This window comes from Tachypleus tridentatus, chromosome 8 (assembly GCF_004210375.1).
Source record: "Tachypleus tridentatus isolate NWPU-2018 chromosome 8, ASM421037v1, whole genome shotgun sequence".
NCBI lineage: Eukaryota > Metazoa > Arthropoda > Merostomata > Xiphosura > Limulidae > Tachypleus > Tachypleus tridentatus.
The window spans coordinates 16,799,114-16,943,292 of NC_134832.1; the positions used below are offsets into that span (position 1 = coordinate 16,799,114).

Below are 144,179 nucleotides of genomic sequence, written 5' to 3' on the forward strand. Positions count from 1 at the left end.
CGTGCTTGTAGATCTAGGAAAGGTGAATAGTATTTCCTTTGAAACGCTATATCATATTTAGTAACTTCACTATGAAACTGAGTTAAAGAACAACATAATAAGCAGTACATTAGAAGAAAATATCGACCAAGCTACTTTTTTTTTTCGAGTAGATTACCTTTCTGTATTAAGAGGTTATTTGACAGTAATTTGATATCCAAACCTGATCGAATAAACGTTTTTGAAGATCTCGTTATTGCTAATGCAATGAATATGACTTATGAGGTACACTTCTACAGGCAAGCCGTTTTTTTAATCCCTTAACATTAATGAAAAGCACTAAGCTGGTCCTAAAGAGGTTCCAATTAACATGTTAGAGCTGAAACACTAGATTGACTTCTGTTTTATAACAAAGATGCATGACGTAAGTTGAAATCTTCACGCAACGTGCACAGATCAGTTATGTCACCAGCTGATTTCTTTACAGTAAAAATGATTCGTGTTATTAAAAGGAAAGTTTTTAATAATAAAAAACAATATCATATTTACATAAATAGGGTCTCTAATACTGAACTAGTCAACATTTATTGAAATTGTGGTACATAATTAATTCGAATGGTTCCATAACTCACGAATGTTTGACCTTTTCCTGTAAAATCATTTTTTTCGATATGTCTAAAAAACTTCTATCAACCTCCGAATGGTTCCATAACTCACGAATGTTTGACTTTTTCCTGTAAAATCATTTTTTCGATAGGTCTAAAGGACTTCTATCAACCGTTTTAATAGTTTTTTATTATTTAAGTTTTCGTTCTCAATGAAAAGTCACTCACACTTTACAAGAAATATAATAATTTGAAAATATTTTCAGTAAAATATAGTATATCCAGGTTATAGACATAGATATGTTCGATTTTATCTTTTGTTTCAAGGAAGTCAAGAGCATTTTATGGGACAGCTACAAATAAATATATATATACTCCAATAATACAAGTAAACCACTTTTATGATGTAACGTGTAAATAACTTCGCAGTTTAAATACATGTTTTCCTTAGTAAAGACCACAGAAAACAAAAATATTCCGGGATTAACCAAACTTCTAAGATATCGAATAATTCTGCGATGGAAAAACAGTCAAATTCAGCAAAAAACTTAACCTATTATGCCCAAATCCAACAGAAAACACTATTTGTGTTATGAAAAAAAGTGTGAAAAATTGACCAAGTCAAAAAGACGATAGTGTTCCAGGTTAGGCAATAGCCAGGTCTTATGTATTATATTAATAAGATGAGTACAATAGCAAAGTAACTAGATTGCAGCTAATAGTCAATCCAAGGAACAGCGTACATCAGCTGCAGTGTACATCACTATATTATTCTACCGACCTTGCTTTTTTGAAACTTTAACAACAATGTACAGCACGAAGTGCTGCTGCACCCTTATAGTCTTTTCTTTTGAAACATCAACAACAACGGACAGTACCATATGTTACTATACCCCCATAGCTTATTTTCTGAAACATCAACAACAACGGACAGTACCATATGTTACTATACCCCCATAGCTTATTTTCTGAAACATCAACAACAACGGACAGTACCATATGTTACTATACCCCCATAGCTTATTTTCTGAAACATCAACAACAACGGACAGTACCATATGTTACTATACCCCCATAGCTTATTTTCTGAAACATCAACAACAACGGACAGTACCATATGTTACTATACCCCCATAGCTTATTTTCTGAAACATCAACAGCAATGTACAGCACGAAATGTTGCTGTACCCCTCTAGCTTTTTCTTTTGAACATCAACAGCAAAGAAGATCACGGTATGTTGTTATGTTTCCCTTGCTATTTTGAAACAACAACAACAATGGACATCAATAAGTGTTTTTTACACCCTTTTAACTTATTCAAAAAGTGAAGAGCAATGGAAATCACAGTATATTATCATACCCTCCTTGTCACACTTAGAACACTAATACTTTTGAACCATCTGGAAGCTAACCAAGATCAAGTACAGCTGTATTTCTCTTATGACTTTTGTTTGTTTGTTTTGGAATTTCGCACAAAGCTACTCGAGGGCTATCTGTGCTAGCCGTCCCTAATTTAGCAGTGTAAGGCTAGAGGGAAGGCATCTAGTCATCACCACCCACCGCCAACTCTTAAGCTACTCTTTTACCAACGAATAGTGGGATTGACCGTCACATTATAACGCCCCCACGGCTGGGAGGGCGACCATGTTTAGCGCGACGTGGGCGCGAACCCGCGACCCTCGGATTACGAGTCGCACGCCTTACGCGCTAGGCCATGCCAGGCCCACTCTTATGACATCAATGCAATTCGGGTAACTTGATGATCACAGATGGTGGTACACAAGGAATAATTTCTTCTGCTTGATGTATCACAGTTATTAAGTTAGGCTTCTACCTGTCGATACAAACTTATTTTATCAGTCAAGGCAGTGACGCAGTATTTTCATGCAAATTGCGAGTTCATATTCGTTCACCCTGAGTCATAATATGGATTGAAAGTTAGGGCCTCACCACTTTCCTGTGGCCAAGCCAAAGTCTGATTAGGAACCTTATCGAGTATCATATTGTGTTATGATGAGTTCTATACGCATCAATATTGAGAATTATGACTTATTATCCCATGTTCGAAAGATGTAGCGAATTATTCCGATAACTAAATTAAAGAAAAAGAGTCCAACCATATTCTAGGAAGATTTTATTCTCATCCATATTCTTCATTAGGAATGGAATGCAAGCCTGCAGGCTCAGATTTAAGGTTTTGTAACATATATTGTGTAACCATATTTGTGCCTTACATATTGCACAGGACAGATCCACCTTACACTAATGGTAATCTTTTACCTTTTATTTCATTGTCCTTTATTTAATTACACCGAATACTTTTTAGAATGGATATATTTTTCTTTATCGGTATTTATTCCCTGTTTTCAAGACGTAAACTGCACCTTTGAGAAATAATATTTAAAAGATGTACAACTGAAAACTCACTTTATTTTCAATTCTCTTTCATTTCAGCTATAATTTTTGCCTCATGTGCACGAGTGTTCTCTAAAATATGTTTTATTCATCTCTGAAAAAAATCTATATCCAGTTCATTTGGATTTCTTAATTTGTATATATATATATATATATAAATCTTGTACATTGGGTTGTTTTATAACAATTTTCACGATGTATTCGTGTGTGCTATAATTTTGAAAATGAAAATTATCATTTATATTCGTAATTTGCTTGCTTGAAGTATAAATGTGTGTGTAATGCATCCTCAAAGGGTTATATTCTTTATGTATAACACGATAAATTCCTCTAATCCTCTCAGTCTGTTGTTTTCGCCCCCTTCTAGTACAGCGGTAAGTCTATGGATTTACGACGTTAAAATAAGGGATTCGATTTCCCTCGGTGAGTTGGCATTGCTATAACAAAACACACACACACGCACACACTATTTTAGGCCCAGCATGGCCAGATGGTTAAGGCGCTCGATTCGTAATCCAAGGGTCGCGGGTTCGAATCTCCACCATACTAAAGATTCTTCCACTTTCATCCGTAGGGGGCCTTATAATGTGATGGTCAAGCCCACTATTCGTTGGCAAAAGAGTAGCCCAACAGTTAGCGATGGGTGGTGACGACCAGCTGTCTTTCCTCGAGTCCTACACTACTAAATTAGGGACGGCTAGCGCAGATAGTCCTCGAGTAGCTTTGCACGAAATTCAAAGCAAACCACATCTGTTGTTTTCAGGTCAGTTTTCTTTCACATTCCGTTAAATTTTTTATCTCCGAAAAAAATCAAAAAAGTATTTTAAGTTGTTATAATAGGATAATTCTTTGACAACTTATATAAAATAATCCATAATTTTAACCAATCTTCTTAAAGGCACCAGCTTTATTCACCGTTTTATAAAAGGTCAACCAGGAGTTTGATAATATGAAATTTGCAAAGAAATTAGCCTTGATCCAGATCGTCATTTAATCTATAAGTAAGTAAAAGGCCATATAAAGAATATTTTAGTGAGTTCAGTGCATACTTATCGTAAAAAAGATTCGATTTGAATGCTAAGATTAATTCGCTACATTCTTAGAAAACGAGATAATCAGTTTTGCTTCTAAAGATTGATTTATGTATAACACAGGAAAATCGTTACACTTTTATAAAATAAACCTACCAAGAGTTTCTTTGAAAACCTATCGTTTTGTTCTGCACTTGATCGATACTGAACAAGTACTATAGAACCGTACCATCTTCACCTGAAGTCGAGAGTATAGTTACGTTTTGGGTATTTAAGTAAATAATGTCTTATCTTCTTGTAACAGTTCATCATAATAACACGGTGTTTATATCATTCCACTAGTGGTTTCAGTAATATTGCTATTAAAATTATGAGCCTCAAAATTATGGATGTCTGTACATGAATCCTAGAGTCTCTGACCTTGCCGTTTGACCCAAGTGTAGTATAAAATGCCAGTCAGTAGTATCTACCACAACAAGGGCTTTAAACCGAGCAATGGGAGTAGCTGTTACTCTTATAACGTACCCACAACTCAGAGTACAGAGCATATTCAACTATGTCTGCTCAAGCTTTGGACTCATTAGTGCGGCAGACCAAACGCAAAATCATTTCCAACCTGTTGTTTAAGTAGGATCTGAAAAAAGCACGGTTTAACGTTGTCATTTTGTTCGTGAGGCATTTTTAAAAATACAACTATGTGTGTTTTTCTTATGGTAAAGCCACATCAAGTTATCTGATGTGTCCACCAAGGGGAATCTAATCTGTGATTTTAATGTTGTAAATTCGTAGACTTACCGCTGTCCCATCGGAGGATTTTAAATACGATAAATTAATGTTTATATTTAGGTATAAAGCGACCGTAATCATTTTATAGGATAAGAAGCTACTTTAGTCAATTAACAATATAAGTTAGAAATAACGTTGAAAATCGAATACAAATATTGTTTCACTTGAGATAAAAAAGGGACACAGGTATGGTTAATACAATAATACTGTCTTGACCAAATTGTCTGCATATTGTTCTATACATGCATGGAGTGTTTACTGAATAAATGTTCGAGTAGTAATATAGAAGGTAGCGTGTGATTGGATAAACATGTGAGTTGTTATTCTGGTGTGTAAAAGTTGTCAATGTACAACTGTTTTGGACAAAAGGACGTAGTTTTGATTTAATCCTTTTCGAAACAAATTAACACTTTGTTCAAACAGTTTTTTTATGTACTTGATGTAGACTCATTGTTCATCACACTCCAGGAGTTACAAAACCATCAAATATTTCGACTCTCCAAAACAGTAGGATACTCCAGTGTCCATCATCGGGCTTACAATAAACGTTATTTAAAGAAAATCTGCTTGTAGACTCCAAAACAATGCTGCTCCAGATGATCGTATCTTGATCAGGTTAACATGACAAGGTAGAAGAAAGTCTTGCAACACCTTATAAAGGGAAACGGTGTGTATGGATATCCATAAGAAAAGTGAATAGGAAACTAGCCAAACAAAGTTATTTTACAAAAAAAACCCCAAAACTATCTAAAAACTGATATTAATAACAATTTACCGTCGTCACCATGTTACATGGGTAAGACAACATGCTAAGTTACAATTAGGACACTGGCTACATGCCATACTTTCAGATGACTGCCAAGTTACAGCTAGGACACTGGCTACATGCCATACTTTCAGATGACTCCTGTTTCAGACTAGTTAAAACTAATGGTAGCAGTCGTGTTCCTTATTTCTTTGGAAACGTAGGTAAAATGATGGAGTATGTGTTTAGACAGTTATTCATCGCAGTGGAAAAACCGCTGTTTATATCTTCCAAGAAAACATCAGTGACGTCTCCTACAGGCATCACATAGAGACGACATTTCTGACATACGCTAGGTTAAAAATTACAAATAACTTGGTTTTCCAGGATGACAATGCTACTGTACTGGATTATGTCACCAGAAGGACATTACAAAATTGTCATAGCCAGCAGCGACACTGGATAGAAATCCTATTGAGGACTGTTGGGAAGATCTGAGGTGGAAAGACTGCAGTTTCAACCCTAAACCATCTACTGTAGCTGAGTTATAGCACCTTCTAGTGATAATTTGGAATGAAATCACGATGGATTGCACAGAAACCTCATCGACAGCATGCCACGCCGGCTGGCGGATGTTTTAGAATACAAGGATAACAACAAAAAATTAAATATTTAATATGATCAGATATAAGATTACAGGCAATATTTATAATAATTTGATGTTATAGTTTGTTTTTAAGTATGTTTTTGTGATAAGTGAAATGCTGAATTACACACCATTATGGGGGTGTCTGATGAAACATTTTTGCTGTTGTCCGTAAAAATCTGTCTCACTATACAAATTACATATCTAGATGTTTACTATAACATTAATTTCATAGTTTGACAAAGTGTATTTGTATTCCATTTTAATAATAATGATCTTATTTGTCATATAATACGCAAACAATTTAGCCAAGACAGTAATAATGAATCAGCTTTAGTGACAAATGTCCAGTACGTAAAAAAATATTTCCCGAAAAATAAAATACGATGTTTATAGTAAAATTCATTTGTCTCTAAATCCTCATTGTTAAATTAATGTATTACCTTTCGTTTTCTTAGCTACTTTATTATACTCTCAATCTCAGTTCAGGTTAAAACCCAGTTGGCTCCAAACCGTCTTTGTCAGTAAGCAACAACATTATGAAGAATTTGTTCATTTATTTATTGTGTACTCTAAACAATGATATATTATATAAGATACACAATTCATATTCATATACCATTCCCCTACTAGTTTTAGCCTAACGAATAATTCATATATTACAACAATTCACAAAATTATTAATATTATTTGTAATTTGAAACATTTATGTTAGTGCAAATATATATTTTTTCCAAAAACAAATAGACATCATATTTTCAATTGAATTTAGTACTTTTTTGTTAGTGCGTTAATAATAACAACCTTCGCAAAGTGTGCTAATTAGGGTGCTGTTATTTTCAAAAACATTCTCAGATGGTGATGGTATAGTTTATTTTCCTTTAGTGAACTTGTATAATATTATGTCATTTAATATATATATGTATGTGTGTGTTCCTTTCACAAAACTTAACGATACATTATGGGTGACTCTTAATGTATTATCTCAAGAAAACAATGCCCTCACGTGTCATATATTGACTTCGCGTTTCTGATTCAGGATTATTTAGGTAATTATTATTTAACCAAAATAAATACAAAACACTCAGTTAGTTAAAAAATATTAATTAATTATTTTTGTTATTTTCTTACAATTTTAATTATACCAAAAAATATAAACTACGTTTATTAGGTTTTCAAAAGAGACACAAAACTCGATCGCTTTCGAATAATTCACTATTTTTCTTCAAGTGAATGAAAGGTCACTGTTAATGAATGTGATGAAATATATAGGCACGGATAATAACGTCACTGAAACTGGATGTTCAAAATGAGTTGGCCTTGAGAACTAGTCAATAAATAGCTAGAGTTGTTGATATCAGGTTCAGTTTGTGACAAAGACGTGTGCCCCATACCAAAAAGACTTAAGTGTGATTAGTTTTAAGAAATATTAACTAAGTTTATTAGGTTTATGTGAAATTATTTCAAATATTAGATATAAAATGAATTACTTCAGAAGGTTATACATGAAGACAAGTGTAATAATATAACTTAGTTATAAGGAATGACGTACATTACAACCGTTACATACCTTCTTGAAGTAATGTTAAACAAATTATAACGTGAGGTTTCCTCAGAACCAATTCAAAGTTAATTTCTTTCATGCGGGTTCTTCAATAACATAATAAACAAAACTAATCGATTTGATAAGACTTCTTTTCATTCTTCTCATCAGGAATATTTTGGCTATATCTGTGTCGTGCTGTATAATATACAATGATTTCATTCGTTTCCTTTTAATATATACTAGTTCCAATATATTTATTTTAAGTGTTGTTGTTTTGAATTAAGCACAAAGCTACTCAATGAGCTATCTGTGCTTTACCCACTACGGGTATCGAAACCCAGATTTTAGCGTTGTATGTCCGCAGACATACCACTGAGCCACTGGGGGGCTATTTTAAGTGAATTCGTCTATACTATCTTAATAAAAATAACCTTATTTTAAGACATTTCTATTTACCTTAATTTTTGTTAGTGTACTCTCTGTAGTATTACATAACATAATACATATTTTAAATAGGGTATCTTTACTTCTTGTTAAGCTAAATAATTTAAATTTATATGCTATATTTACATATATCGTATATATATATATATACACACATATATATATACACGATATAAGTATTGTGACTTAAAGTCGTGTAGAACACATAATTATTTTGTGTTTTCTTATATTCGTTTTCTATTAGTTTAAATTATTGCAATTATTGTAAAACTGGCTAAGTTAATACTAAAAGTATTCACTTCTCTACTAATAATGTCACATTTTGATAAATACAAATATTGTAAACACATTTTATAATGATCTTGTATTTATTCAAAACTATAATGATCAGTTTAACACTATTTTGTGTGAATTAGGTTGAATGTCAAAAAACATGCAAAGAAATAATATATTGAAATTTGCTGATTGCATAAGCATCAGTACCTGGTGGAATCATCTTTGACAACAATTAGTGCTGTGGGTCATTTTGAAATAGGATTCGCCAACTTTGTATAATGGAATGATGTGATTTTGTCCATTCTCCTCATGAAAATGGCTCCAGTTTATACAAATTCGAGGCGATCGCTGATGGACTCCAATCTTTAAGTCTCGCCATACATTGCCCAGTAGATTCAAGTCAGTACTTTGACTGGCCCTTTCCAGATTATTCACTTTCATCCTTTTAAGACAATTCAATGTGGCTTTGGCTTCGTGATTTGGATCATTGTCCTGCTGAAATGCGAATTTTCGATCCAGTTTTAGATTCTTGGCTGACTCAAGTATACTTACCTCTGGGATTCACGTGTACTTTGTACCATCCATCTTACCCTCAATCCTAGCAAGCTTCTCAGTCCCTGCTGATGAGAAGTGTCTTTCATAACATGACCACCATGCTTGATAGTTAGGATGGTATTACCTGATGTGCTGTGTTGTTCTTGCACCAGACGTAACGCTTTGAATTTAAACCAAAAAACTCGATTTTGGTTTCGTCCAATCACAGGACCTTCTGTCACATGTCTCCAGTATAATTTACATGATTTGTCGTAAATTTTATACGAATTTCAAGATGGTTCACTAATTATTTCTTCTTTGTCACTCGCTCATACAGTACAACTGTTTGTACGGACTGGGATGCATGAACACTGTCTCCCATCTCAGACATGGAACTTTAAAAACCTTTCAAAGTCACTGCTAACTTTAGTAGCAAAGATGTTGAATAATATATAGCAATTGGAAATATCCTAATTTCCTTTGGAAATCTAGTTGACTTACGTAATATCAGAATTTTTTTTCAGCTTTCTTATTCGGAGTAGATTGTGTAGAGTTCGTCATGTACAGGTGGTTAAGGCACATGGCTCGTAATCTGAAGGTCGCGGATTTGAATCCCCGCCGTACCAAACATGCTCGTCTTTTCAGCCGTGGGGGCGTTATAATGTGACGGTCAATCCAACTATTCGTTAGTAAAAGAGTAGCCCAAGAGTTCGCGGTGGGTGGTGATGGCTAGCAGCTTTCCCTCTAGTCTTATACTGCTAAATTAGGGACGACTAGCGCAGATACCCCTCATGTAGCTTTGTGCGAAATAAAAAAACAAAATAGGTCTGTTTCGAATTTATTTTGAATTTCATGTAGAGCATAAAACTGGTTATTGTGGTTGTTCCTGTGTTTGTTAAATACACATGTATATTTACATTGATCGCAGTAGGATAAAACGGATTTATGTAAATTTCAAACACATGAAACTGAATAAAGTTAATTAATACAATTAACACATTTTTTTTATTTAACCCTGCGTTGCGGCAAATACAGTTGCAGGCTATATTAAAAACGAAACACAACATCGTAACAGTCGTGTTCTATCTGACGACAGAATATCTTGACAAAAGCCCTGCAACGTAGTTTCCATAGTAGGAAGGCGCTTCCGCTAGGCTTTTATGTATAACGTAATCTACTTTTCCCTTTAGACTTTCTATACTGGACCGACATGGTCAGGTTAGTTAAGGCGTGCGACTCGTAATCCGAGGGTCGCGGGTTCGCATTTATGTCGCACCATACATGCTCGCTCTTTCAGCCGTGGGGGCGTTATAATGTGACGGTCAATCCTACTATTCGTTGATAAAAGAGTAGTCCAAGAGTAAGCGATGGGTGGTGATGACTAGTTGCCTTCGCTCTAGTCTTACACCTTTAGTCTAAAATTAGGGACGGCTAGCGCAGATAGCCCTCGAGTAACTTTGCGCGAAATTCAAAAAACAAGCCAATAAACTTTCTATAATTCAGTCATTACCTGTTTCCAGAGTCTAATTGTACAGAAATCCACAAGCACTGCATCTTCGTATGGAATAGCATGAATATCCCTTGTTTCTCGAGCTGCTTGAGGTATGCGACGGTTGAACAAGAGATATGACAAAAGGACTTATTATAATAAACCAACGCCATTTTGTCTTCGTTTAGATAGGAAGATCCTTTTTTATTAAGTTTTGTGTCGTTTTCTGTGTTGTAGGGAATGATTTTGACAAATACCTTTGTGGTCATAGATTTTGAACCATTTTCGAATAAACTGGGTGCCTCAGGTTGATTCATATTCGTTATTACGTATAAAGAATACTTCCGTCTTGTAGTATATAAATCCTTGTTATGAAGACATCTTTATGATACGAGTCGAAAAGATCTATTACATTGTTAAATATTCTTGCCAAAAGCAATAAATCTTAGGTTGTATCAAATTATTTGACAAACTCCAAGTAGTATCTAAATATAGTTTTGAAGTTTTGATACATTCTTTTCTACGGCTATTTGTCACGTGACGTTGATCTGACATTTAAAATCCTTGTAATATAACATATTGTAGAATTGTTTTATGAGGTATGTGGACTGGCACTTTAGAACTGGCTTCATTTATCTTTTAATTTTGTTATGGTTTAAAACAAAAAATGTTTATTTTGTTTATGGCAAAAACGCTAATGTTATTTGCAACTGTACTTAATTTTCAAGTGCAAACCACAAAGAAGAACATCGTGCGGTTAGGTTTGGTCTTTGGTTTGTTTTGAATTTCGCGCAAATCTATTGGAGGGCTTTCCGCGCTAGCCGTCCCTAATTTGGCAGTGTAAGACTATAGGGAAGGCAGCTAATCGTCACAACCCACTGCTAACTCTTGGGCTGCTCTTTTACCAACGAATAGTGGGATTGATCGTAACATTATAACACCCTCACGGGCGAAAGGGCGAGCATGTTTCGTGTGATTAGGATTCGAATCCGCAACCCTCGGATTACGAGTCGAGTGCCTTAACCACCTGGCCATGCCGGACCCATGCGGTTAGACCCAGCTCCAACTATTTGGAATAGTGAGATTTACGGCTACATTATAACACACAATTGTGAAAAGTACAAGAATGTTCAACGTTGGCGATTCCGTGACCCTCAGATTACGAGTTGAGATCTCAAGCTACCAGGCGTAATGTAAAATAATAAATGTAGAACTATTTAGATGAATCATATTGTTTGAATTTTTTTTAAGATGTGAACAAAATAAAGCCCTTCTTTCATACTTTATAAATGTATATGTTTATAGATATGTTGTTTTCACTCTATTAACTTTAAAAATAATAAGAAATTTTACAAAAGCGTTTGTGACTTGTTTATTTGTTTTGAATTTCGCACAAAGCTACTCGAGAGCTATCTGTGCTAGCCGTCCCTAATTTAGCAGTGTAAGGCTAGAAGGAAGGCAACTAGTCATCACCACCCACCACCAACTCTTGGGCTACTCTTTTACCAACGAATAGTGGGATTGACCGTCACTTATAATACCCCCACGGCTGAAAAAGCGAACATGTTTGGCGCGACGGGGATGCGAACCCGCGACCCTCAGATTACGAGTGGCATGCCTTAACACGCTTGGCCATGCCGGGCCAAACGCAAACGCAACCTAACGTGGCATAGGTTTAGTTTAGAGAGAGAGAAATCAGAAGAATTATCTCTCCAACTGGGGTGTTCAGGAACGTTGTGGTTTCTCTTCGTCCCCTTTCGTGGCAGATTATTGAATTTAGCTGGGTTTTTTTTTAAGAACTCTTTTTTTGGGTGAAGGAGTGAAGTTGGTCATAATTAATATTATTCATGAACGAGGCAAAGGTAGCACTGGAGAAAACAGCCAGAACCCGTCCCGAAAGGCAGCTGTCATAGTAAATGTGAACATAAACGACCCGATTCAGGACATGGCAATAAAGCTGCCTAGGCTGGGATCTAAAGATCTAATGCCTAAGGTTTTGCTGTGGGGGGAAACGGGAGCGCCCCGAGAAAAACCCACTTTCACAGAGCAGGCGCCGAAAGTTTTACCTGTCCTGTGCCCGAGACCTGAAAAAGAAAATACATAATATTTTCGTGAGTTTTGCCCTTTAAGTACTTTGTTGTGTTGTTTGTGATTCCTGAAATATGTTGTAAGGTGAAATAAATTTGGTTGGTGCACTAGTTAATTTGTATAGTGATGCCGTTAGTTTGTTTCTGTGTTCTGCTTTTAAATAATATTTGTGTGATATTTCCGTTAGTCTATCTCTTAGTGTTGGTAAATTGCTAATTTGATGTATATAATTTACTGGAGTGAATGATGGTAGACTGAATACAGATCTTAGTATTCTGTTCTGTTGAACTTGGATTTTCTGGAGTGTGTTATTTGACATATTATATGTGACTTAACATCCATACTCTATTAGTGGACGGATGTAAGCCTTGTATATTTGGAAATGGTGAGCATTTTAGGTGTTTGCTGGTTAGAGTCATTAAGTGTGAAATGCGTTTTCTAATTGATGAGTGTATGTTGTTAACATGTTTTTTCCATGTTAGTTTTGTGTCGAAAGTGATGCCAAGGAATGTGATGTGTTTGCTCATGTTAATGGGCGTGTTTATGAGTGATAACTTTACTTTTTTTTAGATTTTTTCTTTGTTTTTTAGTTTTCTGTAGAAGGTGATTGCTTGTGTTTTGATTGGATTTAAAACTCCTCTCCACTTGTTACTCCAGGTTGAGACGTTGTTAAGTGATTCTTGCACGCGAGACATGGCTATTACTGGGTTTCTGGAGGTGCTCCAGATAGCGATGTCGTCTGCGTATTGTTAATTATGCGTGTATGTTAAATTGGGGAAAGGTATGTTGCTGACGAAAATAATGTATAGTAGTGGAGAAAGGACTGATCCTTGGGGCACTCCTGCAGTTATATTGAATGATTTAGATATAGTTTTATTGACTTTTACTTGTGCTGTTCTATCTGTCAGGAAGTTTGATATCCATTTAACTATAGTAGGGTTTATTTTTAGATGAGTTACTTTGTATTTGATGGCATTGTGCCATACGCTGTCAAACGCGTTTTTAACGTCTAGGAATACACCAACGGTTACTTGGTTGTTGTTAAAAGCTTTGTAGACTGATTCGGTGAGTCGTGTAAGGTGATCTATTGTTTGCCTGTTTTTTCTGGAGGCATTTTGGGATTCTGGAAGGGTATTATTTATTTCACAAAAGTGAAGAAGACGGTTGGAGATAACCCTCTCCATCAGTTTGCCAAGGCAGCTTAACAGACTGATGGGACGGAAATTATCTGGATTGGTCCTGTTAGTTTGTTTCTTTAAAATCGTGGTTATGATGGCTTTTTTCCAAGTGTTGGGGTAATATTCAGTTGTTAGTGAAATGTTCATGATGTTTGTGAGGTGTTGTAATAGGAGAGTAGAGCTTTTTTTCAGAATAATGTTTGGTATTTGGTCATGTCCGGGGGAAGTATTTTTCAATTTTTTAATGTTAATTTTTAGTTCAGTGATGGTAATTTTCCTGTTGGTTGAACTTGAATATGTTTCCAGTGTCTCGCCAGGGAATTGTGGTGAGAATGAAGCCTGGTTTGTATTTATGAAGTTGTTGACATGATGTTGGTGTTGTGTATCAAAGTCGACTGAATTTAGGTTGCTGAAGGAGGATTCGTAGTAGTCGGCTAATAGATCGGCTTTTCTACGTCCGTCCTTGCGATTATATTGTTGTGTGTGATATGTTGTAGCATGTGATTTGTGTTTTTGTCTGAAGAAATACTCTTGATTTTTTTCCAAAATTCTTTTGGATTGTTTTTGATTTTTTCCAAGTTTTTACAAAAGTTTTGCCAATTAGTTTCTTTTGCTATTTTAATTTCTTGTTTAATTTTTGCATTTGTTCTGTTAATCTGTGTTTTGATAGATGGATCACGTGTTATAAAGTGTGTTCGTCTTAATTGCCTGCCGGGCCAAGCGATTGTGAAGACCTTTTATTGTCAGAAGCAAGAGACAAGTCGTGAATATGTTATAAAATGCTAAAAAGTTAAATCTGCTCAAAATATCGTAGAATATCACTCAGAAACGTAATTGAAATTATCAATTTTTTCGAAAACCTCTAGGTAATTGTGAAACCAAAATATGTTTTTAAAACTTTGATTTCTTTTATCTAATTAACTTTGATTTTAATAAATCGCTTGTTTCACAGTTGTTTCAGTTAATTTTCAATTGATAAACTAGAAATAAGACAACTGAGCAACAGTATTCATCGATATCTCTTAGTGTACTCTTGAATAGTTGCCTGAATAGTGGAATGTAACTGTTACTCTTATAACACTTATTTGGAATTTTGGATTTACGCTCTGAACATTAACTATCAGGCTACTTTTAGCTCACTGAATAGACAAAGATAAAAAACCATTATCTTTTACGTAGACTTCTAAGCAACAATGATCAAATTTCCTTTTTTGAGATGTTAATCGTTGCTCGTAACTCCTGCGCTATCAGTCTTGCGATACTTATTTTAAAAAAGTATTTTAGGAAGAAAATATTAATTTTGGGCTTGCTAGTGGCACAATGTTCTGCATACCGATGACATGTTTCAGAGAAATAGAGAAATGTGAGTACACAGATATGAGTTTAGGAGAAGGAACAGGAGGGTCGAGTTTCATAGGTCATTCATTTTCTGTGAAATTTGTTTCGTTAATGATATCACTGGGGAACACTTTTTCAGTAACTTTGAGTTGCATTGGATATTTTAACTAATTCTGAAGGAGTTTTAGGCGCTGATTTCAAATCTGAATTTAGTTTTTCTCTACAAGCTCTAGTTTGTATGCAATTTGAGGTTAATGAAATTGTACAAATGTGAACTTGCGTAAACCATGTATAAGCATTTTCACGTCCATATATATAGATAGCTTCTAATATTTTGATCATTCTTCTTTTGTTTCAGATCAAACATGGCTTCCACAAATAGATATCATTGCAGAAACAAGCCTGATGCCTTCTGCTACATATGTGGATGCTACACAGTCAATCGTCAGAGACGTAACATATCCTCGTTCGTCAAGCGTACCTACAAGGCATATTTTGAAGTTCATCTTGGTGATCAAGACAAGCAAAGGGCTCCTCATGTTGTGTGCCACAATTGTGAGGAAATGCTTCGAGACTGGACCAAAGGAAAACGCAATGGTCTGCCTTTTGGTGTTCCAATGATTTGGCGCGAACCCACCAACCATGTAACTGACTGTTATTTCTGCATGGTAAACACAACGGGTGTTGAGAAGAAAAACCGACATAAGATTACGTATCCGAACATTCCCTCAGCTATTCGGCCTGCTCCGCACTCTGAAGAAGTTCCTGTTCCAGTTTTCAAAGGCTTGCCTTCATTGGACGATAAAGACATTGGACATGATATAAGCGAACAAGACAGTTGTGACAGTGAATTGTCAGAAAAGTGTACACAATCGGAGAACTGTTCTTCAGACACTGAACCTTTCCCCGTCCCCAAGCCTCTTCCCCAGGCTGAACTGAATGATTTAGTGCGGGATTTAGGTCTTTCAAATAAAAATGTCAAATTGCATAAAATCTGTAGCTTGCAGACAAAAACCGACTTCAGATTTGAAATCAACACACTCAAATTGACTATAGAAAGGTCTTTTTTTAAATGCAACAAAATGAGTGTTCACCAGTGTATTAGTTATTTGTTCGGTATGGCCAAGTGGGTTAAGGCGTTCGACTCGTAATCTGAGGGTCGTGGGTTTGATTCCCCGTCGCAGAAACATGCTCGCTCTTTCAGTCGTGGGGGCGTTGTAATGTGCGATTAATCCCATTATTCGTTGGTAAAACAGTAGCCCAAGAGTTGGATGTGGGTGGTGATGACTAGCTGCCTAGCGCAGATAGCCCTTATGTAGCTTTGCACGAAATTCAAAACAAACAAGCTTCTAGTTATATTCTATAAAAAAACTTATAACATTCTTATTAATTTTTACCTGTTGGATATGGTTTTGCACTGTTCACTTAATATACGAATTTGGACGTGATTTGTCTTGAATTTTGCACGAATCTACGCGAGGGCTATCTGCGCTAGCCGTCTCTAATTTAGCAACGAAAGGCTAGAGGGAAGGCAGCTAGTCATCACCACCCACTTCCAACTTTTAGACTACTCTTTTACCAAGCAATAGTGGGATTGTCTCTCACAATATACCGTCACCAAGACTAAAAGGATGAGCATGTTTGCTGGGATGGGAATTTGAGCCCGCGACACTTAGATTGCGAGTCGAGTGCACTAACCATCAGGTTATTATATAGTAGTAGATTAGGGTATTCAATGTTAAGTTTACTATTAAATCAAGTCTACTATTAAATGAAAAATAAAATATAAAAGAAAATTTAATCAAATATTTATGTATGGTTCTATATTGTTACATTTATCGATTACAATTTAATGAAAAAGCCTGCTATAAAAACTTTACTATTGTACAAATGAAACAGCAAGGTCAATAACAGCAAACAATAACTGAATATACATAAATGATTGAAGGTTGAAAGTCGAATTATGCAATCAACGTTTTTCCGGAAGAGCTAAAAAAATTGAGTAATTTTTACAGATCAAGAATTATACATGTAACACTTCAGAGTACAGTGCAAGTTATAAAATACGTTTTTGAAATGAGTTTTTCGTAACTGAAAAGATAGACTGTATAAGGGAACGTGTGGTATGATTACTGGATCGATGTTTGCGAAATCTTGGTTCAAAATCGATGGACTATTTATCCCACGTGCCTCTCATATAAGCTTGAGTTTTGGTGTAATTTTCACTTTAACAATGAAACAAGTGCGCGTGTAATAAATAACAAGAAAGAAAAATTACGTCAGGGGTTCATATTAATTTAATGTTGAATAAACACATTTTCTAGATTTACAGCAATGTAAAGAATTAATTATTTTACATATATACGTGAGTAGCAAGAATCATGTCACACCATTCATTCATCATTCAACAGTTGCTAAAATTAGGTCGAACTTCATTTAAGTTTCAGCTTTAAAGTTTAAAGTCTGAACCATAGATTAGCTACCTAAAAGCCATCAACAGCTGAAACAACGTCTTGTTTTCAACATTTACGTTCTGATCAAGGCGATGGTTTCGATTTTCAGAAAAACACCTGGTACGAACAGTTATACATGATGACATGAGCCACACACAATGAGAGAGAAAAAATCAACTGAGACTTCAATTTACGTATATTTCTGACAAATAGTAGATTTTTTCTGGTAATCAAAGTACTCGTACAATACGTCCGCAGGTGCACACCTTCATATGTTTCCTAGGAATCACTATAACTCCTGTGACGTCACTGTGACGGTAGAGAGAGAACGCACATCATCTTCCTTAATTGTAAAATCTGCCACAAGAGGGATACGAACAACAGAAGAGGATTGACGTCATAACTACTTCGCGCTCGGGAAGTAACTAGAAAAAATATTTCAAAATGTACTGACTATATATGTATATCGTTTGTTATTGATTTGTAAACATTCAATCTTTATAGTAACAGTAAAACTAGGCAGTAATGTATAAACTTAGCAGATATCCTATTCTATCACGCAAGTAATCACTTACGTAAGCCTCACAGTAGTTGTAACAAATAAAACGAGTTATAAACGTGATTTACTTAAAATAGCATATTATATTGTCAATAACTATTTGCATTCTATAATCTTAAGAACCAGATAAACTATCTTGAAAGTTCTGAGCGATGAAAGACGAAGAGAGGTTAATTCTAAGATAACCGTTATTAGGGGTGTTTTGGGGAAAAACGTGTTGGCCATGCTTATTATATAATATACATAAATAAGTAAATTTCAATTATGCTCAAGTTGACATTTAACTCCCTGTGTGGGAAGAGATGTTGTGTCACAGTTAACACGAAGGAAGGTAATTTTAAGTGTGATTTGCACAATGTATCTAACTTTAAATTAAGAAATGTTTTTTCTTCAGGTTTTTTTCACTTTCTTTGTCAGTGTTTTTTTTTTTTTTCGTGGGGGTGGACTTTGTCTTTACCACTTTTTCTAAGTTTGAATTATTATATATTTTTTATAAACGTTGTCATACGTTAATTTTAACGTATTATAGACTCTTGTTGTTACGAGATAACTCAGTGTTGCTTCTATGTATTGTAATCTTTTTTTTTTTTACAATACGTTATGCAGTCTTTGCATTTATATATCATTAGTCCTTAGGATTGCAGCATGAGTGGACAGTAGTATTGCAAATAGAATTTCTGTTAACTTTCTGTCTGCTCTGTTTACTAGGATACGTACGATTACTGACTGAATCCAAGATTATCAAGACATATTGAACGAACAATCCACAAGGGTTTTCTCGACTATAGCTACATAGAGTTTTTGGGCAATAACTACCCCTAGATAGTTCAAATGCAATACAAATTACTATGACTAAAACTAATAAAAATCAAATCTTCTCTGCTTGGTTGACTTTGTTTTTTATTGCAAACACTGAAACATACCGCCATATCCGTATTAAATCAGTTATTTGAACACTTAATTTAGAAAGTATTTGCATATTTAGTAACATACTAAAGTAAAGTAGTTTATTTTACAAGTTTCATCATAGCCAAATATAATCAATAAGCTCTTGCTTGTCGAGTTCATCATGCGTTTTGAAATGAAACAATCCTATTAACATACCATTCAGTGTCAACATTCTCACTAAGAAAACTTCCTGAAATAGTCATTCAGAAACTAATAGTATTACACTAGAAACAGAAATAACACCTGTAAACGTACTCTTCTCATTGATGACTTGATGGATCTAAATGAAAGACATGACAATAACATTCTCTCACTTTTATCTTCATGTTTCTTTTTTAGAATAGCTTCAAAAAATAAAAGTACAATTGATATAAATTGGTATAAATATATTGTTCCTCTTAGCTGAATGAGCTTTTGTTTAATTATAGATCCAATGATTTGTATTGACATTCAAGATACGAAATTAAAAATCACTGGGTATCCATGGAAACTAGCATAATCTTATTTCTAATGAACTACTGACATTCTGCAATTCCATGTCCTTTCCAAAGATTAAGTTTCCTGCAGATAAAAGAAAACAACTACAAAGTAATGGTCATAAGAACTTGGATCGCACAATAAGAAAAATAAAAACACTAAACAATAGCTGGAAATAATTGATAATTACTTTATCATTTTAATTCATAATTAAGCTTTCTATTGTTAGATAACGACATCTTCAAATATTGAAATTTCATAAAATGTAAGGATATAAAACTATAAATTTCATTATTGCTTGGAGAATTCATTGGACTTAGTCTAAAATGGTAACTTGATTCATTCTTGAACTGAGTTTTAAGGAGTACGACAGTACAGACTACATTGCGCAAATATCAAACTTGCAAAATACTTGTTTTACATTTCTAAATGGCGTTACAGTTTTTTTGTAATTTAAACTATTCTAACATATTTCTTACGTAATACCTTAATAACAAGGTGATTTTAGTACTTTTCTTGAGCCTTGTTTCTTACAAACTTCAAATCAGAATAGTGAGGATCATTTCAGATAAACTTTTGGCAAGTAAAGAGCGAAGATCCAGTCTTTTAGACGGAGAATCTTTCGAGTAAAATATTCTACTGGCAAAAGAAGAGAAATCTAAAGTCTTATTCATCTCCGCCTTTCTCTGAATAATGTGATAAAAACAGTTAATGAAGAGCTACTTTTATTCAAAATCTTAAGTATTATGAACTTTGGCACTACTAACTAAATTTGTATTTAAACTCATTATAAATGTTTCAATATTTATAAGACCAATTCTCTTATAGCTTCAAATGCAATAATACAGCATACCTTAAGAATGGAGATACCTGTTGTTGCTATATTAATCACAGTAGAGACTCAGTTACTAATCCTTGCTATTGATCGTTGGTACATGCCTAATGGAATAGATGGCCTCTCTCTTTTTTCCTGAGCAGCTCCAAGTGCAGCCATATTTCACGTAAAAGTATCTCTGTCTCTCAGGGCGAAGTTCCAAAACGACACAACGCATTTCATTTTGATTCAGACAGGGGGATCTGGCTGGTCAAAGTAGAATCTGAAATATAACTTGGTTGCTGAAGAAAACGCGTAGTGCGGCACTATGTTGTCATCAATGTAAGCAATGTAACATCATCCATAATGTCATGTTGCAACAACTAATTTATGACATTTTTCTTCATGAACCAAGTCCAAACCAGGATAATAAAAGCCCATACTACCCCACTGTCTTTACAATGGCTGATATCACACAATCATATCCAACATCGTCTTCACTTCTCTTCTAACCTACATCCGTTTATTTGAAGTTTACAGTAAATAGCAAGATTCGTTGCTCCACACAACGGATTTTTTTTCTCTCCACTTCAACGTTGACGCTCATGAAAAATGGGATTTTGCCTTCGTAGTTATGGTTAGCGGCTTAAGGGCTATAATCAGTCCACGATATCTAGTAGCTATCTGTGCACAGGTGATATGCTGATTAGAGCGGTCGACTAAATGCTAACGAGATACGTGGTTTCATTCCGCAATGCGTTTCAATTGCAATTACATTAATATTATTGTAATTTTTCAAATTTATAACCATTTATCTATAATGTATTTAAGTATGCACATTGGCAATGAAGTTGGTCAAACATTTGTGCCATTATTGCGTCGTTGAATATACATTTCTCATTTAATAAAAGTCTATGATATCTTTTCTTGTGGCATCTTAAGTCGAACTTAGTGTCTTATACAGCTGGCGATCTGATACAGTTGGTGACCTTCCATTGCTTATACTGCAATGAAATGTAAATGCAATATTGAGCACATTATTAGCTGAAACGTATCATTTTAACCCTTTTGGGAACGCATTATAAAGTTACTGGATAATTATTCATCTATTTTAGAACATAACTTAGTAAGCGCTTGTACATTTTCATAAATTATGAGTGTTTTATATTGCATACGTTAACCTGTTTATAGTCAACACTTGCTAATGATAGGGTCACACTGCCTCGTTTAATGTAATAGCAATAAATACCAATAACTGCAATACATTCGTAACAATAGGTGACTCGTACCGTTAAGTCTGACAAATGTTTTTCAGCAAGCATCGGAACGAAAACAAATCGTTTCGGGTTGATATCCTAAAATCATCAGAGAAAGGACATTCCAGAGCGAAATGTTGTGCGCATTAAAAGATCAATTTGTTATCCTTGTTTTGTGGTATAAATCTGTCCTCCTCTTTTGTTTTAGATTTCATCATACCACTGAGTTTTAGCTGATTTAATGCATCAGATAGAACTCTCATTACCTTTCAGAGCTGAAATCTAGAGATATTTGAAGCTATTAAATAACAAAAGTGAACATTTTACTAGTAAAGTTCTTATTTCTTTCCATATCATTAATAAACAAAATACTCATTTAATTACGTATAGAATATATCTGTGAATTAACCATCCACGCATTGTTTTCACACTCGCTTAATCACTTCACAGTGTTTTTGGATAAAGTATGTACAATGATTGTTTATCAACGAATAAGTTACTGTGCTAACTTTTGTCATGCGACGTTTGCGCCTAGGTAAAAAAAACTCAAAGAACAAACGATTTCGTCACGATTAAAGAGTTGGTATAATGGAAAATATTTATAAATAAAATTTAATACTTCAATGTTTTTTATTTACAAAAAATACTGTTACTAGTTTTATTCAGTGTAACCACTATTGTGGTAAACAGGTCTCTTCGTTCTTTTATTTTTCCTGTATTGGAAAGTCAAATTAAATGCAAAAAAAAAAAAAAGCGTAACGCAGATTGGTTACTTTGTAGGTTTCTGACTGAATTAAATCCATAGGTTTTCAAGTCACGAGCACTAAACTAATCAGTAACGTTTCAGTGCTCGCTGAAATTTAGTCGGTCAATAATATTTAGAAACGTTAATTACCATTTCTTGTTAATACAATGGGTTTAGGTAAAGCAATGTGATAAAATTTTATAATTTATAAAACTATATCAAACTTGGCTTACAAGTTTGTCAAAAATCTATATATATGTTCTGGTAAATTATGATTAATTCTTGGAATTATTAACGTTGATAAAATATACAAATGAAAATTGGGAGTTCAGATAAAACACCAGTTGAACATCGTGAGAAACCTCCTGAATAAGTGATATTCTAATACGTAGTCTAGCCTGTAACTGTATATCTTTATTTACAAAGTGAATATAAAGAAAACCACATATTTAAATTCATTATATCTTAAAATTAAATTGTACATTGGGAACAAAATATCATCAGAAGCACACTGAGAAACAAAAGTTTTATTTGAGAAAGTTTGTACATATATACCATAAGATATTTCAACCCATACAGTACTGGGTAGCTAAACTACTGTTCCCTATCTTTTAACAAAACATCAGCTATGTAAACTTACATGAATATATTACCAACAATTGTAATTTAAACCCGGATGTGAATTTTGTTTTTCAGTTCAAGGCCAAATCGTTGCCATAGCAGCAGAAAATAATGGTTATCCACTGTTACTGCTGTTTACAATATAATAGTGATTTTATTCTCTACAAAATGGACTTAGAATCGCATGGGGTAAAAATAAAAGAATATAATTAAAATATGTCTTGGGTAAATGTAACGAATGTAAAGGGCCTGTGTGATACAAACCAGAAAGTAGTTCCCTATAAAAAAGCTCATTTATTTGTTGCTTCTAGTGCGGGGTTACACTAAGGATGTATTCGATAGCAGTCCCTTATTTTGGAGTGATAGACAAGAGAAAAGACATCTAGTCCACACCATCCATCGTCAACGTTTTGGCTACTCTTGCCATACTGAACAATAGGGTATGGCTGTTACTCTTATTACACACCTGCGACCCCAAATTACGAAGCACTATTTCTTAAACTATCTTTTAGCCTTAAGTGAGAACTTTAAGCCACCTATGAAAGAAAGTCTGCTGATAAAGAGAATGACGTCACAGCCTAACACCAGTCAAGCTCACCTGGAAAAATTGCAATAGTAAAATGCCAATTTAAAAAAAATTCCTTTCTGTCCTACGATACCACGTTATTAGTGAAAATTACTACTTAAAGATTAAGGGTGAGTGTGGGTACTTTGTGGAGATAAATTAGGTAATAAGTTTGAGTAGCTGTAAATGAGATGTTCACCTCGTTAGTGGACACGTTTTAACATTCAGCGGATGTACGGTGCTTCCAACTTTACGAACAATAAACTTGGTGATGTACGACGACAGCATTGCCAGTAAGGAGTCCAAGTGATTATAATTATTGTAACATAATTACTGTGTTACGTATAAAATTCAATATGTGGTTGTGGCGGTAATTACATTTTGCTATGAATTTCATTACTTTCTGAAAAATGTCTTAATTTTAATTTAACTAAATACTTCTAGAGTATTTAAGCTGGAATAAGTTTTATGTCGACATTTATGTGGATACTTTCCAGTTAAATATTTCACAGAAAGATCTTATTCAATATCAAATGAATGAGCTCAATATTGATGTTACAGTTTATTTCGATTTTCACAGACTGTATTAAATTAAAACTTCTATGTATAAATAACCAACATTTATTAGAAACATTAAAATCTTACAGACACTAAAATCACCCATGTTTTGTGAATTGTTATAAATCATTAAACTAGCGCGAATCGTAGTTCATTGACAGAAAGTGCACTAGATATTCGAACTATCGGAACATATATCTAAGCTATTGGTGCAGGCTCTGTCTCAAAAGTGTTAAATATTCACAAGCGTTAGGAACACATTAGTAAAGCAAACCGAAACTAATAATTAAATAGATTGCTTACTTTAATTTTATCAGCATTCATTAATAGTACTGAAAACAAAAGTGAAAACTGCGAATAACCTGATTTCAAACTCTTCTTTATACTGAATGGATTACAACTGAAGAATATCTTGTATGGGTTGTCAAGAAAGAGTATTCGCGCTTTATAATTCTTCTATCGCTATAAATACATTTAGTATATTAAGAGTCATAATTCGGTACAGTGGAACATGCTTGTAACTTGCAAACAAGTAATGATTAGCTAACTTCATGACTTTGTACATTAGAACATGCTTGTAGCTTGCAATAAGTAATGATTAACTAACTTCATGACTCTGTACAATAGAACATGCTTGTAACTTGCAATAAGTAATGATTAACTAACTTCATGACTCTGTACAGTAGAACATGCTTGTAACTTGCAATAAGTAATGATTAACTAACTTCATGACTCTGTACAGTGAAACATGCTTGTAACTTGCAATAAGTAATGATTAATTAACTTCATGATTCGGTACAGTGAAACATGCTTGTAACTTGCAATAAGTAATGATTAGCTAACTTCATGACTTTGTACAGTAGAACATGCTTGTAACTTGCAATAAGTAACGATTAACTAACTTCATTACTCTGTACAGTAGAACATGCTTGTAACTTGCAATAAGTAATGAATAAATAACTTCATGATTCGGTACAGTGGAATATGCTTGTAACTTTCTATAATGGGCTCACAATTAGGTTAGTAACTCATTGAATATTTACAACTTTAATTACAATCATTCTTTACTCGGTACATTACTAAGATATGAGTATTTTACTCTAACATATTATTATTTTATTTTGTAGTACGACTTATACGTAATTTAGATTATTTTATCAGTTGTTTTACTCTGTGGCTCTATACACTCTAAATGTTTAAATATATTCATATAATATTTACAGCAACCTGTCGGAAAGCTATTTGTTTTGTGGAACGTGAGTTTTTATCACAACAACCTATTCTGAACTAATCCGAAACTAGTACAGTGTAAAAATATCAATAATTTGGTATAAGAAATTGATACAGTGTCTATTCTAATAAGTTATTCTCACATTTTATTATCATTATGTTTTATACCAACAATAATCATTTGATTTTACCATTTTTACTTCCTATGCTCTATGCTTTGCCCTAACGACAATGTCTTCCCTTTTGTTACTGTTAAGAAATTGTAGCTGTTGTTTTATTTTTAGAACTAAAAATATATTATTATGACCACTTGCAATCCTCAGCTGCTACTCCTATCATATTTGTGACAAACCACAATCTCAAACATACCTTTTACGATCATGGTTTTTTGTGCTGAGACTGTCTGAAATGATGGAGCATCTGCTGACACTTCACAACGGAACAGGCCCTCGGTTGACGGCTTCACTCCGCGCATAAATACCACGCGTTCATCGGAAAGGCTCACCTACAGAATGAAGGAAATAGGAACCACAATTAAAGAAGAACGAATTTATTTTTAACGTTAATACTACTTTTCACTTCTTTCATTGGAGTTTATGATGTCGAAAGAATTGATATATATTTTATGTCGGTTGGTTGTTGGTAATTGAGCACAAAGCTACTCAATGAGATATCTGTGTTCAGGTATCGAGCTTTTGTTTGATTGTTTGGAGCTTCGCGCAAAGAATCACGAGAGCTCTCTGCGCTAGCCACCCCTAATTTAGCAGTTTAAGACTAGAGGGAAGGCAGCTAGTCATCACCACCCACCGCCAACTCTTGGTCTACTCTTTTATCAACGAATAGTGTAATGTGATTGACCGTCACATTATAACGCCCCTACAGCTGAACGGGCAAGCATGTTTGATGTTACAGGGATTCGACCCTCAGATTACGAATCGAGAGGCTTAACCACCAGGTATCGAGCTTCTATGTGGGTTTACATCAATTATGAAAAACCCCAACCATCATAACAGAAGTTTATTAATAATTATTTGAAGAAATAAATGTATTTTACTATAAATTTTAAAATGTATTAGCATACTATATCCGCAGTGTTAAAAGTAACACGATGTTAAAGAGCAATACCTGTATATCTTTTTAAAGCTTTTGTAACATAGACACTCTTTCTTAGTACCAATATGAAGTACATTTTGAAGTAAACGTTTTCTTAAAAGAAATGCTGTACATTCGCCATTTAGTTTCGGTTTCAGTAAGTAATTGCTGATTATTAGCAAACGTAATGATCCGTCCAAACTTGAAATATTTAAACAGTAACACACCAAAGCTTCAGATCTAGTGTTATTTAATTGACTGTAGCAAACACTTCTTCAGTATAAGCTAAATATATTAGACATCCTGCTTTTTATAGAATTGTATAAAAATTATAATAATCTAACTCTATAGCGGTTTGAACATTTAATATTAGCATTCATTCAATACCATTGTAATTCTCATTACTCAAAAGTAAACAATATATACAACATATGGATTTTCGAAATGGAGAAAACTTTTGAAAAATATTAAACAGTGCAGACAAAAGTTACAGAATACACCAGGTGGCTCATAGTAAGATGATCTCATCAGGGGTAGAGAACCCCCGTAATTTTCATAGATGTTTATTTTTCTTCCCAGCTACAGATAGGGTGGGCTATCTGATTCTTCCTGTACACCACTTTTCTACAGTAGAAAGACTTATCTATTTATTTTGTGTCTAGATTGTAATTACATAATTATATAAAGTACACTCCAAAAATGTATATAATTATTAAATTTTCCAAGCGTAAACATATGATTAAAGTGAACGAAGATGTTGACTTGTTTTATTTTGCTAGAATGATTACTTTAGACATTACCTGTCTATATTTTAATACTGACTACAAAGTTAAACACTTAAGAACTGTAAAAGGTTCTAAGCAAGCTTTTAGTCTGTATCTTGTGCTCCCCGCTAAATAAGCGGTAAGTCTACGGATTTACAAGGAATCAGGGTTTCGATTCCTTTCGGTGGACTCAACAGAAAGCCCGATGTGGCTTTTCTATAAGAAACAACACACTGTATCTCGTACAATCATATTATCAAAGTGGTATACCTTTAAATTATTTTAATTTGTATGGAATATCTTGCATGTATAATAAAGTTTTAGCAAATATATAATTGGGCCTGGCATGGTCTAGCGCGTAAGGCGTGCGACTCGTAATCCGAGGGTCGCGGGTTTGCGCCCGCGTCGCGCCAAACATGCTCGCCCTCCCAGCCGTGGGGGCGTTATAATGTAACGGTCAATCCCACTATTCGTTGTTAAAAGAGTAGCCCAAGAGTTGGCGGTGGGTGGTGATGACTAGCTGCCTTCCCTCTAGTCTTACACTACTAAATTAGGGACGACTCGGTGCAATGGGCTATTAACCTACTCACTTAAATACTTGTTGAAGAATCAGCAATCGATTGCGGTTCTATGTTTCTGGATGGAATCTAATGGTGATAACTAACTAACTAAATATATAATTATTTTGGAAAATAGTTTTATACTAACTATAAGGAGTTTAAGGAAAAAAAATGTTTCTATTGGGTTGTTCAGAAATAAATGTCGGAATTCTCAAGATGACATATAGAAGTTGAATACTGAGTAACTTAACGTTGGTTGGTTTAATACACCGTTTGTCACTTTCAAGGTATCTGAAATAGTTTCAACGCCACTCAGACTAAGTTTTGCAATCCCCAAGGCAGCATGGACAAGAAGGACTTTTGTCTAATTTTCCTCTATGACTTCAAACTTGGACGAAAATATACCGAACCTACACGGAACATCAAACAGGCCATGGATTTGCGACTGAATGCACAGTTCAGCGTTGGTTTCAAAAGTTTTGACATGAAGAAGAAAGTCTTGAAAACCACGAAGGTTGTGAAAGGAAGCCATTTTTAGATGAAAACACGTTAAGGGAAGCAGTTGTGATAGACTCTTGCACAACATTACGTGAACTTGCAGAAAAGCTAGGCACAAGCAAATCAAGCATTGCCAACCATCTGAGTGCGATTGGGAGGACGAAAAAGTTGGATAAATGGATTCCACATGATCTGATTGAAGATTAACAAAATCTGCGTTACGAGACCTGTCAAGGATGACATTTCAAAAATTGAACGAATTGGGAATCGAGGCTCTGCCTCATCCACCTTGTTCCCCTGACCTTTCTCCTATAGATTTTCATTTTTTTCAAGCATTTTAACAACTCTTTGAACAATAAACCTTTTCAAAATCATGCAGCTGCTGAAGAAGCTTTCAGGAAGAGTTCACTGACAATAGAAACTTTGATTTCTACAAGAGCATAAGCAGAATCTTTACACGTTGGCAAAAGTGTGTTGAAGCAAATAGCACTTACTATGATTAGAGCATGCCTTACAACACTGGTTTATACTTTTTCAATCTTTGCACTTCAAAAATGACATTTGTTTCCGGATAACCTAATACTTTTTTTATGCATTGTTTAAGACTTTATACTTTATTTGAAACGACTTCTATTGGAGAAAATGTATTTAATGTAATAAGATGTTACTAGATTCAAACAAAGCTTAGTTATCACCATTAGATTCCATCAAGGAACATAGGGCCGCAATCGCTTGCGGATTCTTCAACAGGTATTTAAGTGAGTAGGTTGTTAGCCCACTGCACCGAGCCGTCCCTAATTTAGTAGTGTAAGACTACAGGGAAGGCAGCTAATCATCACCACTCACCGCCAACTCTTGGGTTTCTCTTTTACTAACGAATAGTGGGATTGACCGTCACATTATACGCCCCCACGACTGGGAGGGCGAGCATGTTTGGCGCGACGCGGCGCGAACCCGCGACCATCGGATTACGAGTCGCACGCCTTACGCGCTAGGCCATGCCAGGCCCAAATTCAAATAAAAATAATGAATATTTGTTCAGCTATAGAAATCTAGGTCCAGTGTGTGTTCTACAGTTAAGAAAACATCAGCTTACAATAGTCATACAAAATAACAGTCATACAAAAAATGAAGCGCATACGAGGAACAAGGAAAATAGGCAAAATCAAAGTTTATTTTATTAATTACTTTAATGTTTGTATTTTATAGTATTGAAATTTAGAAACTGCTAAACAGTTCATGAAGGTAGGCTAGAAAACAATATTCGAGTTTGAAAAGTAAAACTAAATATCAGCTTTTAATTAAAATTAAAAGTAATTTATTAAATAGAATGCATAGAATCATCAACAGAAGCTATTTATATATTACCAGTTAACTTTGTTCAGTTTAGTTTGATATTAATGAGAGTCGATGTTGTAAAGATAGAAACATTTATCTGCTGGAACTAAAAAACAACAACAACAGAGTTGATAATTCCAGCCCCCATTTTCTAGTAAAACTCTGTATCAACAGAAGCATAGTACAGCTGGAAGATAAAAAAGAAAACAGTTTTTACTTTGTAAAAAATAAGGTAAAAGTGTTATGTCTATAAACAGTGTATATACGTGTTGATTGAACACCACATTACTAACGTTTGTACAAACATGTTCAATATGAAAAGTAATCGCTCACCTTGAATTACCATGTTTTCGGTCATATGTGTTTTAAATTTACTGTCATTTATCAAGAAGAATTTTCTACATTATGTCACCGCTTTTGTTACATTCGTTGATTCAAAGGTTTATTCTCCCATTATTCAATATATAGTTTCCAATAAAGAATAAAATCTCAGATTAAAGGACATAATGGAATCGTACGATCAACGTATATTTCTTTAATAAAGATTATGCCTAGTGCATTTTGATGTTGAGCATACCCAGTCTGTGAATAATGATACCTATCTTAAAATAACATTTTACAATGACATATGCGTATGAGCTTAAAAATCACAAAACCCTGTTCAAAGAAAGTTAAAAATATCAGTGGTTACGGTAAAAATGAAAAAAAGCTTTTCTTGATGAATGCAAAGCTGTCTCAGCCCCTTGCAAATGGTAGCGACACATGATATTATCAGGAATTATATCTTTATTGTCTCACACTGTTGATACGCCTTAAGTTGTCTTCTATGACTTTCATAACTAGTGACATCTTTAATTTAATGTAATGGAGTCTTAGATAATAACACTCTGGTATCTTGAATATCGGACCACTGATATGTTTCCATGGTGTTTTATAGTATCTATTCTAAGCTTGGTGTACGTTGTGAGAATATTTGTACCATTACCTTAGTTTGTATATACGTGAGAGTTAAACAGCTAACATTTTGATATCATGAGCTTCAAACCACTGATTTCCACTTTCCATGGTGTTTTATAGCGTATGGCGGTCAAACAATTAATATTTTGACATCTTTGAATCCAGATTACTGATATGCTTTCCATGATGCTTTGTAACGTTTTAAATTTAGCGTAAGTACAGGGGTCACTTATTTCAATACCTTAGTATATATGTGAATTCAAATAGCTAATACTCTGATATATTTATAGGATTGTTTTGATTTTGAATTTCATGCAAATCTACACGAGAGCTATCTACGCTAGCCATCCCTATTTTAGCAGCGTAAGACTAGAGGGAAGCCATCTAGTTATCATCACCCATCGCCAACTCTTGCGCTACTCTTTTACAAACGAATAGTGGGATTGACTGTCACTTTATAACGCCCCAACGGCTAAAAAGGCGAGCATGTCTGTTGCTAAAGGGAAGGCAGTTAGTCATCACTACTCACGACCGACTCTTTTACCAACGAATAGTGGAATTGACCATGACGTTATGACGCTCTTATGGTTGAAAAGACGAGCATATTCGTAAGTACCGAGACAATCTATTTTATTACCTCAATATATTGCATATAGACATAAACAAATAATACCCTGATATTTTGAACAGCAGACCACTGATACTTAAACTCACGTTTTGTAAAGTCTGAACTTATAGATTATCATAGAAATGTGTGAATAATTACTGATGCACTTTAACTATTGTATTGAAAATGTCTGAAATTATTTATATCATTATATTAGGTTTGTGGGTTAATATAAAACTGATATACCGATATCAATAAAGCACTTATATTTATAAAAGTAAAACAACTTTTTTGTTTGCTCTCGAACAACTCCGTTGTCTTTGGACCAGTTTCAACCAAACTTGGGTCAGGCATGGCCATGTAGTTAAGGCTCTCGACTCGTAATCTGAGCGTCGTGGGTTCGAATCCCTGTCATACTAAACATGCTCGCCATTTCAGCCGTGGTGGCGTTATAATGTGACGATCAATCCCACTATTCGTTGGTAAAAGAGTAGCCCAAGAGTTGGTGGTGGGTGGTGATGACTAGCTGACTTCCGTCTAGTACTGCACTGCTAAATTAGGGACGGCTGGCGCACATAGTCTTCGATTAGCTTTGCGCGAAATTTAATAAAAACCAAACCAAAATCAACCAAACGTAGTAGAGTTATACATTGGACCAAGGGACAGATCGTGGATGGTAATGGTTATTCCTCAACCTACTATCTAATTATCCAGAGTTATCTACTCTGGACCACACTAACAGCAAAAATACGCTTATTTAGCTGATGAATCCATAGTCTTGTATTAATTTATAATCCTAGAAGTGTTTGTTTCGAGTTTTTCTGGGTAGTTTTTCAGTTTTTTGTTCAATTAAAAATATGACATTCACATTTTCGCAACCGAAGCACAAGGTCGGACCCTTAAAGTTGCAAAGTTACTTTTCACATGGTCAGTGAAAAGTTGGGTGTTCAAATGTATGATCACCAAGATTTTGGTCCAAGAAGAACTAAGAACGTTTAAGGTGGTAAAACAGGAAATTCTCAGAGTAATAACAAACACTAGGGGGATTAGTAAAGGCAATAAAGTAAAGGAATTATTACATCATTTCTGTAGTGTGGAACAAAGTAGGTGTGAAATAAATTATGCATGTAATAAAGTTCATGACTTGATTTATTAGTTCAAGTTTTTATTTCAGTCCTTATGTACCCGAATTTAGGACGGGTGCCTCAGCATTATTTTAGGGAACGGATAAACTTCATATCTTCCGTTCTGTAGGATATGAAACCACTCGTTTTCTCAAACTATTCTTATGTCTAACATATTTAAAGAGTAACATTTCAGCCTACTGACGGTAGAGACGTAGCGTCTCAAACCTTCTTATATTTAATTTGTTTTATTTGTAATGTCTAAACTTCATAATATTAAAACAGTACACTGGTGGGTTGCCAGATTCCTTCTATACATAACTTTAGAGCGTTCAAATATACCATGATAAGGCATCAAAGGGTTGAGATATTACAATTACAACAGATAAGGTATATGAGGGTCTGACATTTTACTAACACTTTATGTTACAGGCATCAGCACAACAACGTATCAAGATTAAGTCTCTACGTCACTGAATGATTCTTTGTTTTCCACATTGAACGTACACATTTTAACAAATACTGTAAACACTCACAATAAAAGTTGTATTGTCAGTTTCTAAACATGTTTTTGGATCTACATTTTAGTAAATTTTCTAGATTCAGTAACGACGTGAAGAACAACAATAACTGAGAAAAAATCAGGATGGTTTTAAGATAAGTCGTTCAACAGTGTGTTTAGTGTTATTGTTTAAAAACAATAAGTATACTTCGCCTGTCTAACTTTTACACTCAACCTTTATCAAAATGTATTGTGAAAGAACATGAATAGTACACAACCGGTTCGGTTTGAAATCTTTAACAATTGAAAGCTAGTTCGCTTGAATGATTCTGAACTCAGTGTTTAAAAACCTTTGTTGAAAACAATGCGTTTCATTTGACATACACCTTTATGTAAGATATTGACAGTTTCCTCTGCTCATCTGTTCGTGGACAAAGATGTTTACAGATGATTGAAGAAAATCTAACAAACTCAAGGGAGAGAACTAAAACATATGGAGTTTCCTAGCCTATAAAAAAAGTAGTCAAACACGTGAAGTAATTCAAACATCTAATTCAAAGAGGTTTAATACCTTTTAACACCATCGTCTACTATATTAACTGACGTGCGTTATGTTTTTCTTGCGTTTTAAATTTGTCCACTAATTACACCCCCAGTCCGTAGGGTTGCATGGTTTTCTAAATTAGTTTGTTGGATTTCGTGTTTCTGAAAATTGATGATGTCTTTTCTAAAACTAAGCGTCTATAAGAATATTTCAAACTTAGAACACACAATTTCCCTTTTTGGCTCATAGCGTATTGAATTATTTTAGCTTTTTGACTCTTTTCTTGGATTTTAAAATATGTTGTGTAGTTACAGTTTCTAGAATGTAACATTTGGTCCATGATGCATTAACAACTTTCTAGAATTAAACATCTCATTTGTAGTAAGATTAAAACTTTACAGAAAAGTGCATCTAATTTAAAGTAATTAAATTCCTCCCTGGATTGAATATCTCACCTGAGGTACAGCTACAAGCTTTCAGAATCGAGAACGTCGTCTTCGCTAAACTGACAACTGCTGGCTTATGGTATACTCAAAACTTTCCAGAATTCAGAACACAATTTTTGCTACATTCACAACGTTCCAGAATTTAACTTCTTGTTTATGGTACATTTAAAACATTCCAGGGTTGAACACCGGGTCTGTATCTCATCAACTTTCCAGAATTCAACTTCTGGTTTATCATAATACTTACGACTTTCTAGGGTTGGGCACCTAGTTTATGCTACATTTAGAACCTTAAAGGATTTAATACCTCACTTCATAGGCGGCGCGTGATTTTTTTGATTGAGTAGGCTATCTTGTAGCATATATATTGTATAACATTTTTTTTTAATTTGTTGAAAATAATGGTCTGTAAGAGATATTTTATATAAGGATGATGTTTGTTTGTTCACGACAAGTGTTCGAGGGGTTGCCTCCCGGGCGACCAGATACGAATTAAACTATCTCTCTTCATCTGCGTCACCTATGGTTTACTTGTAATACACTTGTCACTTTTCAGCATTGAAAACTTCACCTGTGATACACCTATAACCTGTCACTTTAGGCCACTTGATATATGGTATATACATAATATACACGCTTGAAACCTTTCAGTATTAAATACTCAGCCCCTGGCCCCTCGCTAGTACAACGGTATAAGTACGGATTTAAATGGCTAAAATCAGGGGTTCGATTCTCCTCGGTTGGCTCAGCGGATAGCCCATGTGGCTTTGCTATAAGAAAAACAAACACACACTCAGCCTGTGTTACTCTTAGAATTTTACAGAATAATATATGTTTTATTTAGGATCCAATTCATAAATTTTCTGCACTTAGCACATTCTATGATTGGACACTTACAACCTTATGGTTTTCTTTCATGGCATAGAATATGTGCTGTGCTACTATTTATATTCTTGCTACATCATAAGGTGCACTTACAGAACTTATATCGAAAAATAGAATTATCTGATGAGTAAACATCCTGCGCTAGTACTACTTCAAAGTTAGATCGAGAGAGTACACTTAGTTGTGAAAAATAAGAAAAATTTTGCAGTATAAAAGATCAGATATTTCATAAAGCTTTAAAAGCATGTTTGCGTATCATGGATGAAATAAAACACATAGGCCGCTATACAAACTTAAAATTTTATTTTTTTTTTTGCGAAACGAGGGAAAAAAGTGTAGATTTTGAATGTAATATATTTACAATGCTTAAAAGAAATGCGCACGGCCTAGTCATCTTGTGTCCCGGTGAAACAGCGGTAAGTTTACGGAATTACAACGCTAAAATTTGGAGTTTGGTTGCTCAATGTGACTTTGATTTAAAACAAACAAACTTAGTCATTTTTCTAGTGTACAATAGCATACAGGTATCTAGAAAGAGAACTTTTTACAAAATAACAAAACTCAAACTACTAAAAACGGAAGTTTTTTTGCGTTTTTCTAAATAGTTTGGTTTGTTTTGAATTTCGCGAAAAGCTACACGAGGGCTATCTAATCTAGCCATCCCTAATTTAGCAGCGTAAGACTAGAGAAAAGGCAACTAGTCATCACCACCCACCGCTAACTCTTGAGCTATTCGTTTACCAACGAATAGTGGGATTAACCGTCACTTTATAACATACCCACGGCTGAAAGGGTGAGCATATTTGGTGTGACGGGGATTCGAACCCGCGGATTACGAGTCGAGTGCCTAATCACCTAACCATGCCGGGTCATTTCTAAATGGTGGCAGAATATAAAACAAGATAACACGTTGCTTATTATTGTTTGTTAGTATAGAACTACATAATGGGCTATCTGTGCTCTGTCCACCACGTGTATCGAAACCCGGTTTCTAGCGATGTGAGTCCTCAGACTTGCCGTTGTGTCATTTGGAGGCGTTGCTTATTAACTGCTAATTATCACAAAAATATTTTTCCTTCTTCGTATATATGGGGAGTTTATTTGTTTGTTGTTGAGCACAAAGATACACAATGGGTTATTTGTATTATGTCGTCTATGGATATTGAAACCCAGCTTTTATCGTTATAAGCCTTCAGATATACCGCTGTAGCACTGAGGGCGATACATACAGTATCTTTGATTTACTTGAAGTTAATATTAGTTTTACTGAAAACAACTTTATATGACGCTATAAACTGTATAGTTTAAGTGAAGTACACGGTAAAAAGCATGTTGTCACATTCTGTCGTCTCAAATGCTTCTCTGATGAAACCCGTTGCATAGTGTTGCAACAGGTTATGAATAGCTAGTTGCCATGGTAAATACTGCTGTTGTTTTGTTAATTTGTTAGGAATCGCTCAGCCGTACAGAAAATACTGTTTTTTTTTCCAATTACTGATGTTCCTTTAAAACTATGTAACGAGATTTCATACTTCCAGTTAAAATATTCGTTCTTTTAACACTTAAGCTAATGAAATACACCTAAAATACTACAACGCGTGGTTAAATGTGACACGCACTTCTGTTTTGGCATGTTAGATTTTGATATATAGATGCACCAACTATTATGGGTAATGTTTCTTAATACAGTTTTGTGGTTTTATACTGTGAAAGATATATGTGTTGCCGAACTGATTTGTGAAGATAAAAGCTCGTAATATATGACGTAATACAAACTGACTTGAAGATCTATGGTTTTTTAGCTATTTTACACCTACCACTCTTTTCTTTGAAGATAATCATAGGTAGAAATGTAAGATATATATAAGTTTGGGATATCACCATTCGACATGATAATCCTAAGACCAACTTGAGAGACAACACTAAGTAGCACTATTTCTACGCCTACTTTATTTGCTTAACACTAAGCACTCGCAGTAATCTTGTATACAGTATTTACCTTCCAAAAACTGTTTCTAGGTTTTGTTTTAAACGTGAAGATTAGTACAAGATCAAACTTCGTTAAAATATAATTGTTTCTGTGCGGATGCACCGTTATTGATCGTTTTTACCTTGGTTTATACATGGTTCTGTCTGACCTCACAAGAATACGTATATAGATATGTATGCCTACACCGAGTTCTTGTTTTAACCATGTTTAAATAAGTAAAAAAATAGTGATTTAGCGAATAACTGTTTTACTTCAGTAATATATTAATATATATGACCGTTAATGTACTTTATTGCTAATATATTTAAACAATCACTTTGATTTCACTGTATTTGTATTTTACGAGAAAAATATGTCCTTACATTAAGAGTTCTGCTTACTTGTAGTTCTAGAATGAGGACTTAAAATTGTTTAGAAATTTAATAGAAAAACAAGAACAAAAAATCTCAGCTTGATACTAAAGTCTTTTTTTTTCTCTTGTTCGTTAACATTCGCACTACACTTGCTACCTTGACAGACTCGATATTCAAGACTTCTCATCGTCAAATATTGAGTCACGTTAATCGAATGGTTGGCTCTGGACGTCATGCCTACAACGTATCCATTGGCCCAAAGTGCAGGATGCGTTTTGTTTTAGCGATAACGGGAACGGAACTACATAACCTTGGAATCGCAAAACAGTACGCTTAGCGATGAACAGCGTTATTAAACTGAGAGTGTGGCCTAAAAAGAAATAGCCTGCATGATACTTCTAAATATATCAACACAGGATATAAGTGATTTATCTACTTATAATGCTTATGCAAAAATTATATATATATTGTCTTCTTAACGTGTAATCAAGTTTTTAGACGGTTATAGCAAACCATAAATAAATAATTTGCCTAAAACTACTTAACAGACCATCAACTAAAGAAATCACTCAAGTTTTCTATCTACAATCTTAGTTTGATGGACAAAACACGTGGATTATTTTTCATCTCCCATGATTTATATGGCAGCTTTTATTTGTATAGTTTTACGAGTATAGCTAATTTTCACTTGTTACGAATAGCACGCGATTTAAATGTAAGGAAAAAAGTCAAAACAAAAAATAGTTCACTGTAGTTTCTAATTGAAATATAAATTACTACTTTTGGAAATACCTATGAATGATAGTATTTTACAAAAGAAAGAAAAGGTTTGTTTTTTAAGGATACAATCAACCTCTATGATGGAGAGCAAAAAGTAGAGAATCTGGAAAATCTCTTTAATAGAACCTGAGTAAAAAATAATATAAAACTTAATAATATTTATTTCTAGAAAATACACGTTTTTTAAGGAATGAACGTAGACATTAGATTCTAATATGTAACCTTAAAATCAAAAGTAAAGATACCAAACAAAACCCAGCAAAATGTCAACACGAGGATAAGAACCAATGCTATATATGATACATAGAACCATCAAGAAAATAAACCTATCCTGTTTTGTCATCAAAACGTTTATACAGTCCTCCATATTTTCGGGTTTGATATTAACCCACCGAACATGTTATAATCATGCAATCTCAGTACGGCTGGTATGGATATTAAAACTTTAATTAAAATACAGTACAGAACAACGTTTCGCAATTTTTAGGTCATCTTCAGGTTAACAGGTTAAGAAGAAGGAAACGTTGTTCTGTGCTTTATTTTATTTAAAGTTTTAATTACCATATCAGCAGTACTGAGAATATCTTTTTACTTCAAGTGGGTTTCTCGTCATCATGAATATTATGATCACACATCATAGCAGACTTACAACGCTAGAAACTGGGTTTCGATACCAGTAGTGGACAGAGAACAGATAGCTTATTGTGCAGATTTGTGCTTAACTTCAAACAAACAAGCAACTTAATGCCGAAAAAAAGAGACGAGAAAAAAACATTTATCAAAATTCTGTATTACGTACTAACAACATGGTATGAATTACAAAGAATCAATAGACACAAAAGCGCCTTGTGGCATCTTTCCCAGGTAATAATGAAAGTATCTTTGTGTAACAGATGGTGTTAGATTTAAAAAGAGAAAAAAAAATCTTTAAAGGAAGATACGCTTTTACCGATCCGAGTACATTTTTTACGATGTCAACTATTCCCTCTCACCATTTTGTTTTCATATCATACCATGTAATGTATACTTTGTCGTATAATGATAGTTTTTAATGTTGGTTGTTGTACAGTAAATAATCACATTTGTCACTACCACTTCATTAGAACAGAATGTTTTCAGTAAGAATATCGTTTGGTTTTTTCTCTCACGAACAACTAGATTTCAGTTTTGACAGGTACGTTATAAGACACTCTCAGAGAAATAGAAAAGAAAGGTTTAAATAATAGCTCGGATTATTCAGTATCATGTTGAAAACAGTTATACAAATGTAACATAAGCTTTAAGATAAATTGAACTAACAGCTTTTGAATAAGCCGTATGTGATATGTAGCTTTGTGTCTATACTGAGGAAAATAATATCTTAAAAATAACGATTTATCGGAACATTATTGTTAACTATTTATAAATAAAGAACCAAATACTGACAACCTTTTATTACTGAGTTTCAAAGTGCTACAAATAGTTAAACGCAATTTTATGTCAAACTAATAAACACTTTTCATTTTAAGCATTAATACTAATTTTGCTTCAACTTTAAGAATATCCTGTTAGAAAGATATACTCTCACAAAAGTTTTATATCCCATTGTTAAAATTGATAACTCAAAAGAAAATTATTACTGGCACCACTTTTTAGCGTAACTTTGTGTGTACAAATGATAAAATTTGTAATTTGGATAGCTGCAATAGCATACGTTCAATAAGTAGTTTGTGTTTAAACATGAACTCAATGTGTACAGAATATATTTGATGGTGGTATCTGCCCTTTTACTGTAAACATTTCTATCAGCATGTATCTAATTGGTAGTTTGTGTTTAAACATTAATTCAATGTGTACAGAATATATTTGATGGTGGTATCTGCCCTTTTACTGTAAACATTTCTATCAGCATGTATCTAATTGGTAGTTTGTGTTTAAACATTAATTCAATGTGTACAGAATATATTTGATGGTGGTATCTGCCCTTTTACTGTAAACATTTCTATCAGCATGTATCTAATTGGTAGTTTGTGTTTAAACATTAATTCAAGCTTACAGGATGTATTCTGCTACTTTGGTAATTTGTGTTTAAACAATCAATGTGTACCTTTTTGATGGTGGTATCTGCCCTTTTACTGTAAACATTTCTATCAGTATATATCCAATAGATAGTTTATATTTAAACATCAACTCGAGTTTACAAGATATATTCTGCTACTTGGTGGTACTTTTGGCCCTTTTACTTTTGGGGCAGTTTCAATAAGCGAACAATCACACTCTTTACGTGAAAAAATGAACTTGAACAAAAATTCTTTGGCAAGAGATGTTCGGTATTACTACAGGCGATTACCTGAATATACAATAATAGTGACGTTTTCTTGTAATCCAATGTTTTGGTTAGCTTGAAAAAAGGAATTCAAAGATATTTTTCTAAAACAAAGAGCTTCTTCATTCTGGGTGAATTCTAACTAAATAATCTGAACCAATCAACACTGCACGTTTGAATACACAGAGCTTATAGATAAAGCAATTCAATAATCTACATGTTACTTAGCTATCTACAATTTTCTTATACAATTAAAAATCCCACTTAAACATATTCCCCCAAAACTCTAACAGTCTATAGTAGTTTCCTTTCGAAGACAAATAACACTTCCTTATTATAATTTAATAGCATCACTTAGCAATAAGAGTGTGTGTGTGTTTTCATATAACGAAGTCACATCGGGTTATTTGCTGAGTCCACCGAGGGGAATCGAACTCTTACGTTAGCGTTGTAAATCCGTAGACATATCGCTGTACCAGTGGGGGACCTGCAGAAGAGTGGAATGATTCTGAATGATGTATTTGTTAAGTGCTTTAGAACATATATTTTAACTAGTTAAACTTATCCTGCCTCTTAGTAGGTCAGCGGAAAGGTTACAGCTTACAGCGCTTCCTTCTTGGGCTTGATTCTCCATGGTGGACAGAGTGTAAAAAGCTTATTGTGTATCTTTGTGAAAAAGAAGCAGACAAGATAATCGTATATTGAAATAATAGCACGTTTCTTGTGTTTTATCAACACATAACTTAGCATAGTTTTATTGCTAAAAATTAACAGTTATCCAAGTTGCATTTGTTAGTTTCTCATAACGATATTAGTGAAACCGTTTTGAAGATATTAATTTACACGTAATCAAGTAATCACAATTCTCAAGAGCTTTTGAATAAAACTCTTTTTAGTTAACTATATAAACACTTATAGTAACTGTTTATAAATTAAAAATAAATTTTATCACGCACTTTAGAATATTGTAATTACTTTCCTCTTTAAATACATATGAATTTAATCATTTATATAGTGAAAAATCTAAGCAGTTGCACAATACAGAAGTTCCATATAGCTAGACTTTTAAACGTTGACTTGAGAATAAATAATATGGTATTCCAACTTTAATTTCTAAAAAAGTAAATAAATAAAAACTTATTTTAACTTGGTCTCTGTGAAAGATCATCAGTGATAATGACCTAAAAAAAAGAAATTCTAAACCAAACAGTCTTTCAAAGGTTTTAACTATATGATAATATTAAAGACATTTTGTGTTAATTACATTAATTCGTACAATTAATATTTCAACATTTGTTTAGCACTTTATCCTTAAAATAGCTTTACTCATTAACCTGCAATTATTTTATGTTAGCAGTTTGAAAAATGAAATCATGTTTCGTCGTGTTTTTTTTATGAAAACAGTATTTAATATTTTCAGTTCGAATACTAAACATTCTACAAAGTTACAATACAAACACCTTTGGAGTTTGACAGTGAATATATATAGATACAGCGACAGTATCCGGTTTCGTGTGGGATATTAGGTTAATATATTCTAGATGACTATGTCACTTTGTTTATCTTGAACGTATTTTAGCAGAGAATTTAAAATTTTATTCTCCAGAAACGTATAGAAGTCGTAAAGAAACTACCGTAAATTCATAATCATTTATTATCAAATAACTTTATCATTGCTTTAGACATTTCAATTTTATATTTAATATCACAAATTTCCATCACATTTTATAAGAGTGTATTACAATTTTTGTGTCGTTCTAGTGCTTTAGGTTAGACAACATGGTTGTTTTCCTAAAGAAATCATAGAGAGACACATGGGCACGCTCTATAATACTTATATTATGACTATTTATAATATATCAACTTTTAATATATAGTAAAGCCTGCATTTTGGTAAGAATGTGTTCTACCAGTTGTTTTTATATTCTGTTGCTTAGCAATAAAAATATAATCTGATATTGTTGTTAAAAGGAAATGAGATGAAACTATGAAACAAAATGTGTAAACTACAATCTTGGAAAAAAAATATTGTTTTGTGGAGCGATGGCGGGATAGACACGCAACGTGTGCACGCGCACACGTGTGTGTCTGTCTTTTTGTAATATAAATAACCACTTGTTTTTTTAGTATTGTGCAATATTTTAGGTTTCTCTGTTTTTTTTCCACTTGGAGCCGTTGTGATCACATTTCCTTTACGTGTTTTTTTTCGCTAGCTTGTCACATAAAAAGGTGCATGCGCGCACGCACATGGGTAAGAAGTTATACCCAGGTGCAAATCCTCGGGTTTACTTGGTACGTGTGCAAAATTTCATGTTTCTTGGTTATTTCCTCCTAGAATTATGACGGTCACACAGAGACATGCCCATTTATTATTATAGATGTATGTTAAATAAACAACGATATTTCTTAAACGTATATCACGAAATAACAATATATTCTCAGTTATCGCGAGATAGCTCTCTTGCTTAAGAAAAAAACAACTAGATTCTGACTTATTTAAGTAGTTAATTAAACTTTGTACTTTAAACTTATTTAAATTAGTGATTCTTGCCGTTTTTGCTCAAATAAATGCATACTACTATATTACATATGCACGAATGTTAGATAAAACTCCCATAAAGAAACAAGAGGGTATTCTCAATAGCCGCGGCACTTGAAATTATTTTAAGCAGGATAACATTATATTAATCTATGAGACCTGTGCTTGTCTTTTGATTAGCTATATTTCTGTACACCATCAATGCCTGGTGTGGGTGCACATGTACTCGATTTGATTTTATAGTTATCATGGTCTATACCAGCCTACGCTCAAATTGTGATTCTTTAGTAGCAGGATTAGAATGAATTAATCTATGAGATCTTGGGCGTGGTCAATTACATAAATCGAAAGGGTTTGATATCCTGAGTATTAGATCTCAAATCGGTTAAGGCTTGACGGAGGTATGAGCAAAGTTTGAACATGATAAAAGAACAAGTCAGAACCGTTCTATAAGCCTCTCAGCAGCGGCTATAAAATAAAGAAAACCTTTAAGTGTTTTGGTATTATTGATTGGTGAGTGAAAGTATGAACACTGTAACCATACATTAATATTAGTTAAATATGTGAATCTTGTAAAATATCCACGGATAGAGATTCACAATACTTTGTGGAGTGTGTGTTTAGAACATTATAAGCCTTGGCGGAGTTTGTGTTTAGAGCTTAACAAGACTTGATGGAGTTTGTGTTTAGAATATCATAAAAATTGATGAAGTGTGTGTTCAGAACTTAACGATATTTGGTGGAGTGTGTGTTTAGAACTTAACGATATTTGGTGGAGTGTGTGTTTAGGTCTTAAGACTTGGTGAATGTGTGTTTAGATACTCACAAGATTTGGTGGAGTGTGTGTTTAGATGTTACCAAGACTTGGTGAAGTGTGTGTTTGATCTTCACAAGACTTGGCGAGTGTATTTGTGTTTAGAACTTTAAAAGACTTGGTGAAGTGTGTGTTTAGAACCTTACAAGACTCAGTAAAGTGTGTGTGTTTAGAACTTTACAAGACTTGGTGGATTGTGTGTGTTTGTACTTAAAAAGACTTGGTGAAGTGTGTGTTGTTTTTTGATACGTGTACCAGCTTTTTCTTATCAGAAAAATTCAAATTTTTGTCAGGGTTTAAAATAAATTATATCTTACATTAACATATTTTGTTTATGTTATGGGACCCGGAAGATATCTCTCGCAGCTGAGATATGTTTAATAAAATTTCTGTGTACTTTGTTCAATTTTATTTAATTTGCAGAAGAGTCAACAGTCAAAACATTGTTATGTTTGTTTTGAATAATCATTCTAAGGCTACATAACCTACAGCTATGACTTTCCCTAATTTTAAAACTGGGGTATTAGGGAAAGAAGACTAACTACCAGCCGTGAGATTTTGAGATTTTCTAATCGATTAATGCGATATGACTGTTATTCTAATAACGCATTCACACCATTAAAATGCGTATTGAGCTTTGTTTCAGTAATATGAAGCGAGCCATGGCCCCTTGGAACTACAGATGAGCAGGTTACGAACTGGTGCTCGCCCAGCTCAGACTGAGATGAAATATTTAAGTTTCATGTATAATTTATGCAAGATAAATAATTAACCAAGAAAACTTTCATGCTCTCATATTGTGAAATAATAATTATTTTCCTAGATCATTTTTATCTGCATTTGTTAAGTTGTAGAATGTAACTATTATTATTTTCATTTTATTTTAAGTTAATTATATTTATCTAAGCCTACTCAAATATCAAACTTTACTCAAATTACATTTGAAATACAATGAAGTTTTATTAATTTGTTTACAGAATTTTTATGTAGAGGTATAAGAAGGGTTACTTATTTATAGCCATCCGTCATTTTAATTTTTTAGACGAAAGAAAAGTCAGCTTATTTAACAGTGCCCTCCTTCCGACTCTTGGATTATTATTGTCTCGTCAAATAAGGGGTGTTAGGGTCATGCTTATAGTAACCCAACCTCAAAATACGAAACACGTTTTTGTTTTAACCATGGACCCTCGGATTTACAGTCCACTCATTCAGGTACGTACGTCCAGCTCATCAGTGAACATACTTAAATGATAATTCAACGACTGTATTTCTTGAGAAATATCATATTCTTCGTACCGGTATTTTAGCTTGTATTTTGTTTAAGTCACATTCTGATATAATTTATGATGAAAATTTTCTTAAAATTCACCAGTGAACAAAGACTTGAAATTATCTACCACTAACGGTAAGTCTTCACTTAACGTATATATTTTTCCTTTAAATTTTGCTTCAATAATTAGTTTAACTTACTCTGAATATATTTATAATTTATTTTTTTCTATGATTTTAGCGGCTGTGTAATAAAGGTTTACTTGAATTTGTTAGAATTGTTTGCTTTCATCGAAAGTCTTTAGCGTTGAATGTGTTAAGTAATATTTTGGATGCATTTTTAAGTCAATTGAGCCCTCTCTAATAGAATCTACATTCCCAACAGTAATTTGAGGGTCGCTGGTTCGAATCCCCGTCACACCAAACCTGCTCTCCCTTTCAGCCGTGGGGGCGTTATAATGTGGCAGTTAATCCTACTATTTGTTGGTAAAAGAGTAGCCCAAGAGTTGGCGATGGGCGGTGGTGACTAGTTGAGTTCCCTCTAGACTTATACTGCTAAATTAGGGACGGCTAGCGCAGATAGCCCTCGTGTAGCTTTATGCGAAATTCAAAATAAACCAAACTAAACCATTCCTAACAACTTTGATAGATTTTAATCTTCCAACATTAAAAGGGTAATGTTATAAGATCCGTGTCAATCACAAAATAATATTGTTGAAGATATTCATGGATATAAAATGCCATGTTACTTTTCAGCTTGCTTTAGAAAATTATGTGAGGTTACCCAAACAGATTTCAGGAAGACTTTTGTAAATGATAATAAACAAAATCAGTTCAAAAGTAAACACGATCGCCCATTTCAATAGTCTCTTGGCTATATTACTGAACTTTGTATAGCAGATAAGCGGTAATTTACTGGAAAATGAATTACTTTGATCCTAACATTACGATTTTATCATCGTAGGTTAAAATGATGGGAATCAGCATATGTTTGTTAAGGTCGGTCCTAATAAATTGTAGTACATTTCATCTCAACGCTTATGGAGGCTCGTTTTCTTCTTCTACTTGGTTACTGCAGATTGCTATGATCACGAAACATTGATGAAGTCTGTTCGGAATAATCCTGCCCAATCAAACGCTAGATCTATTTAAGTTGGACGATAAAATCCATTGCAGACCTAGCTTGTTCTAAACGGTTTATTTAGGAATTAGCCTAGCTCTTAACGAAAAATAAAATTAGAATCAAATCCATGTGCTAAACTCTTCATACGAATTTAATTGCGTTTATGTTTCTAATGTGCTATTAAGTTCAACATAATTAAGAATGTTTTGCTCCTGATTTTCGTTTGTATTCAATGTCTGGTGCATCACGTTGCAGTGTCCAACAGTAGTCAGCAAGCATTGACGAATTCAGTTGCCCTGATATCGTTTTTCCATTGTAGCAAAACTGAAGATTTCGATGAAACGGTACGTGATGAGCAAATTTGGATGTGCTTTTCGTGATCAGCAGCCAAAAATCTATAAAGAACACCCAACTGTGTTTAAGAAGCAAAAACTTTGTCGTGCAGTGTATAATCGAACCATATATTTTACCATTGTAAGTTGAAACTTATAACTGACTCATAAGACGATAGTTTATTGTCACAGCTACGAAAATAGTCAAAGCGTATGTAAAAATGACCTTATTTTATAATTAAATACTATAACAAAGTGTTTGAAACAAAAACACATCTGTCTACGTGCACGTAGATAGATAGATACAATAGCCTGTAAAGGTAATGCAAGCTCCCTATGAACATACATTTGTGTATACGCACTTAGAAAAATTCCGTGAGGAAACATAAAAATAAACGTCTGGTAGCTGGTAAGTGAAACTACCTAAAAAAAGAGCCAGTTAGCTGTAAATAGCCTTTCTGGAATTGATTTAACAGTGTCCTACTTGGTTTATCTGCTGGCAAGTAAAATCAATTAAGACTCCAGCCAGAAATGAGGGTTTTAATTGTAATTAAATCTGAACATTTGTTCTGTCAGAAAACCTGTGTTATATACAAAGAATGTTTTAGCTTCTCACATAAAAAAAAAATGTGCACAATCTACACGTTTTAAGAGATAACGTTAACGGGAAGTTTTCCTTGAAAATAATAAAAACATTAACAAACTACAGCTTGTTTGCGTTTGTAAAAATTTCGCGTAAAAGTGCACCAGATTATAAGTGCATGACAGATTCCAGTATTTAACGGACAGACGAGGGCGATAGCATTTATTTTACAGGAACCACAGCCGACAATTGATGCACTCATCTTTATCGGATGATTAGATTTCACGTCACTTACAGTGCACCTCCAACCTCACATGCGGAGCGCGATTTTGCGGTAACAGGGTGCAAACCATGAAACCTTGGATTAACGATACACACACAAATCATTGTGCTACACTCAGTTAACAAATTACAATGAGAGACCGACTGGTTGTAAACATAATAATAATAATCCAGATTGAATTACGTAAAGTTAGTTATAGCACTTTAACTTTCAGAAGCATATAATACATGTAACTCTGAAGAGATGTTGTTGAAAAAGACAACTGGTATTTTGAAGAATAAAACTGGGAATTGTAAACATGCGCTGGAGGGAATTTTCAGGTATGAGATTATTAGTATAAAATATATTTTCATAGGTTTATGGCCAGGTGGTTAGGGCGTTCAACTCGTAATCTCATGGTTGCGGGTTCGAATCTCTTTTGCACCAAACATGTTCGCCCTTTCAACTTCAAGGACGTTATAATGTAACGATCAATTCCACTATTCGTTGGTAAAAGAATTGCCCAATAGTTGGCGGTGGATGGATGATGAATAGTTGCCTTCCTTCTTGTCTTACACTGTTAAATTAGGAACGGCTAACGCAGCTAGCCTTCATGTAGCTTTAAGCGAAATTCAAAAAACAAAGAAAGAAACAAACATAGGTTTAAAATCAGGGAAAGCCAGATAGAGGTAATTCAAATCTATTAATGAATTTCTGTTTAAAATAAGCTCTAAAGTTTAAGGTTTTTTCTTTGAAAGTTACAATAAGTAGAAAGTTATGATAAGTAAAAGCCAACATTTTAATGACAAATTTTCTGAGCATGCAATACATCCTGAAGGTCTTTTTCTTAACGTCATTATACTAATATGTCTGTACAATATGGTATTCCATTGTGTGTAAGGTTTAAAGGCATAACACTAAGTCTCCCAGTATTGGCAAATTGTAACACAGATGTCTGTGTAATATTATATCTTATTATGTGTAAGATTTAGAACATAAGGATACGATGTCTGTATAACATTGCCTCCAAGTGTAAATTGTATCTACATAGCATTAAAATGTCTGTATAATATTTTTTCTCATTGTGTTTTATGTTTAACAGAATAACACAATGATGTCTGATTTACATTATCCTACATGACTGGTAAAATTAAACTCTAATATCAAAATGTATTTCAGAACGGCTGGTTTGGGTATTAACACTTTTACTGATAAGCAGAGAACAACGTTTCGACTTTCCTAGATCACCTAAAGAAGGTCGAAACGTTGTTCTCTCCTTACCAATAAGTGTTAATACCAAACCAGCCGTTCTGAGATACATTTTAATTTCAAGTGGGTTTCTTGTCATCTAATATCCAAATGTTACTCTGTTCTTGATTCTAGTCAACATTTAATACCGTACATCCGACGGTATCTGTACTTACAATGTAGTTTATTGCGAGTTATAAAAGTTGTAGCAAATACCGCTTTTCAGTTAGTGGTAGCTGATTCCGATGACCGGTGCTGCCGACTGGATGCCTTCCTTTTAACGTGCGATTCAAACAGTATTGAACCATTGTAGTCTTTCATCAAAACGTGTGACCCATTTTACGTGTATGACGTGGCTCAGGTGAGCAAGTTGTTTTATTTTTGATTTACTTGAGGAATGTTAACCCTCCATTTAAAACATACACTCATTTTAACCCTGACAATTAATAAAGTGTTTAAATCTTGGTGAACTGTGCTACACGTAAAATAATGGAATAATTTTGTATTTTATATAAGGAAGCAAATTAACATAACTAGAGTCAATGCACCCTACTTAACCGTATTTGAAGACACTATTTCTGTAGATATAAATATATGCAAGACCATTTTCTTTTATGTTCAGTAAACAGCAATGACGGTAACCTTATGTTTTACTGAACAAAAATATCTTGAAATTTTCTTTTCGGAACAAACTTATTAAATAAACACTAAACTAATATGAGGTGAAACATACAGTAAAAACAGAACAGTAATATACAATTTATATAATATACCAAGTTTCATTCTAGTGATCCAGTTTACCAATGGTCTCGTTAAATGTGCATTCACTACTTAAAAGAAACGTAAAAGCAAATATTTTGGGGAAACTGATTCGTGAATGAATTTACTTTACTAATACGCTGTTTCCAGGTTTAAATACATATAAACTCTCTTGCTGCGTTCATATAAAACTTTTCTTTTCTGTGAAAAGAAATCAAAACAGGGTTGAATGTATTCCCCAAGCACAGGTGTTCATTGAGTAAAAATTACCTAAAGAACAAACAACACAGCGTGAAGAGTAGTGGTGCAAAAACATGCTGACTAACAAACCAGTAATCACGGTTAAAACTACCCTACTGGTGAAGTGTGCTACCAGAACATGTACAGGCATATACAAATTTAGAAACTTACAAATCAGCCAAGATCGTGTAAAAATTCATAAACATACAAGTAGAAAAACAGAGAAATGAACTCTAAACAAATACTTATATATAAATGTATAACCAAACAACGAGCATATGCAAATAAATTTGCAACCAAACCACAACGTAGACAAATACAGAAATGTACAAAATAAACTACGAATGTGTAGAAATACAGAAATAGACAAATAAACGGGTGTCTACAAATACAGAATATATAAATGAACCGTAAGCGCATACAAGAATGGAAATACGCAAATAAATCACGAATTTGGACAAATACATAAATGTACAAACGAACTAAGAACGTGCAGAATACTAAAATACACAAGTGAATTATAATCGTATACAAGTATAGAAACAAACAAATGAGCTACGAGTTTATTTATATAATACAAAGAGAGAGAAACTTAAAATGATTCATAGGCGACTTTAAACATAGAAATATACAAATAAACTACGAACGAATTCAAATGTAAAGTTGTAGACAGGGTGATGAACGAGAACCGTCATAAAACACACAGACAAACTAACGAACGATTGCTGATGTAGGACGCAGATTTAGAAACACACATAGAAGAATTAACGAACGGACACAGAGACACAAACACGGATGACGAAACACTTATAGGTATACACAAATACGGATGAGGAAACACTGACACGTATACACAAACACAAATGAGGAAACACTGACACGTATACACAAACACGGATGACGAAACACTTATAGGTATACACAAACATAGATGACAAAACACTGACACGTATACATAAATACGGATAACGAAACACCCGACACGTATACACAAACACGGATGACGAAACACTGACACGTATACACAAATACGGATGAGGAAACGCTGTTAAAAACGTTATCTAAAATTTGTTCGGAAAAGTGAAAACATCCCCTATAGGAAACCGACAAAAACGGTATCTGAAAACACTGTATGCCACATATAAGACTATTTACTATTCCAAAATAACAAATAGTAATTGCTTACAAGAGCCCCGTTTAGTTATGATGTTGGAAATACTGTGACACCGCCAAAAACTCGTGTGCGTTCTTATCAGAGAAACCTGGAAATACGTAACATTTGTTCTATAACTTTCATAGGAAAAAAATACATGGACCGCAACTAGGTAAAATCTTATCAGCTGGTTTACTGAATTGTGCTTAAAGCCAAGTATTAAAGATAAGGTAATAATGCTAGGAAGGATTTTCCAGAAAAGAGTGAATTAATAGTAGTTCATATAAAAATAAGAAAGAATGTAGACTAGGCCTGATCTGGAGTCTTGTGATAAATAGAGTCCTCCATTGAAGAGCTGGGTGAGAAAAAGGCACATTAAAGTGTAAAAAGTGGCTCTGAATCTTGGTCTCTTCTTTTATTCTTCACATATACATTTTTCCACCGGTATGAAAGGATATAAAATGTTCCATTCTTTGTTATGTGAACGCAATCACTTCCTTTTTTGTTTTTTCTTTTGTGATAGATTCAAGAAAAATAAAAGAGATTTACAGTCGAAGAACAGAAAAAAATAAGCCGTTTCTTGAAGAAAATTACAAATTTAAGCGTGATGTATATTGGCACGTATTTGGCGACTTTGATTTACTGAGTCTCTCCACTATTATGATAGTCATAAAACAGTTACAGAAAGTCGAACGTTGGTTTGCCAAAACACATTAACAACATGAGAGACATGATTATGTGTTGGTTAATCCCACTAGTCGTTGGTAAGGAATACCCCAAAATTTGGCAATTGGTGGTGTTGGATAATTACCTCTTGTGTATAGCAAGTATGTTGGGGATGCTAGCGCGACAAACCAACCTGAAATTATTACCTTTTTTCTTTGCTGTCTGCATTTGTTTTGGAGGCAAGTTTATTGTAAACTGTAGTCTCGAAAATGTTTAATTATTTCTTATTTGAACTTGTGTTGTTAGGCAAATATCAAATTCAATAAAAATCAAAGATCGAATGAACTCTTAATAACATTAATTAATAAAAAATTGAAAAGTGTCTCTGACTGGTGTTATGAAGCTCGAATACAATAGGTATAGTACCGAACCAAAGTACTATAATCAACAAATTGTAGAAAAAGAAAAATATTTTTATCCGTCAGAAGTCAAAGCATATTAGGAAATATATTTCTCTAATTATTTCAAATGGAAATGAATTGTTCTTTAGTACAATTTATAATTATTTTTGGAATTTACGGGTGCATTTTCCTTCAGCGTGTTTGTTATCCTACTGTGGACGAAAATAAACTGTTAATGCAACTCTTTTAAAGAAAAGAACTGGAAAAATAGAATATAAGTAACTTAAGGGATCTTTCTAAATTTTACTGTACCTTAAAAATGACTTATTGTATGTTATACAGGAAATCTAAATGCTTGAGATGACAAATAATGATACTTATGAAAATTCATATAAGATCTCAAATATCATTCAACTGTAGTAAATAATATGTTGATTTAAAAAAAAATCAAATCTATTAATGGACGATCGGGGCGCTCGGAAGCTATTATTTCCCTCACCCTATATTTGACAAATACTTGTGCCTTAACTGTGATTAGAAGGTAAGAGTTGAATGTGATTTAGTTTATAAATTTAACCTTGACGGGTGGCACTATTCTAAGGCGATCCACAAGGTGGAGGTGATGAGTATAGAGATCAGAACACGTGATAAGAAGTAACGTAGCAAATGAAGGATCCCAAGAAAGCAACCAAGGTTTACATAATTACATTAAATTGGCGTTTCGTTTAACATAATGTAGTTTAATATAAATAATTTAGGTTAACTTTCAGTAATTTTATTAAAAGAGAACAGATAGACCTTTCGACACCGAGATATTAAGCTGTAAGAGTACATAATTTAGAATAAAAAAAAAAAACAGGAATCTAAAAACCCGATTCTTAGAAATATTGTTGCACTTTATAGATAAAATTATTAAGATATTGACAATTATAGTTTACTACTGTGTGTGTGTGTTTCTCTTATAGCAAAGCCACATCGGGCTATCTGCTGAGCCCACCTAGGGGAATCGAACCCCTGATTTTGGCGTTTGTAAATCCATAGCCATACCGCTGTACTAGCGAGTTTATTACTACTTGTATGTTAACACATTTTTGTTAAATAAAGTTTGGTTGGTTTGCTAATTTAACTTCGCCCAAAGCTGCACGAGGGCTATCTGCGCTAGCCGTCCCTAATTGAGTAATGTAAGACTAGAGGAAAGTTAGCTAGCCACCACCACCCACCACTAGCTCTTGGGCTACTCTTTTTCCAACGAATAGTGGGATTGACCGACTTTATAACGACCCCACGGCTGAAAGGACGAGCATGATTAGTGTGACGGCGATTCGAATCGCGACCTTCAGATCAGGAGTCGAGCACCCTAACTATCTGGCCAAGGAGTATCAGGAATAAGTATTAATACCCAGCAGGGGGACGGTACAGGTACTCTGATTGTTTATAAACAAATGAACAAATTTACACACAGAACCTTCACACATAAACTGAAGTGAAGGAAACTGTAAGAGTACATTTACAGTACTCTTATGTAAATTGAGTAAATTTAATACCTGTATTAAACCTGTAAATATACAGGTAATATTTATCCTGTTTGAGATAAGGATCTGGGAGACGACAGACACATTCCCCAATTATCTTTCTCTTTACAAAAACAATACTGTGTACGGTTGATCTATTCTTATGTACATGATGATGACGTTGCCCACATTGCGTACAGTCGATCTATTCTTATGTACATTATGATGACGTTGCCCACATTGTGTACAGTTGATCTATTCTTATGTACATGATGATGACGTTGCCCACATTGTGTACAGTTGATCTATTCTTATGTACATGATGATGACGTTGCCCACATTGTGTACAGTTGATCTATTCTTATGTATATGATGATGACGTTGCCCACATTGTGTACAGTTGATCTATTCTTATGTATATGATGATGACGTTGCCCACATTTCTGTGCTCACTTTTCAAGCTTACATAATTTAATAACATTTAAATAGGTTTTCACGCTCATTAATACATACATTTTTTTTAAAATTGAAGTTTAGCTGGTTTGGATTATTCATTTGTTTCAACGCAAATTGCATAAAAAACCAATTGATTTGTGTTTGTCGTAGGAATCGAACTTTAAATTTGTTATCATTATAGATGATAATTGGATCATTGGAGTTTGGGGTTTATTGGCGCGAAGGAACCTAGATATCTGCGTCTTATCATTGTAATCTTTCAAGCTTAGCGCTATGTCATTAGGGACGTTCAATTAAAAAACTAAAACACTATGATTGGGCTATTTTTTTGTCATCACTAAACACTAAATAATGTGTGAATTTGTCTGTCCACCTTTTGGAGTTACTGCTTACTGAAATAGTTGTTTCATGTGCCTAAAGCTTCTTTAAAAGTTGAACATAGTATTTTTATACCACCTTACGTTACTATATAGTATTTTAATAAAGATGTGTTAGAAATAAAAAAATATTTACTTATTTGATCTAACAAACAAGTATGATGACTTTTAAAAAAATAGAGTATTACAATATAACAATACTATGTAATGTTTGCTTTACTTCAACGTTCATAAGGCAAAAGTCTCCAAAGTATTAATAGCGTTTCTTCGTAGACATTTATTTACACTACATAAAATAAAGGCAAAGTTTTTACTGTTAAAGAACTGCACATTTTCGCTCTCATTGGATAGATTCATTAACTTCGAATCTCCGTCAAACCAAATATACTCGCCCTTTTAACCGTGGGGCGTTGTAACGTGATGGTCAATACCGCTATTCGTTGGTAAAAGAGTAGCTCTAGAGTTGGTGGTGGGTGGTAATGACTGGTTGCCTTCCCTCTAATGTTACACTGCTAAATTATGTACAGCTAGCGCAGGTAGCCCTCGTGCAGCTTTGCGCGGAATTAAAAAACAAACCAAACCAAGATTCATTAACATTTTTGTAATTTCAAAATCAATGAAATCAGAATGTAAGTAACAAACGCTAATGAATAATATTCATAAAAGTTATTTACACCAAATATCAACTTAATTTATTTTGCTGTTTTTATATATTTTATTTAATTTGCCATTTTCATGTATTTAAAAAAAACTTTACCTATGATCAAACGATTAACCTGAATGTTTTAATAACAAAATTGAAGACTAAATAGCCCTCGTAATATTTATATATTTTCATCTATAAGTCACCAAACCGAAATTTATAGCTCATTTTATGATAGAAAGTTTTACAGTCACAAAATAATTAACTGGCTTTCCTTGTTTACATTTACCATTAACACAAGAAGTTATAGCCTAAAACGTTTTTAAAATGTAATAAAAGGTGGCTACTCTTAGCAGCAAATTACATTTCAATCTTTATGGTTGAATTAGTATACATAATTCTTCTTTTGGTAAATTAAAGCTGAATCAGTCTTTTCTTTCTCTCTAAGCATTTTCAGCTCAGAATACGTTATAAAAATGACAGTCAATACCAGTTCATAAAGTCTAACAAAACACTATTAGTGGCAGTTGCTACAAATTAGCTTCCTTTCCTATTCAATAGTTATGATGGTTATACTTGAGTTTCTGAACTGGTCATTTGATACACTTGCGCTTATGATGTCGTTCCGGATAAGGATTCCAATATTTCTTTATTAGTCCATTTTTAAGTTTCAAGTAACTCAGTATTTTCGTACTGTAGTTTGAAACATGAAAATATACGAGTTATATACACTTACTTCATAATTGTGCGTTTATTCTTAAGGGGCAATAAATTTGTAGTGGTATAAATTTGTAAGGTATATTTTTGTAAAATGTTTGTACCGTTATTACTTTTCGCTGATTTTATATTAAACCCACATCACCAATAAGATAACATTTAACTATTTAACTTTACCAGTTGCAAATATAAATACTTTGTTTTATACTTTTAAACAAACACATACTAAGACGTATTAATACGTCTCTCAGAGAACAAAAGGTGTCTTTGCACTATAATTTGTTGAATATTAAAAGTTCAATCTGAATACTTCCAAAGAGGGTAGTTTGTTGTTTTCTTAGACAACGTTGAGACAAGTTTGTGTTTGTTAATTGATAAATTTTAAAGTGAAATACAGCATTCTTCATACTAGCTAATACTAAAGTCTACCGCTGGGAATAAATTCAATATACATCAACAAAGTCACATTCTCAGCATCATAAAATAAGCAAATGCCAACCTTTTGTGATTGTTCTATCACCTTTTTATGCTTAGCTTTCAATTTAGATAAGAACTATTTCACCTGCTATTCGCCAAGAAAAGTTGAAGCATCACGATAATCAGCAGTGGGACAAGCAGACAGGAACACTTTCAAAGCAGCTACAGACATATTATTGAAATTGTCTTGCTGCACAGTATCTACCAAGGTGGTTCTAAACGGTTTCTGAATATCTCTGATGATATTTAGAGATTTACATGGTTCTTGTATTTGAACTTTAACCTCGTGATGCGCTGACGGATATCAAATCAATTTTCGCAGCCCCAATGCAAAAATAGTGTGGAGAATGACTTCTTTTTATTGCCAATAAAGTGTACAAAACATTTCAGTTCAACTTAATGAAAACCAATTTGATTAGATTTTTTTCAACAAAAATGTTCTCCACTAGCTTCTGAAGGGCCTGTTGATAATTTACAGTACAGTCCGTCTTTTAAATATACCTTTTACATCTTTTAAAATATTTTCATTTCCGTTGGTTATATGAATAACCCAGATGAAGAAACAATTACAACTTGTGTTTGTTTGCCTGTAATTAGTCTTATATTAATATTGTACGGGTTTGTGTTTATACACTCAGGACAGCTATAGGTAGAACCGATTTTCAACAAAAAAATTATGTTTTTTGGAAAGTACAACTTGAACGACTCTTTATGCGATTAATGAGTTCAAAGGTCAGGTCAGAGAACCTAGGGTTCAAACACACTCACATCCCAAATTTATAACCATACACCAGCAGCTTTCGTCAAATTCACGACTACTCTCCTCCTGGAATGGGATTAACTCTCATAATTATAATGATATCACATTTCAAAGTGTTTAGCGTGCCTTGATGCATATGACTCCAATCTAGGATTTTCAGATCCGAAACTCGGCAATCTAGGATTTTCAGATTATTATAAACAATAGAATAAGTGTTTTACCTACAAACAACATGGACATAAACATAAAACAGCCGATAGCTAGTTTACTCGACCAGCCATTTACTTTTACAATATTCAGAATAAAAATGTTTGTTAAAAAAAGGACAAAAAACAAAAATCTTCACATCCAACACATGGATACAGACATTCAGTGTAGTGAGATTTGAAGAACTTGACCAAATGAAGCTAATCACAGAAATAATTACTACCTCCACTAGTGTCTTAAGGATTTCCTGTCAAGTTGATTACAGAACTGTTTATTAAATAGTGTATCCGCCACATTCCCAAATTTTAATCTAGTGGCAAGAGAGAAATAAGTCAGGCAGTCAGTGGCACCGTAACATCCACGTAATGGGAATGACTATCTCTCTTATAACGCATCCATAGCTCAAAATCCAAAACGTGTCCATATTTAATAGGAGCTGAACTACAATTATAAGTAATTAAAGATCTAAAAAGATAAGATTATGAGTCATTATTTATAATAGTGATGTTAGTTGAGTACATTTTGTTTCCTCACTTCCCACTTTACACACATACAAATTAATCCATGTTTAAAATATTTTAATTAAAACTATGAGGATATTTTTATTCATTATTAAACATTTTTGTGTAGCTATGACACTTTTCAAGAAATCTGAACTAAATTCTACATCGACTGTTGAGAATTTTTATATCTTATTCCTTAAAAAGATTTTATGTAAAGGCCTACTTTACGATGTCTGAAACCCTAATTTAAATATTCTCTCGTGCATTGCGAATACGTATTTAAAATTCAAAGTATTTCTACCTGTTTGTACAAAACGTAAAGGATTAACTATTCCCTCTTTTAATATAATAGATTGTCTGATATGTAACGTTAGGTCTTGTGTAAGTGTAATAAATAAATAACCGTTCTTAACTTAGGTCCTTTTAATATTCTGTCATTAAACTAAAGTTAGGATAAGTTAGGATGTTTATAAAATATATATTTTTTCACACGGTGTAAGTAGGATAAAGTGGTAAAACACAGTATTCACTTTTCTCACATTATTTTATAGTTAATTACAAATTAAACATAGCTAAGAAATACGTCGAATTTTGTTTTGTTTTAAGCATACAAGGCTATGAGGTCATGTCAACACCCGCGTTTTAGGCTTAGAACAGATTATAAAATAAACATAACAATCCCAGTTATTCAGATTTCTACACCTTCTCTACTTTTCTCTATAACCTTTTTGGAACTGCTTTTCAACTGAAGAAAATATACAGGTTTTGTTTCGATTGAAAACTTTTTTCAAAGCATGCTACTATTACTAAGTTATTACATTTCTTGCCTAATAATTTACTATATCTAATATTCTGATTTCAAAATTCCTTGTTTTCGTGTTTTACATTTTTAGATTTGGATACACCAGTCTCTGATTAGTTATAAGTTATTGAAGTCTATAGCGTATAGTTCGTTATTATAAAATATTGGCTTAAGAATAGTTTTTACAGTGATCGTGGGTATTGAGGATAATTGTTTACCATTAGCCGAAAGTTTGATCGTGTACTTACTCTTTCGATAATGGTTAACTCATCAAATAATGTATTATTTGCATCTGTGTTTTTGTATTTATAACAAAGCTACTTAGGTTTTTTTGCTTCAAGCCCAAATTTTGAACTACCGACTACAAGGAAGACAGCTAGTGGTCAATACCTTACCATCCGCAAACCAGCTATGAAACTGATTGTTATTTTTATAAAACGCTTACAGCTTAAAGTGCAGGTAATATATTGTAGAATTATGAATTGGATCCAAGCTCGTCAGAACTAACCCGCTTCTCAGTTATGCTGTAAAAATAAATGAAGTTATAACCCGCTTCTCAGTTATGCTGTAAAAATATATGAAGTTATAACTTAATATCCAAAAATGTTATTCTTATGAATTGTTTCGGCTGTCTTGGTTAGAATTTCGCGAAAAATTACAGGAGGGATTTCTGCCCTGGCCAAGCCTACTTCAGCAGTGATAGACTGGATGGAAGGCAGTTAATCAACCATGTCTTGGGTTACTTTTTCCCCAGCAAATACTAGAATTGACCCCACACATTATATCTCCTTCACGGCTAAAAGGGTAAGCATGTGATGGGGATTCGAACTAACGAGCCGGTAACTGCATGTCGAGTGCCAGGCCATTTTAGGATTTGTGATAAAAATATTATATACACTTCTATCGATTACAAAACTAACTTTCAAGATAAGTTATTTGTAAACTCATTTACAAAAGCAATTTTAATAATTGATTATTTTATTAGACACATTAATTAATTATAGAAAAAATAAATGACAAGTGGTAAAACCTAAAAACATTTCACGTATCTTGTCAAAGAAACACGTAAAATGTGTAACCGTAAATTTAAAATTAAAATTATAATAATTATAATTATTTGCTCTTTTATTCTGACATCAATACTTTCACATCACCAAAGTTATAATTGTTTATTTCTGTTTACGTTGCTTTAAAATTTTGTTTTTTATTTCATTAATGATCCCTGTAGATGATAGTTTTTTTTTCGTTTCTAATTATACCTGTTAGTGATGCCTATTTCCATCACAATGACTTATTGCTAACCTAAAAGTGACGTGTCAGCATGATATCACCTGAAATATCACCACCAGCAGCACCAACAAAAAGGACAGAGATCAATATTACAAGTTTCCTAAATCATCGAATTTCTTTATATGCATAAGTTGTATTAATATCTTACACGAAAACTTTTGAAAATGTTCAAAATGACCAGAAATTACAAATATTCTTACTTATACTTTACCCATAAAAACATCAAATTTCACATGTCTCATAATTTCACATTCAACTTTCTTTCATTTTACGTTTTATTTCTTTTTCAAAATACCCGTGGAAACTACTCAAGGGTTTTCTGTTCTAGACGCACCTAATTTTGAACTGATAGATTATAGGTGATGCTGTTACTCAACGACATTGACTGCCAAATTTCGGACCTCCCTTATCTGGCCAAATAGTGAGATTTGGCTGTCACATTTATAACTCATACATAACTTCAAAGTATTGATCCATAATTCTGGACGCTAATTATTTGGCTATGTTTAGCTCTGTTTCACAGAACTCGTCATTGATTCTTTTATTCTGACCACATTTAGGCATGGAAGCTGATCTTATGAGTCTGTTTTCTTTATGATGTTTGAATATGAGGAATCACATTAGTGATGGTATGTGTGCACATCCTTTCATTTATCTTGCGCCTACGTGTACACACACGGTAGTAAGGATAAGTCAATATGACTGTCACTCTGAATCAAGAGAGATTAGGGCTTGCTTGAAACATGGCTGGATGAAATCTTTGAGAAAAGAAAAACAAAAAACTTCATTTACTAATGTCCTGTACTGTGTATTCCAAAATATAGCTGAAGTGGCTAGTACACAGACAACCGTAAATAACCCCAAAACTGCTTCCATTTCTCAATATTGACCTCTTCACGTTAAGCCTTAAAACTTTGCCATTTGCCATTGTGTTGGGTTGTTTCACAAATTTAAGCATATGTCTTAGATGAAAACAGACCAATAGCACTAGCATTTTCATATAATCTAAGACAAACCAGAAGATTTATAAATACGGAATATTCTAGCTGCTGATCTTTATTGTAATAAAATATTGCTACAACCTAAATAAAACATTTTTAACAAGCCTTGTAAGATCGGATTCCTTGGTAGAATGAAGGTTACACTTTTTTTGCAGAAGGGATGACTTCTAGATGTTCATACTCAGTTCATGAAAGAGATTTGACGAGTCTCAAAATCATCAGACCACTGAGTTGTGTGTCCAGGTCCAAACCACAGAGAAACAAAATAACCAACAACAGCAGAACGATCCGAGTGCATTGTTATTTTTACAGTAAAGTTATTTTAAACTGACGTGATAGAGCAAAATTTTTGTTTCCACTACTAAGAAAATACTTAAGTGTTTGTTGATAAGTTATTTTCTAATCTGTAAGATTAGTTCGGGGGTGAAGCGTTCCCAGTTTCAAAGATGCAACAGATGCAATGAATGAGTTTTATTTGGGAACTCTGGACCACTATGTACTTTTGAAGAAGCTAGTAATGAGAATATTCAATTTATATGTAGAGTTTGCAAGTTGGAGAAAATTTGGAGACTGTCCTGACTAAAGTTGAAGAAATACACAAAAACAAATATAAGCTGTGGGTAGTGAAAACAGAATTCCAAAAGGAGCTTAAGCTTTTGCATACAAGAGATGCGTCAACTATGACTAACAGTGACTTTCAGTGACTGATATTTTAATTCAAATTTTAAAAAATTTGAAGGGATGCAACAATAATATATTTTTTAATTCGGCATGTTTGTTATTGGGAGACACTGAATAAATGTGGAAAAATTTTAAAGATAAGACGTTCAAAGAGAATACTATATGAAATTAAATAAAAGCATCACAAATTTAACTAATTTAAACTGACTGATATTATAGAAGATAATATAAGATCAAGAAATTGGTTAAACAGGAAATTAAAACATCCAAAAGGATGTATGAAAAAAATTGCGCTGAAAAGATAAGAATTAACAGTAAAAATATTTTTTAAAAGCACATTAAGAACAAATAAAATATTAGAATGAAGGTAGGTCCCTTGAGGGATGACAAAAAAAGTCTTGTATCTGATGATTATAAATGACTAGGTTGTTAAATTTTACTTTTTCTTCAGTTTTTACTAATGAAGACTTAAGCAGTATTCCTCAACTTGAACAGCTGATAGATGAAAACAAAATTGAACAAGGAAAGAGCGTAAATTCTGAGCTTGTTAAAATAAAACTGAAAGTTTAAAGAATGATAAGGTCCCAAGACTAATAGACAAGTATCAGCAGATAGGAAATTAGTGTCCTTCCTAGCTTCAAGAGAGGTAATAGAAGTTGTTCTAGTAACTATAGGCCTATTAATCTTTCATCAATTGTGAATTTTTTTTCCAAAAGTCTGATAAATGTACTTTGCAAAGTCATATAACAATGTTTAGAATTTTTATCAGATAGTCAACATGGTTTCACGAAGGAAAAATCTTCACTTACAAATCTTTTTATATGCTTTGAAAATGTTACTCATATGTTGACGATGGAAAAAGTGTGATCTGGTGTATCCAGATAATCAGAAAGCATTTGAGGAAGTGGCATATAAATGATTAATAAAGAGACTTATCTCTATAGGTGTGAGGGATAAGTTAATTAATTGGTTAGAAGGTTGGCTTGATAGAAGAAAGCAGAAGGTTGTTATAAATGGAGTTCAGTCAAACTGGATTAATGTTGGAAGTGGTGTACCTCAGGATTCAGTCTTAGGACCATTTTTCTTTTTGATTTACATTAACGACATGGATGAAGGAATGCTCAATAAATTATTAAATTACTTAAAGTTGCTGATGATATCGAGGTCTTGGGTGTTGCTGACGATGAAGAGGGTGCTGCTGCTTTGCAAAAAGGATTTAGATCATGTAATGATTCGAGGAAATGCCCCCCAGTGGCTCAGCGAGACGTCTGCGGACTTACAACGCTAAAACTCGGGTTTCGATACATGTGGTGGGCAGAGCACAGATAGCCAATTGTGTAGCTTTGTGCTTAATTCAAAACAACTATAATTTGAGGAAATAAATGACAGATGGGTTTCAATTATAATAAATGCAATATACTCCATCTGAGTTATCAATTTGAATTGAAAGTATAATTTTGATGGGAATAATCTTAACAGTGCCATAAAAGTAAAAGATCGTGATGTAACAGTTGATCAGCCTCTTAATCCATCCAAGCAATGTACTGTTCCTAGCAGTAGGTCAAATAGGATTTTAGATTGTATCTACAAAAATATTAAATAGGAGTTTAAAGAGATTATAATTTCTTTGTATAGGTCACTGGTTAGATCACATTTGGAGTATTGTGTTCAATCTTGGGCTCCATACAGACATTGAATTAATGGAAAAGGTTTGGAGAAGAGTTACTCAAATGGTACCTGGAATGGATGGGTTGTCATATGAGGAAATATTAAAACCCTTAAAATTGTTTTCTCTTGAAAAAGAGTTAGGGAGATCTGATTGAAGTGTTTAAAATTGTTAAAGGAATTGATAATGTTGGCGCATTAACATTTTTCGTACTCAACAGCGAGAATTATAGAACAATGGGACACAAATATAGGTGTAGGCAAGGTAGAAGCCGTCTTCAGATGAGACAATTTTGTTTTTCAAATAGGGTGGTTGGCCTGTCGAATGGTTGCCTTCCTATTTTGAGGCGGCAATAAATTTGAATAAGTTTAAAAAACGTTTGATAGATATATGAGTGATAAGGGTTGGCTTTGAGTTTTTAATAGTTCTAATTTAGCTTAGAGAATGGGACAGCCAAAATGGACCAAATGATCTCTGGTTGTTATGTTAAGTTAGATTCTTCAACTTTAAACTATGATGGTTTCATTAAAGGTGAAACAATCGTTGTTGTAAGTAAATAATTTTTGCTCGTCAGTTGTAGACAAACTTCTCATATTACAGCATTTTTGTTTTTGTCTTCCTTTTTTCAAAACAAGTTGACGGGTGGAGAACATTTATTATTCCTGAATCGTAAAACACTGTTAATTCCGGCCTGGTTTGGTTCAGTGATTAGGGCTATTGACTCCAACCTGAGGGTCGTGGTTCAAATCCTCTCACCTAATATGCTTGCCCTTTTAGCCGTGTGGGCGTTATGATGTTTTGGTAAGTTCCAGTTTTTGTTGATATAATGCATAGCCTAAAAAATTGCCAATGAATGATCCTGCTCTATTAGCATTTCGCAAAATTCAACAAACAGTTAATTCTTGTTCTTCATGGCAAACGAAATTCTTGTTACTCAAATATTAAATCTAAATTTTATTAGAAGTAAGAGAAATAATATATTCTACGCAATTTGTTTCTGTTATTTAAAGACATGACACTTTGATTCAACATGTCAGTACAACTTATGTTTTAATTCGCAATTTAAAAAATATCCCATATTTAAAATATTTGAAAAAAATTATGTTATTTTTATTTTATTGACTTTAAACTTGATTTTTTGTGATACCAAAATTTGTGAAGTTGAGGTAGTTAGTTTCAATGAAACGTGTACATTTAACAAATTAAGCGATATGTCTACTTTTCACAACACTTGATCCACGTGAATGGGCAGACTGAATCACAAATAAAAATAAGACAAGAAAGATAGACTGATAAACAAATTGAGAGAAAGACATTAAACAGACAAGTAAGTATTTGAGAAGGTAAAGATATACATTACGTGAAAAATTGCTGAAGAAATACAGAAAGAAATATTTTATAGCAATTTGAGAAAAATGGAGAGAAAGACAGGAAAATCCTGTGTTCATAAAAATGGTTTGATCAATGATGCGTTCGCAGTGGGAGCAGGCAACATAGTTTAAACTCAGTAGTAAAAGTGATACATAGATCAAGGAAAAGAGCCATTTAAAAGATGAACTTACATCAACGTCAATGCCTTCGAGCGGGAAGAACTGTTTCGGTGGATTATCTCGTGGCACAAAGCGGAAAAACTCCATATCATCCCTGTACCACTTGACTGAATAAAGACTCTCGCCTTCCAAGTTGTAGTGACAGCGTAGTGTCAGGTCCGAACCAGAGTGGATATCATCTGGAAAGTCCAGCGACATTATCTGAACTCCGGATATTGCTGTAGGGAAGAGAGGAATTCTTTACTATCACAAATCAGTGGCTCGTTGTTATATGTTAGTTGGTCTGAAGCTAATTTTATAATAAGACTTATTTGTTTCCATTGAAAATATATTGAGTTAGGAAGTTTACATTTAGGAATATATACTTAATACAGATTTTCTTGGGAAATATGAAGAGAAGCGGTATCTTTGAGAACATTTTTGAATTATTAAAATTTTAGTAATTAAATCTACGATACTACATTACTGAATTGAAAGAATAGATTTTTTTGAGAAAATATTCCTAAAGCTATAGATTGCATGAGATTTGGATTATATATATATATATATATATATACAATCTATAATTACATCTATGAACAAGTATTAAATTATTCAAGAAAAATATCTTCTACAGCATTGTTCCTTTTCGGAAGCTGTCATGTGCAGACACTTGAAACATGCTATTGGATAAGACTGTATATATATGAATAAAACAGTCATCGCTTTATCGAAAGTTTATTAAATGCAAACAAGGAAACTTTTTTTTTCTAAAAAAGAAAATCACATACACTGACTGATTTCTTCCCTTTCATTTTCCACGCTTTCAATTTAGCCACAAGTTGGTTCGGATTCTCGAATTTACTTCAAATTGAAATCTTAAAATTTGTTGACTATTTTTCTTCCAGTATCAATTATTACAGTGCAAAAAATATTCAGACTTGTTAATTATAAAATTTATTTGTTCCCAATATATAAAAAGGCTTACTCCGTGTTTCATTCGACGGGTCTTTTTTATTTTTATTTTCAACTCAATTACCATAGAAAATTCAATTATTCACACTCCAGAACTTACCTTTTTTAGGTTCCTGAAAAAATGTATAGAATTTTTACAAACACACTTTTAATTTTACTATAATTAATGACATTTATTGCAATTTAAAGTTTTTATTATCACGTCTGAAGCGGCCCGGCATGGCCAGGTGGGTTAAGGCGTGCGACTCGTAATCTCAGGGTCGCGGGTTCTCATCCCCGTCGCACCATACATGTTTCCCTTTTCAGTCGTGGGGGCGTTATAATGTGACAGTCAATCCCACTATTCGTTGTTAAAAGAGTAGCTCAAGAGTTGGCGGTGGGTGGTGATGACTAGCTGCCTTCCCTCTAGTCTTACACTGTTAAATTAGGGATGGCTAGCACAGATAGCCCTCGAGTAGCTTTGCGCGAAATTCAAAAACAAAACAATACAGTCGTGTCTGAAACTACGTCACATCGTAAGAACTGTCTAAATTACACTTTTATGTAACATTTTGAATGTTAACTCTGACGTATTTAACAGAAGTAAATTTCTTCTTTAAGGAAGTTCCCATATTTAAAAAAAAAAAAAAACTTGTCAAATTTCACACTGGCTACGCGAGAGCTATCTGTGTTAGCAGTCATTAATTTAGAAGTGATCAGCTAGGAAGGCAACTTGTCTTCACTACCAAACATCAACTCTTTGTCTACTCTAATCGAAATAAATGTAGTGAGACTTTGACCGTCAAATTATAACAGGAGGAAAACATATTGAGTGATGACATTCAAATCCCCGACTCTTGAGTCGAGCGCCCTTACTATCGGATGTTATGTAAAGATTCTCGGTGACTTAGCAGTAAACAGCTTATAGCCAAAATTCGGGCGGAAACAACATACATACATATATAGCAAACAATTTGGCTTTGTGCTAAAAACAAAAACAACTGAAGATAGAAAACAATTTGTTTGTTTTCATCGTGACCTCTGATCCGTATCATTATTATTATTAATTTCAATTCTCAAGTGTCTTATAGCTCATTAGAAAATGATTCCCACTCTTACTTATGGGAGTTACTCTTTATAGAATCACTATTGGCAAATGATTATAGATCTTAAACGAATAACAAACAACCTGACAGTCGACTGTTGTATTTACTAATTTTTATTTCAAAAATAAATCTTTCACAACGTCGATAAATAAACTAACACAAGACATATTTCACTAAGAACTTAATTAACTTACGAAATAACTCTTTGCTTTTTACACAGAAGATTTTTTTTCCCCTTTACATGATGCCAAATTGGGATCATTTTTGTAGCTTGTTTGATTTATAGCGATAGTTATATACGCTAGCTATCCCTAATTTTTAACTGAAAGAGTGTGTGTGTGCTTTCTGATAGCAAAGCCACATCGGGCTATCTCTGAGTCCACATCGGGCTATCTCTGAGTCCACCGAGAGGTATCGAAACTAAATCCGTAGAAACAAACTATCTACCCTAACTGTTCTTTCAGTTAAGAATATAGCTTAAAAAATTGGGTTTAAGCTATGTTCTTAACTGAAAGAATAGGAATAAAGCAGATAATAAGCAACCGACTTTTATGAAAGACATAGCCAGGTGGTTAAAGTGCTGAATTTTTAATCGGAAGGGCCTGGGTTCGATTCCTCGTCACATCAAACATTCTCACCTTTTCAGATGTGGGGCGTTATAATGTGTTGATCAATTCCTCTTCCTGTGGGTAAAAGAGTAGCTTAAAAGTTTACGGTGGATGATGATGACTAGCTGCCTTCCCTCTAGTCTTACACTGCTAAATTAGGGACGGTTAATGCAGATAGCCCTCCTGTAGCTCTACGCGAAATATAAAAACAACCAAAACTAAGGAAAGAGAGAAATTTGAATGCAATTTTTACAACGTACCACTGAATTCATAGTTCAGTTGAGATTTTTTTTTTTTTTTTTTAGGAACGGTACGCGAAACATGGCTTCTCAGATTCACAACTTGCCACTTTGACCACTACGCTACGTTCAAAACGTTTTAGGTGAAAATTAGGTGGTACGTTATGTAATTTTACTTTCCGGATTTTTTAGTTTTTTTCATCCTTAAAATTTTGTCATCTAACAATGCATAATATTAATTATGTGCGTTAGACATATAGCATCATAAATATACTAACAACAATTCATTTGTATCATAACGTTTAGTCCTGATGTTTACATAACGTCATAGAACATATATTGTTTTAATTTCATTAATTTCTGTACATAAGTAATTGGTTCATGCATTTTTCTTGTTAGAAATCTTTCATTCATTTGTGATTAAACGAAATAATTAATTTTTAGTTGTGTTCAAAAAACGAGATTTAGAAAAAAATATTCTCATATTAAATGGAATGCTCGTATCCAAGTAATTAGCATGTGGTATAAGAGGTCCAGATGGTGTAGTGCTAAGCATGCTCTTTTTTTGTCTCCAGCGGCACGGCAATATCTCTGCAGAATTATAACGCTAGAAACTGGGTTTCGATACTCACGATGAGTAGAGCATAGAATGCTCATTATGTACCTTTGTGCTTAACTTTAAACAAACAATATGTTCTGTATTTTTAGCTATGGGTGCGTTATAAAAGTAATAACCAGTTTCACTATTCTGTTGATAGGATAGGACTAAACCCTTATGACAACGTTTGTAACTGACCGGCTGTTTTCTCTTTGGACAGCGGTTTAAAAATTAGGAACAGCTATGCAAAAACCATGGAGTTTTTTTTTATCCAGCCGTTTAATCCATGTGCAACAAAAATTGGTGACGTATTGGAAATTCACTTTCTGTTCCTACGATGCTTACATTTTTTAAATTTATAACAGTTTGTGTGCGTCTCTGCAGTTTTTATTAATGATATTATTAATATCATAACAGTAGACTTGAACAATTAAACTAATACATAGTAGAACAATAGACTTGAACAATTAAACTAATACACAGTATTATTTTAGGAGTTTTGGCTGTCTGATACGCTAATAAACCGTTAAAGCATTTAACATTATTTTTTTTTAATTAATAAAGACCTAAAGCACATAACTTAAGGAACAATGGTTTGACATAGAAAAATAATACGTTCAAAGATAATAATAGGTTCTTACTTCCAAATGTTTGTTGTTGTTTTTTTTTTTTAATTTCGAGCAAAGCTGCACGAGAGCTAGCTGCGTTAGCCGTCCCTAATGTAGCAGTGTAAGACTAGAGGAAAAGTAGCTAGTCATCACCACCCACCGCCAACTCTTGGGCTACTCTTTTATCAACAAATAGTGGGATTGATCGTCACATTATAACGCCCCACGGCTGAAAAGGGAGAGTATGATTCGCATCCGCGACCCTCAGATTACGAGTCGAACGCCTTAGTCCATCTGACTATGCCGGGTACTTCCAATTGAAAGTTATTTAAGATGTTAAATGAATTCCAACATGGAATAAAAACATTTTTATTGTGTATTAACCGATTGGGTTCACCTTTTCAGAAGGACATGACTTCTTTGTTTCAGAGTTAAGCTGACCTAGACTATTTAGTGTGATCAACACGGGATTTAAACTTTGAATTTTTAGCATTAGATTTTCGTACACATACATGGAACAAAAAGAATGGTACGACCTGGTTTTTTAATAGCGCTCTAATCGTCATCTGTTGTTAACGGGTTCGAATTCCTGTCAAAGAATATGCTTGCCCTTTCAGCCATGAGAACGTCATAATGTAATAGTCAGTCACACTATTCATTGGCAAAAGAGCAGCCCAAGAGTTAGTTGTAGATGGTATTGGCTGGCTGTCTTTCCTCTGGTCTCTCACTGCTAAATTATGGATCTCACATTGTCCATGTGTAGCTTTGCGCAAAGTTCAAACCAAACCAAACTTGATTGTCTGGAATGAACACAGTTTAATATCCAAATAAACGTTAACTATAAGAATGTTATTGTTAAAGTTAAAGATTAACAGATTACTGTTCTAAATTCTTCTTCCAATACCATTTGATATAAAGTATTAATAAAAATATTATGTTTATTGATGCTAAAAGAGTCGTTGTGTGACTAAATGTTTTGCGTCTTTAGATTACCTTATTTTATACGTGTTTATTACGTTAGAAAGTTATATGCTTTAGACTGTATTCTTGGCTTGAAAACTATTTTTATTTATTTTTATGCACTTGGTGAAAAACGGCACCAAATTTGAGAGTAAACGAAGACATAAATGATTTCTTAGAAATAATAACAGTTATTCGTGACGACGAGTAACCCACTTGAGGTAAAAATGTATTTTTAATACGGCTGATATGGTATTAGAACTTTATTTCATTTAACGTTTTAATACCCATATCAATCGTGTTGAGAATATATGATTATAACATGTTCGGTGGATTAATATGAAATTAATAGCATTCACTTTAGTTTGGTATGCAGCAAACAAACAAACAATAATAAATTCCAAGAAACAACAATCTACAAAACCTTACTCTGATATATTCCCGATTTTAGCGTAAAATAACCAACATTTAGAAAACCTTATAACAAAACACAACATTCCAGTAAACACCAAATTTATTCAAAAACCAGTTACAAAACTAAAGTTCATACTATGTAAAAAAACTACACTGACAAACACAACACCAACATTATTTATAAAATGCAATGCAACAACTGCCACGACTTCTATATTAGCGAAACAAGCAGAAATATGAAAACCAGGTTCAAAGAACACGAAGAAACACCTTCACACGTTTCTGAACGCTGCAAATCAAATAAACACAATCTAACTATAGATAATGCCCAAATACTAAGTTGGTAAACAAATATAAACAAACGCAAAATCAATGAAGTCTTATTTATACAACAACTAAAACAAAAATTAAACCAATATAAAGGAAAATCTTTATACCAAGAGTAATTAATGCTCTAACATTTAACTGTAATGCCATCTACAGTTCCGTACCCGTTTACACTCTCGTTCCTAAGACAAGCGCCCGGCAACGGTCAGTTGCAAATTGTCTTTGTTAACCTGAAGATGACTTAAGAAGGCCGAAACATCATTTTGTTCTTTATTTTAATTAAAGTTCTAATACCCATGCCAGTGGTCTTGAGAATACATGATTAGAGTTACATTTGTCAAAATACACTAGCGTTAGCCCCTCGTGAATTTTCAATAATGAGAAGGGTGAATTAGAATAGTATTTCAACCATACTACATTTACCATATCCATTATCGAAGACACGTTGCGCTTAATCCAGAGGTCTTAAGGCCGGTTGGTATACAACAAACACAGTAGTGGCTGGAACACTATTTATATAAGCCATTTGGTACAGTAATAACTCTTGTGGTGTGTAGCCGGAAAAGAAATATTACAATTATATTTGTCATTAGACATAACTATTAGTGATATTACAAATGTTATTGTATCAAAAGAAAGTATGTCTTCCAAATAAATATTAAAACGTTTTTTAAACATTTCTACGCCGATAACCGATATTACAGAATAGACTCTTAGAAATAATTGGTTTGTATTTTGCACAAAGCTACACGAGGGCTATCTGCGCTAGCCGTCCCTAATTTAGCAGTGTAAGAGTAGAGGGAAGGCAGCTAGTCATCACCACCCACCGCCAACTCTTGAGCTACTCTTCTACCAACGAATATTGGGATTGACCGTCACATTAAAACGCTCCCACGGCTGAAAGGACGAGCATGTTTGATGCGACGGAGAATCGAACCAGCAACCCTCAGATTACTAGTCAAGCGCCCACCCACTTGGCCATGGCGAGTAAAATAGAAAGCATCTTCTTTATATGTTTCAGAATATGAAAGTGTTATCCAATCAAATCACTTGTTAACACGTGTTTCAATCATTCAATTCCAATTCCAATATAATTTTGATTCCAATTTTTATTTATTATCCAATTTAAATGTATTTTCTGATTGAAAATGGAGCGTATAAAGGCAGTTATCAGTGCGTTAATTAGAAACATTATATATTTTATAATTCTTAATTCTTTATTCCATTAAACTGGAATTCATAATTACCACTCGTTGGATCCACAGTTACCTTATACATTGAATATTTAACATCAAAATGCTATTCCATAATACATTATGTTCTTTCTTGCCGTCAAAACCAATACGTTTGTAACTTGTGAAAAGAAAAAAAATGACACAGCAGAAACATAATATTACTGTTAATCATTAATAAATGAAAATAAGCATTCACTACAATTTTTTTTGCGATCCCCCCAGTAGCATGTCTGTGTACTCCTATCGCTAGAAACCGGGTTTCGATACTCGTGGTGGGCAGGACACAGACAGCCCATTGTGTAGCTTTGTGCTTACTTACAAACAAATATTTTTTTCGCGATCCGTTTCAGAAACCTCTCTGGATTTGATAATATTTTGAAACCATTAGATGGTAAGCAGCGCAAAGAGTAACAAGAAAATCCACATCTAATAACTTATATTTCCACAATTCGTAATCTTTTGTTCCCCGTTGGTACAGCGGTAAGTCTACGGAGTTACAACGCTAAAATTAGGGGTTCAATTACCCTTGGTGGGGGCCCGGCTAGTTGGTTAAGGCATTCGATTCGTAATCTGAGAGTCGCGGGTTCAAATCTCGTTACACCAAACATGCTCGCCCTTTCAGCCGTGGGGGCGTTATATGCACGATCAATTCTACTATTCGTCTGTAAAAGAGTAGCCCAAAAGTTGTCGGTTGGCGGTAATGACTAGCTCCCTTCCCTTTAGTCTTACATTGCTATATTAGGAACGACTAACACAAATACTTCCATCGTGTAGCTTTGGGCGAATTCAAACCAAACTAAACCCTTCGGTAGACTCAGCAAGAAAACACACAAACACACACACTCGCGATTTTATAGTATATCTTTAAGTAGCTAAGTTGAGGTTAAATATTAATAACACTGTTATTTGATCCACATATTTTGTTTGAATTATTCTATATCCACAATCTGTAACTGAAAGCTTCTACAGGAGAATATTATATTCAGAACTCGAAACCGGTTATTCATCTTTTTGAAACCTGATTACTTAAAAGTTTCTCTTTAAATACAAAAATAGAGGAGATAAAATTGTTATAATTTTATTTCAACATAAACTTACGCGAATTACGAAGCTTAATTCGCTGAAGAAAAGTTATTATGTTGTATTTTTTTTAATTAGACAATCAACAGTTCTTAATCAAAATAATGGACACTAATAAATAATTTTAAAAGTTTACAGACAGGGTATGTTACTGTAAACACTGTTAAAGATCACGTATAAATACAGCCCAGATAACGCTGTTTTAGTATATTTTGTACAGTTAGAGTAAAATAAGTTATACTGGTAAATATTAAGTTTCCTGAAACAGGTATCTCTGCTTGTCTCGATATGCACTAATACCTGTTTTATAGACCACAATTTTTGCGGTAATTCATGTTCATTTGCCGGTTCAATTAATTAGACTTCTGATTTATGTTATCTAAATTAACTGAAACACAATAGCTAGTCGTACTGCAGAGTCCCCTGTTCAGTTGGTTGATATGAATGGTATGGTAAGAAATATGTATATATTTGTATACTATCACGATATAATGTTCATTGAATAATACATTTGTCAAGTTCGTGTGTGATATTTATATCTATGTTTAACACTTAATATTTTGAATTTTAAATTAATATTAAATTATACTTTCATTACTTGTGTTATAAAATATGAAAAAATAGAAAGATTTAATCATGATAATATAAATAATACAACAGTGTCAATTCCACACTTATAACCAAAAATACATTTCTTGTGGAATCAAAATTTTCTTATAAGATAAGTTATCAAGTATATATATTTGAGAAATTTCCTGGCATATCAGCAAATTTCTACGTAAGTATATATTTTACAAGTATTATTTGCTTGGAGAAAATAAAAGACAAACTATGGCGGCGTCATAAGATTTTCTTATCTAACGTTCTTAGGCATAATAACCATCTGGTTATGTATTATAAATAATGAAAATGAGAAAAGGCAAACAAAATACCTGGTACAAAGTGCAAATTTCAGTACGAAAAACTTGGTAATCACACCTGCATTTGCATCATAGTTCATAAATCACGACGCAGAATTCACTTTAATATAATTTTATTCCTTACATATTATACATTTACCAAATTCAGAGAAATGTTCACCAAATGACAAATTGATGACTGTTGCTACATAACAATCTTCACGCTCGTTAAACGAAAACGCAAACACATACCACGTAAAACCGTTTTATATCACAAGCCTTCGTTTATATCACAGGCATTCATCGGACCTTAAACTAAAGTAAGATTATTCTCTGAACACAATTTAGTTCATCGTCAAAATGGTAAAGATCAAAGTGTAAGAACAAAAGGTACTTGAGAGTATATTAATGTGACGTAAAAAGCAGACTAAGTTAACCATTTTATTAAGACGTGAGGTATTTAAGAGTATATTAATGTGACGTAAAAAGCAGACTAAGTTAACCATTTTATTAAGACGTGAGGTATTTAAGAGTATATTAATGTGACGTAAAAAGCAGACTAAGTTAACCATTTTATTAAGACGTGAGGTTTTTAAGAGTATATTAATGTGGCGTAAAAAGCAGACTAAGTTAACCATTTTATTAAGACGTGAGGTTTTTAAGAGTATATTAATGTGACGTAAAAAGCAGACTAAGTTAACCATTTTATTAAGACGTGAGGTTTTTAAGAGTATATTAATGTGACGTAAAAAGCAGACTAAGTTAACCATTTTATTAAGGTGTGAGGTTATTAAGAGTATATTAATTTGAAGTAAATTAAACATTTTATTATGGTTTTAACCATTTCGTTTTGCATTTGCTTGTTATCGTTTCATGGGTTAAGAAAATAATGGCGAAGCAGATTTTTTATTTGTTTTGTTATTTTTGAAATGGTTTGTTTGTTTGTCAAGGAGCAAAACCACATTGGTCTATCTGCTGTTCCCGCCACAAGGAATCGATACGTACGTTTTAGCTTTGTTAGTCTGTAAACCATCATCCCAGCAGGGGACATGCGAAACAGGATATGCATATATCTGGTTGGAGATATATAGAACTGCCAAAGAGAAATATTACTACCTATGAAGAAGTGAATTGTAGGCTTTTATTTCAACTATAATTCTAAGCAACTTTGTTACAGAATTGATAATTCGAAAGCAATTTAACTCATAAAACAAAATAATATAAAACGAAAAAACTTCATAGTTTTAATGGTGAGGTTATAACAAACTCTCTAATAGAACCGCGTCACTCATTTTAAATATATCTTGAGTATTGTTTTCAACATCCATACGTTTAATCTACCGTACCAAGTTTAATACAGTTGAATATAAGAACGAAGTCATTTTCTAGTTCCAAATCTCAATCATGAGAGACATGGGTAACTTACTATCAAAATCCGTTCTCGTTCTGAGTTTAATACGATTTGTTTATACTGTTCCCTTTTTAATTTGATTTGTCCATTTTTCTTTCTTTAACGTGTTTTGTCGATTTTTCTTGATGTTTATGGTTTGAAATTCTGAAACTTAAGGAAACAATTCAGATTATTTCAAGTACTTTCAATGTTAAGACTAAGTAAGACTTTACGGTTAGTCACTTCAGTAAATTACATCTTGGTCTCGACTATTTGTTTACTTTATAAAGAAATGGGAACTTTGAGTTTCTTTGTTATATTTAATTTTTTTGTACGACGGCTAGAACAGTCATTTCTTGAGAATTACCAAACTGTATTTTTTTCGAGCAGACAAGGCATACGTAACCGTATCGGACAAGCTGTTGTTCCCACTGTTTTCGTGAGTTACTGAAAGACGTGTCAGTACAAATTCTTTCACCATCCATGAAGGAAGAAAATTAGAATACTGATACAATAGATGCAGAATTTCCGCACACTGACTTCCTTAGTAGACTGGAGTGATAGAGACAGACGAGAAAAAAACATATTCGGCGAAGAGAATAAAATATTTGGTAATGTTATCAAAAATCCACACGTATATAGAAAAATTCTTATCAGTTTGGATAGTACTGATCGATATATATGAGCGCGTGTGCGCGTGGCTCTTTCTGCACCTGTCATGGTAGAAAGGAACGATTTACAAATAAGGAAGAAAATAGGATTATCCTCAGAAACTGCTATTCCCTGCCTTATCACTGGTAGAATGAAATGTGTTTACTTTTATGGTTCACATATTCCACATAAGAATAAGACGATTACACGTGGAAACAGTTTTGGGGAACCTTAGAACAGTGATGCTGGTATTCTAAATAAAATTCTTGTCTGCATACTCCAAGTAAAGTTTATAAATATAAATGAAGAATAATAATTAGTATTAGTTCACTAATGATCGTTAGTGATACGTGTAGATAGTTATTACCAGTGAGCTTTGGTGTTACACGAAAGTAACTAATATTATTTAATATGCTTCTATTATCTCATTTCACGAATATATTACTTCTTCCATTCACTACTTGGCTGCTTAAACGCTGTAAAATTTATGAATATTCATCTTATGGAAATAAAGCATAAAAGCTTCTATCAATGTATTCTGCAACATTTTCAGTTTAAATACTATTAGTAACGCGATTATAGGCTTACATTAAATTAGCATTTGAAAGTGAGGACAGACAACTCGAATGTGAGATAAGCGAAACATGTAAGCTAATAATGCCGATGAAACTTAGTATTTGCTATTAAATATTGAACAGAATTTGTAGAAAATGAACGTAAAAACACTTATTTTCAGATAAGCTTTGCATAAAGGACTATATGTCTAAAAACTCTTTTAAAACGTTAGCACAACGAATTTGATTAAAGATTGAAATTCAGTAACTTCTATGCAAATACTGAGTACCTACAACAAGTTTGTAACAACTGGATATCATCTACTGTCATGATTAATAGTCCAAACGAACAATGAACTTCAATCATGAGCAGAAACTGTCCCTAACTTTCCAACAAAATACAGCTTCCCTTAAGGTGGCAGCAGGTTACCAGCCAAAACGTAGGATTAAAAATTAATTAATAACAAAACCTGAAGAGTAATCAACAAATAGTTACTCTTATACGGTCGTATAGGCTACTAACTTGAAGAAAAAAAAGAAATTTATTGTTTATTCTGTTGATCAAAATATTGTCTATATTCTTACGCAATAAATATTTTAGAAACCTTTTTAATTCAGTTTTCATGATTTATAGTGAAAGTATAGAAAATATAATGGCAAGTGTGTTAGAAGTTGTAAAGCTTTGGGACTCAGAAATAATATTTTTATTGTTTTTTTTTTGTAAAACGTCATGAAATCATTATCAGTGCCAGGAAATTCACAGGTTGTACTTCGTGACTTTATATGTATATCTTTTTATTTGTTTCTGTTTTATATAACGTGACAAGTTGTAGCAGGCTAGGCAACAAGTATGAAATAAAATACCGTCGGGGATAACGTAAAAATAATCAACGTGTGGAGACAATATTTAATGAGATAATCGTGGGAAAGCATGTAAGCGAAAAACACATAGCTGGACAACGAAAGGAAAATATACCTAACAAACCATCAAACAGGGAACTATAAAGCCAGATAAAACGTAGGAAAATGTATAGATAGAAAAACATTTGGGAAACTATATAGACTTACAAGATATACTTAAATTCTAGCTAGAAACAATATAGGAAATATATCTAGGCAAACATCAAGTAGCAAATTGTCTATAATCAGATAGCCCATAGCTAGCCTGACAGTACTCATAGGTGTAAAATTTTAGCCGTACAGTACGTAAGCAACACGTCGAGCCAGACAGTATGAGAAGTACGTTTCTAGTCAGACAGAACACAGGAATGATTTATAACTAGATAGCACTTGGAGATAGTACCAAGACAATTCGTGAAGGTCAAAAATACCTAGCCACAAACACTTTTGTAAGGAATTTAACCACGTAGTACACAGTGAAGACATCTAAGAAGATGAGAAATTGCAAAAATTATTAATCAGTTAACATGTGGGGAAATATCCAAACAAATAATCGGTGAAAACGTATATTGATAGAAAGCATATTTATTCTCTAACCAGAGTGCAAATTAGAGATTTAAGAGCTAAATAGGAAAGAATGAGACATCTATGAGACGGAGGTACATGAAAATCTTTTATAGGGGTAAGATATTCATTAATTAGCGGAAAGTAAACAGGAGATTTATCTGGCAATATAGGGCATAGGAAAGATATTCAAGTAGAACAGTTTTTTTTTTTTTAAAAAAAAGATCAGTTAGGTCAAAATAGGGGCGTTAGGGCAGCTTCAAACTTTTCTTAACTTAGACCAGAGTTGTGCATCTTAAGAACTCTATTTCGTCACTTACTTTAAGTAAATCTATAAGTTAGATGTAAGATTTGCAAACACACCTATAAGAAAAGCTTTGATATGGACCAATCAGTAAAATGTTTCTTTGTTGTTTTTTGCTTGAAAAACTCATCTTAACATCCGTAAAGTGTATGTTAGGATAAAAACAAAATATTCTCTTTACAAATGTAAAATCCAACATAAGTATGATAATGTTTTATCTGTTAACTGTCAGTCAGAAAATATGAGTTAATATTTTTTGAAATGCATATAAATACTGAGTTAAATGGGTCATGCATATATGTCGTATACTTCTTTTCTTCATAGTGATACGTTATATTTTTGCACGTATCTTTATTTAAATATCTATAAATTTGTGACACGGCATGGACCCTCAGGTGGTTAGGGAGCCCGACTCGTAATCTGTCGCACTAAACATGCTCGCCTTTTGAGACCTGGTGGAGGTGTTATAAAATTGACGGTCAATCCCTCTATTCTTTTATAAAATACTCGTGCATGAGTTGGCAAAGGGTGGTGATGACTAGCTGCCTTCCCTCTAGTCTCACGCTGCTAAATTTGGGACGGCTGTTGCAGAGTCTTCGTCTAACTTTATGCGAAATTCAACACAAACAAACCATTAATTTCTTACTTAAAAATACTTTCAGTCGAAAACTTCTGTTTATACAGATTGATTTTTTGTATTACATTTATAGGTGTCGCGAAATGAATGTTTTTCAAACATGATATTTTAAAACACAATAAAAACTGGTACAGAAATATCCAACATTTTCAATCATATTTGTTTATTGTTACATTATGTCTTCTTTGAACCTGTCTCTTTTTTTAATATAGACACCGTTGTCCAAATATTTTATTCATTAGAAAAAGTAACTACTACACCTGATTTTATTATTTTTGTTTAGTGAATGTTCTTTCGTATTTGCCGCTTTTTTTAATCTAAAATGACCAAACGTAATTCACATTATTACTTTGCATTAACTCGTTTAAACCTACTTTGCATGCTAAACGATTCGTTGCACAATCCTGTGGATGAAGATAAAATAATATAACCAGTGAATTTTGCAAGAATAAGAATAAATCTGAGGAAATTATCCATGTAATTCGTCAAATGTGTTTTTTTTCCGTTCTGGAATACAATTTAATTAACATTTATCATTTGCTATTTAATTCGTTTTTGTGGTAAAATATTGACTAACCATTAGAAATACTCCATATTAAATAATCCACAACTATCATTAAAACCTGAAAATTCTGGTTAATTATTAATGTTTTCACTGTGTTTTATTTTATTAGAAATTTAACTTTCATGTGTAAAATAATCTAATTAAAAGCTTTGGGACTTCAATGGTTAAATAATTTCATTATTTCATCCTGGAGTAAATTTATCGATTTCAGATATAAAATAGCCAAAACATTAATCACAGACCTATATTTTCAAAACGTTATTTATTTTACAAAATAGATAATCAAAAATACATCATATTGTAAAAAAAAAAAAAAGAATATCCAATCCTCGTTAGCAATTTTTAGGAATATAAATAAATAATTAACTGGTATTTTATTTACCAAACTTAGGATAAAGTACAAAAAAAAGTCTGGAAAGATAGGTAAGTCGGTTAATGAGCTGTAAGCATTTTTATAAGTTTGCGTATCTTTCTTGATTTCACATAAGAAACACAAATATCCTACTATATGTTGGTAAAAGAGTAGTCCAAAAGTTGGTGGTGAGTGGTGATAACCAGCTGCCTTTTTTTTAGTTTTACACTGCTAAAGGAGGGTCGGACAGCGCAGACAGCACTCGTATAGATGTGCGCAAAATTCAAAATTCAACAAATAAAACGGATATATCTTTCTGTTTACACTGCTCAAGATTTTATCTTGAGCCTTTCAATGTAAGAAGAATATTATTGTTATTAGAAGGATTGCACGTCATAGTCAAATATAATTTTGTAAATGTGTTTATGTCTTATGTTGTCATGTTTTTCCTATATATCTCTTTATATACAGGTTATTAGATTATGCGATAAAGGGATATGCAATGTTACACTGTTTTGTAATTACTGTATTTCATTTTACCTAATGATCCAAATTTTTCTTAAGCATCAGTATACTTTTAATATGTATTAATATATTAGAATATGTACAAGATGCCAATACATTGTGTGTACGTAAAGTCTCAATATAAAGTATTTTAATCTGCTGGTACTATAGATAGTCGATATATATAGTAATCAAAATGCCCAATAAAGCGCGACCCACTTCCTATACATGAAACTATTTAGTTGTATCAGAAACTATATCCAGGGGCTTTTAGAAACGTTTAGATGGATTGAAAATGCTGTGTGAAGATTTCACTTAACATGGTTGCAAAAATGTGTGCGGAAACCATTTGTGCAACGAATTTAAAGATACGTTATTGCGTCATAAGTAACTGTGTGAGCGAGAACCATCAAAGACTTCTGTGCAACTTGGTTCCAGCAGTACCAAGAATGTTTAGTACCATAGTCTTTGGTGTGGTGCTGTCTTGACAGAAATCTTGTAGATTAGTAATTTCAAACTAATGATCAAATATATGGGGCTGTAAGCAGGCAAATGTTCATTTTAATTGTGTGTTGTCACATTCGTGTGGTATAGTAATGGAAGGGGGACTATGTTGAAGAGCTTCGTTATGTGCATTGCGAATGTGAAATACTTACACAACCAAATACTCACCAATATCATAACAGTCTTTAACGAACATCTTTCAAGGGACATTATACAGTTTGTTCCGTCATTAGATTAATGTGTTATTTCTTTTCACAAAACATACTTACAACCGTTAAATTGTTATAAAATATTAATTTGCTAAAATGGCCTAGTAAGAAACCATATTCAGTAATACATCTTTGAGACCATTTTAAAGACAGTTCGACAGCTTAAGTCACATTCTATTGGTCGGTATAACAATGTTAGACTTTGTGTGTTTTTTGAATTTCGCACAAAGCTACTCGAGGGCTATCTGTGCTTGCCGTCCCTAATTTAGCAGTGTAAGACTAAAGGGAAGGCAGTTAGTCATCACCACCCACCGCCAACTCTTAGACTACTCTTTTACGAACGAATAGCGGGATTGACCGTCACATTATAACGCCCTCACGGCTGGGAGGGCGAGCATGTTTAGCGCGACGCAGGCGCGAACCCGCGAATTACGAGTCGCACGCCTTAACACGCTTAGCCAAGCCGGGCCTTAATGTTAGACCTCTGGTACAGTAATACAGACAAAACGTCTACAACGCGTGTTTTAACTTGGATGAAAACAACCCTCACATAATAACTGCAGTGGTTTTATCTGAGGGCGGAGCTAAACTTTATTACGAGACAGACCATTAGAACTCATCCATACAACCATGTGCCGAGGCTCTTCGTAAAGCAATGTAAATACCATGCGTATGTTTTAAGACTTTTTTTTCTATATGTTTCATTTCTTACAAATGTTTAAAAAGAACGGACTATCGACATGTTCCATTCTTTGCCTGTTGTGAAGTTTTCAACCAAAGCATAAGCTGTTTCTATTATTAGAATTATCGTAAAATACTTTATATATTTAAAAACGGCTAGTATGGATAGAGAATGCACTATGAAGACAAGCGAACAACGTTTCGACCTTCTTTGGTCATCGTCAGGTTCAAAAACAAAGAAAGGATTATTGACCGATAGCTGATCACATGTTTGAAGGCGGTTGTGTAATTGAGTGTAGGAATGTAGATGGCGTGCTTAAATATTGGATATATTTATTAATATAGGTATAAAAGTGTTCTTTTGTATTGGTTTAGTTTGGGCTTGAGTTGTTGTATAAGTAAGGCTTTTTTTCTTTCTTTCTTTGTAGATCTGACGATGACCGAAGAAGGTCGAAACGTTGTTCGCTCCTCTACATAGTGCTTTCTCTATTCACACCATCCGTTTTTACATATATAATTTCTCTACAAGTGGGTTTTCTCGTCGTCACGGATTATCGTAAAGTATAATTTTGACTTTGACTTTTTTCATTTGTTTCCACCTTAATGCTTATTTATAAAGGTACGTTCCAACATTAACGTTGTATCACAGTTTGTCAGATTATTTTTATCTTGTATAGATCAGGTTCTTGATCGTATCATTTATCACAATATAACTATTTAAAATAGGAACATTCTATACTTGTAATTATATGAGGAATTTGTGGTTTAAACTCATGTAATACTTTCATATTATTTGCCATTTAACTGCGTAGACATTTATTAATATTATGTAGTGTGTATTTCTGTCTACAGGGCCAAGCATGACCAGGTAGTTAGGGCGGTCGATTCGCAATCTGAGGGTCGCGGGTTCGAATCTTTCTTACACCAAACATATTTGCCCTTTCAGCAATGGGGATGTTATAACATGACAGTCAATCGCACTATTCGTTGGTGGTAATGGCTAGCTACCTTCCCTCTTGTCTTACACTGCTAAATTAGGGACGGCTAGCGCAGATATCTCCCTTGTGTAGTTTTGCGCAAAATTCAAAACAAACAAATTCTTTCTAAAGAAGACAACGTTCATTTAGCATGAAGATTTTCGAGCATGACCTATTGGATAACGCATCTAGAGTATGAATTAGAAGATTTATGGTTTATATCCTGTTGCTGCTAAAAAAAGAAACAAAACTTGCTTTGCACTTTGAAACCGTTGATGCGTCATAAGAATAGTGGTCAAATCCCACTGTTTGGTTAGACAAAAGTACAGTAGACAAAGAGCAGGTAGTAGAGTAGAAGCTGTTATCCAGCTTCCCCTACTGTCAGTTCAAAGTCCAATATGCTTCTATATAGTTATGTATTTATATAGCTATGTGTACAAGCTCTTAAAACAAAAATGAATGTATAGATATCTACTAAACCTTCTCGAATTAATGTGAAAAATGCTTTTTTTCTATCATATTTTTTCTACTTTGTTCGTGCGTTGTCCATGAGACGGATAGTGTTTCATTTGTGTATATACGACTCTATAATTCATGAAGTAATTGCATTAGATTGACGAAACCTGATATAGAAAGAAAGACATATTAAAGGCTATAACGTTTTATTCTATAGGATTGTTCTGCCTTATATTTCAGTGTCCATACGTCAGAATTATCGTTATTTGCTATAAGACACTGCTATTGTCTGGTTAGTGTGAAGCTAAATAAGGAGCTATATTTGCACTGTGTTACCGCAGGGAATCAAACATGGAATTTTAGTAATGTAAGTCTGGAAAATTATTGCATACCCACCAGAAAACATGTGTTGTATTTAAAGTCGGTAAATGTTTTTTTTTTTTTTTGTTTAGTATTACGTTCGTACAGAACCGAAACACTCAGCTACAAAAAATTCTTACCTGCAGTTAATATTTGTACACTTTAATATATTCGTACTGTTAGTTATTATGAAATTTAACTATAATGTGTTACGCATAATCCTTGGTGTCGTTATCACGAAAAAATAAATGTAAAGCAGGGTTCGCTCTATTGAAGCCATAAATAAAGTAAAGAGTACACATTTATTATAATACTCAGAGGTAGCTAACAGTAAGGCCTTGTAATTAGGGTATTTGATTCGCAAACTGAGATCTGCGAGTTTGAATTCCTGTAGCTTTTCCTATATGGCTGCTGTATTGTATAGTTACTAGGGTTTAAGAATACTTGACATACAAAATTAGTGGCCGACCCCCAAACTAGTTCAGATTAAAGTCATTACGGAGAAGAAGAAGGAATCTACCAATGATATCATGCAAATTACTTTTATAAGAAAATAGGGTTTTTCTTATGAGAAATTAGGGCAAATTAACATATCAAACATAAAACCATCAATAAGGTTTACTGTTAACTCTTGAAGAGAGCTGAAGATATAAAAGAGTCTAAATGAGGTGTAAGTAACAAATCTAAATTTCAATGTCATCATATCCATGACTCTGGTTTTGCATTTGTATATTTGACATATATGTTCATTGTATGTTTGTTTTTTTTAATTTTACGCAAAGCTACACGAAGGCTATCTGCGCTAGCCGTCCCTAATTTAGTAGTGTAAGACTAGAGGAAAGCAGCTAGTCATCGCCACCCACCGCCAACTCTTGGGCTACTCTTTTAACGACGAATAATGGGATTGACCGTCACATTACAACGCCCCCACGGCTGAAAGGGCGAGCATGTGTGGTGCAACCGGGATTCGAGCCCACGACCCTCAGATTACGAGTCGAACGCTTAGTTCATTGTAAAGAACTAAGCATAGTGAAGAATAAAATTAAAACGTCTCGTTTTTAAGGCTTAAAAATGTTGTTATTTAGCAAAGTTCTGACTGAACCATGTAGTTTTTAGCAATTATTTCGTTTATTTGCTTTCAACTCGTTCTAATGAGATAAATTAGTCCGGTTAATTAGTTATTATTAGTAAGATAGCAAAACCTGTTCAATATGCTCAAAATGCAAGCTACGTTGTACACAACAGATAATTAAAACACGTGTCTTTTTCTAAAGGAATAAACAAGCAACAAGGTGAATAGCTTGAAATGTACGTTTCTTCTAAAGGAGGGAATAAGCTATGTAATAACTAAGAATAGACATTATTACTAAAGGAGATAATAAACTACAAAATAACTAAGAATAGACATTATTACTGAAGGAGAAACTAAGCTAAAAAATAACTAAAAATAGATATTATTATTAAAGGAGAAAATAAGCTACAAAATAACTAAGAATAGACATTATTACTGAAGGAGAAACTAAGCTAAAAATAACTAAGAATAGATATTACTACTAAAGGAGAAAATAAGCTACAAAATAACTAAGAATAGACATTATTACTGAAGGAGAAACTAAGCTAAAAAATAACTAAGAATAGATATTACTACTAAAGGAGAAAATAAGCTACAAAATAACTAAGAATAGACATTATTACTGAAGGAGAAACTAAGCTAAAAAATAACTAAGAATAGATATTACTACTAAAGGAGAAAATAAGCTACAAAATAACTAAGAATAGACATTATTACTGAAGGAGAAACTAAGCTAAAAAATAACTAAAAATAGATATTATTATTAGAAAAGTGAAAGAATAAGCAAAGGTATCTGAATACAGCAAAAATATTTCTTTTCGAATATTCGTGTACAACTGTTGATAGACTAATGAGAAGGTGGCTAGTGAAAAACACCTACCTCTAACTACCTTATTTGACAGAAAAATGGAAAAATATGTATGAAATTATACTGTGGTGCAGAGCAAATTCAAATCCATACTCCGAAATGCCAATTATTGGGTCGCGCAGTAAGAAACATACTAAGTTAAAGCTTATGATTTAACTAAATTAATAATATGTGAAGTAACAGTAATCTAGATATTTGATCTATTTCCTATAATAACTGTAATAACATACAAACTTATGATTTAACTAAATTAATAATATGTGGAGTAACAGTAATCTAGATATTTGATCTATTTCCTACAATAACAGTAATAACATACAAACTTATGATTTAACTAACTTAATAATATGTGGAGTAACAGTAATCTAGATATTTGATCTATTTCCTATAATAACAGTAATAACATACAAATTTGTTTATTTTACAAATTATTTCCGAATGAAATTTTCAAAACAAGGAAACATTTATATAATATTATAAATTCTGGAGAAAATACTGGAAAAGAAAAAGAATTTAAGTCATTGAAACCTCGACGTTTAGATTTTTCTGGATAAGTGTATTGTAAATAAGTTCCCATAAGCCTAATACATATCGATACAGTAATGCCCAAGGTTAAATCTTCTTCGGTGCTAGTATGAAATTATTACATAATTCATGCAGGTTTATGTTATCATTTTATGTTATCACCACTGGTATTGGTAATATTATGCACCCTGCATAATATGCTTGTAACATACATTTTTTTTTTTTTTTGCTTGCGAAATGTGTCACTTTTCCCACTTGCATTTCTTGTTTACGATATGTATTATTCCTGTTATCATTACTTCCTGCTTACGATTTATTTATTTCTCCTGTCATTTGTATGTCTTGCTTACGACGTGTGTTATTCCTGTCACCTGTGTCTCATACTTATGACCTATGTTATTCTTGTCTACAGGTGTATCTCCTACTTATCGTCTGTGTTATTACTTCCACCTGTATTTTTATTTGATTGCCTGTGTTATTCCGTTACCGCAACACACCATCAGACGATTTACTAACTAGTCATCAATGAAGAGGTTTTATTCACAACCATACATAAAAAACAATGAAAGTGAATAGAAAGAATGGCAAGTAAACTTTTCTATCTACTAAGTTTTTCAGAAGAGCTGCATTTCTCTTGTAAACACAATCTTATTGCATTTAAAACTTCAACCTGGTAGCTAAGTGGTACGTTCTTAGGTCTATTCCAATAAAGACTTGGTTTCGATTCCAGCGGTTGGCAGAGCACTAAGAGGCCTTTATGTAGCTTTGTGTTTAAGAATAAGCGATACAGTTCAAACTGAAAGTGGTGAACAAAAAAAAACAACATAAAAACAATCATCCAAATCTAACTTTCAAGAAAATAAACTAGCCCTCTGATCCTCAGAAGGCGTATTTTGTTTTATCTAGAGCCATTATTTTCATATAACTTGGGAACGTTTTGGAATTTTAATGACACATGCGCTCTATCTGTCTAACTTCTACTTAATGTCGAAACCAAAATATAAGAGCCGGCGAGGCCAGGTGGTTAAGACACTCGACTCATAATCTGAGGGTCGCGGATTCGAATCCCCGTCACACCAAACATGCTCGCCATTTCAGCTGTGGGAGTATTATAATGTGACGGTCAATCCCACTATTCGTTGGTGAAAGAGTAACCCAAGAGTTGGCGGTGGGTGGTGATGACTAGCTGCCTTCTCTCAAGGGTTACACTGTTAAATTAGGGGCGGCTAGGGAAGATAGCCCTCGTGTAGCTTTGCGCGAAATTCAAAACAAACCAGACCAAAATATAAATGGTAATCAGCTGTTGGTACCCGTTTAATGCCAACTAACCCTCACTCATAACTATGAGCATATTTCAAGATGTCTGCTTAATACACACCAGATGAACATTTTATTTTTGATATTAAAAGAATTGCGAGAGAAATGCCAGTGTTGAAAAGTTGTTTTGATTTACACCGGTGAATTGTTACGATTTAATATTGCTCTCTTATATTAGTTCGTTTCGATTACTCACATTGAGACTGTTATTATGGAAATATTTTTTCATATGGACAAATATGCTCTTATAAAAATAGTTGACTTCCTTTGTGGTATAGTAATTTTTTATTTATTTTAATTTTACTTTAGAGACAATACGCTAATTTCATAAACATACAACATTTATGCTCCGACGTGCAAAGTGATTCTTCTAGTATAAGACTAAAAAATTAAGTTCATATATCTACAATGAGGATTTATTGCGGCTATATATATCATTCTTGTTTGACAGCATTGATTTCTCAATGGATCAAGAGCCTTTAGTGTAAAAAATCAATACAAAACAACCGTTATCGCACCCCTGTTCGTTGATAAAAAAAAGTGGCGAATGCTTTGACTGCGAATCCGTACATTTTACACTAACAACTACAAACGTTGTCGTTCAGCGCCTCCAAAACGATCTTGCCTCAGGTTACAAACCTTACAGAACCTTCACAAAGATAAATGGTGATTGGAACTTTATCATTGTGAAGTGGGATCGTGGATTTTATGGGTTTAGTTTTTAAGTTAATATTTAAAATGATTAAGGACAACAGAAATACGATGTGCAAAATGGAATGTATCATGTGCAATATATTCTAATAAAACACCTACGTGCTGATATATAAATATATGTATGAGTACCTTTAGTCGGTATGATTTGACAGTCAAGAATAACAGTGCACTTTGTAATTCTATTTACAGCAGGTTGAGCGTATGGTTAGGAAGCTTATAACCAGTTAAAAGAATCACGTGTTATAATAGCGTTTTAATTGCAGCTAGAATCTGCATTGTAAGTTTGACGACCACAAAAACATGTTAGAAGTAATTTGATTTATATAGGAGGTTTGTACAAGTAAAAAAAAACAACAAATAAACACTTTTCAAAAAGAAAATAAATGTAAGAATGGTTAAAGTCCACCCTTTAAAAACAGTGCAAACAAGATAGTAGGGATAGCTTTATCCTTCCATAATAGCACAGACAATAATTAACGTATAGTAATATATGTATAAAACTATTCAGCCACAACTGAGTTCAATTTATTCTATTTTTGTCTGTTACCAGTTAACATTGTACTACAGGCTGAAATTAACATATTGTTATATATATAAAACTATTCATTCACAACTGAGTTCAATTTATTCTATTTCTGTCTGTTAACATTGTACTACAGGCTGAGATTAACGTATATATGTATATATATATATAAAACTGTTCATTCACAACTGAGTTCAATTTATTCTATTTTTGTCTGTTAACATTGTACTACAGACTGTTGTCGTTTTTAAACAATGTTTCGATAGACATAAAAAGGTTGTATTTATAGCCAAATTCGAGATACAATAAGTTTCCAACTGTAATACTTGTTTAACTTATTATTGTCTAGTAATTCTTGTTTCACACTATACTTAAGTTTTATAAAGGAAGATCAAATGTATGTTAAAAAGCTAACTTCCAGGGGTAATGCTAACATCGTTTACACTAATAGTACGATTTTTTAAACATTACGACTAGTTATTAATATCACTTCGTTTGAAATTGGTAACAAAACAGAAGAAAGAATAACAAGAATTTCAAACATTTTACAGTAATATTTACAGATATTCATAGAATTTGTGACTGTTATAAAAGGAAACATTGTGTAGTATTGTGAAAGTCTGCTTACCTATTGAGTAGATATTTAAAACACCATTTCAATAAACAATTCCAATCAGTGCTGCAGCCTGTCTAATATATTTTACTCACCAGGCTAAAATTAACTGCATTTTTTGTTTTTGTATTTACTTTTAGTTTAATGAAACTGGAATTACTATAGAAGTAATAAAATTAAATTCCCCTTCAGGTATTTATGAAAAACACTTTAAGCATTCTAGCGTTAATGTAATTCATTTTTTTAGGGAGTCATTTAAACTTACCTCAAGTATAGTATTGATTAGTTGATGTTCTGTCTTTGATATTTACTGAATGTTATAAGGATGTACAAGTTTTTAGGATATCACACATCTTATAATCAATTACATACTTACAGCTATTCCTATCACTTAGAACCAGTCTTTAAATTATTGTAAACAAACAACAACTCCTTTGGAAATATGTTTATTATTTGTGGAAAAACAACTTGATTTGTTTTGTTTTAATTTCGCCCAATGCTACACAAAGGCTATCTGCACTAGCCGTCCCTAATTTAACAGTGTAAGACCACTAACTCTTGGGCTGCTCTTTTACCAAAGAATAGTGGAATTGACCGTAACATTATAATTCCGCCACGACTGAAAAGGCGAGCGTATTTGGTATGACGGAGATTTGAACCCGCAACCCTCAGATTACGAGTCGAGTACCTTAACTACTTAGCCATGTCGGGCCTGAAAGACGTCTTGAGTCGACTCAAAATTCATGACTATTTTCCTAATATATGTTGAGATAGGTAAATAAGTAAACTATTTCATGTTTTCTCTATTTCTTATTTTATATTTTGTTCTCAGTATTTTATTTAATTTCCGTAAGAAAAAAGAAAAGATCAAACTCCTTTATCAGTTACATTATAGATTAAACTGGTTTATCAGTTACATTGTTGTTCAACCAATCATTCCTGAGTTTCACCAACAACATTGCTTATTTCTTGGCTAATCTTCATTTCAAGATATATAGTTTAACCCTTTCCTTGTTTTTGATGTCAAGTTGTAATAACAATAAAACACATGTGTTATCGGAATTAAATTACATGAAGTAAGCCAATTATAATCAAAATAACGAACAATCTATCACTTATTTGTTCACTTATAGTACGAGAGGTAGTGTTAGTTAGCTATACGTATTTGACTAAAAACAAATTTATTTATTTCTCCCAAACCTTGAAAGCGCTCAAACGGAAGAGAATTATGAAACAAATGTTCACATATTCCATTTTAACAACTCAGAAAAAGAGACTCATCTAGACTGGTACCATTCTTCTGTGTCACCTGTCTATATAATATATGAAATCACGATGTAGTTAAGGTTCATGGAAACGTATCGATAAGTAATTGTCGATTATGTACAATTCTTGATAGGTTAGTTTTATAGCTTGTTACGAAGAGTTATACGCAAAAAAAATTCTATTCTAACTATATATATGTGTGTGTACAGAATCATAAACGCCCTTAAGTTATGTGTATTTCTGTATTTCCTGAAAAGAATGGTTAGTTCATATATTATTCAAAGGGGTAATCATTTGTGACGTTTAACTACCAAGACGGAACGTTCTATTTAGTAGATGTCGTTTAGTACCACTGCATACTCCAAAGAAATCCATGTCGTGTTGATTTTCTTCCATGTAAAGTGGCTGTATATGTATATATAACATAAACTAATATTTACGAAAGGAAAAGTATTATTATACGTTACGCAATAGAGCTGTTATTATCTAGTTAGATTTTATTTGTAAAAATGTGTCGAGAGTATTCTCAAAGTTGTGTAGCAAATCAATGAATTCGACAAGTTTTAATCAATACGAAAACAAAATTTTCCTGCTAACAATAATTTACCTGCAAGTAAAACTATTCTTTAGAGTACAGTTCATTCTTGATCCCAAAAATTAATCATAGTTTTAAAATTAAATAGACAGACGACCATAAAGACAAATATGTCAAAATAGAAGAAATAAGGCTTTGAACCACCTGATCCGAGCATCTTTGCTTCTAGTTGCTGCAAAACCGCGCTCCGAACTCTGGGATCGAGTAAAGCGTCATAAGGGTGTCAGTTAGGTTCTACTCTTAGATTACAATAATTCAGGAGTTAACTGCAGGTGCTTCTGACTAAATGATTTCTCTCTATTCTATAAGTTAAAAATTACCTACGGCTGGTATAACACATCCTTATATAGACTCGCTTATATTTTCGAAGCAAACAAACGTTCTTTTCTTGAATTCAAATGGAATTATTTCTATTATTTACCAGATAAACCTGCTAGAAGTGGCTTGAATGATATAGATTAGAATAATGTAACGTTTATTTGTTGTTTTTTTGTAATTTCCCGCAGAGCTATACGAGGTCTATCTGCGCTAGCCGTCCCTAATTTAGCAGATAGTCATCAACAACCACAGCCAAATCTTGGACTACTATTTTACCAACAAATAGTGTGATTCATCGTTACATTATAATGCCTCTGCAGCTGAAAGGGCAAGCATGTTTGGTATTACAGAGTACTGTAACGTAATATTAAATGGTATCTTGCACTAAAAATATTAAACAGTCACCAGTATTGATCACTGAGTATAATAGCTAATAAAACTTTACGTTTTTCGTCGCTTGTGATCAGTTACGTCACTCTTACGTCAGAGAATTCTTCACCTGGAGCTCTGGTAAAAATGTAATGATTATGACTCTATTGTATCTGTTGGTGTATTATATGGACCAACCTCATACCGCCATTTTAGTTCTTTATAATTTATTATCATTATTAAAAACATCAACTTGAGACCAAAATTTGTATCGTACTTGCTAGATTACTATAAAGTATACTGAAAAGATTACAACGTAATTCAGGATTCTACTTTTTAGACCATTTCTACTTGTGGAGTTGTCACTTACTGAACAAAAAAGAAGACGTACACGGTGTTTACTTCATGCAACGTAATCCGATGTATGTTAATGAAAAAATCGAGAATTACGACTTCACTGGTACTTCGTTAATACTCTGGTACCAAGAGACCATAAAACCGAGCTACAGAAGAATAATAACGTTATATTACAGAATACCACCCTGTAATCCAGTACGGCCGTATCATAAAACCTTCATTACTATGGTTGATTCAAGACTTGCTCATGTTATTACTAAACCAAGTTAATACTTGTAAGTAATTAAAATAAACTGTTCATTGCTACAAGGTGCTAGTTAACAGAATGTTTAGAGTGCAGAACGTTTGCACTGTTAATCAAAACTAAACTACTCATGAAACCTTTCCTGTACGCAAACGGTCATCTATCTATCTAGTTGTTTCTATTACTTTCAAATAAGGTCTATATAAACCAAAGTGAGAGGTGGTCACATACAACTAGGCTATCACCGAGAAACATGTTAATAATCAAATATTCTAATTAACAAATATGTAACTGAAGCAAACGAAGTCCACATATTTTAATTTATAGGATTAAACAACTGATGTAATAATAATTATATTATGGCCTATATAATACTTTTACATTTTATATTATATGAAATGAAAACTCACCCAATTTATATTTATATATGTCAATTCGTTTATTTTCACCTTTGTTTTTAGTAAAGTTTTATAAAAGAGCTTTTGGATTTGCCCCTCAAATATTTAAATGCTAATTTTTCTTTTGGTTCCCAAAACACTAGCTCTTACAAGAGCTCAAATACTACGTCCTCTTAGAACGAGATCAAAACTGGTGCTCAAAGAAAGTTCAAATTCACAGATGTTTTTGTTGCCAAATTCCTTGTAACCCTACTTACCAGCTTCATTGTTATCGCTCTCTGAAATGCCTAGTACTCTATCTTGAATCAAATGTTTCACTTAAGCCATTCTTGTTCCCTTTACAGTTATTTTGTATACATTGATAACCAGAAAAATAGGTTCCTGCTTAGTGGCACGTAGAAAGACCAAACTAATAAGATGTATTGTCTTACGTAGATTGTTTCATATAGGTTTTAAACAGAAGAGATAGCAGAAAATCATTTTATATTTTTCTTACATTCTAGAGTTTCTATAATAACCTACTATTCCATAACAATTAATACAAAAAAATAATGAAAATCTCTTAAAAAGGAAATGAAAACAAAAAGAAGATATTTATAATCTACGTTTAAGTGGTGGTTTAGGGTTAATAATTTCAAAACTTATCTGCGTAGAATAATTTATTTGCACATCATGTAATAACCCGAATCAAGTAATAATCAATGTAACTCAGAACACTTAATTAAGTGTTAATACCCATACCAGATTATATGTTAATACCAATACCACTCGTTCTGAGATACATTTTTATTTCAAGTGGGTTTCTCGTCATTAAAAATCCATGCAACTATTGACTTGTAACTAGCACATCAAAAAATATACCACGTGGCTAGTACCTCACTTCAAGCAGCGATAGTAGTATGAGTTTTGAGCTAATACCAGTTTTATAGGTTCCATAACAGATACACAGTTGTTCTTTTCTTTGTTATTTTTTAAGTATACCACGATGTAAAAATTTATTGCACCGCCGTCTGTTCTTGAGGCCTGCAGGCACGGCCCGGCATGGCTAGGTGGGTTAAGGCGTTCGACTCGTAACCTGAGGATCGCAGATTCTAATCCACGTCGTACCAAACATACTCGCCCTTTCAGCCGTTGGTACGTTATAATGTATCGGTCAATCCAACTATTCGTTGGCAAAAGAGTAGCCCAAGAGTTGGCGGTGGGTGGTGATGACTGGCTCTCTTCCCTCTAGCCTTACACTGATAAATTAGGGACGGCTAGCACAGATAGTCTTCGTGTAACTTTGCGCGAAATTTAAAAACAAACAAACAAACCTTTAGGCGTGTAGGTGCAAATGTGTTTCATGGATCGTGCATTACTGTATAATTATTACAAGGGCAGCTTTATAGGCTGTATGTGTGTTGCATCAGTCGTGCTTGTTTGGTTATAAGTAGAATTTCTTATTGGGAGCTAAGAAATAGAAGCTATCTGATACAAAGTGCGTTTGATGTTACCAAGAATTTTGAGTTAACTCATCACACACACACAAAGCAGCATTGTTTTTCTCTTAGCGAAGAGGAACTTCTGAAAAGTAATTTACCAGAAGAATTGAAGCTAATCTATCCACTGTGAGCCTCTGGTGCAGAAATACAGAAAGTGTGTTTGTGTTTTCTTATAGCAAAGCCACATCGGGTTATCTATTGAGCCTACCTAGGGGAAACGAACCTCTAATTTTAGCGTTGTACATCCGTAGACATACCGGTGTACTAGTGGGGTGCAAAATATAGAGATATTGAGTGTTTGGAATGGTGGAAGGGAAGGATTAGAGAGCAAGTTATCACAGAAGTTGGATCATGTTCAGAAACAAATGACCCTGTAGATCAGTTGGCTTGTTGTCCATTGATCTAAAAAGAGTATGACAGGAAAACACTAGGGGCCACTGTCACCGCTCGCACTGCCCCGTCTCACCTGTGTTCATCTGGTCTTTCAACAAAACAGCCAATAACAACAACAAAAACTCCATGAACTCGCCATACATGATGAGGGTCAACTGAATCAAAGAGCATGTTGACTGCACTGAAGTAGTCAATGTTCTACCTGCACGGGCCTGATGGAAAGCACTTTGTAAAGTACTGATATAGAGAAAGGTTTCTTCTAGTGTGTTTGAAACATTCACAGGGTCTGGTGATATGATAATGAATTTATGGACAGGGTGTGAGGAGCTTGTATTTAGTGAAAGGCACTGTCAATACCGAGTCCCGGTTAAAGCCAACAGTTGTGGATTAATTCGGTAGAACTGGTCAGTGCACGTTCCAGAATAATTCCTGGAATTGGTGATATTCATGCCCTCTACGTAGTAGGCATGAAATAAAAAGGAAGTTTAAATTTATGTGTATTGAAAATACACGTTAGGTTTTATTTCATTATTTCGGGGGAAGAGACAGGATCAATACATTACATGGATCAGGTAGCGACTCATGTCTATAACTTGTCGAAAGTTCTAAAAGGTAATAAAAACAAAGTGCTAGAAAAGAGAAGTATCTTGGAACTGCAGAAAGCTACAATCCAATTATGGCATCATGAGCCCAGTCCTGTCCACATTCAGTCCTTCATACACTCTGTGTCACAACGATGCCAAACAATTAATTATTAAGATCAGAGTGGGCACAATCACACATTAAAACAAGAAACACACTCTATGAGCACTTTTTGTCAATTTGATTAGTGATGTTGTATTTAAATTTAGGTTTTTTTTTGCTCAAAGAACCTTTCCGTATTTACCAAGTATTTGTTGATCATCTGCTGTAATATGTTTGTCATGGTTGGTTTGTTAATGAAGATGTATATATGCGTTTGAACGAATGAAATATGTGTTAGCTTACACCACACAATTTAAATAGCCGTTTTACACTAGTTTTGTTTATTCAACAATTCACAGCGTTGTAAAAAACCCTGCAGAAACCAGGAAATGTATAAAAAACACTGGGTGATGGAGTAGTGTGTTTTTACAACACTGTACTTGTTGTACGTGTTAAGTGAAAAGGATTCTTTATTGTAGTTAATTTCTCAAATTAGATATCGAAATTTGTAACAGATACTCATAATTCATTATACAATATTATATGGCAGATGTCCATTACAGGGTATTATGTAAAACTGGATAACAGATACTCATTATAAGTCATTATACAACATTATATAGCCCATACCCATCGTGGAACATTTTGCAACATTACATGACAGATGTCCATTATAGGGTATCATGTAAAATTGAATAACAGATACTCATTATAAGTTATTATACAACATTATATGGCAGATGTCCATTACAGAGTATCATGTAAAACTGGATAACAAATACTCATTATAAGTCATTATACAACATTATATGGCAGATATAATAAATAGTCATTATGGATCATTACGTAGCATTATATAACAGATACCCATTGTGTATCATTATATAGCATAATATCATAGATACTCATTATGAGTCATTACATAACATTGTATAACAGATACCCATTGTGGAGCATTACGTAACCAAATATTTGGTTCTACGAAAGAGAAGTCACAAAATAATGCTAAAAGTCTGAAAAACGACTTCTTTTCATCTATGTTAAAGCTTCTTTAAACAGCTTGGGTTTTTGTCCCTGCCACTAAATTAGCTCAACCCTATCAGTTTTCAACGAGTAAACTGAGAAAATCTGAAGTGTCCCTGAGTAAAAGTTTTTATTTCAAAAATTTTAGTGATGTAAACATCACGAATGCCATCATTAAGTAATGATTTTAATGTTAATTAAAAAAATGTATATACATTTAAATCTCTTAAACATGTTTCGACAGTTTTTTTTCAGCCATAGAGCTTAGCTTTAGGCACAAATACTATTTTATTTCAGATGAAGTAAATCCCATGCATTTCTATTCTTCTAACGAATACGATGGTATCATAACACTGACTAGTTGACATCCTGCTACAAACAAACAAACAAAGGTCAATATCATGACAAACATTATGATAGTGTAGTAGGCTATTCTCAGAAAACAAAGGAAAGGTTTTATCTAAAAGTGTTTTGCCAAACAATTATTAATTACTAAATATAGCTCATCATTATCCCACAGAGAAAATACTTAACAATTTGAGGTACTTGAAGATAAAAAATGGCTGCGGGATTATAACGAGTCTAACAATATTATTTTGATGATAAATAGGCTTAGTGGAGACAACTAGAATTAAGAATAAGTATTTTAAGTGTTTGTGGCGTTGTAGGTTTTTTTACTGGTGGTGTAGTTTTTACTCTGATTATGTGCTGTATAAAATCATTGTTAACATATGAATATATTGTACATCCAATTTCAGTACAATGTCTAAGATGGTCCAATGTTAAAGTATAAATAGCGTTAAGAATTTAGAAACATGCTGTCACTGCTGTCATCTACTTGACACTTATGTTTTATAGGTAGGGCCAGATGTGTAACCACCTAGCTATTTCATGTTTAGTATAGAGACCAATCTGAAGAGAAGAGGCACAAGGTTAAATTAATCCTATAGGCTACAATCTCATTTTAAAACGAAATCAAATAAAATGAGGACGTTTGGTATATTATCCTAAAATGGTAATTCGACTATTCGCAATTCAGAAGAATTAAACTTTGAGAAATAAGTTAAGGCATAAATCATAATTAATCAGATCACACCCTCAATTTAGAACAGAGATCATTTACGTTTTCCTTCACGGACTTCTTCAAAAAAGCCTCTCCCCAACGGCACAGGGTTATGTCTACAGATTTACCTCGTTAGAAACCGGGTTTTGATACCCGTGGTGGGCAGGTATAGCACATACAACCCATTGTACAGCGTTGTGTTTAACTTCAAACAAACGAACATTCACAAGAAATACAGTTTAGCAGACCCTTACTCGGAGAGATCTTGCGGTACAAGCTGATTCTACGGTGTATAAAATTATATATAAATGTATAAGGTAGTACAAGTTTCAAATAAAGTATTATTTTCAATTAATCAGAAACTGTTAACGTTACGGACGTCTTAAATGTCTGTAAACCACAGACTGAGAACTACAAGTTTGAAGCTCTACATATGAATACAAGGCTTACAAACTTCAAGGCCATTATTTAAGACTGAACTTAACAAAAGTATTTTCATTTGATCTAAATCCAGATTTTAACGTTATTTAAAAACTGAATAAATATTTTCAGAATATGTTATATCTTATATTCCTCTAATGGTATTATCACTCACGCTTCTTTCCTCATTGGCTCAGACTTAGAGTTCTAGAAATGTAATATACGTACTCGCAGTGGGTACAACCAGAGAGTCCATTATGTCGCTTTGTGCCCAATAACAATTCAAGAAAACAGAAGTATCCCTCATTTAATTAATATCTTATTATTAATTAATACCTCATCTTAAAAAGAAACTTTATAAGGGCCACAGAAAGACTTATATACTGTCTTCTGGAAATCAGTCACATGTGATAAGTTGAAGTCCTTTCTACGTAAGTTAGTTTTATTTATAGCGCTATTTCAACTAAGCTATAATTACATAAGTGTTACGTATGGACTTATTATTAACCAATAGCAACTTCAATACTTAGAGCGAGCACTTTACTTATTTTATAGAAAAAAAAATTAAGGTTGAGAAAGACAAATATTATTAACATAATAATGCCAAAGTTCAAAGCTAGAAAACAAGAACGACTTTACACTATAGATAACAATAAAAGAAGTTTTTGTTTCAGTCTAGGTTTTTTATGATTTTAACATGATTAGAAGTACATGATTACTCGTATTACTAGCCCTAATGAAGCTACAATAGCGAAACGTTGGTTAAAGTATATATATATTTTAATTTTTATATAAAGAGTAAAGTAACTTTATTTCCAAAATGTCTATATCCCCCAGAATGGACAACAAATTCTGATAAACGCCTAGGTAAATTATTATCAATCTATAATCTCTATTTGAATGCGCACCTGTATCTTACTAAGAATGATTTTCATATCAATGTTATGTATAAATACCTTAGTATTTTGCAACAATTTATTTGTGCTCTAATTTAATTTTATAATTCCGTTACAGAATGTTCTAACGTATGCACATTTAAATATATAAACGTAACCAGCCACCCTTATCTCCTGTGAAACATACCTGATATTTCTACAGTAATCATTATTAACTTACACAAACGTAATTATCCTTGTCTTACTGTTTCATCAACTACTGTCCGGATTTCGATACCCGTGGTGGACAGAGCACAGATACTTTATTGTGTTGCTTTGTTTTTAACGTCAAACAAACAAATCGTTCTACAGTAATTATAAAATGTTGTTGTTGTTTTGAATTAAGCACAAAGCTACACAATGGGGTTTCGATACCCGGTTTTTAGCGTTGTAAGTCCGCAGACATACCGCTGATCCACTGAGGGAAAATTATAAAATGTAAATAAAATTAAAGTCCGTAATGGAACTTAACATTTTATTACAGTACTATCAACCCATATCCCATGTGTACTTATTGTCACTCTAGTCTTTCGGGTTTAAGGTAACTTGCATAGTTTATGAAGTGTTTTTAGCACAGAGGTAAAATTAGCTTTCATATAACACCACACGTCATCAGGTACAACTTACGTCACGTCAGTATTAAGTAAAGGACTTTGCTTTAAATCATCTTTAAATAAATACTTTAGAACCGAATCAATAAATGGCATGATACTTGTTTTATGTGTGAAACAGTATAATTTCAGTAATTGTTTTATTGCTGGACTAAAATTTGATTTTATTTTTTAAAAAATTACAATTTCTTAGCAAAATTTCAAAGTGTTACAACATTTTTGTTACGACCTATCGGCTGATACTGGAATACGTTCAGACACTTACCACTGACGCACCACAACGCCAGGATTAGACCCTGTACTTGGTACATGACAAAGGTCTTAGAGAACAAACCACAGTTCCAACTGAAGACCCGTCAGGACACAGAGATAAATGAGCACATTACTACACAGCTGGAAGAAGGAAGCGTCCCCGCTGTCGCGAGAAACCGAAAACGAAAACTGACGACGGAAGGCGATCCGCCAGTTTTGCTAAAGTAGATGTGAGAACACACACACTGGCGCCACGAGTGGCAATTTGGTGTTCAATAAAATTGATTCGTTGAGCGATCACGAGTGGTTATAAAATCTTTTTGTTTGATAGGAAATGTCGCCTAGTTACAATTGAAACCCATTTCACAATAACGTATAACTAAGTAAACAGTATATAAATAACGGATGATTTAAAAATAAGGACCCGCAGAACAACGACGAACGTGTTTCAAAGATTTCTGGCACAAGGTTTTAGAAATTGTTTGGATAAAACGGCAGCTTCGCCTATCCAAAAGTATCTACGAGTCTTGTTACAGATTTTAAAAGAGTGGAAACATGGATCCATTATAATGTATGTACGAATGTTGCAATGCATGGACAGATTCGTGTTCGTTCGAATATGAATACTTTATTCTAAATCGTTTACAGTTATTCGGGGTTTGAATTAAGTAGATATTTGTTATAGGTACAAAATACCATTTGAGAGGAAGTACAGTTAGTATGGACCAAAGCTTGTTTCTCGTTTTTTAGCGTGTTCAAGTAACATAAATCTCTGATAATACGATTATATCGTTCGCTCTGAATGGTGTGCTTTATTGCATAATATTATGTAAAGAAAGCAACAACAAAACGTTGCATAAAACCAAACATCATTAATAATCTTATTGATTAGTGAGCTCTCGAGATTTATCCTTCCCTTAGTGTTATAGAGGTCTTATATGTGATACTGTGAAAATTAGTGTTCTATTTCTCTGGTGGGTGGAGCGAAACAAGATGATACAAATTTTAAATTTAACTGAAACTTCAACCCACAATCTACGAATGTATTTGGACAAGACGTTTCGTTCTTGATCTTTATGCAAAGCCCTCTATTGGATTGGCTAGGCGGCAAGTCAGCAGGCTTGCGACTCTAAACACAGGTATCGATACTTGGATTAGTCAAAGACCAGAATACCTGTACTGCAGCTTTGTGCTTGACGATAACTAAACAGATCTGTCTGAAAAATTTTTGTAAGCCTATTTCTCCACAAATGTATGTATCAGATATAAAGAGAGGTGCTCGGCATGGCCAGCTAGGTTAAGGCGTTTGACTCGTAATCTGAGGGTCGACAAGTATAAACTTTAAACTATACAAAACAATTCGCTATTAACTAATACTGTGTGATCCTAATTTGCCAGTACTGTTACATTGCAGTTCGAATCATGCTTCATTTCTATATTTTATATGGGTCCGATATGGCCAGGTGGTTAGGGCGGTCGACTTGTAATATGAAGGTCGCGGGTTTGAGTCTTCGTTACACCAAACATACTTGCTCTTTCAGCCGTTGGGGCGTTATAATGTGACGGTCAATTCCACTATTCGTTGGTACAAGAATAGCCCAAGAGTTGGCGGTAGGTAGTGATGACTAGCTACCTTTACTCTAGTCTTACACTGCTAAATCAGGGACGACTAGCGCAGATAGCCCTCGAGTAGCTTAGTGCGAAATTAAAAAAACAAAACAAAAAACAAAGATAGGTGATAATTTTATTGTTTGTGTCAAATACCACTCGCGGTTGGTTTATAAACTTAGTTGTTTTTCCTAGAATATGCTCATAAGATACCAGAAAGCAAATAACTGTAGAAACGTATATAGAAAGTATCTTGTTAATTAATTATGCCTTATTATACAGTTTTGAATGCATAATACAATGGAATTATTTCTCTGAATCCATGTTTTATTAAAAACAACTAGATCGTAAGCACTGGACTCTGTTTGACCTATTTATAATATAAATGATTTATTTTTAAAATACTAATAATCATTATATGTCAATATAAATAAAATACGAACATTTTATTTTAAAAGAACTGATTTTTGTCTATAAGACAATAATAAGAAAGAAAAGGTTTGTCATGAGCGTGACATTGTGGTGTACAACTTTGTTTCATATAATATGTATATAGAACTTTTGTGATGAATGTGACATCGTGGTGTACAATTTTGTTATATATATAATATATATAGAACTTTTCTAATGAATGTTACATTGTAGTGTACAACTTTGTTTCATATAATATGTATATAGAACTTTTGTGATGAGCGTGACATTGTGGTGTACAACTTTGTTTCATATAATATGTATATAGAACTTTTGTGATGAATGTGACATCGTGGTGTACAATTTTGTTATATATATAATATATATAGAACTTTTGTGATGAGCGTGACATTGTGGTGTACAACTTTGTTTCATATAATATGTATATAGAACTTTTGTGATGAATGTGACATCGTGGTGTACAATTTTGTTATATATATAATATATATAGAACTTTTCTAATGAATGTTACATTGTAGTGTACAACTTTGTTTCATATAATATGTATATAGAACTTTTGTGATGAATGTGACATTGTGGTGTACAACTTTGTTTCATATAATATGTATATAGAACTTTTGTGATGAATGTGACATCGTGGTGTACAATTTTGTTATATATATAATATATATAGAACTTTTGTGATGAGCGTGACATTGTGGTGTACAACTTTGTTTCATATAATATGTATATAGAACTTTTGTGATGAATGTGACATCGTGGTGTACAATTTTGTTATATATATAATATATATAGAACTTTTGTGATGAGCGTGACATTGTGGTGTACAACTTTGTTTCATATAATATGTATATAGAACTTTGTGATGAATGTGACATCGTGGTGTACAATTTTGTTATATATATAATATATATAGAACTTTTCTAATGAATGTTACATTGTAGTGTACAACTTTGTTGTATATAATATAATCTATAAGACTTTTGTGATGAATGTAACATTATGGTATACAATTTTCTCATATGTAATATATATGTAAACATATATACATAAAGAACTTCTCTGATGAATATAACATTGTGGTGTAAAACTTTGATAAATGTAATATATAAATCTTTTCTGATGAATGTAACACTGTGGTATATAGTTTTATTATCCAATTTTTCACACAATGCTGCAAAGCTTTAATGGCTGATTTGCATTCTTAATGAAGAAGGAAGAAGTTATATGCTTATGAAATATTTGAATTTTAATACCTTTGAATATAGATTCATTACCTTTAATGGTTTCGGTCACATGGTATTAGGGCATTTTCAGCATTAACTACAGTTTAGTTCATCAGCAGCTAGCTGCATAGCAAATATATGAAGGTGATGTTCCTGAGAAAGGAAATATAACGTACTTTATTTCTAAGAAATTGAAAATATAACGTTCCTTATTTCTGAGATATGAAAAAGATAATGTTCTTTATTTGTAAGAGATAGAAAAGATAACATTCTTTATTTGGGAAAAATGAAAAATATAACGTTCCTTATTTCTAAGATATGAAAAAGATAATGTTCTTTATTTGTAAGGAATGGAAATATAACGTTCTTTATTTCTAAGCTGTGGGAAAATATAACGTTTTTTAATTGTAGGACTATGAAAGAATATAATATTTTTCTATTTTAAAAGCGTGAAAATGTAATGATCCTTATATATGATAACATGAAAATAATAAAATTCTTTGTGTATCGATTCGTGAAAGAGGTAGTGTTAATTATTTACAGCATTAGAAAAAAATAAAAAAACGTTTTTCTTTGCTTCCGGAAACAAGAAAAGATAATGTTCATTACCCTTAGCAACATGAGAAATATAATATTGTTTATTTGTGTAACGTGATAAAATATTATGCTCTGTATTCGTAGCAACATGAAAAATAAAAAGGATAAAACATTTAACATTCTTTATCTATAGAAACATTAAAAAGATAATATTCTTCATTTGTGCATCATGAAAAAAAATCATGTTTTTCATCTGGTCAGCAGTTTGTGTTACTGGGCAGTAACGATTATAATTACTGTGAAGTATTAATTACCATCGTTGTCAAAACTGACATACCACATGTCAAAATTATCGTTTTTTTCACTTTCATGTCGACACTAGCGTCTATAGTTCTAAAAAAAACAATACCTATCAACTGATTAAAGTTTGTGTTACTTGACAGTAACGATTATAATTACTCAGTTATATTCTTAAGGGCCTCATACCAAACCCCAACGTTGGTACCTTTGTTGTGTTTTCTCCTGTTTCAGCTTGATGGCTTCATATCCCATCCGTTAAATTATCGCTGAAATAGTCTGTAATCCAAAGACTATAACAGAACTTCAAATAAAAATACAAATATCAAGGTTGTACGTTTGCTGTCTATTGTATTTTTCAGTGTAGTATGAGTAGCCACAATCCGAGACTTCCACCAGTGATTTAAATAATATAGAATTATTGGAACGTCTCTGCTAATAAGAATAATGTAGGATAAAACAACACTAGTATCTATTGTCGTTGTAATAAAATGCAAGTATCCAACTTATTCAGAATCCTTGCACTAATTTGGTCTTTGTCCAGCATAAACAACTAAACGTATAAAATTATTATTTTTTCCTTTAAAGTATGCACTGCTGAAAGACATTTTACTTATTTATTTATATATGAAAAACGAGACGTATACTTCCTTTAATAATTACTAACCCTTGTCCTGTGTGAAAGCTGTATAAATAGTATTCACATAATATGCTAGTGATATAAATTTTTTGCGAAAAATACGCAAACAAAAATGTATTCGTTGATAGAGTATACTAAAATTAGACACGGAAGACAGGAAGCATTCTGATGTAGGATTCATTGAGAAGGACGAAGAGCAACAAATGAATTATGCTGTTAGACTGGTAGTTTCATCGAGCGACAGTTAAAGCCTTGAAACTGACTTATAGCTAGTGAAAACCATCAGTGCTGCGTGAATCCCTTTATAACCAATTTAACGACAATAATTCAAGAAATGTAATATTTAGAACCGTTATTTTTTTAGTGAACTCGTTAAAAACAAGAATTAGGGAAATACATAAATTTCACAAGTGTTTGTATACAATCAATACTAAAAGCTTGAAGTTGGCTTATTGCCAGAAACGAATTCTTAAAGAGGAAAAAAACAAATAGAAACATGCAATATGTCAATAATATTAACCTATAATCCATATTGAAAAAATAATTTAGAAACAAATCTTCTGACAGACTTTATATATGTATATATAGCAAAGAGTCTTTAGAAGGACATTATTTAAACTGCAAAATAGAAATTGTAGAGAAATATCAAAAAGAGGACATGGCAGACAACGGAAATATTGGAACTTAGACGAATCAATAAGAAACAAGAGACAAAATATTGTTTTCTTGCAGAAGCTCATTTGTTAGCTTAGGAATATTTTTAGTTTTAATAGTTGCTCCACAAAGTAAATTTAGAAAAATAAAATGAAATATATGAACAGTCATCTTAATTTAACCTTTAAAGATAAAGGAACCTGATACACCACCACGCAGCTCTGACATGTGGTTAACCGTTGCTGCATCTTACAATAACAAAAAAGGAAAACAGTTAAAAGATAAAGGGAACCTGATACACCATCATGCAGCTCTGACATGTGGTTAACCGTTGCTGCATCTTACAATAACAAGGAGAAAACAGTTAAAAGATAAATAGAACCTGATACACCACCATGCAGCTCTGACATGTGGTTAACCGTTGCTGCATCTTACAATAAGAAAAGAGAAAACAGTTAAAAGATAAATGGATTATCATAACCACCATTTTAATATCTTTAGTTCCTAGTCTTACAGTTTGTTTTTATTTTAATTTCATACAAAGTTCCACAAGAGTTCTATGTGCTAGTCGTTTCTTATTTAACAGTGAAATACTACATGGAAGTAGCTAGTCATCACTACTCACCGCCAACTCTTGATTTACTCTTTTAGCAACGAATAGTGAGCGGGTTGATCGCCATACTATAATATCCCCATGGTGAGCATGTTTGGTGGGACAGTGGTTCGAACAGGCGAACTTCAGATTGCTAGACAAGAGTCCTAGCCAACTTGTTATGTCAAGCCTTTAGCCTTGTGAAAGGGAAGTACAAATTTATAATTGAAATGGAATTTTGATAAAATTTATAAGTAAAGGTACATACTTTTGTATACTGTGTATAAAAATAAAAACATTTACCACTATACTAAGTAACATAGGCACTCCATAATAAAGATTTTATTTCGCGTAAAATTGGTGGTAACTCGTAAGTGGGTTTTATTATCTTTTGATTTGTATTCAAAATAGTATAGAGTATGTGCTTGATGTAGCTTTCATTCTAAACGAGTTGTTATAGCTGGTCAATATTTCTATCAGGCATTAGGAAAAAAATAACTTTTAGACTCTTTAATTTGCCGTTCAGCCATAAGGAAAGAAAATTGTTGATTTCATTATGATGACCTGGGTGTACTTACGTAATACAAGCTAAAGGCTTTGATACTGGACGGGCATCATTTTTTCAAATGTCTTCTAAAGAGGAAAATGAAGAGAACCTTTATCTTTTAATTGTTTTCTCTTTTGTTATTGTAAGATGTAGCAACGGATAATAACATGTCAGAAATGCATGGTTGTGTATCAGGTTCCCTTTATCTTTTAACTGTTTTTTCTTTTGCTATTGGTTAGACCAAAAAGAGATAAATAAGAACAATCCTAGTGAAAAAATGACAAACAACAAATCCCACAGGAATATTTTACAAACTTTTATGTCTCAAGGAAAGCTAGGTAAAATGTAATAAAATCATTATTGTAATAGGGTGTTTTTCAAAACTGGAAAGGCTCAGCATGACCAAGTGGGTTAAGGTGTTCGACTCGTCGTGGGTTTGAATCCCGGTCGCACCAAACATGCTCGTCCTTTCAGCCGTGGGAGCGTTATAATGTAATAGTCAATCCCACTATTCGTTGGTAAAAGAGTAGCCCAAGAGTTGGCGGTGGGTGATGATAACCCATGCCTTTCCTCTAGCCTTGCACTGCTAAATTAGTGACGGCTAGCTTTGCGCGAAATTCAAACCAAAATTGGAATATTTATCTTCAAAGACATCTTACGCGCATGTGCGTAAAACATCGAAGTCAGAGATCTTACTATTCAAATATGACTTTTTAATTTGAAGCTACTGACCAGAGAAAGGAGGACCATCGTTAATCACTCGTTGTCACAAGGATTTGTTTAGGTCGTTGAGCCGAATAAGAGATTTGACCGTCACTTTTATAAAGCGCCTTGCTACCGGTGAATAAATTTTAAGTCCGAAGCTTACAACGTTAAACATCGAATTTCTATGTGGACAGATCACGGATAGTCTATTGTGCAACTTTGTGCTTCGACAATGAAAATAAACAATCATAGCGAGCCCACATTTTGAAATGTATAATTTATTCAGTGATATAACACGTTAAACACTAGGCCACCACTAGACATATCTTATTTCACTTAATATCTACTTAGAATAAAAACAAAAACCTACAGACTTTATTAATAGACCAATTTTAAGTGAAATAAATAAAAGCTTATTAATATACTCGGAAAGTTGAAGTGAAAAAGGAAAATTAATGGAAGGAATTTTCTTATTGTAAGATGTGTTGGACTACGAATTTATAGTTTTCAGAAAATATATGTTTTATCAAGACTGATAAACAAGTCTTGTCTAAAACATTGACACGTTTTAAAATATCATTCGGTTTTGTTTTCAATTTCTTTAATTTATGCTCTTTTTATTTTTAAACTAATTAAAGTTGGATGAAAAGTAATAGAAAATAAATATCTTACATATCAATATATTTATGTTAGACTATTTTGGATCAAGTTGTTATGTTTTCGAATATGCAAGTTAAGCAGTGGTATTGAATACTATTGAATTTTAGTCTGTGAATAATGAGGAGTTTTCGCCTGTAAATTAAGGACAACCCTTGAGACTTTAATAGTCTGGTTACATGTATCTAAGGGCATGATAGGAAAATACATTCCAGCTTTCAGCACTTTCCATCTAGTTAGGCATATTTGCACGCACACAAAAGGGAGGTAACCAAAAGTTTATAACGTACACAAATCCAAACGTGAAATATCAAATGCGTAGAGCCAAAAAATCATGTTCAGCGCAGTTTCCCTTAACGAAATAGATCAATGTGAACGCATAAATATGGATTGATTAGTCTCAATATACTACATGAATTATTTGTAATAAATTATTAACAAGTGTGGTCATTCAAATTTCGAGGTGTGGAAAAACAATAAACTTCAGTCTTCATGTAGACAGTTCTACTTTCATTTGTTGTTTTATAAAATCGCTAATTTTGTTCTTCACATTTACCATAACATGATTTTTAGTGTGAAATAATAAACATTCAGAAATTAGGAATAGTTTTGTTTCTCAGTCCTTAACGTGCGAGTCAAAATATTTAAATTTTACGGAGATTTATGAAAACAATTTAAGCAAAATATCTTATCATACATTTAATGATTGAATAATGATAAAACATCTATTCCGCTTCGTGACGTTTCGAGTATCTAAACATTTAGCTAATGATATCTGACACTTTCCTATCAGAACTAGATTATTTGGGAAAGGTTGCATTTCGCAAAACTATGTATTTATCACCACTACTGACAAGGCAGTAGTTAACAATATCAGTTGAGGAATAATTCGTGAGCGTTTTTTCAAGTTAACAAAATATATTCATAAATGAAACGCTTTCGCAAAATATTTCATGTCATTTGGTAGATAATTTTTTGCTCTAATAGATGGTGTGTTTGATTTTCATATGTCTTTAATTTTTGCTTTCATTTTCAGCTCATTAAATGGACTGTCAAGTGGACAAAATCGAGCATTTTCGACAGCATCTGCTTTTCGCATTTAATTTCTTGCAATTTCGTTTAAAACAATGCATACTATATACCTAGGTATTACATGAAATAAAGTATCATAATAAATGTTTTGGGTGTAATGTGTTCAAGCATTGAAGTATTGTATAGTCTTGCATGTAATGCTTGAATGAAATTATTTAAAAACGCTCACGAATTATTCCTCAACCTAAATAGTTTTCAGGTGTAATTAAATACTTTGTTCCACTTTAAGCCGTGAGAGGGTGCTTATGACAAATGTTCGACGAAAAGATTACCTATTGAGGAGTAATTATTAAACTCATATAAAAGTTATTAAGAATACAAATTAAATGTTTGAGAAACATTGAATTAATTTTGTATTTATTTTAAAATACGGTCTACATTGTATTAATTAGGTTTTTTTTTATAACAAGTAATATTAAAGGATAAAATTCAATAACCTTGGAAATAATTTTGCTATGCTTCGTATAGAACTACTTCAAATGGTATAAATATACATATTATATTTGGTATGTTTTTAATTTCACACAACACTACACGAGGGCTATCTGCGCTAGCCGTCCCTAATTTAGCAGTGTAAGACTAGAGGGAAGGCAGCTAGTCATCACCACCCACCGTCAACACTTGGGCTACTCTTTTACCACCGACTAGTGGGATTAACCGTCACAGTTATAACGCCTCCACGGCTGAAAGGGCGAGCATGTTTGGTGCGACGGAGGGATTCGACCCCGCGACCCTCGAATTACGAGTCGAATGCCTTAATCCACTTGGACACGCAGTGCCTTCATGATTATAACAAATACTTGAAGCACTGTTTGTTTTTGAATTTCGCGCAAAGTTACACGAGGGCTATCTACGCTAGCCGTCTCTAATTTAGCAGTGTAAGCGGGAAGGCAGCTAGTCATCACCACCTACCGCCAACTCTTGGGCTATTCTTTTGCCAACGAATCGTGGGATTGATCGTGACATTGTAACGCATTTATGGCTGAAAGGGCGAGCATGTTTGGTGAAACTGGGATTAGAACCACATGCCCATGTAAGGCTGTGTACATATATATTTATACCTCTATAAGTTAATCGACCCTTAGACATTTTTGTATAAAAAACATAAAATCCATTTGTAAATTTATGTATTGTAAATTAGTTTTCGACACGTAGTTTTTATTGGTCATCTCAAAACACACACTACCAAAATTTTAGATTTTTGAAACTGTACTATAAAGAAGTGGTTAACAGAAATTTATACTTTACCTTTATGCTAAGTGTAGGCATAACGAATGAAGTGTTATAATATTCTAATTATTGTTTTTCCTTGTAATAAGGACTAAAAAACTAACAAATATTCGAAGTGTCACACTTTCTTGGCGATTGTGAATAATGTTCTTTAAGGTCCAGTAAGTATTAACTGATGGAACAACAACAGTGGTAACAGTACTCCATATTAACATTTTATTATATTGTGATATAAGAGCGTTGATGGTTTTTTTTGGTTAGCCCAAAACGTGTACCCATACAATATACAACATGTTTACAGTTAAAATAATAATTTTAAACAAAACAGAAATAGCTTGTGTTCTGCGGAACATAATTCTGGTGTTTAAATGGTTATAACACGAACTGCTAACAAATGAATTAGTTGATACACTTTCTTATTGTTGATTTTTTACAATATACGTACAAATAATAATAATAATTTTAGGCATTTTGTTTCATGGATTAGAAATGAAAAACTACATAAAAACAGTATTTTTGACATTACCTCAGACAAAGATCTATTCGTTTCTATTATTATTTCTAAATGCTTTTAACCGAAACTTGTCACAGAACAACGTTTTTTTTAAATGAACAAAATTTTAACTATGGAAACTGAACATTATTTCTGTTATTATATATATAAAAATGTCTTATATTGCTTCAACAAGCAGTTGTGCTACAGCCCTGTGTTTGGAGAGCAGTTTTTGTGTTCTAAGTAAACACAAACATGGTTTTATTAGTTTATAGGATGCCATGTACGAAAAGTTACGTAATGTTATAAAGTTGCAAAAGCTATTTTAAAAGAAAGTTAGAATTTCCCTCTTAAAATATTGTGATATTAATTCATACTAATGAGAGAAAATGGTAAAAAAGTCTCAGCTATTAAGAATAGTCAAATTGAGTTCCTCAAAACAGCTTTTAACATCTTTTCGGTTATCAAATTAAGGTTCATTAAGTATAGAGGAATGCTGTTTAGCAGTCATAAGTAACAATATTAGTGCATTAAAGATAACTGAAGCTATATTTCGTAAAAAAGTTTTTAGTTATCTAATACACAACACTAACTGCTAAACTAACAGCGTAAAAAGTTGAAATAAGTAAAAGATCATGAGTTTGCGCCAGTTTTTGCTGTTCGTTAGCCCGTATTACAGAAATAAGCTGATGTCCAGTCCTATAACCAAATCGATAACACGATTAACCTTAGTGCTCTTACAATCGTATGGATGGTACAGCAAAAATTAATTTTCAATGTTTGCTACATAATCTTCATGGTACAGCAGGAATCAGTCCTTAATTAATCGTAGATATGGTATACCGGGAATGACACTATGGTTAATTTTACAAATAATGTAAAAAGACTTCTATCAACATTATATATATGCTACAATAAAGGTTGAATATTTGGTCAACTTTAAACGAACCAGTATATAAATATATTTTCTGTCAGTCCTATATATCGCAGAAATGTTTATTTATTTCTGAAGATAGTTTAATAATATTTAGTCTTTAGATTATCGTTAACCTTCACTCAAATCCTGTCCACTTATGGGCCAGTGGTAAGTTTACGGACTAACAATTGTAAAACCCGAGTTTCGATTCTCCGTAGAACACCAAATAGCAACTTTGTGCTTAATCAAACAAACATCAAGCACAGAATTCAAAATATTGTATAACGACACTTAAGATCGGACTTGCAGATGGTATATCAAAACCTAGTCATGATTTCATCCTTGAGATAAAATAAACCAAGTTGTACGATTACAATGGTAATAAGATCTAAAAAACTTTAATTTGACGTAGCGTTTTGGGCCTAAACCTTTCTTCAGGTGATATACTATAAAGTCGTATCTATACACAGAGCACATTCAAATATATATATATACAAAATGATTCGTTTATTTGTTTTTGAATTTTGCACAAAGCTACACGAGGGCTATCTGCGCTAGGCATCACTATTTTAACAGTGTAAGACTAGAGTAAAGGTAGCTAGTCATCACCACCCACCGCCAACTCTTGGGCTATTCTTTTACCAACAAATAATGGGATTGACCGTCACGGTATAACGCCTCCACGGCTTTAAGGGCAAGCATGTTTGGTTTGACGGGGATTCAAACCCGCGACCCTCGGAATGCGAGTCGAGTGCCTTAACCACCTATCCATGTCGGCCCAACTTTTGGTATGTTTCAAATGCAGTGGTATAAAAAAAATAGTTTTCAAGACGACATTAACAATGAAGCTTCAAGCAAATTAACTGAAGTAATGAGCTAGGTGAGGAAGTATAAAAAAAAATGTTCATTCTTTCTGGAACTCAATAAATACTGGTACAAAAGATTCTGGAGGCTCACAGTTAAACACACCATCTAGAGGTTGTATCCTGTTAAGTATTGGTACAAAATCTAAAAGCTGAATCCAGTGAAGTACTGATAAAAACACTATTTAAGTTGCCGCACAGGTATGTATAGAAACACTATATATATATGTACATAAATTGTAGTATAGCACTGGTAAAAACACTCCACAGAATTTGTATACTGTGCAGTCCAGATTTTTGTATACTGTGCAGTCCAGATTTTTTTTTTTTGCACAGCATGACTTTTTTGAGAAATCAACATGCAGAAAACGATGTCATTTAGGGTGTCATTTGGTTTTGTTTTCGCTTTACTTCCTACATATATATATCTTTCTTTTCGGTTCTTCAACTTTAGTCGATTGGTAACTCTGATATATTGACCAATTTCGAACCAGTACCACTTTTTAATTTCTAAAAAAAGAATTAAAGTAAGTCAGGAGATGTAGTAATTTTAAAAAAATCAATTGTGATTATGTTCATTATAGTATAACGTAGTGTTTTAACAAATATATTAAACTTTTGTTTATATGTAAGTAAATGAGTTTGGCGTCATTATTTTAGTATATTATTTTTAAACAAATCAAAATGTTTGTAAACGTTTGTAACTTGAAAAAAATTGCATTGTTCACTATTCGATTTATTTGACTTTGTTTTCACTTTTTTCATTATGAGTCCCGAAGGTTGCTGCCGAGACACTGGGGACTAATTTGAAGAACTAGCTACAATAAAAAGTAACTTATTTTTTTATCTATAACATATTACAGTCGAACATAGATAAATGAAGTAATCTAAAAATTTAATATAAATTACTGGCCTATTCCAATAGAATAAAGAGAGCAGCTTTAATAATAGATAGACACTACAGCGTGGCTGTGGGATATTGTCAAGAAATTAATGGTTGGAAATTGAAAGCTAGAAAAATAATTGATTTTAAAATACGAGTAATAATACTAAATAGTTTTAAACATATCATATTATTTTTCCAAGGTCTTCAAGAGTAATAGACGATAAAGTAAATATGTTTATAATTTAAAACTAGAAATCATTATCAATCACTGACAAAGTTACTCTTCGAGAAAAAAATCATACAATACATTAATATAGATAAACGGCTTATTATGCTTATTATAAATATATTAAGTTGATAAAGTAAATGAAGTTATCGGAAGCACATGTTGACAACAGAGAGGAACAATATAAACATATGTTACGAAGCCACTAAACAAACAATGTTTCTTTTCTGAGCTCAAAATTACGTGAAATGCATGCTGTAAAGCAAAATGTTTAGCTGACAATTTATGGTACTAATAACAGTTATTGGAAGATTTCTTAGGTAATTATAAAATAACAAAATATATCTTTACATTCTACTGATAATAATGCTGCATAAAAATATCGATGTATATATATATATATCTTTCTTCGAAATATGCCACTGCACTGGAAATAATCGTATGTGTAAAGAATTTCGTGCGAGTCACGTGTTTCGTTGTAGTTAAATTAAGGTCGAGCAAATGCTTTCGATTGGAGAGTGTAATGAAAAGTAGATTAGTAACAAATGCGAAAGTATCAGAATATTACGTTGTTAAAATTATCGAAAGAAAACGAGGTCGAAGCTTATTTGGTGATCGAGAAAAAAAAATTTAATTACGTTGTGTTGAACAAGATGAAATCGACACGGATCAAGTAGAAGTTTATACATGTCTATATGAGTATAAACATAGTCATTGAAACTGTATAAGATGTGCAGAAGAAGCAGAGCCAAGAGGAAGAAAAAATAATTCCATATGATGAGGTCTTGCTAGTCCCTGTAGAACCAAACTGTAATGCGGAATAGTTTTATAGTGCAATAAGCCGATAGAAAAACCAAAACCAAAACGGAATGTTATTAAAGAGAAACGTTTCCTACAGTGTTTTCTGTTTTATTAAAATATTTACAGCTTACAAGCCAGAGAAATTGTCTATGAAACTTGTAAAACAGAAGAAGTTACGTAAGCAATTATTCTTTGAAATTCCAGTTTTTAATTGTGATCAGTTATACAATATGAAATATCTTTTATCATTGGGCTCTCTAAAAGTTTGTTTTTCGTTTAAACAGGTTGAAATACTCGTCAGCTGACGGGGAATGTTTAAACCTAAATAAAACAATATACGTTTAACAGCAATCATAACTTGAACATAAACTGTATCTCAAAATTTTAAAGATATAACAAAGCTTCTTCATAAACAATATTTACATTTTTTTTCATGTATCAACAAATAATGATTTTCAACACCGTACATCTTATTAACCATGAGAAAAATCAATTGTTTTAGAAACAATCCAACAACTTTTATACTTTGACCCTGAATCCCTTTAGAACATCCAACATTGTCTAAAGCGTCAACCTGACAAGATTGTCTAAGATTGACTCACAATAGAATTGGAGTAATTATTCAACAGGCTTTACAAAGGCCCGGCATGGCCAGGTGGGTTAAGGCGTTCGACTCGTAATCTGAGGATCGCGGGTTTGAATCCCCGCCGTACCAAACATGCTCGCCCTTTTCTCCGAGGGGCGTTATAATGTGACGATCAATTCCACTATTCGTTGGTAAAAGAGTAGCCCAACAATTGGCGGTGGGTGGTGATAACTAGCTACCTTTTCTCTAGTCTTACACTGCTGAATTAGGAATGGCTAGCGCAAATAGCCCTTGAATAGCTTTGCGCAAAATTCAAAAAATAGGCTTTACAAATAGAAATACGATAAAAACATCCTTCATGGTTCGTGGTGTTTACATACACGTTTTAATTGAGATTGGACTAATATACTTGGAGGAGTTAGGGGGCAAACAAACACACATTTCGTCTTTATATATACATAGATTATGAGATCAGCAGATACATAGGTAAAAAATAACAGTCGTCGCAGTTTGACCACAACAGTTTTTAATAAGGCAATGACGTTTGTTTTTCACAGCTCAGACAACAGCAAAGTTATCACATAAAACAAAGCCGCGTGGCTTATAAAAAAGAGACAAAAAGACTGTTAAGTTATAAAGAAACACAATCAACTTTTGTTTCTACAAATGAGACCAAAACAGCATTAAAGTCTTTACAGTTGTGATAATCTTACACACAATGACTTTTCTCAGCGTAAATGAGTAGGATCTGCATATAAAGGAGAACTAACGGATATTATAAAGTAGAGTATGTGAAAAAAAACAGATGGTACACGAAAATATACAGAAATAATAATTTTCTTCAATCACAAACAGAATTTAACATCAAATAAACTGAGGAAAGCACTCACAGTGGGTATTCGAACAGAAGAGAAAGTGTGTGTGATAATGTTTAACATATTCTGTCATCAGTTCTTTGCGAGTTCCCTTGAATTAAAAAAAATACAAAACTAACAGTCAAAGCTAAAGAAAAGTAAATGTCGAAACTGTGTCTGAAAATCTGTATAGTGAAATGTCTCACAGAACTTTCCGAATCACATATTATATCTCGTGCGGAAGAAAGCATGAATTTTGTATGAAAACAAAGATACAGAATGATACCACATTACTCGTGGTTTGTACTTCATTCTATTATTCAAAAATCTTGCCATGACCTGATTCACTTACATATAGCCCAGCTCCCTATTATAGCCATCATAAGAGAAGATCAAGCTATCTGTATTGATATAAAACGTTTTTAATAACCAATAGGAGCAATTTTAACAGTGGATACAACTAGAGTAAGAACAAACTAAGTTATTTACTTGATCCACATTCTATGTTAAGCAAAACTGAAGATAACGGATATTTTGAGCAATTTACATACAGTCTTGGCCAAATTGTTTGCATATTTTGTAACAAATAAGATATTTGTTTTCAAACTGGAATACAAGTACACTTAGCACCTTCAAATTATTAAATGCATGTTATATTAAACATCTACAAATGTAGTAAGAGGTTCTATGGACATTGTGAACGAATTATTAAAACAGTAAACAATTTTATCAGATACCTGAAAAAATAATGTGAAAATGAGCATTTCACTTATCACAACAATAAATTGCATAAATACATTACATAAAAATATAAAATGACAAAATATAACATCAAATTATTATAAACAACGTCTGTAGCCTTTTTTTCTGTTCAAATTAATCATTAGATATTCAGTTAGTCCTTTACGTACTCCAGTAGCCTCCGCAAGGTGACATGTCATGCTGTCGATGTGGTTATTGATGCAATCCGTCGTGATTTCATCACAGATTGTCACAAGAAGATGCTGAAAGTTAACTATAATAGCTGGTTTAGTGTCGTTATTAGCACCTTTTAGACTCAGTTCTGCCCAATGGTTCTCAACTGGATTCAGATACTTTGTTGGTCATGGCAAACTTGTAATATCCTACTAGTCAACTGAGAACGCTTAATCGACAGTACAAATATGTTAACAAGCAAAACCAGTCTTATAAAGCAACAAAACAAATATAAGCATGATAAACAGATATTAAAGAGACGTTTAACACAAATCATCTGTACGCCGTCTTTTGAAGAAGACGTTATCAAAATTACTACATACAACATTACTATTTGAATAAAGAAATACATACATAAAATTCAAACGAAAATAAACCTTTTAAACATAAATGAACAAAATTTCTTTAACAATGGCCCAATATAACACAGAAGAAAGTTTTACTTTAAATTATATTAAAATGCAAAATAGGCCTTGTAGAATTTCTCACAAAAATCAACCATTTATAAAATAAAAATCTAAGATAATATTAGGTCTTAAAGATTATTTACGTGTAGCATACGATCCACTTAAACATAGAAACAGAAAATACCTGAATGTACATCTGTGCACTATCTAAAAAAAAAAACTTTACAAATATACATTGAAAATAAACTCCTTACATAAATACACATATTAAAAGAACCATTAACTAATTACCCAGAAAGAAGCATTCGTATACACTCTATATGAAACACATAAAACAAAATCTTACTAACATTTACAAGCAAAATTGTTTATATACTTTCTTGTTTTGTATTTCGCGTAAAGTTATATGAGGGCTATCTACGCTAATCGTTCCTAATTTAGCAGTATAAAACTAGAAGGAAGGTAGGGAGTCATAATAATGAACCGCCAACTCTTGGGTTTTTTTTTAACAAAGAATAGTGGTATTGATCATCACATAATAATGTATCCACGGCTGAAAGGGGAGCATATTTGGTGTGACAGAGATTCGAACACTCGACCCTCAGATCACGAGTCGAGAGCCTTAACCATCTGGCCATGACGGGCCGTTTACATGTATACATCACTATATATACCTAAATAAATTTTCACAATATATATATATATATATATATAAAACAATGCATTCCTTTCACTACCATGTGGTTGTTACTTACAAGAAATATTGGGTCCAATATGAAAGAATTGGATGCTGCAGAGCTAGGTACCCACATTAATAACAAAAATAGGTCAAATGCTGTACAGGTGCTAAACTAATTTTACCAATCATGGAGTCCCCCGCTGGTCTACGAATTTACAACGCTGAAATTAAGGGTTCGATTCCTATCATTAGACACACAGATAGCCCAAAGTCACACATACACACCAAGTCATAGAAATTCATCTTGCATGAATATATCGTCTCTCCCTTTTAACTATTTTCAGACACAAGTTAAGCACAGAAAAGAACAATTACAAAGCTACACCGTCGTGGTGCTACTTATCATCTCTGTCATTACATGCACTGCACAATGCATTATCATGCATTTTAATTGTGTCAAGGAGCATGATTTAAGCTATTTAAATATATTATGATAAAACACTGCATATGACAAGTTTGTATTTGTTATACTACATGTTACTGTTTGTGAATCTTACTCCGGATAATTTCAACCACTTACTCACATTTTAATTTAAACCAGTTGAAAATTTGTCGGCCAATTCTAGCAAAACAACAGATAAAAACGTGTTTTTTGCAAGTGTAGCGTGAGTCTAGATGTATTTTTATCCCTTTTTATAACGTTTACTAAATGCCAAATATTTTAAAGTCAAAACTGAAATATTCTCACACCAGTATCAATGAAAACAAAATGTGTGTTGTGTCTTCAAAAGCCAGTAACCCAATTCCCTTCACACATCTACTTCTTAACGTTCAGAGTAAACATTAAAACATTGCTTTCTAGTTATGTTTTTAGAAGTTAACTTATTTAGATAATACAACAGTCGTAAATGATTTTACATAAAGATTCATTCGTGTGTGCAATACTTCATGCATATAATTGGTATGTGTTTATTACATTATACATGTAATTAACTTCTGCACATCATCCCATATCATAGTAGTTTCTAATAGAACAGCTAACGCTTATGCGTCTTTACTTGGTAATGAACTTGAGCTACAATGTAATAATACTTGTTGAGCATAGCAGTTCGTCAATAAACCACCATATGTGAGTAGTGAGAGATAAGAGTATTTTGTGGACATAACAATAAAATAACAATACAATCAAAAAGACTGAATACCCTCTTCCTACCACTACCTTTAGAAATTACACGTGTTTATGTTGAACAACTTGAAATTTTATCTTTGAATACCCAAAATATTCTTCTCAAGTTCAGAATGATTTACGGCCCAGATTATTTTCTGTAGTTTGATGACGAGTCTTCACCTCAAAGTATCCAGAAAGTTTGGTACAAATCCGAACACACTTTATAAAGTTATTAATCTAAAACCGGGAAAATGTACCTCTTATGAAAAATGTTTAAAAAGTGATCGAAAATCTGGATCAGGACCAAAATTTGGGGAAGACAAGATGGCTGTAAACAGTGGCTCAGCAGGGTGTTGGACTCATCACCTCACACGAGTAAATCTACTTACCTAAGCTGGCATTACGTAAAGGTGAATATATGCAAATCAAGTGAAATAAAACCTGTTTCATTTAGGTTTACAAACGCCTAATATACTTTATGCACTGGTAGAAAACACAACTCTATCACTGCAGGTAGATTATAAATATTCTAACAATTATGAAACCTTTCAAAAGTTGGCTCAAATTGAAACAATTTTGCAAAACATCTCATAGTTGTTTTACTCTCAAAAATCACTCAGAAACCAAGAGTTGCAATGATGTCATTTGGCCAAGTTTCCAAATTTATAGTAAATGTAATTTAGAGATAAGAGGCACTACATCTACCATACCAGTCATTATTAGTCATGATAATTGAATGGTAGTTAGAAAGTGCCTTCAATGGATTATATCAGACAAGACTATCCAATTGCTCAAGATATAAGTTTTGCAACATCATTCCAGTAACTGATTTATTGACCAACTAACTTTTCTAGTTGCTGGTTGAAAGGTTTATTTTGATCGTAATAATCAGAAGTTCATTATAAGTTTCTTAACTGACCATTAAAGATTTCTAGCATTTATTACAATGTATTATCACCTGCCTAATTAAGCACAACCAAATATTTCTGAAACAGTATCCTCATCTCCTTCTGTTTCGTGAATATCTTCGCCTTATCTAACTTGTGCATAGGCACAATAAGAAAGTAGAAAAACTATTAAAATTATCAAAATGTGGCATTAATTTCTCTGTCGACTCTTTACCAATAGCCTTGCTGAGGTATCACAGAATGAACATCCCTTGGTACAATTAGTGTCAACCATTAGAACTAATGTATGAGGCCTGATAAACGTACTTTATGCAAATTCAGTAGAATTCATCACCGAAGATCCCCTAGGAGCGACACAGGCTGCGAACATTTCTAGATGGTTCATCAAAATGCTACAGAATGCCATTGCTTAAACTCATACAGGTGTCACACACATAGTGCATGTGCAGGCACTACACTTCTAAACCTGTGCAGGTCAAGAGGTAGTTTGCTGCATTGAAATTAGTATCCGCACTAGTTCTAAGCTCTTCGGCTGCCATTCAAGTAGTTATTTAGGTGTCAATTTTGGTATCCAACCTGGAATTACATGTAGCATGGTTTGGCAATGTCACAACTGAAATTACTTTCGTCCTCAGCATGATTTTCCAGACAAATATATTCATAAAATAACAGGCTGATGTTTTTTCAGCTTTCTCTTCTCCTGGAATTTGTCTGAAGGCATCAATCTGCGTGTCACAGACATTTCCTCTAGCCTTACTTAAAAGCCCTTCACAAACTTTTCAACTAGAATGTCCTTATGATCTACAGATGTCATTGCAATCAAATATATAAATGTTGAAGTACCCAAGTTTCCAGAGGGATCTCTTTTTTGAGTTCTAAACTCTGTTCATTTAGTGACTCAGTGTACTTTACTAATTTAAAATGTAGATATCACATAGTAAACATTTCCCAGTCTCGAAGCTGTTCTATCCAATAAAGTGTTAAGTAGCATCAAGGGCTGGGCTATCTTAGCTAACGACCCAGCCTTGAATTGATTATTTCTGAGTCCATCTGTTCCACGCAATAACCTGTTTGATACTTTTTAAAAGCCAGCCCAATCCTTTTGAACACCGCCTTAAAATCAGGTAAAGATATATTCACCCATGTTAAAGTTACACATGGTTTTAAACATTTCTCCGATGGAATCACTGTCCATGCCAGATTTGGCAACACAATATTTCTATGGTGTGATGGAGTAGACTGGTGTCAGGAGCATAACACTTGAATAAATATTACACCTGCTCCTTGAAATGAAGAGGGACAAATTATAAGGAACAGCTTGTTAACTGACCCCATGTTAATCCACGATCAATGGTTTCTTTGGCAGTATGTCTCCCTTCATGGAAAGGTTCTCTTCTATGCCAGAGTTTAACATGATTACCCAAGATTGGATGTAGACTCTTTATTGTTCCAAGGATCAACATTCTCGCTTGTAAGTGCCTGCTAGTGAAATAGCTCCTTTTGATGGAAGTCAATATTACAATAACACCATTACAGAGATGAATTGTAAAAGAAAGTCGTCTGAATTTTCAAATGAGATTATGTCAGCAATAAGTTACGAAGGTAAATTATTTAATTTTTACAGCTAAATCCCAGGTTAAAGTTATGTTTAGCTATGAATCAAAGTTACCTGGTATATATAAATAAGGTAACAAGAATTATGTTGTAAAGTAATATTATCAGCTTGTAATACAAATATAAAGAACATTTATTATAATGGTATTTTATTTTCATAAAATGAAGTGAAAGTAAATGGAGTTGATTTACTAATTTATTAATAGACAGATCATCAACAAGACAGTTTACTGGCGACATGACAGGTTCACAAAGCAAATTATTCGCATTTACGTCTTTTTGTTTGTTTGTTAATGGAAGAGAGCAACTTGTGAAACAAATTAATCACAAGGTAATAAAGATAGGTTCGATAGTTTAATAGTCTACAAGTGAAATAACTGTTATTGTAAAAATATCTAATACTGAACAACATCTCTTTAGCAGGTATAAAACATATTGTATCTACTCCTGTTCCATTGTAATACGTATTTAATTTAAGTGTTGAGAAAGAAATACTGCCAAAACGGTGTAGGTAAACGATTGAGTAATTATTGACAAAAACCAAATAAAACACTTTTCGAAAATATAAGAAAAGCCAACTTACCGTAGCTTTGGGAGTTTATTAATAGATTTTCATAAAACAAATCTATATCTCAAGTTATTCAAGTTTTTTTTCTTTCAAGGGATTTTTGACAAAATGAAGAAAAAAGTATTTATCATAACAGTAGCTTTGGAACTATGTAAAGCCTTTTGTTGTGAAAATCAAATTATTGTTAAGAAAAATAACAGTATAATCCATGGGAATAATAGGTAAAACAGGTAATAGGTTGGAGAAATATTTAAAAATGGGTTTTCAGTAGTTAATTGGAATAAAAAATATTCTTATGAATTAATAAATGTAAGAGATATTCATTAGAGCTATATTATAGAACCCCTGTTTTATTATAGATATTAATGATATACTAGATTTATTGGCCTGGCATGGCCAAGTGTGTTGAGGCGTTCGACTCGTAATCCGAGGGTCACGGGTTCGAATCTCGATCGCACTAAACATACTCGCCCTCCCAGCCGTGGGGGCGTTATAATGTGACAGTCAATTCCACTATTCGTTGGTAAAAGAGTAGCCCAAGAGTTGGCGGTGGGTGGTGATGACTAGCTGCCTTCCCTCTAGTCTTACACTGCTAAATTAGGGACGGCTAGCACAGATAGCCCTAAAGTAGCTTTGTGCGAAAATTCAAAACAAACTTGCAAGATTTATTACTTGATAGAAATCAGATTTTGTTTGCTGTTAATACTGAAATTTTAGCTCATGATAAAAATTTAGGGTACTTAACTAAAATGAATAATTTGTTATGAGATAAACTAAACTAGTGGTTTCACGATAGTGATTTCTTTGAAAATTTTAAACAAGACAAAACTTGTACTTTTTCCAATAAAAATACTAACAGTGAGGAAGTAAATATATATGAATGTATTAATTGAAAGGTGTTCATAACTTAGTGTTTTAGATATGATGACAAATTAACCTGATCTGCGTACATATGAACCATTAGAATCACATTTGAAAATTACATAGATATAACAAACAAAATGAAAATATTTGTTAACATGGAACATTTGCTAGGAAATATATCAAAATACAATATAAAACTTTTGTGGGTTGTCCAAAAAAGGATTCATAAGAGTAATTGTGACATTCTATTTCAGTTATTTTATAAATACAAAATGTAAAATACAAATCAAATAAATTCATATTTATTAGGTAATTTTATGTTCATTATAGAAAAAACTGAAATGCTCAGAATTAATAGTAATTTAAACGAATCACTTTTTATAGACTCAATAACCTAGTGAAGAGTAAATATTTGAAATCCAATTATATAAAAGAAATTAAATATCTAAAAAGTGTAAGTTATTTTAAAAAACACTATTTGTTAAGTTTACGATTTAGTGATGTCAAACATAATATATTCTGTAACTTTGTATGTGTTTATACATGCGTATGTGTGTGTGTTGTTGTTTTATTTTGTTTTTCTTAATTATTAAATCTTTTTTCTTGTGTAGTCGTCAAAACTTGCCTGTTTCTCTATTAAGTAAAGTTGTTGTATTAAATGGTTTATATAAACACTATTATTTTTGTTGTATCTTTGTCCACCTCAGGAGATCTAAAGTGAGCAAAACGCGTTATCGATATCAAATGTGACAAATATTGTGTGAATAGAATACTATTACACTATGTAACAATTTTTTTAGTTTTACTTGTTCTTGGATAGAAAGTGTTATTTCACAATTGCTTATGCCTAAGGTAAATGAAAGAAATCTATTTTTCTCTTCAAACTTTGCTTTTATGACCTGGGTAATAAAATTTTTAATTTACCCATTTTCCAGAACATTTCAGGTAAGTTCAGTGCTGAGTAGCTGATAGACAATTTTCTTGAACTTCTAGAATGTTGTAGAACTTACAAGAATTTTCAAGAACCTTTTAGAATTTTCTAGAACTTTCCATAGTAATATATATACAGAGAATCACCACTCACCTTTTCAGTTTAGTTCTAGCTGCCTAAGTGAACACATAGACCTATCTGATTTTATCAGATGGCATCAAGAAACTGCAAGCATTCTGCTATGTATGTGGCCATTTTATCAAGACAAGAGCGAAAATGTACTCTGTGACAGCATCTGCTAAAATGTGTGAAGACTACAAAGCATATTTCGACATGCCTGTCAGGGATCAGGACAAACCCTGGGCACCTTATTTTACTTGCGAGCACTGCAGAAAAAACTGTAGAAGGTAAGACGGACAATTTTTGCTTCCTTGAATAGTAAGATTTTATATTATACAAATGTTATACCTTTTAAAATTTAAATATCCTTTTTTTAGATTTCCAATAGTGTAGAAATAATATCACATATAAAATATTTTGCATGAATCTCTTATATATTAGCTGTGGATGAAATAAATTTATTATTCATAATAACAATTTTATTTTGCTCATTTGCAGAATGGTAGAGAGAGAAAAAGAGAGCCAGGAAGTTCGTTATTTCAAGAATTTGTGGTGAACTCACTGACCACTCAAGCAATTGCTACTTTTGCATAGTAGACCCTTCCAAACGTCGGACTGTCAAGAATGTATCTGCTATCATGTATCCGGACCTTCCATCATCCATCGCCTCAGTGCCACACTGCCCTGAGCTACCTGTACCCACTCCACCAGAGAGAAAGCAGCCATCTCAAAAAACTACTCACTTCTAAGCATTTTTTCATTTATGTATAACTTTATCATAAGTACGTGTAATTCTTGATTCATATGTTGTTTTATTCAAACCTTATGTAAATGAAAATGTGCAAATTTGCCGTTTTTTACATAGAAAATAGGTTAATTTCTAAATTTCATTATCCAGGTCACAAAAGCAAAGTTTGAAGGAAATAATGGTCATTTGCTGTACTTTTACAACATAAGCAATTAAGAAATAACACATACTATCCAGGAACAAAATTTGTGTTACATAGTGTTATTATGCACTTTTCTAATTCTTGGAAATTCATAAGAGACTAGATTAAAAATGTGATGTTAAAATGTATTAAACTTAGAATTAATGTATTATGAGAAATATATCTGTAATTAAATAGAGACTGTTTTACACGTTATTCAACATCTTATTTTATTAAAACATAATCACTCAGAAAAATTTAGTTTAACTTTGAGATGTATTTCCTGTCGTTTTTTAAGTTATTGCATTCTGGTTAAGAAGTTAATAAAAAAACTCGCCTACAAATGTTGTGATACTTTCAAACGAGACCCAAAAAACGTGTGTTTTTGAATAGTTGACTATTTGTCTTCAGGGGAATAAAAATAACAATAAACTATTCCAAAGTGCTCAATTTTTGGGTATCTTTATAAAACATTACAAGTTAAGCTATTGCGTTTTTACACGTTTCTATCAGGTTACCGGGAGACCTTAGAATGCCAAAATAACTTTAACACAGAAACTAAAGAAATAATTCAATCCTATTTATATTTATAATTTTTGTGCAAATATTTTTAGTTTTATCTGCGCATAACATCCATAATTTTGACTAGAAAGGGAGAGTCGACAACACCATCTAACAACATCTATTTTACGCTTGTCTGACTGAAGATTTGATATCGTTGTCATAACGACTTCAATGTGTGGAGTAGAGCATGTTTTTTTTTGGTAAACTAATCATGAACCACTGGTTAAACAATACAGTAAAACTACCAAGTTGGCCTCTCCCGGCCAGTTTTCTTTATTAATCCACTAATATTATTGCATCCTTAAGTTGCTAAATGGGTGTGGACAACTAAGCCTGTTCAACAAAACTGAAGAATTTTAGGGTTTATCATGGTATGATATTGTTGTTTAAAGGAAGATAAGTTTTGAGAACTGGGTTATCATTCCATCCAGATGTTAAGAAAACCTGAGGACTTAATTTAACTGGAAAACTGATTAGCCGAAAACCCTATTTTTGATTGAGAGAATATAAAGGTGTATTTAAAAACAGTACCGATAAATTTTCCACATCCCAAGCTATCTAAAGCTCCATTGGATGACACTATCTATCATGAACCGAGCTGGCTGCTGACAGCTGACATTACTTGCAGTTGTCATATGGTATTCGTATGGTTTTGTTATGTAATGGGAGCTAACATGTTTTATAAATCAGGAACTTCACAGTTTTCTTTTTGTGCGCAGGCAGACATTGTCTAGTGGACAATACTGGTATCTTCTTATCATGATTTCTTATATATTGTACTAATAACATGGATATTTACTTCACGTAAAAAGGTAGAAGTAGATATTTCTTCACGTAGAAGTTTTAAATAGTATTTATCCATGCAATGTTTTCTATGTCTTTTTCTCTTTAAATTTATTGAAAGGAAAAGTAATAGTTACAAAAACGTACAGTGTATTTTGTGTATTAATAACATTGAATATTTAGAAAGACATCATTAACAGGACTCAATGATTTTAACAACTAAGTTTTGTCAAGACATGTATTCGTATACTTAGGGAAAGGCATAGAGTTATTACGCTTAAGCTAGGCTTTATTGTTGGTTGAAAGTTAAAACTAGAGAGTTTATATCTTATATACTTGTTACTGTTCTTTATAGAATTTAAGCAAAACTACCTTAGCGTAATAACGAGTTATAACATGCCAACGTAAAAGTACGAAAGGAAGAAAATTGGTTTGATTGCTGATAAGCGCACCAAACTATACAATGAGTTAGTAGTACTCTGACCATCATGTGTAAGGAGCAAGACTTGTAGCATTGTAGCACTGTAGACTTACCGCTGAGCTTCTGATGTGCAATAAACAAAAGAGCTGTGGGATCTCAGCATACCAAGGTTAATATACGAAAAAAACAGAAAAGCTGTAATATTTTATGATGTTAAGGTAACGAAGGTTACGAAAGAAACAGAAAAGCTATAACATTTTAAAATGTCAACGTAAATTTTGAAAATAATAAAAAAATTAGTAATGTAACGTGTCAAAATAAATAGGAAAAATTCACCGGAAGAATTGTAACATTATCAGCATGTCTAACAAATATGTGAAATAACCAGGAGAACTGATGTATTTTGAGTGTGTGAACAAAGTACCAGAAAATATTCATGTTCTAACATTTCAGGACAAATTCACGATAAGAAAAATAAATTTACTGTTGTTTGCACACCGAAACAAATAAATATAAAATGTAGTATTACAAGCAGATCCTGATAAATACCCCAAATAAACCGGGAAAGGAAACTAAATTTTAAGGTGTATGTACTAAAGCAACCTTTTCTTTGTACATTCCTGTAAAGATATACATTTTTCTGGGTATCTTTCTTTTACAGATAAGTTATAATAAAATAATATTTTTGATACTTCTTACTTTGTTTCCCTTTTTGTCAATTTTAATAATAGTTTTTACAGCTTTTTATTAAGAAAGCTATTTTTAACTATTTCCAAATTTCTTAATTTATCATTTTTCGGATAGTGAGACGAAACTAAAAACTGTTTTAGCTCTAGTAACCTAATCTATTATTTTCCGTTTCTTCATTGTAAATCAAACAATATACTTTACTCGTAAGATATATATGATAATTTTTCATATTTTTATGTATTAAGGATGATCATTCCTAAGAGTGATATTGAAAGTTACAAAACAGATGCAGAAAATGAATAAAAGAGAACCATAAGCACGGTAGTGTTTTATTTGCATCTACAAGTGCACATTTATTCGTTTACATAAATATAGACTTAATGTTGAATTAATTAATGTGAGACGTTGCAATGAAAAATAATATTTTTGAGACATTATAATGATTTAAAGAATAAGGTAATAAAATATTTGTAAAAACGGCTCGTTTGGGTTGTGAAAATATTTTACATAGAAGAGCGAACAACGTTTTGACCTTCTTCGGTCATCGTCAGGTTCACAAAGAAAGAGGTAACTGACCGGAAACTGACTACATGTTTGAAAGGAGTTGTGTAACTGAGTGTCGGAATGTAGAGGGCGGTGTTAGATGTTTCAATATATAATACCTATATTAATATAATAAAATAAATAAAATTATATATTCAAACATCTAAGCCCGTCCTCTACATTTCGACATGTGGTCAAACATTCCGGTCAGTTACCGCTCTCTTTCTTTGTGAACCTGTGAAGAAGGTCGAAACGTTGTTCGCTCTTCTATGTAAAATATTTTCTCAACCGAAACGAGCCGTTTTTGCATATATATTTCTCTACAAGTGGGTTTTCTCGACATCACTGATAGAAGTGAACAACGTTTCGACCTTCTTCTGTCATCGTCAGGTTCACAAAGAAAGAGAGAGGTAACTGACCGGAAGCTGACCACATGTTTGAAAGGGGTTGTGTAACTGAGTGTCGAAATGTAGAAAGCGGGCTTAGATGTTTGAATATATAATTTTATATTATTATTTTATTATTATTATTTATTATATTATTTTTAATATAGATATAAAGGTGTTTTATCTTTGTTTTAGTTGATTTTGGGCTTAAGTTGTTGTATAAGTAAGGCTTCTTTAATTTTGCGTTTGTTTATGTTTGATTCTTTATTTAGTATTTGATTGTTTTCTATGGTTATGTTGTGTTTATTTGACTTGCAGTGTTAAAAAACGTGTGAAGGTGACTTTTTATGTTCTTTGAATCTGGTTTCCATTTTTCTACTTGTTTCTCCAATATAGAAGTTGTGGCAGTTATCACATTGTATTTTATAAATAATGTTGGTGTGGTGTTTGTCAGTGTAGTTTTTACATAGTATAGACCTCAGTTTTGTGCCTGGTTTTTGAATAAATTTGGTATTAACTGGAATGTCATATTTTGTTACTAATTTTTGCCAAATGTTGGTTATTTGTTTGCTGATGTCAGGAATATATGGTATACAGCAGTACATGGTTTCGTGATTTTTTGATTCGTGAGATATATTTACTTTTGTTAGATGATTTTGCTTTATGTCTAGGTGTGTGCGTATAATGTTTTCTACGGTTTGTGGAGGAAACTTATTGATGTTGATAAAGTATTGTTTTATTTTGTCTAATTCATCGTTAATTTTATCTGGTGAGCATAGTTTTATGGCTGTGTTTATTTGGTTTCTTAGTATGTTGAGTTTTTGTTTTGTTTCATGTCTTGAGACCCAAGGAATGTATAGTCCAGTATGGGTTATTTTTCGGTGGATTTCTGTTTTAAATTGTGTGTCGGTTCTTGTAATTTTGAGGTTAAGAAAGAATATTTGATTGCTTCCTTCTTGTTCACATGTGAAGTTAATGTTGGGATGTATAGAGTTAATGTGATTGAAAAAATTAAGTATGTGTTCTGTAGATGTGAATCCCGCAATTGTGTCATCTACATATCTGTACCAGTATAGTGGTGGATGTAATGCTGTGTTAATTCCTTGTGTTTCAACTTGTGTCATAAAAATATTGACTAGAACTGGTGATACTGGGTTGCCCATGCTTAGGCCATTTGTTTGTATATAGTTGTGGTTGTTGAACATGAAGTTTGTCTTCATCGTGGTGAATTCTATGAGGGTTGCTAATTGGTTGCTGGGAATGTCTATTGATGGGTTAGGCTATCTTGCAGGCTTCAGTGGTTGGAACTTCTGTAAAGAGGGATATAACATCGAAATTGGCCATTAAGGCTTTATGATTAAGTTGATTTAGATTAGACTTGAAATTAAAAGAGTCTTTGATGAATGAGCTGGCTGATGTTACATATTTGGAGAATATCCATGCTATGTATTTACCAAGATTGTAATTAAACGATTCATATGTGGACATTATTGGTCGTAATGGACAATCTGGTTTATGAGGTTTGGGGACACCGTATATTTGTGGTGTGCGTGAGTCGGTCTTGCGTAGGTAAGAATAAAGCGTTTGTGAAATTGTGTTGGCTTTTTTCATTTTTTAGTAGTATTTTGTTTAGTTGCGTTTCGTGTGTCTTTGTTAGATTTGTGTGTATTGGTTTAAATTTGTTAGTGTCTGATAGGATGTTCTTCATTTTTTGGATGTATTCATTTGTATTCATTATGACTATAGCGTTTCCTTTATCTGCTTTTAGAATTTTAATATAAAAAAAAATTCTCAACCCGAACGAGCCGTTTTTACAAATATATTTTTCTACAAGTGGGTTTTCTCGACATCACTAAGGTAATAAAATTCCCATAATAGAGTTATTATGCTTAACTTGATAATTAACTTTAGTACGGACAACAGAAATAAAGTTTCAATTATTACATGTTTTGTATTATTTATTAAGAATGGGAGTAACAATGGGAGTAGTAATGGCTACTCTTTTATCAAACAATAGTGGGATGGACCAACATTTTTAACGCCCCCAGGCTAAAAGGGCAAGCATGTTTGGTGTGACTGGGTCACTGTATGAAGCACAGTAAACATTTCAGCCAAAAGTTATTTTTAGGAAAAAAGACAGCCTAAATATCACACTTTTCAGTGTAAATGGATGTCATGGAAATAAATTTCGAATAAGCACGTCCTCGAACAATTGAAAATTGTTTACAAACATATAATTTTCTTGTTGTTCTACTGTTTTATATTTTATATCTTTCCGCGTAAGCTTATGTTTTAAATTTTGCTTAATATAATAATCCACTTCTAAGTAAATTGCAACTTTAAAGCTGTCCAACTCTTTGTCATCGTTTGATAAATTCACTTTTTATTTTTTTTGTGCCGTTGTTAATTTTCATTTTTTAATATCAGTAATTTTTTATTAAATTATATTAATTAGTGAGAAGTCTGTGTTCAGGAATCTATTTTTGTGTATCGTAATTCATTAAATATCTCGATCTGTTTTCAGAAATATTTTTCATATTTCACAATTTGGTAATAACTGAATAAGTAACGATAGATTAATCATTTATGGACAAAAACATGTAGTGATTAATAAAACTATGGTCTTGTACTATATATTTTAGTGTTACATAAATACAGTTTTACATATTTCAACTGTGTTCTGACTTCCATTATTCCAAAGGCATATCCAGTTTTGAATACGCCCACCGAAACAGTCAGTACTTCACAAAAATGGGTTATCTATATAGTTTTCTTATGTAGGTTCTTGATGCCAGAGTTGGAATCATCCATTGATTTGTTTTAAATACTAGTAAGGAAAAATTTAAACTTGCGAAAAGTAGAATCGGAGAATTAAATTATTTTGATATCTTTTATCGTACTGAAATAACCCGTGATTTATAGAAATAGGTTATCTACATAGGTTTTGTTCACGGTTTTTATTTTTGTCACCTTTGTCATCATTGTTTTATGATATAAGTAAAGAAAATTTCAAATAATGATGAAAGGACATTAAGGCAGGAGCATCTTCATACCAACCTATGAAACAAAGTTTCTTAAATGTTAGGAACTTCTTACGTTATATTTTACATCCAAGATAGCTTCTATTAACTGCTTTTAAACTTAACTTTAACGCATAATATCTCTAGTTCTAGCCCGTCTAGACAGTTCATGCCTTCTCTTTGAGCTGTTGGACTACGATGACCACTAATTAATTAACGTAACCTCCTGAGTTTGAGATCCTATTGTCACAGAAGGATATGACTTTACAATCTGCATTTCCATGATTGTGGTTTATTTTTCTAGTGAGGTGATTATACTCATGAGGTTGAAACCTCTGGATCAGTCTTGATGCTTTAAAACTGCAGCTGTGCTTGACAGGAATACTTGGAGCTAATTTTGTATGTAGATATATGTTTGTGTATGTGTGTATAATTAACTGTTTTATTTTCATGCCTGATCGTAATTGTGTTTATTTTTCAATGTTTCTCTTTTTTTTATTAGTTTTCTATGAATACAGTTTTATTTTCTACATTTTCTTTTGCTGTTATTGTGATCTCATGTACATTCAAACAAGTCGAGTTGACATAAAAATAATCTATCATCTTTCCGGTTTCTAAAACCCCACGAAACTAAAAATGTCGAAAAGTAAATTGCACTAGAAACATTAATTGAACAGACGCTGTGACCACGAGATCAAAACTACCAAGATATATGATCAACTATTGGATGATTGGACAGTAGATAACATCCATAATACTAAGGATAAGATAAAAACTCACAATATAACTAACTGACAAGCCAAAGGAATAACAAAAACTGCACCCGAAAACATACCAAAGACTCGGAACTCCATGGTTTCAGGGTTAAGATACCCACCTGACATGACATAAAATACTCGTCATGGTATGATTACAGTAGGCTTGTGACATCAATAGTAAGTCCAGGCATTCAGTTTTATAATTTTCAGTACTGCAGTAAAAGATCTTCCGACAAACAAATAACCACCAAAAAGATACCACTAGGAATGAGGAAGAGCTTTGACTAGTGAAGAGAAAGTCAGCCCAACCTGTCAGGAATTTTCCAGAACATTTAATGTGGAAAGAAGTCTATAGACTGTTTCATCAAAAATTGAGTTCCCAAGTAAACATGCATATTCGTTTTCTGTAAATTTATAAATGTATAAATGTTGCTTCTATGCTTGAATTTGGTTTTATTAAGTTCTCACTTTTGTGGGAAAATAGTTATTGATTTTTATGTTTCAACTTTTTCTTAGAACCATGTATGTTTCTTGCTTTGAACAGACTAGAAGAGTTAAAAACTGTACTGTTTATTTGTATTTAGGCATAATCTGATGTGTTTGAGCAATTTTATCAGTAATACTCTACATGGTCATAGGAAATGTCTGATATATTTTCATGTATTTCGTTGTATGTAAATGTCTGTGGGTGTGTTTTAATGTTCGCTTATTAATATCTTTGGATATTAATCTTAAGTCACGATACAATATGGTAATGAATGGTCTGGATTAAAGTGTACTTGAGTTTTAGATTTGCATTGATTCAGCTTAAACAAAATCCAAGAGAGGTAAGAGGAATTATGAAATAATCAGATCGTGATTTGCATCCCGAAAAACCTGTGGTACAGAATGTTAAAAGATTTGTTTAGCGAGATTAACCATAACATTTTAATGCCAATACAGCTGAAAGGACGAGCACTTTTGATGTGACAGAGATTCAAACCCGCGACTCTCAGATTGTGAGTCGAGCTTCCTAACTAACTGGCCATGCCGGACCTTGATATTAGGTGTGTCATTTCTCTAATTTCTGCCAACCTAGGCTACCTCTTTCTTGTCGTTGTTTTGTTAGACATTACTAACCACTAACTTTGTGATGTTTTCAGCCCAACAGTTTCGTGGGAGGGTTGCTTAATTGTGATTGGTTCAGTTAACAAAGGAAATACCCAAAGAAAGGCCAGCCAATGTCTTTAGATTACATAAGTAGGAAACTTTATAGTTGTAGCTGATCAGCAGGAGGGGGGTATTTGTTTATTGTCAAAATTTGTTGCGGACGTGCATACGTTTTATTATTTCATTTTATTTGTAACGCAATTGTGAAGTTTTTAACATTTTGAATTACGTGTTATTTAGATGTGGTATTGTGCGACAAAAGTTGAATTTCTCATAGGTTATACTGGAGTTACTTTGGGTTATTTTTTATTCTACCACATGTGATATTGTGCAAATAAAGTTGAATTTCTTATTTTTGTTAACTAATGTTAGTTTGAGGTGATTTTTTGTGCTATCACACAGCTAAAACATTCACTAATTACATCATGCGGATTTTATGTCATATCGTATTTCGTCTTGAGATGGCTAGTTTACCACAAAATCTCCCCATATTTCTTTTACTTGAGCTAAGCTAGAACAGTTTAATGATTAATAAATATGTTATAAATGGGTTATAAATATCTGAGGTATGAAATACGCATATAAATTTTATTCGAGGGTTATTTAATTCCCTATTCATACTTGATGACCCTTTTAGTCAGAGTTACATATCAGTCTGAAAAAAACTGCGACTTTGAATTTGTTAATAGTAATTCATATTTACTTCAATGTATAAATATATATATTGCACAGTCCGAGATCGTGAAATTTATGCCACCTATTGAAGATTTGCATGAAAATATTTCTTTGCAATAACAATGATCATTACCGACTTTTGACTTTCAATAATGTATGCTTAGAGTCAATTGTATTAATTAAATCGTTTCAACAGTAACTTATTTTGGGCAACAACACAAACCTTGGGAGAACTCTGGAAATTCGTACAGTTACTATTTAAATGCAAGTTTCTAGCTAAGATGCGTCAACAACAAGCTTTCTTAGCAGAAGAAGAAAAAAAAAAAGATGTGGAAGAGAAATAGCCAATAGTAGAGATAATTCATATTTCAAAACTAAGCATGCTTCACCACCAAGAAGTTGTGGATAAAATTCGGCCATGTGCTTAGGTCTATTCAACAGGGATTAAGTTGTTCTACTATATCCTTGATAATATAACGGTGTGAACAACGTTTAACTATGACAGCTGGTTTATCTGACAGTTGCACCGGTACAACAATAAGGCTTAACTTGAAAAAAACTGATTAATGTTTGTTTAAATAAGAAAAGTTTCTTACACGTTAAATAATGCTTTTTTATCACGTGATACTGTCATTTTGATACCCTACCAGGTGCTCTGATTATAATGTGACGACATCATGACAGTCATTAGGAGATGAGAACAAATTCACAAGTGTATTTTACAGCATAGTACAGTATCACTGAAGGTAACTTAATGAGAAATGTTGCTTTATAGAATTTCACAAGTTGTACGTTTGGCTGATTTACTATACATATGGTTGTATTATTTCTATAAAACTCAGATATCAACACTCTTTTGTTAATTTAAGTCCTTTATATTTCACAGCTAATAACCAATAGCTAATTGTAAAAACTTCTCCTTTGTCGAGTTCTAGTAAGTAGTGTTTAAGGCGTAGTTTTGTCGAAGTAACGATTGAAGATAAAAGTCCTCAAATAACGAGTAACTGGAACCAAAAATTTTACCACAAAAGTATTTATAATCAAATGCAGAAAAGCTGTTATGATCCTATCTTAATAAGTCAAGGATAAAGACATATATTCGAATGCTGGTAAAGCATTATCTTAATAAACCTTATAGTCCAAAATAGATAGAAAATTTTCCTGTATAAATAAGTTAAAGATAAAGATTCATAGTCGTATGTTGTCAAATTACTATCATAATACGTCTAATAGTTAAACATCAACAAGCACTGTTAAATTATTATCTTAATAAGTCAAACCAAATATTCATAGTATTATCAAATTACTATTTTATTAGGACTAAAATATAAACATAAACAGGTGCAGTTAAAATATCATCAAGGAGTATGCTATCAAACTATTATCTCAATAAGAGTAGCAACTAAACGTAGACAGATCCAGTTAAAATTCTATCTTAATAAGTCAAAGATAAAGACTTGGAGACAAATGTTGTCAAAGGATTATCTTAATAAATCTGACAGTTGAAATTAGATATAAATCGTCATAGTCCTATATCAATAATTCCCTGTAACGCAGCAGTAAGTTCGGGGAATAGAAAATAAAAATTCGGATTTTCACATATGCGCTGGGTAGAACCCAAATAGTGCATTATGTAGCTCTGCGCTTAACTACAAACAAACAAAACCTATATCAATAAGTTAACGATAAAGACTCATAGTCGAGTATTGTCAAATAAATATCTGAAAGGGTAAACAGTTAAACATCTACTCTGATAAACTTCTAGCTCAGAAATATTGACTGTCAGAACATTGACTTAACAACTTCCTGAAAATTGAAGGCAGAAACTGTCAACTCAATGATTTACTATAATCGCTCATCAACTGTTATGTGAAAACATTCAATCTTCTAGCTTATCGAGGTTCAAAGTTTAGTGTCAAACGAAATCTAAACTTACCGACGTTTTACAATGCTAGGATTTACAGCTGAACGTTAGCAGTAACTATCGTTTATCTGACATTAAATTTTAAAGTAGAAACTGAAAACAAAATCCGTCGATGTTTTGTCTTGTCGGGTCAGGATTGATAGCTGAATGTTAACCAGGAACTGCCGTTATTCTTACTTATCAAAATTCAAAGTAAGATAAAACGAAAATCTGTCGACATTTTAACCTGTTGTGATTTAGAGTTACTCAACTATAATATTTTATTTGCATTTCATTGTTTCATAGTTTTTAACCTATATCAAGCATGGGTGAATTAGTCAACTAATTTTCCTTTATAAGCTATTGTTACTAAGACAACAAAGTTTTCAACTACTGCTTCTGATGCCATTGTTAACTTGCTACAGTGATTATTATTTCATTCAAACAAATAGTCTGAATTACACGAAGTCAGCTTAAGAACCCGTTTCTGATAATAAAAACAAGCTTTACTTCAAAGAGACTAAATAAACTTGCATATTAAAATATTAAATAACAAGTGAAGTAAATCACGTGGAATACATTGTACGTTATTATTTAAAATGCTCATAGAGTCTCTGTTTTCTCTTTTTGAGGATGATGAAAACACCGTACGAAAAATAAATAGAAGACAAATTATATTTCCTAAACTGTTGCCGTTAAGTTCAATCTTAGTTCATACTAATCCCATTGTAATACACTCCTTTCCCAACTTCCCGAGTCTACAATGTATTTGATATATTGTATGTGGCAACTTTTATCGTCTACTAAAATAATTATTGACTTGCCACTTCGTTCATTTTTCCAATCGATTCAATAAGAAGAAATTCTAACAAAATAGATTTTGTTTCTTGGTTTTAATGAAAAAATATTTGTTTTATGAATTTCGCGCAAAGCTACACGAGGGCTATCTGCACTAGACGTCCCTAATTTAGCAGTGTAAAACTAGAGAGAAGACAGCTGGTTATCACCATCCACCACCAACTCTTGGGCTACTCTTTTACCAACGAGTAATGGGATTTACCGTCACATTATAACATCCTCACGGCTAAAAGGGCGAGCATGTTTGGTGCGACAGGGATTCGAACCCACGACCCTCAGATTACGATTCGAATGCCTTAACCTACCTGGCCACGCCGAGCCCTTTTAAACAGTAATCTGCTTGCATCCTCATTGGCCAGCCCTCTGGTGGTTTAGCGGTAAAACTCTTCTTTCGATACAGCAAGGGCGAAATCACAGATTACCTATTGTGTAGCATGTCGCTTAACAACAGAAAATAAAACAAAATTGTAAATAGGAACTGCTCTTCTCATTATCTTGATCCTTTACCTTGGATTATATGACAGTGGAAGCGAATAATTTATCGCTATTCTTAGTTCGTGAAGATATTTTGTCTTGTCGCCTTAGAAGCATAACTTTAAAATCAGTCACAGCAGAACGTTCATAAAATAGCATAATGAATATTTATGCACGAGACTAGCGTGAAAATTACGACCGTTGATGAATGACAAAGTCCTAAACAAACAAATGTACACTAATTGTCATGATATAAGACTGTTTAGTGTACATATTATTAACTTATTTATTTTATGAGTAAATATTTTATGATTGTTTAGTTTTGTTCACAGCAAGAGAGGAAGATGCAATTATTTTAAAGTAAATATTATGACAAGTTTAGTTACGTAAAGTGGTAAGTATCGTACATTGTGTTTGTAACTCATTGATGTAGAGATATCGAGCGTCACGTGAAATTTATTGATGTCTAGGATATAGCAAACAGACGATTAAGTAACAAACGTATAAATAGTTTGAGATGAGCGGGAAACAGCGGATAGCCAAAGACAAAGCAAAGCAGACCAGAAAAAAAGTAGTCTCTTATAAAGAGACGTTTGGACGGAGAAGGAAGGCCTAACGCTTGATATATATTAAAGTAAGACTAAAGGTGTTAAAAGAGATAAAAATAATAGTTTATTTCATCAAAGAGAGCTCAAAAGTAATTAAACCTGCCTGTGTGAACTTTGACAAAAGGTAGGCGATTGTTTGGAAGTAGGCCAAAATACAAAAAGAGCAGAACAATTGTAAAAGTATAGAATACAACAGTAGTAAATTGACAAAACGTAAGTAAAATATGCTCAAATAGTCTAGTGATTCTAACAGAGAAAAAACTGTTCAACATTTCAACTGAAATTCTAAAGCAATTGAATAGGCCTAAGTGAATTATATACTGTTTATGATATACCTATGATCTCTATAGGGTAAATAAGCTGTTATACATACGCTTAAGTAGATTCGAATATATATATATTGTTTTGGAAGCAAGCTAAGAAACAGACAAATCACGAACATCTATAGTAAAAGAACCGTTAGCCCAACAACAACACAGTATATATATTAATGCTGTTAAGATGTATAGGTAAATGTCTTTACTTGAGAGTTAATGAATATAACAACAACCCAAATATATAACCCAACAACATCTGACACATTAAATACATCGATTTTTATAATTATTCAGCATGTTAGGAATCTTTACAATTCAAATTATTAAGTTACTTAGTTTTATATTTTCGGCATTAACGACAGTCATTCACCAGATAATAATAAACTAAAAATATAATATAATATAATATAATATAATATAATATAATATAATATAATATAATATAATATAATATAATATAATATAATATAATATAATATGTTTGACGATTTCATAAATTAATTACTTATTTCTAAAACACTAAATTTTTACGACTGCTCTCTTTCATGAGCTGTTACTAAAATTTCTTAACGAAAACTTTTTCTCAGTACTTAACCCGCAGGATATAAATCTGAAAGACATAAAAAAGAAGTTCACAATTATTATTATTAAATAGAGAAAATCAGTGTGACATCAAAATATATAAACACTTACTGCCTAACTGGCCCTTTCCAGATTTTGCAAGAAAAAATGTTGTAATATCATTTTATCTATGTCTTAAAATACGACATTACTCACATTAGCCTCTAAAGAGAATTTTCCATCACAATGTAATATTTTGTGAATGCTTACTCCATAAAGTGGCCACTTTGATTTTTTTTATTCAACAGCGCTTGCTAAGTATGTTTATTGCTTGACGTAGTTTTTTGAAGTTAAACATATGTATAGTTAGGTATTAGTTTTTATATTTCAGTCCAATACGATATTATCGTAATTAATATTTATGTCTTACACAGTTTTCAGTTTATATACATCTGTATTGCAAGTTTTTAGACATATTTTATTTAAGAACCTATTGCTTGAATTTAAAAATAAATAAATCTGAAAACAGATAACCGTCTATAATAATTTTATATTTTTAAGTGATGTCGAGAATTTCAAACTGTATATGAAATTCCGCACGCTTTTCTATCTTTTTTTTCTAACCAATGATAGGCCCGACATGACCAGGTGGTTAAGACGCTCGACTCGTAATCCGCGTGTTCGAATCCCCCTCACACCAAACATGCTCACCGTTTCAGCCGTGAGGGCGTTATAACGTTGCGGCTAATCCCACTGTTCGTTGGTAAAAGAGTAGCTCAAGAGTTAGCGGTGGGTGGGATAACCAGCTGTCTTCCCTCTGGTCTTACACTGCTAAATTAGGGACGGCTAGCGCAGATAGCCCTCGTGTAGCTTTGGGTGAAATTCAAAAACAAAACAAACTAAGCAATGACATGTTTAACATGGCAAATTTTCCAATTTCTTTACATTATATTTTAAGATAAACATATATTTACTTTTCAAAATTTACTAGTGCAATAATTTATTTCCATCGAAAAATGTTATGTTTTACTATATCACAAATTTAAACTGTCCCAATTTTTCCTCCACAAATAATTTCAATCAGGAATGGCTTATTGTATTTATAGAATATATTTCTTTCATCTGCTTGGGTCGTATTACTAATTTAACTTTAAACCTGTTGTTTTTGCAGATCAAAGCTACACGAGGTGCTGTCTGCCGCTAGGAAACGAATCCCAGATATAAACGTTGTAATTCCGGAGACATATCGCTGGTCCACCGATGGCCAACTTTAAAGTATGCTAATTTGAAAATACGTGTGTTCGCACATTAATCTGTAACTGTGGTAACGCACTTGAAATAAAATACTTTGCACAAAGATCCTCAAAAGCAAGTTTATTAAATTGCGTTAACATGTGCATTTCGAATACCTTCAGTTTTTGTAAAAGAAAAAAATATAATTTAAGTTTGTTATATTCCATGCAGAGCGCATTTCCTTTGGTATTAGAGACAGTTTTAGTATTAGTGTTCATTTTAAGTTTATTGTTGAGAAATTAATTTTGGATTGGCCAATTTAAACTCGTACAAGCTCGACCTGGGAAATAAGTTATAAAAGAACGTTTGTATACACGCTACGTGGATCAAACATATTTAAGTGGATTACATATATTCTTATATCAAGCTTCATTTTGGATTTAAAAAAAAATTCACCATAGTAAATAAATGCTAATGCAAATTTAAGACGCTTAAATATGTACAGAAAATATGGACAAAATAAACGAAAATGAGCTAAAGAAATAACATAGGTAACCAACTTGTCGCTGTGTGTGATATGCATGATGAACTGTTGTTATACAAGATACAAGGTTAAAATTAAAAAGAAAACCGTCAAGTTTAGACATTTGTGAATGGATGACGTTATGTGGAATCTAACGAGTCACTGCAACAATGAAACAAAGTTTATTTGTTTTTCAATTTCACGCAAAGCTGCACGAGGGCTAACTGCGCTAGCCATTCCTAATTTAGCAGCGTAAGACTAGTGGGAAGGTAGCTAGTCATCACCACCCACAGTCAACTCTTAGGCTACTATTTTACCAACTAATAGTGGGATTGAGCGTCACATTATAACGACCCCACGGCTGAAAGAACGAGCATGTTTGGTGTGAGGGGGTTTCGAACCCACGACCCTCAGAGTGGCTTAACCACCTGCCTATGCTGGGCGTCAAAACAGAGAGATATGGTTATTAAACATCACATACCAAAGTGTTTCTAAAGAGTCACTTAACAAATAATTGTTATTGTTTATTTCTAAATCATAACAGTGTGTTCTTTAAAACAAAATATAAAAACGATATACAGTGCATATACATAAATACTTCTTTTAGCTTATATCCTCTGGCAAAAAGCAACCTAACTGTCAAAATTTCTGCTTTATTTGTTTTATGTATCGTTAACGAGCATCTACAGTTGTAGAAACAGATGAATTCTGGTTGCCTTTAGAATTTCCCTTAGAATTAATCTAATGTTCTTTTTGTTACGATATGAGGAGGAAACATGAGCAGGAGAAACGTTATCAGTTCTTTCGCTTCATCCGTTGACTCCATCAAATATCATTTTAATTTGCCTTTCTTACATATATTCTTTATCGACTTCCAGGAGGGTTTTATGGCCTCATCACGAAGTTTTCTCGAATCAAAAATTTACTGAAGACGTCTGTACGGCAGCTTCTATTTGGAAGAATAAATTAGATGAACATTAGCGTATATCTTAGAATAACATACAGTATATATAAAAAAATCCCATGTTACATTATCTGTTACTCAGAAATAATAAGTGACAGAAAGACGGATAAGTAAACAGACAATATTAGGAGAAATAACATTCGTCGCTAAATTGATGAAATGGAATGCTGTATAAGTATCTATATATATATACATAAATATATATTAAAATATATATTCTAATGGTGATTATAAATGGATTGTAAATAATCAATTTTAAACAAAAACATAAATCTTATTTTATTAATATTATATGCATCTATATAGATAAATTTCTAAATTTCCTAATCACAATATAAATTTATAGAAATATAATAGTAATAAGTAGCTTGCTCCCTCTAATTACGAACAGATTGATTGAAACGAAGGCAAGTTTTGGAAAAAATAATAGTATTTGGGTGTCACTCTTACAGCTAACCACGACTCTAAAGAGCAGAGGTGAATCTATGGCAACAAGACGCGAAGTAAAGAAAGTCGGATACGTATTCCGGCACACTAACCATTTAGGCCACACCAGCCACGATAGCTTTGTTTCGTTTTCTTTTAACAACCCTCTAGATAGAAGGAAAATGGTGACGTAGATTTTTGTTTTTTAAAGTATCTGTAAAGTTTATCAAAATAAATGGAAACTGCGAGATAATAATGTATAACAGCTTCAACAGTTTACAATAAACGTTATTAGTTAATTGGTACGTAGAACATAGTGCAAGTTTTGTCAAAGTTAGTATAGGAGAGGTAAGTTCGGTTTGTAGCTTTGTTTAACACGCTTGAAAGAAAAGGTCTGATTACATTTTCTGGAAAAAAATATATTCACACTCTTCCTGTAACTTTTAAAGTAAAACACATCATTCAGAAATATCCAATCAAAATCTATTTAATATTTTAATCCTGTGACATCCAGACAGTGATGTGATAACCAATCATGGGCTTCGTAACGCATCAGTGGTATCACATCGTTCACTAAATTCAGTCAAAAGCTATTTAACACAAAAATTCAGTAATATTCTTGCAGAAGCTATATAACACATTTTTCGGTGCTTTAACACAAAACATATAAACATTTACAATATCATAAATTTTACTGTAAATTACCAACATGTAAGTAAAAGGTTATTACAAGAAGTACGTTGTTGACTAACAAAAATGTTAACCAAACTACTTACACGTAAATTGAAACACATAATTTTACATGAAAATCTTAAAAGCTTCTGCACATATTCTACCATGAGTTATTATTTAATTCACTCCAAAGTATTTAAGAAAGACTGTTGTACTTTTAGTTGCCGATTAGAAGTACAAGTGTAACTATTTGCAAAGCCATTTATATCCACATTTTCACAGACGTATTAGTTCTACAACAGTAAGATAGCTGTGAGGCATAAGGAGGATACACAGTTAACAATAACGTATATTACAGTTTAAAACTCGGCACTTCTTGACCACATGATGCTTTTACTGTAAATGTAATGTCAGCATTCGGCTTGAAAACATAATGAGTGGAATCTACGGTGTCATAAAACTGCTTAGTTAAATCCAAAGATATTTTGTTCAGAAAAAGCTTGTATTATACTAGGCAGTAGGTTATTTTTAATTAGTATCCAGTGTACTGTCTAATCCAAATTCTAATTATACTAGTTATATGGACAAAGTAGACAGTGTGTCAGGAACAGAGTCGTTATGTCTATGTCTCAGAAATATGTCCCATTGTTATATACTGACAATATAGTAAACTTATTGACTGTGTGCGTGAGTAGGGTAAATTGTGAAGCATAATGAAATTAACTTAAGCCTTTTATATTAAAAATAACTATTTTGATTGTTGCTACACAAGTAAGTTAAAAACTTATTTATGTTGTAAAAAATATTCGTGTTCGCAAATGAAGATGCAAGGTCAAAAATAGATTTACCTAAACTATTGTCATTCACAGTTTATGATTAGTTGACAACATAGACTTCTACTTTTTACAATTGAAAGATAATATCGAAGAACTTACTGCTCAAAATTTCAAATCTGTCAATTTTTAGTTATTATTTTGTAGTTAATAAACATGAATGGTAACTCTAAGTTTGCGTCAACACATCGTGGTTAGATCTACATGGTACCCTAACCAAAGTGTCATAGAAAACAAACACTGATACCTGCGTCAAACAACATGGTCTGGAGTTTTCGATAATCTGGAACAAAGTGTCACCCTCTCCACACACACGCACAATAACAAACAACTGATACCTGCGTCAACACGTTATGATTGGGAGTATATTGTACCCTGAAAAAAACTGTCACATAAAAAACAAATTGACTTACATTAAATATATAAGGAAATATTGAGGATTTACTTCTAGACCGAAATTAATTCTGATTTTTGCCTTAAAGGGTGATGCATGAAACTTTAAAAATGAGATTTTTTAACAATCTTCTTATGGACTAAATTATTAATTCTTGAAATAACTCTACCAAAAAAAGAAGCTCTACGTCTATAATGATGTCTTATTCTAGATAAAACAATATAAAAACACGTTATCCTTATAATGATGTCTTATTCTAGATAAAACAATATAAAAACACGTTATCCTTATAATGATGTCTTATTCTAGGTAAAACAATATAAAAACACATTATCCTTATAATGATGTCTTATTCTAGGTAAAACAATATAAAAACACGTTATCCTTATAATGATGTCTTATTCTAGGTAAAACAATATAAAAACACATTATCCTTATAATGATGTCTTATTCTAGGTAAAACAATATAAAAACACGTTATCCTTATAATGATGTCTTATTCTAGGTAAAACAATATAAAAACACGTTATCCTTATAATGATGTCTTATTCTAGGTAAAACAATATAAAAACACGTTATCCTTATAATGATGTCTTATTCTAGATAAAACAATATAAAAACACGTTATCCTTATAATGATGTCTTATTCTAGGTAAAACAATATAAAAACACGTTATCCTTATAATGATGTCTTATTCTAGGTAAAACAATATAAAAACACGTTATCCTTATAATGATGTCTTATTCTAGGTAAAACAATATAAAAACACGTTATCCTTATAATGATGTCTTATTCTAGGTAAAACAATATAAAAACACGTTATCCTTATAATGATGTCTTATTCTAGGTAAAACAATATAAAACACGTTATCCTTATAATGATGTCTTATTCTAGGTAAAACAATATAAAAACACGTTATCCTTATAATGATGTCTTATTCTAGGTAAAACAATATAAAAACACGTTATCCTTATAATGATGTCTTATTCTAGGTAAAACAATATAAAAACACGTTATCCTTATAATGATGTCTTATTCTAGGTAAAACAATATAAAAACACGTTATCCTTATAATGATGTCTTATTCTAGGTAAAACAATATAAAAACACATTATCCTTATAATGATGTCTTATTCTAGGTAAAACAATATAAAACACGTTATCCTTATAATGATGTCTTATTCTAGGTAAAACAATATAAAAAACACGTTATCCTTATAATGATGTCTTATTCTAGGTAAAACAATATAAAACACGTTATCCTTATAATGATGTCTTATTCTAGGTAAAACAATATAAAAACACGTTATCCTTATAATGATGTCTTATTCTAGGTAAAACAATATAAAAACACATTATCCTTATAATGATGTCTTATTCTAGGTAAAACAATATAAAAACACGTTATCCTTATAATGATGTCTTATTCTAGGTAAAACAATATAAAACACGTTATCCTTATAATGATGTCTTATTCTAGGTAAAACAATATAAAAACACGTTATCCTTATAATGATGTCTTATTCTAGGTAAAACAATATAAAAACACATTATCCTTATAATGATGTCTTATTCTAGGTAAAACAATATAAAAACACGTTATCCTTATAATGATGTCTTATTCTAGGTAAAACAATATAAAAACACGTTATCCTTATAA

General features: G+C 32.8%; 1 protein-coding gene across 2 annotated transcripts; it reads right to left on the reverse strand.

Annotated features, from left to right (window-relative positions):
* Positions 1 to 17,379: 17,379 nt before the first annotated feature.
* On the reverse strand, positions 17,380 to 98,959 carry LOC143258592 (uncharacterized). 2 transcript variants are annotated; one of them, XM_076517780.1, is made up of 4 exons: positions 98,771 to 98,959; positions 64,114 to 64,319; positions 25,696 to 25,831; positions 17,380 to 17,978 (listed from the first exon to the last, which is right to left on the reverse strand). In XM_076517780.1, the coding sequence occupies exons 1-4, from the start codon at positions 98,814 to 98,816 to the stop codon at positions 17,860 to 17,862; spliced, it is 507 nt and encodes a 168-aa protein (XP_076373895.1). In that variant the 5' UTR covers positions 98,817 to 98,959; the 3' UTR covers positions 17,380 to 17,859. The 2 variants fall into 2 exon arrangements, with proteins under 2 accessions (XP_076373895.1, XP_076373894.1); XM_076517779.1 differs by lacking the exon at positions 98,771 to 98,959 and adding an exon at positions 97,188 to 97,309.
* Between the last annotated feature and the right edge of the window lie 45,220 nt (positions 98,960 to 144,179).

What these genes read in the sequence shown, in the direction of transcription:
- LOC143258592 (XM_076517779.1), bottom strand. Translation starts at nt 97,266, where the DNA reads ATGAGGGATACTTCTGTTTTCTTGAATTGTTATTGGGCACAAAGCGAC. An exon ending in TCTGGTTGTACCCACTGCGA is followed by an intron (nt 64,320 to 97,187) that starts GTACGTATATTA and finishes TCTTCCCTACAG; the next exon opens with CAATATCCGGAGTTCAGATA. An exon ending in TCGAAGGCATTGACGTTGAT is followed by an intron (nt 25,832 to 64,113) that starts GTAAGTTCATCT and finishes TTCATTCTGTAG; the next exon opens with GTGAGCCTTTCCGATGAACG.